Raw genomic sequence first — 144,179 nt, 5'->3', positions numbered from 1 at the left:
GGTGCGGTTACCGGCATTGTGTGACGCACCTGATCTGTTGAAGGAACTGCTGACTGAAAATTCCCCAGCCGCTAAAATTTATCGGCAGCGAATCAGAGAATACAACTCTGGAAATGGCTCGTCTTAAATTGGATTCAAGAACGGTTTCCTGCCTTCTTTGAGCTTTTCTTTGCTGATTAAGGTTGAAATGGGCCACAGCCCGACTCAAACTCATCTCAAAAAAAAAAAAGTTCGTTGAGTATTCTGTGATTCAAGATTTCAAAACAACGTAGAAGTTTGTTTACATGATTTATCGGCGAAGTGTTGCCAACAGAGGTTTAGAAATTCACCCCTTCATTTGCCGGCACGTAAGAGAATTATATATATAGAACGTTTTTTGTCGTCAATTGTGACTGCTGTATCTCAAGAAATAATGAACGGAATGAAAGAAAAATTTATCGGCGAGTAGCCCTTAGTAGGTATAAGAGCTGATTTTGTTTTGGGGTCAACAGCTGAAAAGGGGGGTAGCGCAATCGCCCTATCTTTTTTTGCATTTTGAGTGCCCTATCTCAAGAAGTAATGCTACGTTCTGGTTGAAATTTGGAATATATGTGAATCCATACGTAAACAGGCTTTGGTTCAATTTTGACGCCAATCGCTCCAAGAGGTGTTGATTTTTTTTTTTTTTTTTTTTTTTTTTTTTTTTTTGCGAATAAAAATAGCTTTATTAATGCAACAATAAGAAAGATAAATCGTAATAGACTGTCGTCTGCTTATTTCTCGTGATTTTAATTGTATGGAAATGATCGGAAATATTATCCCAACTAGGGGGCTATCGCCCCCTGCTCGCTATCGCTCGCCAACCCCCGGAACTGCTTACGCAGTTCCCTGTGGATCGCTTCGCGATCCATGCTCGCTTCGCTCGCTCGCTGTATGCCAATACATTAGCCTAGCTAAAATTTTCCGTAAAAATTAAAGTTGGTAATTGCATTTAGGTCACCATCCATTTAACCAGTATGAAAATTACGTTCATAATGTTAATTTGTCTGCTTTAGCCAGATTTTCGACAGTTTAACTTTGCTGTATGTAAGATGACTGCCTTGGCAATGTGCACAACTTTACCATTATAGATACAAAAGTGTCTGTCATTGCTTTGGAGAGATTGCACTTCTACCTGTTGGTCCGCGGAAGGTATTTTATTTCCCTTCTACCACCCATTGGAAAACCAATGAAGGCATTCCCCTATCCGCCACCTGGGGACGCGCCCTCTAGGGGTTACAGGCTCCCCCGAGGGATGTATTTACATTATTTACACTCTTATATATTTACATATTTACACTCTTATATATTATAATCTGAGAAAACTTCCTCATATACACAATTAAAAATATCCCGTTTGGGAGCCACAACTGACACTGCTTCAAAAGATCTTGTTCTTGATAATGCCACATAGAGCTGGCCATGTCTAAAAACAGGCTCAGAGAGCACCAAACATATTTTCTCAAACGTTTGTCCTTCTTGTTGTTATTCTGAATCCTTGCCACGTCACGAACAAAAAATGGTTTAACTAAAAACGCGAAAACTCGCCAAGGCTACTTTGCTTGCACAATACTAAAACTACTATAACCCTAAACAAATTTGGCGAAACCTTTCAGCTGAGAATAAAAGGAATAAAGTAAATTCTTTCTCGGTTATTCATTTTGAACTGAACTGTCGTACTGAAGCAGAGAATAGACGACGCTCAAAGCGCCTACGCGTTCAAAACAACATTGCCGATGAACATGATTGTGGAGCAATGTGTGAAGAATGCGAATTTTGTGGTGCTCTTTATTGGCAGAAAGAGCGTAATACTGCAAATAAATATACTAAATGTTGCCATGACGGAAAGGTGCGGTTACCGGCATTGTGTGACGCACCTGATCTGTTGAAGGAACTGCTGACTGAAAATTCCCCAGCCGCTAAAAATTATCGGCAGCGAATCAGAGAATACAACTCTGGAAATGGCTCGTCTTAAATTGGATTCAAGAACGGTTTCCTGCCTTCTTTGAGCTTTTCTTTGCTGGTTAAGGTTGAAATGGGCCACAGCCCGACTCAAACTCATCTCAAAAAAAAAAAAAGTTCGTTGAGTATTCTGTGATTCAAGATTTCAAAACAACGTAGAAGTTTGTTTACATGATTTATCGCGAAGTGTTGCCAACAGAGGTTTAGAAATTCACCCCTTCATTTGCCGGCACGTAAGAGAATTATATATATAGATAGTGTAAAAAATAAAAGCTGCATATCTTTCCTGCATTTCTTACACTATGACAGTTTTGATATTTTTACGACGGCGGCGACTTTTTGTAGTCGCTACTCTTGCCGCATATGTTAATATCCTTACATAACAATCAATGTGTTGTCAATTGCCATACTTTGTTAAAAATAAAAATTTGTGGTTACCGCATTTGGGGGGAAAGGGGGTCTTTTAACAAGATACATTTATGAAATCAGTGCAAAGACAAAAAAGAAATTTTTACCGTACTACAGCCGAACGGAAAAAAAAAGATAACAATGAAAATGCTGCACTTTGCGTCTCAACATGACCGCATAAACATTGCTCAGCCAGATTCCTTTTATATTCCACATGTTGGCAATCGTGCTTGGTCTTCCACTTCAGAATTGGTTAAAAACAAGAAAATCTTCAGGTTCTAACTTAAACATAGTACAACCTAAAACAAATATGTAAGGTTACCAGTATTAATGGGTGTAACGTTACACGAATTCTGAAGTGTGTAGCATCATTGGTTTAAAAACTCAAATTGTTGGAGGAATCCTGCACTATAGTTTCAGTCAATGGTGAATCCAGGATTTGGTTCTGGGAGCGGCTGAAGTTATTAAAACTTTATGTCTACTCGACACCACCAAAGTTCATTGATGTAAACGAGGGCATTTTTTCAAAATTATATTATTTTTAGCTGCTATCTAAGGGGGTTGTGAACCGTTATGAAATTTTTTGAGTGTAGACGAAATTGGAGACAGAAAACGTGAAAAATCGCAAAATAGTAGTTAAAAACAACGAGAACGAAGACGAATTTTCAGAATTGAATCTAAACACGACAATTAAAAAGAGAGATAAACAAGTAGCTATGCCTAACACCACAGTCAGCACTTTCTTTTCTCTCCCTTCCTTCTTTTAGGGAGTAAATAAACGAATTTTTGAAAGAAAAAAAAGAACAAAATTACCAAAATTCGAAAAACTAACATGCCTGTTACTATTGCAAATTTGTGTATCAACCGTAAGAAGAGCGAAAACAAAATAAATGATAAAGATAGGATGAATGTAGGAGAATATATATCATTTTTAAAATATTTTACATTAAGATACATAGACACTAATAAATTAGTTCCGTTCTGGGGGTGGTTGCAGTCTCATAGCCATCCCCCTGGATTCGCACTGGTTTCAGTAGAATTCAAAGTTCATGCGTAAAGGTCAGAATCGGCGGAAGGCAGGGAAATTCTTATTAGCGGAATGCAAACCGGTAGTCGAGCGGTAAAAGCTTTTGTTTTGCGAGTCTGTGAGATTCACGTTATGAGTTCGGAACCCATTCAGGTCATTTCCTCTTTTAGTGCAATAAAAATTTATCGTTTGTATATTAAAATAAATAAATATTGTATATTCACATATATAATAGCGAATGATCAAGTAATGGTCCTGATGTCATCAACAATGAAATCGCTCCACGACATGATAATTTGATAATTTTTGGTACTGTTTGGCATGCAGGGAAATGCTTTATTGTGACGAGGCTGAACTGAATCCGGTATCCTAACTGTTTTACTGGAAAGGCTCATTTTAGCAGAGTGAAGAAACGAAAAAGTCGTCAACTATTAACGCTATCTACTGGAGTTTGGGGTTTTAATCCACTGGAGTTCGGTTTAAAATTTAAACTATCAAAATATCATCAAACAAGCAATTGCTTCGTTCAAATGTAGAAGAATAAAAGCAATTTTCACCCGTAATACCTTGACGGGCTATTTTCTAGTATTTTAAAATAATTGCTGTATATTGGTTGTTAAAAAGTATGAACTTGATAAATCGCTCAAGAAAGTCAGACAAAAGCTTAATTTTTGGTAATGTGTAACCTTTCAAGCAATTTCTCTGTAAGCATACAGAAAACTCTGGTGTAACCTTGCGCAGAAGTAGTCGTTATGCTATAGTTAACATTACCATGGTGTAACCTTCCACAAACGATGTGTAACTTTACACCAGTTATATCAGTTAAGTTACTCCTGAGTAGTGGAGGCATCTAAGCTGCCACTAATTTTAGAGTAAGGTTAAACACAATTTTTACAGGGTACCACATTTTTTCGATAAATATCGTTATTTTGTTTGAAATTAGAAATAATTTCAACTGAAAGGTCACACCAAACTCCCGAAAAATGCGCACACTGGGGTAGTCCTGTTCCAACCGATCACTTTTACTGCTCCCTCCATTTCTTACGAAATGAATGTTTTGGACTCTTTTGCCGAGTGTCAACAATGCTGAGGCGGACTACAACTGGAGTAGTGTTCTCTGATCAGTGAATAAATACTTAATCGCAGTTTCACTTTCAGAAATTCATAATATCTTTAAAAACTGCGTTATTTGGTTTACGTCATGAAAAAACATTGTAAATGATACAATTCTGAAGAAAAAAAATGAAAACTTTTATGGCTTTGCATCAAGTAATTCGGAAAGCTTACAGCAAAAAAAAAATGCAACGACCCAGTGATTGTATATTTTAGCCACTAAACAAAAGCAAAATTTTCTTGATTTTTTTTTTTTTTTTTTTTTGAGCAATCAGATTGCTTATTGTTCTCACTTGACCGTCTTTGATGTTACGGTTCCTTTTTCAGCTTGGACCAGGGGCTTCTGCAGCACCACCGCCCGCCGTCCTCTAGGCGCGGCTGTCCCCCGGTCCTGAGCTATCCGCTTCTCCTGGTCGGAGGCGTCCATGTCCTACACACACTCATGCTCACACACATACAAACACACAACTTCACACACTCCTACACACACTCATGCCTGTACACAGACACAAACACACATGCCTACATACACACACACGAACGCCTACACGCACACGCGCGTACACAACACTCACTCACACACTGCATACATACATTTACACACACACGCACCCACACACACGCACCCACACACATGCGCCTACACAAACACACACGCACATACACACGCTAGTAATTGCGAAAAAAAAATTTGAATTCCAAATGCCAAAAATTGAAATTAATTTTTTTTTTTAATTTGTCTGTAGGAAGTTACTACTTTTAATTTATCTTTGGAAAAAAAATCAGTCGTCAGACTACCTTACATTATAAAAATGATCAGATAATTAATTACATCTCTACACCTCAGTCTCTGAGAAAAATACGAGAAAAAAATATTAATTCGTCCGGAGTACTAAAATTAGGTAACTTCAAATTTGAAATAACAGAATATTTCACTTTTGTTGAATTTTTCTTCGGCACAAGACTTAAATACTTTTGCTGAAATAAAGTTTAGAAATAATAGCTAAATAATATTTCGATCACACAAGTGTTCACATTCTTCAAAAAATCAGAAAAAAATAGTTAATTCGTTGAGGTTTCCCCGAAGTGGAATGAAAAAGATTGATTGTATTTACCTGCATGAAGCATTTACTCCACGTTATGTTGTAAAAAAAAAAAAAAAAAAACCACCCTTAAGCCGGATATGACGTCATACTTTTCTTAAAACCATGAGTCCTTAAAGTACAGTAGAATATTGGTATACCGAAGCGATCGAGATCGAATATCCTTCGTAAATTGAAAATTCCGGATAAAAGAGAGTCTAAAAAATGGTTGTCAGGAGACTGTAGAAACTTCAACTCTTTGTATTCGCCGTTGAAAATGCAACACAAAAAAGGCGTGCTCAGAATTTTATGCAAATTTCAGGGTGGACGCACGTCACTAAGTTATACAAATAATGTGAAATGCGCAGCTTTCAAACGCACGTGAAGTAAGATATAAAAGAAGGAACTTTTAGAACAGGCAATATTCTTGCCGTTATTTCTGCCAGGCGAATCATCGAAGAAATTTTGTTTTTATCTTGGGGGATACGTGCAGTAGCGAATTTCAGGGGGAACCTAGGGGGCCCGTGCCCCCCCCCCCAAAGGATGAATTGATTCAATTATTTTATTCATTACTTTTTAATTGACTTCTCTATAGCATTTTTTATATAGTTAATTAAAAAGAACACAAAACACACAGAGCGTATTTTAAGTAAAAGCATTTTTGTGTGCTAAAGAAGTAATACTGAAGTCAGAGGCCCGGAGTTGCAGAATACATTTAACTCGCTGGTTTTGAATTCAAGGGAACACAATATTGCGATTTGTTCATTAATTCTTTTTTAATGGAATCAATAATTAACATTCTTCAGAAAATATGCCGGCGTGCCTAAAAGAGTTGTAAAATAACTGTTTTTAACTATGTTACTTATAATACAACAAATTTGTTCAATAAGAGTCGCACAAGTCGAAAAGCGCAATGAAAAATACATTTTTTGATTAAACTTAATTATTAAATTTTCAAAGGCACGCAGTTAATGCGTAAAATTCTGCTATATACTATCTTGAAGGTGTCTAGAGTAATTTCACTTGAGGAGAAAATATTGAACAATTATTTGAGCAAACATTAATCTTGGTACATTGAATATTAATTTAATTTTACTTTCATACAAAGTCTTGGCTTCCTCAAACTTCATCCATGAGTATTAATCTATTTGAATGACTGCTCTGCATGCAATAATTTTTAAAATGCAGAAATGCAATTTACGAGTAAAACTGGGTAAGATGAGAGAACACTGGTGATTGGCGACTTGTTAACTTTCTACCTTGGCACAAATAAGAAAATATAAATTACGTCATCGCCATGTTTGCTCTTCACTTTGCAGTTTATGGAACTTCGATTGTTTTTAGCTGCACGATACATTTAGATAGCGAATAATTTTGCATTTAATTTAGCTTTTAATATTGTTTAATTGAGCTGGCGGAAAACTTATAATTTCAATGAAACTTTTCAAATTATGTTTTTCGCAATGACGAGCTGTGATAGGAGCCTACTCGTTGGGTCTTGTGTGTGTAGACGTGAGTGTGCAGACGGGTGTGTGTAGGCGTGTGAGTGTGTGTGTGTATTTGTGTAGGCATGTATGTGTTCGTGCTTAGTCGTGTGTGTGTGTGTGTATGCAAGCGTGCACATGTGTATAGGCGCGTGTTTGTGTGTAGACGTGTATGTGTGTAGGCGTCTGTGTGGTTGCGCGCGCAGGCTTGTTTGTGTGTGTACGCAGGCAGGCGTGTCTGTGTGCAGACTTGCGTATGTGTGAAGGCGTGTGTGGGTGTGTGTGTAGGCACCACCAATGAGGTATCTGCCTTGTCCGTGAAAAATGGAAATGTTTTACCCCCTTGGCTAATTTCTTAAATCACCGCTAAGGGCCGTATTCAAACTCTTGAACAACGAATTCAATTGGCTATATTTGACCAAACGTTGACTAACAAATTTTGATTTTACTCATAACCAACGATTTGCATTTAAAAACTAAAGCAAAAGGTCAAAAAATGCCAAATTGAAATCAACAAATTAAAAGGCAATTGTTTAAACAAAATATATTTTCAAAAGTACGTCTCATTTTCAATCACTTCCGAAGATTAAGAGCATACTTCAAATTCTATATTTTTTAAAAATAAAAATGATTGACCTGCTGGAAAGCTACCACATTTTTCATAAAGATAAATGATTTAGTTCAGAATTTTGCGTTTCTTGCTGCTCAAAACTTAGAATGCCTCTTCCATTCATCTCCAAACATCTATCGAAGAGTTGGATTGGATGTCTCATTCATCTTGAAGAAAAAATACATTTTTCTTTTCTATCAGCTCTGTAAGAACTGTTCCCAGTTCTGGTATTGTAAAAATTGAAATAAAAATAATTATTTTCATAATCAGTATTATTTAATGGATGATGTCTCTGAAATTGTGATTTTTAGGCACGTATATAAAAAATTATCTGAAGAATGTAAAGCGTGTTTTTTAGCAATGTGTGAAATATTCTTAGCAGCTCAGAAAAATATACTGATTTATCCAATGTTAGCTTTCGTATGAAATTTCAGTAAAAGTTTTTTTTTTTAATTGAATTTGTTTCCGACCATTTAAAAGTTTAGCAATTAAAGATAACTTGCCTGGTTTTACAACACTCAGCCCGACGCTGGTACGCCCCCGTATCGTTTTCATTTCACGTGACAAATTTGTTATCCGAGTGGACAGAATGTGCTTTCGTTCACGTGACTGGTCGAAAACGACATCCTAAGAAGGTAGTTAACGGATACAAGAAACGTCCTGATTATTTTTTATTCAAGTGAATGTTTTTCTTTCTTTTTCATTGTTTATTTATTCATGAAAGGTTCTTTTTCTTTTCGAATTTCTATGTTGTTTTGCTAATTACTTCGTGTTCCTAAAAATTATAATTTTGCATAAACTTCAGCCTATCTTTTCAAGTTTTTCATAAATATTGCACAAAAAGACCACTAATAAATCGAAATACTATTTTTAAGTTATACTGTGGGTTCCGATGGGTTCTGATCTTGACACAAAAAGACTTTGTCACTCAACGAATGATTCCAATTAGTACTCATAAGGAAATTTTAATTGATATTAGAACTTATATACAAAAGCTATTTGCAATTATGAAATTAAAGATCAATTCTACATTATTAACCACGGCATTTCATAGCGAAACTATTCGGGTGACTTTCCAGCACGTCCATTCATTCTCGTTCTCTTGGCTCTTCCCCCGCTCGTCGCGCAGACTCGTGGTATATGTTGATTCCCGGTGGCGCCGGCTGCTCCAGCTAGAGATCCTGCTCCAGCTATCTCAAGGCAGTCTGTTGTTGGGCGCCCCGGTCTGGGCTCCTACAATACCGTTGTACCTGAAGCAATAATCATTATTATTGCACTAAAAGGTGTATACTCTACACTATTTCCTTTTAAACCTGCTAAATGATCAATATTTTTCAATCACTTAAATTAATGGGTGCGTGAATTCATCTCCGCGAGAAAAATTATTTTTTTGACATTTCCGTACACCTTCAAAAGGAAGGTAAACATAAAGAATTCCAGTGCAATAAAGTCGATGTTTTTTGTAAGCGTCCTGAGATCAAAATTTGGGGCAACACAAGCTGAATGGAGTATGCAAAAGGATCACCAATACTTTAACAGTTCCTCAGAGTGCGCAGAGAAATATTTATAAAAGATATGACAATTCTAGCTCGTAGAAAGCAAGTGTGCCATCACGCATTTTTTACAAGAATATTTTATTAAATATAGCGTGACATGTGACAAAAGAAGGGAGGGGGTAAGGTGGAGTGTGAAGGTCGTGAAAAATAGGGGGGCCAAAATGTTGAATAAAAGTGGGACATCATTTATATATATATATATATATATATATATATATATATATACTACTGGTACCCGCACGGCTTTGCCCGAAGTAGAAAATTAAAAAGGTCTTTTGGTTCACCTGTATATTTACAAATAATGCACGATGAATTCATGAATTTCTTGCCAATTGGTTGCCCATGTTACGGTTCCACATTATGATAACTTGGTAATTTATTCGTCCATCTTATGATAATTTTGCTCGAAAAATGTTCTTAAAATTGGAATAGAAAAAGAGCAAAATCGAATTTTCAAAAAATCGCTTCGAGATGCACACCCTATGATACAAACTAATTCTGTGCCAAATTTTATGAAAATCAGCCGAACGGTCTAGGCGTTATGCGCGTCACAGGGATCCTGACAGACAGAGATCTGGCGGAGAGAGAGAGAGATCCAGACAGAGAGACTTTCAGCTTTATTATTAGTAAAGATGTACAGACGACCTCTAAGAAGACGGTTGTCTGATTGAAAATGCTTCATTAGAGTTCCGACCTTAGGAAAGAAGATAAAGATAACAATAAAGCTTTGAACAAAACTTGACGATTGAAACAAATATGCTTCTTATTTCACTCTATATATCGTGACGAAATTAAAATCATATTTCAAACAATTATGCGAGTAAACAAAGCACTCAAAATATTTCTCGCCTTTTAGTGAACTTACATCACGAACTATCACTTTGTTTTCTTTTCAGAAAACGAAAATTATTTACTCAATTCCAATTGTGTTCCACCAACTTTTATTAAGAAATGAAATCGAAATGCATGGCGCTCAACAAAGAACACCGATTAATTTTAAGATTTAAGACGCAATTCATTATCGTGTTATAGATTATGTTTCCTTGCATGTCATTTCCTCTGCTTTCTTTCCTTGTCAAGAGAATTCCATTTTCTTCGACTAACACCTATCAATAATCCGTAAATGTAATAACCTTGACTGCTCAGAATGCTTTTGTAATTACGAAATTATAAATCATTTTTAATCGATGAAATTTCCTTCTGTATTCAGAACCAATTTTATTTGTCAAGTGTCGTTAATTCAGAAAGTCTGTTGCGAACTTTCAAAACATATGAAGGGTCTTAATTATGTTTGAGAAAACGTTCATAAGTTTTCAAATAATGATTTTTGTTCTAGTTGCTAGTTTGTTACTTGAAAATAGAGAGAAAATACATTTTTTTTTTTAATTCTCGTCATGTGGTAATAATTACAATAACCACATATTATATGGACACATAACCAGCAATAACTTTTTTGAAGCCAATGACTATAGTTAGTTGTTATATACATATCGTAAGTCCAATGCCGGATCTTGGGGGCAGCAAGCCAAGCCCTTGCCATAGGGGGCCATTTCTGAAAGACGGTCACACTATTTCTGTGTTTTTTTCTTTGAAGCTCGATGTAAAGCTAAAAAAAATGAACAAGGGGGTTAGCTTCAAAAATTGTTTCCGCTCATAAAAATGGAAAGACTGGTACTGCTCATCCCGGCAACAGAAGAACCCATGTCCAAAAAAAAAACAGCATTCGAAAAAATCAAGGTTTTACTCAATACTACAGTGCCGGTAAAAAAAAAAAAAAAAAAAAAAAAAAAAAAATCTTTACATTTAGTTGACAATCAAAGGCTTTACATACTTTTCCTTGTCGTGATTTTACTGCGCATGCTCCTCTGTATATTGGCTGAATACCGAATATTCGGCCATAATCTGGCCGATCATTCGGTGTTCGGTCAAATCACTAGGGAGTATGCTAAGTAAAACCATAAAAAGAAGTTTGCCTGTTAAGTTTTCAATTGCCAACCAAATGTAAAGATTTTTAGCCGGCACTGTACTTTTAATTGATTTATTCTCAAATACTACAATGCTCGCAAAACATGTATGATATTACTAGTCGCCTTCGGCGGTGTACTTTGAAGAAACTCTTCATGACATCGACGTATGAAAAAAGTTTATACCAGTATCATTTGAACTTCATAACACAAGACAATACGAATGAGGAAGGGCAAAAGTCTGGCTAATGATTAAAAAAAAAAAAGATAACATGCGAAAAGAGGCAATCTTCCAGAAAACTTCTTATTTGATACATTTTGTCCACCGATTCGACAAATCGGAGCCTACCGCGGAGCAAAATTACCTTTTTCCTTTTCTTAAACTCAATTTCTCTTTGGAACTGTCAATCTGTGAAGCACTCCATCACATTTACGGAGGGGTGCGATCGCATTTGCGTAAATGGTACGGGCACTCGTGCTATATTTAATCTACCAATTGTGTAACGCATTTTGTTACCGGTAAACTTTCTTTCCATTAAATTTATCGTATATTTTAATGCTCCAAACGTTAGTGATACGAACCATAATTATTTCTAGCTCTCGAATGGATTCCTACAACGATTTCTGCCCAGCTTCAAAAGAATTCTTTCAACAAGGCTAAAACTGGTAATTCTACTTTATTTTTAACCAATACCATAAGCCATACAATAAGAATCAAAATAGCAATAAACAATTTCCGGACATTTTCGACTTTAATACGACGGACAGGAAACATAAAACAATGCATCAACAGTCCCACGATAAGAATTCAATTCCCTTACGTTTGCTTTAATATCCTGTAACCGAAATTCAATATCGAAGGAGGCAATATTTGCGCAATAGATTTACTTTTTACAGCAATTTTCGAGAAAAGTCGAGGCAATGAAGAAAGATTACTTCGACCATTTCTGAAATCATACCAGGAATCGAATTTCAAACAGGATATTATCCTTCCTCGTTGTCGCAAGACAGTTGGACTTAAGTCGGAAAGTAAACAAGTTCGAGTTTTGCTGTTTTATTTCGCATAGATATGAAAACTATTAGGCTTTCATTCCCGGACTTTTGAAAGTAAGAGATTGGTTTCTCAATTCCCCTGATTTGAAGTATTTTGAGGAAATAAATAACTTGTTTTGTGGTCGAAATATTTTGCTGAATTCTTTGTTACGAGTGTGACATTTTTAAGTGTTTGATTTCACTTTAATCTGGGAACTCAAAACTTTAGCTCTAATTTTTACGCTCTTGAAGGAAAGTGACCATTATGAACTTTAAAATATAAAGTACCAAGTTTACAAAAAAAGGAACTCGTAGTTAAAAAATAATGGTTTGTGCGGCTTTTTATGTAGCGCCCGCAACACGTCCAATTTAAAATTTGTTAAGAATTTGTATACTTTATATTGAGATACACAATGGTTACTTATGCAGAAATTAAAAACCAAAGCTTAAAATTTCTGAAAAGAGTGTAATAAGGTAAACATACCGGTAGTGACTTAATGCTTCGCAGTGCTTCAGTAGGGGCCACTTCAAGGTTTATATTTGAAAAAATTGGTTTCCAGGTTTCTCAATGGATTCTCCTGCACGTTTGATTCAATTTTGAATCCATTGGGAAACCTTGAATACTTTTTTTCAAATATAAACCCTGAAGTGGTCACTACTGAAGCACTGGCCACTACCGGCGTGTTTAATTTATTTGTAAAAATGTCACACACGTAACGATGGATTGAGGAATTTTAAACGTCTTTCCAAGTGTATTTTTCGCATTAAAAATCGAAAATACGCGTCAGGAACTTTTTCAAGCGTAATTTCACTCTTTTTATCTATACTATTAATTTATGTGCACGTCTATCTTAGTGTGAGTGTCTATTACACCTCCTACGGACTGGTGATGTCTACCAGGTCAATACTAGCACAGTGAAACCTGTGTAAGTTGATCACTTGCGATGCACTACTTTAGTGGTCAACCTAAACAGGTGGTCAATTTACAAAGGTTGATTTATACGATAAGGGCTGATTCCGTGCCTGAAAAAAGCGATCGACATAGACAAGTGGTCAACTTACAAGGGTGGTAAACTTCGCAGGTCAACACTGTTATTGTTGAATACAGGACATCCAGGGAAGTTATTCCGCCCTGTCTCATCACTTTAAACCTTAGGGAACCGGAGATAATGAGTCGGACATCCAGTCCAGGATGTCCGAAGATCCAGGCTGAATATCTTCAGCATATCCAGGGCTAAATGCATTAAAATAATCAATTACCATCCGCCGCAGCCATACTACGCGCCATTTGATGTGAACAACATTTTTTTTTTTTTCAAAAGAGAATTTTACAATTTAAAAGAAAGCATTTGCAAAGAAAAGTATATTTATCATGAAATATCCATCTAAAACTTAAAATAATAATCATTTTCGAATTATATTATATTCGCTTAATATACAAAGTGACGTTTTCTGAAATTTTAAATGCGAATTTTCAGTTTCACCTGGCTCTAAATTTCTGTCTCAGAGAAAAGTTTTATAAGTTGGCAAAAGAATACTCCAAACGTATAACTAAATTGAATATTGATCAGAGTGTTGTGACTCACCAAAACTTGACTGGGGAATCACCAATATGTTGCTACTCACAGTCTGAAAACGAAGGGCTATACTAGCAGTGTTGGTAAGCTTATGACCCGTGAGGTTCCGACGTTGACGTTGAATACTTGTTAACTGAACCACAAGATTGTTATAAGAATTTTTCCTTTCAATTAAAAAACTAACAGACAATCAAAATTATTTTAAAAAATTAGGAATAAATATCTGATGTTGATGTCGATTATAAAAGTGAGAGCGAACTGCAAAGTTTTTCTATCAATAAAATTTCGGTGCTTCCAAATTATTTCTACCTTATTTTTCTCTCCCGCCCCCGCCCCTCTTCAAATGAACCCTCTAATTTATGGACACATCGGCTAGTATTTAAACAAATCAATAACTTGATCCATTTCTCAAAAAGGTTCGTCCCGTTGGACTATAATGTTAAATATTCAACCCTGAAGTGAACTTGAAGTCAAGGTCAACAAAGATTTACCCCCTTCCTCCACACACATTTCACGCTGGATAAATTTCAATTCAGTTGTTATTTGTACAAATATTTGAGCATTCAACTAGATAATGAACATTTAATAATTTATGTCTGCAGAATTAATGGGTGGATTTAGTTCAGGGAAATATTGTTTCAAACAACTTTGTATGGAGGTGATTTTTGCAAACGAATTTTTCACTTTTAACGTACAAAGAACATTTGTTAATAATAAACTCACAAGAGAACTAATTTCGATCGAAGTTATGTTACTGATGCCTTATTAATTAAAAGAAACGCATGAACTAATAAAAAGAGATTTCTTTTGAGCAATCACGATTGCTTATTTTCCTCACTTGACAGTCTTTGATGTCCGGCTCCTTTTTCAGCTTGGACCTGGAGCCTCTGCATTACCACCGCCCACCGTCCTCTGCAGGCGCGGCTCCTCCGGTCCTGAGCTATCCGCTTCTACTGATCGGGGACTTCCATATCCTACACACACGCACGTTCACACACATACGACTTCACACACATACACTCACACGCCTACGCACATACACACAGGTCTACGCACACACACACACAACTATGCACACGTAACCGTCCAGGAGGAGGGGCAGGCTTGGGGGGGGGACAGGAGCCGTTTCTAGAAACAATGACTCCAATGAGTAGGGTCCTGTCGCAGTTCGTGCGAAAAACAGAATCTGAATTCAAAATTTCAGAATTCAAATTAATTATCTTTTCTTTTTCGAACTTTTAACATTTTTGCAATTACTAGTGCGCGCGCCCGCGCGTGTGTGTGTGTGTGTAGAGGTGTGTGTGTGTAGGCGTGTGTGTGTAGGTGTGGGAGGCACGGCATAGACGCCACCGCCTAGGTGTGGTCCTGCTCGCGGAGGTCGGCGGACAGTGGAGTTCGCGAAGTTAAGTTTAATGCCTAAGTTAAGCCTTGAATGAACGCAAATGATTTGTAACCATTGCAACGAAGTTTTTTTTATCTTAATACATATTAAAACAATGAGTTAAACTTATTCTTACCGTAATGGTAAAAATCAGAGCATCTTCAACTTTGATCAAGTGAGAATAATAAGCAATTTACGAGTATGATTGCTGAAAGATAAAAGCAAAGAAATTGAGAACATTATTTAGTGTACATATGGAAAGTTTTTGCTGGATTATAGCCAAAATAATTTCTTTTTTAAATATTACCTTTGACACCATTTCCTTTTGTCCGTTTCTTATCTGCACCCTTATTAAATTTTATCTTCGAATCTAGATTTTGAAATGGAGTTTCTGGCAGTTCATACTACATTCATGAAGTGCCACTTTTTTACGCGAGAGTAGATGATTTTTATCTCATGCATAAACTCTAAGGAAACTACGCAGAAAAAAAAAGGATAAAGCACAGACATTTTCTTTCATATCTCCTAAACAAAGAAAATTCCAAAAATGTTTTTGGCAACGTCTCCTGCAAAAGTCCTAATGGCAAAACCTTATTGCATGACAGAACATATTCAGAATGATTTATTTTCTAAGAAAGCTGTTTTTTTGCTTTAAGATAAGTAAAGAAATGTAAGCAGTAAAAACATAAACAGAAAGAAAAACTTTTTTTCTTATTTAAGGTTTGCATTACAATTGTCGAACGAAAGAAATATTTAAACTATGAAACTGTGAATGAGGATTTTTTTTCTTATTTTTTTTATTTGCAGTTGCTTTTTTCAGCACTTATTAAGGAGCACTTAATCATTTCATTAGAATTTCAAACATTATCAGCATACTAGGCATTGATTTTTTAATTAAACCTGTGTAGGCTTTAGAAAATGTAATGTAAGCACATCGAAACAAAAGCACATTGAAATGCGAACTGTAATTACATGTTTCAATTCAAAGGTATATAGAGATGAGTAAGAGAGACTGGGTTTGTTGTTATAAAAAAATTTTTAGAAATAACTACTGCACTGTAGTTGGAGCAAACCTAACCTGGCAGCGACGTAATGATGGTTAGAATTTTCGTTGTCTTCACAATGCTGCAAGGTTAGGTTTGTCTCAACTACAGTGGCCGCCACTTATATGAATCACGTTTGTCCTAAACAGTTTTGATTCCATTAAGCGACTGATTCAATAAAGCAGATAATTCAATAAAGCTAAATTTTGTTCTGTTTTTGATGATTTGATTCATTAAAGGATTGATTCAATTAACCACTGATTCAATCAACTGGCGTCCCCTGTATAGTATTTTTAGAAAATACACTTATCCATAATATGTTTTTCAAAAAAAGTATTTCATGACGTCGATTCAATGTGTGAAGAGTTAAAGAGTTACTACAAATAATCCCACAATGTTTAAAGTTAAGAACCCTATTCATTTAAAGTTAAAAACACTGCCTGGTTCTGCAATTTCTTCTGAATAATTAGATAGAATTGCAGGCATAGTCGAAAAGAAGAACAGAATTCTTTATCGCTATTTTGAACAAAACATGATTTTTTTTTCTGTCAGCTGGAAATGAAATTTGTCAAGATCAAAGGGAACATAAAAAATACTGCAGAGAACATACAAAAATAGATAATGTATACGTGAATAAAAAAGAAAGAATGAAGGAACAAAAGAAAGCTTGAAACACACTAACTCAGTGGGTGCAGTTTTTTTTTCCTACATAGGTGAACTGAGAACGAATATCAGGCAAGAAAAAAAAATCTTTAAGAAGCATTTCTGACTCTTCCAAATACGACTTGTGTGAAAGAAAAAAGTTTTCATCCTCGTGTTGAAATTTTCCAACATTCAAAATAATTTGCGCCGTATTTCTTTAGCGCAAATTCATTTAAACAGAGATTTTTTTTTAAAAAAAATATGTTTTTTCCGATTTTCTTGAAATTTAGATCAGATATTTAACATTTATAAGAGATTTTTTTTTTAAAGTAAAACTTTGAAGATTTCGGTTATTAATTAGTTTATACTTATAAACATAACTAAACTTGAAATTAATATGTTTAATAATAAAAAGAAATGTAGGAAAAAAGATTTAAGTATAACCGCACCAAAAAATTTGCAAATTTTATTGCAAAAGGAATATGATTCAAATAAAATTTAATATAAATAGCATAGTAGTACAATTTAAATACAGATAAGCAGGAGAAAATGAACAAAGTAGGTAGTGTTCTCTTACTATATTATTAAAGTCTGATGATGGAGTTATTGCAGTCAATCAAATCGATGAAAACTTATGGCTTAGAATAAAAGTATTGCTTAATAATGACAGCGTTCATCATCGACACGCTGTTCCTGATTGAAGGCTCGCCGACATATTGGCTTGAAATTAGTTAAAAGTTATAATTCGCGTTCTTATTATCTTGGGAATTTTGAACGAATTTCATCTCACACAGAAGAATCAAAGCTTTCTATTGATGCATAATATTAATTTGTAAGAGTATTTTTCCACCTACATATTTATTAGCGGATTTATGTAACACAATGCTTGAAAATAGAATAAGCTAACTAGTAGTTGATAGTTAATTAATAGGATTATAGAATATTGAATTGTCACCATGTATGAGGTCGCACACTCACGTTCTGAATAATTCAATCACAGGAAGTGGGTGAAAATTGAATAGAAAGATTCAGGAAATGAAGCAGATATGGGGATACTTCGAGCAGTGGGATTTTGACCCGTTCGCCAAATTTTTGACAACATCGTTTTATACTGTCAATATCAGCTAAGAAGAAATACACTAAATGTTAATCTTCGACATAAAAACTTTGGCGACAAAATGGAAAATTACCAAGAATCCCAGTTATCGAAATCTTGTCGTAGATAGACAAGAAGAAACCAAACTGCCTTCATATCAACTTCAAATAAATCTAAACCAGCACCAACTGTCTAATCTGTAATATCACGATATTTTTTTAAATACAACTGAAATATGCGAGTTATGGCAGCTTTTCTTTTTTTTTTTTTTTTGGAAAGGACTCCACTTCTGCCGTCCTCTCCCGACGCTGCTTCACCAGCGAGCACCGTCTCCAGGTTGCACCCATATCCTACACACACACACACACACACACGCCTACTTATATATATATATATATATACACACACACACACATGGCATGGCACCCCGAACCCCCGAAGTCCTTCGCACACACACACATACACATGCCTACTTACACACATACACACTCGTGATTGAGAAAAGTATAATTTGAATTCAATTTCTCAAAAATTCTAATTTCCTTTTTTTTTTTTTTTTGTACAGAACTTAATGATGATTAGTACCAATTTTGTCTGTGATAGTGAAAAAGCTGGACAAAAATATTTTAACGTCGAGCGAGTCAGAGAAGCGATTCGATGAAAATTACGCAAGCAAGTTCGGGGAGGGGAGGAGAGTATGGGATGGTAGCTCCCTAGTATGAGAAAGAAATTAAATTCAGTAGAATTTAAAAATATTTTTTCTCAACTAAAATCATCGTCTAAAACAAGCTTTATTCTTTGTATATTGAGCTGGTAAATGCCACTGAGAAATAATAAAAAGTGGAGAGAGTGAAGCTTTCAATTCTTAAAGCAAAGACCCCAAGTCAAGTGATATATTTGAGGGTAAAGTATTGGAAGAAATCAGGTTTCTTCCACTCGTTTCATGTAAAACGTGTCTCCCATTCGTCAAAGTTAAGCCTCGTGACTAGAAATCTTTGTCTCAACACTTCCTAAGCCACTGATCAGACTTGTTCCCTCCAGTTACTAAAACCTGCTCTAAGGTAAATGCCCAGTTTATAATATGAATTCGTAGCTAAAATAATTTTGGAATGAAGATAACTATTCTAAAATATTTTGCTCCAAGTGGATAACTTTTGGAGCATATGATAATTAGCCGACCATATAAAGGTCTACTTTCCAAACTTTAAAGCTAAGATTTTGGAGGGGAAAAAAGGCTTTGAGAAAAGCTACTTGCACACAATATCAGGAATTTTATTTATTTACTTAAAGATTTGAACATAAATGGCAGTTTTGTAGCCTTTTCAACGCCAAATTGATCAATTCACTATCTGTGTACAAAACCAAAGGTTAAAAACATTCCTTCAACCCTTCTGCTGATGTGGAAAAGTGAGGATAAGCACTTAATCAAAATCTTTAATCAATCAACTTAAATCATGAGTGAAATCATTGATTCAAACCCTTGATACCTTAGTGCCAATAAATAAAAAGCATTTCAAGAATTAGCTTTTTAAGTCAAGAAATAAAAAAAAATGTCTAAGTTTCTATTTTTTATCTACCTCACATATAGATAAATTCGGTAAATCAAAATTCACTACCGGCTCGGTGTCAAAGCAGGGTTAACAAATTTCAATCTCTGCAGCAATATTTCCAAAAATGTGTGCAACATTTGAAAACATATCAGACTTTCCTTTTTTTTTTTTTACGAAAAAGTGAATACGTACATAAAAAAGATTTATAAAAGTCCTGATTTTTTCTATCAAGAAATGAATTAAAATGGCGAAGTCCGTAGTTTTATGTTGAGAAGTTAGTATGATAGTTCATAGATAAATTCTATAAAACTAATTTTACTGCCAGCACAGTGTCAGAGCAAGGTAAACAACTTCCTGTCCTTGCAGAAATATTTGCAGAAATGTGCGCAAATGTTGAAAACATCTCATACTTCCTAATTTTTAGTACAAAAAAATGAATATGTATACGTAAAAAATATTTTTAAAAGTCCTTATTTTTTCTTTCAAGAAATAAATTAAAATGGCGAAGTCCGTAGTTTTTATGTTGAGAAGTTAGTATGATCGCTCATAAATAAATTCTGTAAAACTAATTTTACTGCCGGTGAAGTGTCAGAGCAAGGTAAACAACTTCCTGTCCTTGCAGAAATATTTGCAGAAATGTGCGCAAATGTTGAAAACATCTCATACTTCCTAATTTTTAGTACAAAAAAATGAATATGTATACGTAAAAAATATTTTTAAAAGTCCTTATTTTTTCTTTCAAGAAATAAATTAAAATGGCGAAGTCCGTAGTTTTTATGTTGAGAAGTTAGTATGATCGCTCATAAATAAATTCTGTAAAACTAATTTTACTGCCGGTAAAGTGTCAGAGCAAGGTAAACAACTTCCTGTCCTTGCAGGAATATTTGCAGAACTGTGCGCAAATGTTGAAAACATCTCATACTACTTTCTAATTTTTGGTAGTAAAAAATGAATATGTATACATAAAAAATATTTAAAAGTCCTTATTTTCTCTATCAAGAAATAAATTAAAATGGCGATGTCCGTAGTTTTTATGTTGAGAAGTTAGTATGATAGCTCATAAATAAATTCTATAAAACTAATTTTACTGCCGGCACAGTGTCAAAGCAAGGTAAACAACTTCCTGTCCTCGCAGGAATATTTGCAGAAATGTGCGCAATGTTGAAAACATCTCATACTTCCTAATTTTTAGTACAAAAAAATAAATATGTATACATAAAAAATATTTTTAAAAGTCCTTATTTTTTCTTTCAAGAAATAAATTAAAATGGCGAAGTCCGTAGTTTTTATGTTGAGAAGATAGTATGATCGCTCATAAATAAATTCTGTAAAACTAATTTTACTGCCGGTAAAGTGTCAGAGCAAGGTAAACAACTTCCTGTCCTTGCAGGAATATTTGCAGAACTGTGCGCAAATGTTGAAAACATCTCATACTACTTTCTAATTTTTGGTAGTAAAAAATGAATATGTATACATAAAAAATATTTAAAAGTCCTTATTTTCTCTATCAAGAAATAAATTAAAATGGCGATGTCCGTAGTTTTTATGTTGAGAAGTTAGTATGATAGCTCATAAATAAATTCTATGAAACTAATTTTACTGCCGGCACAGTGTCAAAGCAAGGTAAACAACTTCCTGTCCTTGCAAGAATATTTTCAGAAATGTGCGCAAATGTTGAAAACATCTCATACTTACAAACTTTTAGTACAAAAAATGGATTTGTATACATAAAAAATATTTTAAAGTCCTTATTTTTTCTATCAAGAAATGAATTAAAATGGCGAAGTCTGTAGTTTTTATGTCGAGAAATTAGTATAATCGCTCCATAAATAGATAAAAGCTATAAAATTAGCATTGCTGACAGCGTACAGAGCAATGTATAAAGACTTCCATGTCTTGCAGAAATATTTCTAGAAATGTGTACAAATGTTGAAAACATCTCAGACTTCTTAATTGTTCTACGAAAAAGTGAAGAAGTAAGAGAAGAATTTCCCGCCCCCCCCCCCCAGTTAAAAGTTTTTAATTTTTACATCAAGGGAAAATGAATAAAAATACTTGTGCTTAATTCTTACGCTGCGAAATTAACGCAATTTATCATCAATAGTGAAGCTCTGTAAATCTTATTTCCCTGCCAGCGCAGTGTTAGTATCACAAAAACAACCACACTCCGTGTACTCCTTGCGCAATATCGGATAATATATGCAAACATGGAAAACTTCAGAAATTTTTACACGTAAAAGTGAGTACGAACAGTGATACGAACAGTGAAAGACTATTCAAAAGGCATATTACATCAAGAAATGAATAACAAGAAGTTCCGTCCAGACCTAAACGAGCCTACTTTCCCTAATATCAGCATCGATTTTCCAGCTCTGATCAATATTCTCTTAATTTTAACGAGGTGAATTCTGAAAACAAAATATCCCTCGCTCATCTGATGAAAGATATACGTAAAAAAATTAATGAAAGAACGAATAAAATTGCAGCTCCTTTTAAATATTGCAGCTAACACAGTGTCATACCTAGCAAGGGTGACATCCGGGGAGGAAATTTGTTGCGTCCCCCCCCCCGTCCCCCCACAAACGAAAAAAAAAAGATTTTAGTGTTCTACGTTAACATGGAATTCATACAATGTTCAGAAACAACTACATACTTTTAGAACGAAATTTTAAGTTAGCTAATGCGCAAAAGGCGAGAGAAAAAAAAAACATAAACATTTTTTACATAACTTGCTCCAGACGCCTATGTGCAGAGCAGTCGCGGGGTCAAAAATGTAAGAAGGTGTATGAAAGTTATTGTTCCTCAATTTCTTCAAACTCAGGGGAAGATAATGGATTTCAGTTTTTGGTTTAAGAAGTTTGTAAGTATCGACAATTTGATTCTAGTGCTGAGTATAATAATCACAGTCTGGGGGGATTTCTCCCCCCCCCGGAAAATTTTCGAAATTGAAGTCTTAAAATGCATTTTAGATGAGCTACGATAATGCTTGGGGAAGAAGTGGTTCGTCGTGCTGATGTAACTGCGTTTGATAGAGTAAATATACAAATTTAAAATATTGGGGGACATTTTCTGCATTGAAGCAATTATATTATTGAAAAACTTGCAATTCAACTTTGGGTGTAAAACCTCAGACGGGTGAAACCCGGGGCGGCGTGCGTCCTCCGCCCCCCGGTAGCGATGCCACTGGCTAACATATTTTTTCCTTAAAAATGTCTTTACTAGTTTTTAAAAAAAAGGAATAAAAAATAAAGCACTCATTAAAATAAGCACATTTTATCACAGCAAAACCGTTTGTAGCTCTTCTAGGTAAAAATAAAGGGTATCAGTTTATAGTTAAGATACATTAGTCTTCTTTCATGCTTTTTTCTTTTACATTTACGGGAAAGTAGGCAAAAAATGAATAAGTTCTACTTTTTTTATGCTAAGAAATTAGTATGATCTCTCATAAATAGATGAACTATGTGAAACTTATTTCACTTCAAACGCAGTGTCAATGCAAAATACAAGGTACCCAGGTACCACGAACTGGCGAGAATTTTTCGAGAAATAACGGGACGCAGGAGCGTCCCGCCCCGCCAAGGAAACCAATCGTCAGCAGTCAACAGAAGTAAATCCACCGCCAAAGGCGAAAGAAAATAAAAGCGAACAATCACGGGACGCGGGAGCGTCCCGCCCCGCCAAGGAAACCAAACGTCAGCAGTCAACAGAAGCAAATCCACCGCCAAAGGCGAAAGAAAATAAAAGCGACCAAGAGCAAGATTACACGACAGAACAAGTTGGGGCTTTTTGGGTTTTTCACCCCTCTGTATCTCAGCCCCATGAAGACCCCCGGAAATGATTTTTGATACACTCAATCTCTAGTGGCCCCTGACGCCCTAAACCAAAATATAATAACCTGGACCATCAGCGGGAGGAGGTATTCAAGTTATAAAATCGCTGTTCAAAAAAGTTTTCGCTTTCTTTGACAGGGCTGCAGCTCAGACGAAAAAAAGAATCAAGAATGAAAGCTTTTCAAAGTGAAGTGGTTGCTTGGTGAGCAAAAAGCTTCCCGCCAAACAAGATAAACAATTTAAAAGATCTATCCATATTTCTGAGGAGTTGAAGGTGGGAGGAGGTTCTAATGGAAGTAGCTGTGATGAAAAAAAAGAAGAGGGAGGATGATAGTTTGGCAGATACTTGGCGGGCAAACTAGATATCGTAACTTTTTATGGTTGAGGGTTTTTGGGTTTAGGGTGCAGGTTTTCTTTTTTGTGCGGAAAAGTTAAAGGTTTTCTTGGCGGGGAAATTTTTACAACAGGGTTGTTTTTGCTGAGATGTCTATAACATGTCTTAAAATTCCTTAATTTTTGTACAAAAAAAGTAAGAACGAACATGAAAAAAGGTATTTAATAGTCTTCAATTTTTACATCAAGAAATGAATGAAACTGAATCAGTATGATACCCCATCCTTTTCCATTATACCATTATTTTATTTATGATGGACAACTTTTCCTACTATAACTTTTGTAGTATCGTAGAAATGGCAGGTTACATAATGACATACTTAACAAATTTTATAACAAACATTTTAGAACTAAAGCTTTGCAGAAATGATAATTACACACAATATCAATACAGTGTAAGAAGATCCCAAAATGTCAGATTATTTCCAAGCAACGCTGGGGATTCTCAAAGGATTCACCCATTTTCCAGTGAAAATCAAGTATCTTTGCGAAAACATTTGATATAAGTTGACCGAATTCGACTTCGTTATGAAAAATATTTTTTGCTACCAAGTGACCTTGAATTTTCACTGAGCATTCAGCTCGGTAAAAACTTTTCCATATTAGCCAAGTCCCAAATAGGGAAGAAATGCAGTCTCTGGGTTCTATAACTTCGAACGAATTGAAAGAGAGCAAATAAGAGGTTCGGTATTGCTTGCAATTCTGTCTTAACTTTGGCCATATTTGCTAAAATGTTTTAAGAGCTCGTCTGGTAAATCAAGAAGGTTCCAAGCTATTACTAAAAACATATATAAGTTCTCTTGGAATGCTTCTCTATTTATTCCAAAAACGAGACTGACTTTTATTAGGAAGATTTCTGAATTCTTCAGAAAGTTTCCACGTTAATCCCCGGAACGTTATTGACTTTTAGTGGAAGACTTTCCTGTTTTTTGCCGGCTATGTCACTGGCAGAAATTAGGCTAACTTGTGGCTCATTCTTTTACAGAAACATACCTTGTTTTCAATTTTTGGTTGTGTATTTCTACATCTTCATATATATAATAGACAATTCACTGATCGAGTAACGCTGACGTCACCAACAATGAACTTTGCGCCATAGCATGATAATTTGATATTTTTTTCTGGAAATGTTTTTTGTGCAGGGAATTGCTTTATTTCGACAAGGCTGAACTGGATCCGGTAACTTAACTGTTTTATTGGTAAGACTATCATTTAGGAGAATGAAGAAACGAAAAAAGGGTCAACAATGAAAGTCCTACTCTATGGCAGCAATACATGGAATCTAACTAGACAGCAAGAAAAAGAGCTTGATGCCTTTCAAACTAGCCCTGAGAAAAATATTAAACGCATATAAAGGCCAAATAAAATATTGAATTCAGACCTGTATAAACGTACAAATTGCTAGCTGATAACCACGCATATGGTAATGGATAGGACATGTTCTCAGATTGCAGGCAATAGACCCTACAAGAATTGCTTTCACGTGGACCCCTGATGGCAAGAGGAAGCGCGGGCGTACAAAACTAACCTGGCGTCCGATGGCCATACAAGAAAGAAATGCCTTTGGTTGGCCAAGCTGGGGGAGTGCCAGGGAGGCGGCATTAAACCAGTCGGGATGGAATGCCACGCTAGCGGTCTCATGCACCACTAGGCGTTAAGAGCAGGGCCGATCCTAGTAGGTGTGCAGAGTGTGCGCCGCACAAGGGCGGCCAAAACAAGGGGCGGCCGCAGGCCGCATTATATAGTTCTTATAATCAAGCAAAATTCCTCAAGAGTTTCTCACAAGATAACTTATAATAAGTAAAATAAATATGCTGATTTTTAAATGTTCAATTGTCAAAGTATGTGTCGATTTCCCGACAGCATAGCATAGTTTAAGAAAAATGGAATGTTAGGGAACATTGTGTTGGTCTATTGTCCATTAATATCTACTCTTAACACACATGCTTCATTTGGTTGCAACGTTTGTGACAGAACCGGTAATCAGGCATGGATACAGGGGAGGGGAAAGGCCTCCTTCTGAAGCATGAAATGGTGTCGTCTAAAAGGAGCACCGAGGGCGCTCACTAATGTTTACCCCCTAAGCTTTTATAGACCTATTCCTATTCAGAGTCACAACTGACTACAACTGTATTAATGTCGAGGACTGCATACTACGTGCCTTGCCTCCATTATTTTATATACCGATAGATGGCAGCACCATCACCGGATCGAACAGTTAATGAGAATTTAGAACTAGTCCAGGAGCTAATAGCTACCTAGTACTAGCACCTCCAGAGGTATCGTTTCACTTGGAGGACATTGAGACCACGAGCATATTTAACGTCGCCCAGTCCCCTTTAATGACGACGGTGGGTCTTCGACATCGAGGTTCAAACCTAGGACCCTCCGGCCCCGAATCCAACACTCTACCGATCGGGCTGCCACGGCCCTTTTATAGACCTAAACAATGAAGACATATTTTATTTATTAAAAAAAAAGCTATAATAATTAGATACTCTCGAAAGCATTTCAAACAACAAACTGTAACAAACTCTGTGTTTAACAATCGTGGATGCGTGGAGAGAAAGTGGAAAAGTGCGACTCCCTTGAGAGTAACATTTTTGAATGACAAACTAAAATGTTGTACTTTTCCCTCTTTACGACAATTTTTCTGATTAAAATCTGGAATGAACTGCCCGGTTTCAGATCAGGTAGGAGGACAGGGCCCTTGCCCCGGGAGCAATTTAAATGTAGCTCTAAAACGAAGATCCAAAAGGATGCCATGACCTCCTTGACGAAACTAAAGAAGGCTTAAAATTGCGTTTCTAGGACTTTACTTTCGGAAAATTTCGCTGGTTGAACCATCGATCTTAAGGACCCAAGTAAGTCTCTTCTTCCACCTTAACTTAATCAAACATAGCCTAAAAATGTTGTCTTCAAAATCCAAAACTTGTTTTCAAACGACAGCCCTTCCTATCATCAAACGTCATATAAAATTGCTTTGGCATTTTTCGAAATTTTTGCAGTGGAGGACCCCGAAATTATTCGCAAACATTACTACCAAACACAGTCTTAATTAGCGTCTTTAGAGAAGCCCCTAATTCCACCCCCTCTCACTTAACGTATTGAAAAACAAACTAAAATTGCGTTTTTCAAACATCAGTTTCAAGAACTTTTGGGGGAAGACCCCAGATCCCCCTTTTCTCCAACGCAATCACTATATACCTGAAAATTTCGTTTTTAAACGGTTCCGTGGAGCCACACCTTCCTGCCTAAACTAGCCTGAAATTGACTTCAATTTCAAAAACACAGTTCGTGAGGGCACACTGAACCCCCGCCCGCTCTTAGTCCCTTCATTATCAAACAATGCTTAAAATACGATTTTGGGACTTATATTTCTAAAGAATTCCGAAGGAGAACTGCCAGGCTTATGTAACTTTTTACGACGCTAGGGCATATCCATCAACCGTCGAGGTGAGGTGTACAAAAGTCTATAGTTATATTTTTCAGATATTAATGTTGAAAAATATCCGCAAGATCCGTAGAAGCTTCCCAGTTTTGTTAACGTCACCAAAGATAATATAAAATTGCGATTTTAGAAATATCCGCTTAAAAGCTATAAAATACTTCCTTCCCAAAAATAGCCTATAATGGATTTCAGTTCCGAAAAATATTTTGGTTCGGATTCGGAATATTTTCACGTTTCTCCTATTGTTGTAATCTAGCCAAAAACGGGTTTTTTAAAATTTATTGCCGAGAAATTTCCGGAGGATTGCCGCCAGATTCCCTACCGTCACCAAAGACGGCCTAAATTTGCGTTTTAAATTCATATTTCGAAATCTTGCGATGGAAGACGATTGAATTTCCCTCCCTCTTGCAACTAAAGATTGACTAAAAATATTTTTCATACGCCAATTTCGATAATTATTTTGGATCCTCCGCCCCTGAACCCCTGCCACCTCCCCCCACGCTTCCCCTTCCTCCGTCCCTTCTCTGATGCCACCGAAGAAAGACTATAAAATGCGTTTTTACGACCAGTAAATTTTGGTATCTATTACTTTCTTCAAAGATATAAATTGTACCTAAGGAGTTTCTTATTATAAAAAAATTCTTCCTTTTTATAAGATCATTCTTCTGTTCCCCCCCCCCCCTTCTTTTTGAATTCGAACTTGGCATAGAAATTTAAAGAAAGATTTATATAGACGTTAAAAATTAGTCGAAATACGCAAATTACTCTTGAGGGGCAGCACATTAGGTCTTTGCACACGGGCGGCCGACACCCTAGAATCGACCCTGGTTAAGAGAATCAACAACAACAATGAACGTTATCTACTGGAGTTTAAAGTTAATCCACTGGAGTTAGGGTGAAATTTTCAAATATCAAAAAATATCACCTAACAGGCAATTGCTTCTGTAATGGTGGTGGTATACCGTGCTGTAGAATAGTTGAGCAAAATATATAATATCTCTTCTACTGAATTGATTGGATCTTAAAATGCAATAATAAAATATATATGATTTCTGCTGTAATTATAGATTGGTTGGTTATCAAAAGAAATACAACATGCACTAAAATAACACATGAAGCATAAATTATAGAAAATATTTAATATGAACTTATACTTATTAATACAACATTTATGGCCGAGTTAATATTCTATTTGTATAGTATAGTACATTGCGTTATTGGCCGATTGAAAATATAAACAACGGAAACAGTTGAAAAATGTATCAAAAATTGATTTAATCTTTCTTATCTTTTAACCTTCATTAATCATAAAATAACATGAATGAAGATATAAATTTATCTATTTGTAATTACTGGGTACCCAAATATTAATTGTAAACAAGATTACTCACGCTACTGGATATGCGGGCCCGCTGCAGCGCTGGGAAATAGATACTGTGATTTAAAACGTTATTTGTTTGATGTCTTCATTTTTTTTTTTTTTTTTTTTTTTTTTTTTTTGTCAAAGTCCAGGCAAGGAGATGATTCAGCATTTTAAGACAGTTCTCATACTCTAGTTGAAGATTGATTTGCTGGTGAATTCTTTGATGTCTTCAATTTTTTTTGTCAAAGTCCAGGCATGGAGATGATTCAGCATTTTAAGACAGTTCTCATATTGTAGTTGAAGGTTGGTTTGCTGGGGAATTCTTGTTGGTAGTCTTCTTTGGGGAACTTCCACAGATATGAGATTAATTTTTGGTGCTTTCTACATAATTGAAGACATGACGTCTACTTCTGGCATCAATTGGTGCTTCCACAGATATAAGATTAAATTCTGGTACTTATAAAAAGATTGAAGACATGACGTCTACTGGAATACTACAGACATGAAAACGATTTACTAATAACTACTAACTATATACACTATATCTTTTTTACCCGGGCTTGGACAGCAAGTCCAGCCCCGGGTTGTAAGAATGTCATCGCTACATCTTAACAGACGAAATTTTTGAAAACTCTCTTGAAACCGTTAGGGGTGTCTCTATATAACCTCTTCTTCAGGGCAAACCCCGCTAGGCTGAGGCAAACTGAACTTTGAACTCATAAAGCAAATTCCTGACGTGTTCCCTCTTTCGATTCAACAGTGCTGGAGATTAGTACGCGTCAAGAAAGAGTTCCAGATCTCCTTGGTTCTATTTATTTTATACATCCATGATAAAAATCCATGATAAAAATCAATGCCAAAGTTAAAATTGGGCTAAATTATATATATTGTATGTGAAGGAAAATGGTATAGTGTCTTCCGACCGCAGCGCATTATTATAACGGCAGATCAGGCAGGGACGCTCTCTAAGTGTATTAGAGTATATTCATGCGCGGTCAATGAACCTAGTTGGCGCGAAAGGGAGAAAGGAATTTCCTCCGCTCTCCGCTCTCGTTGCATGAAAACTTGAAAAAATAGATTCGGGAATGGCAGGAATACAAGGATATTAAAAGTGTGGCAGTGTGATTCCTATCGCACTGTCACAGCTTCGTTCAAATGTAGAAGCAATTTTCACCCGTCATACATTGATGGGCGATTTTCTAGTATTTATTTAAAGACTGGAACATAAATGCTAGTTTCGAAACCTTTTAAACTCCTAATTGATTTTTAGATTTGCTACGTACAAAACCCAAAGTTGAAAACGTTCTTTTAACTCCTTGGGAAAGTAAACTTAAGGGATGACATAAAATAAAGACGAAAAGTTGATCTAAAATATACGCACGCTTAAAAATGAGCTAAATCTAAGATTTTATTCGAAAAAATCGATTTTAATTGGTTTAGATCGTGATCAAGATCACTGATTTAAATCAATTGGTTTATATCATTAACGCCTTGATTTTATAAAAAGAAAAAAAAACTAATACACTGCTTTAAAATCATAAACATATTTATCAAAGCAAATAAATAAATGTAATGGAAAACTGTTAAATGTCAAAATAATCACACACAGCCTGGATCATATCCACTTTATACAATAAGCAAATTCAAAAAGTAACCAAATTATTTCAACATTTTCAAGGCAAGTATGATATCTATGTTATTTAATGTGCGAAGACTGAAATTTAAACAGTTGAATTCAACCCCCTTCCCCCTCCCAGATGTAACAAAAGAATGCCGATAGCTCGCATCCTTTTCGTTTCCTCCTTCGAACCCCCGTTATTTCCTACTTTAAGTCAAGCAAAATGAATCAATAAAATATGAGCCCAAATCGCTGATGGACTTTTCGCTTTGAAAAGGCCAAGTGAAACAGAACATAAAAATGGCAAAATTCGTGGAGTTGTGAAAGAGTTAAATGAAGGATTGAAAAATTTTTTCTTATCTTCTAAGTTTCCGGAAATGCTACAAGTGATGCGGATGAAAGAATACAGAATCAGGAAGTCTTGCTTGGTTGAATAATTTGAAAAGATTAAAATGTAAATGAAAATGGGAGCAGGAACGAAACTTCTTTACACTTATGTTGATTTTGTTTTAAGCATTCATTAAAACTTTTAAGAAAAATAAACATAACAAAAAAAAGGAAAAAAATTCATAATAAAATTTTATTGGATAATTGCACTAAACTGAGATGGTTGTGTTTCTAATGTTTCGACAACAGATTCTTATATATATTTTTTTTTTCAAAAGATAATAACTTAAATTCATTTCTCTGTCCTAAGACCTGCAAATTCGGCTTTTTAGCCTAAACTCCTGAAAAGAAAAAAAGAGAAGAAGAGCGCATATAAGAAGGCTTAATGCATCTTAATATAACTTATAACAAAAAAAAAGTCTAAAATACTAAAATTGACAAAATGATAATCAAATGAATATTAAAAAAAATAAAAAATAGGGTTTTGAGATGGAGGAAAATGTGTCTGTCGGTGTACCCCCCCCCCTTTCCCAATAGATAACTTTTGAGTGAATAGTCCGATTTGAAATTTTTTTTTTCGAAAGACCTCTACGAGGACATCTCATTTCCATTGTTCACCTTTTGATTCGAACAATTTTTGTTCAATTTCAAACAGTTCAAAAAACATAACATTCGCGCCTACACTGTAAAAAATCAGAAATATATTTTGACTTAAAACAGATATGTTTCTGGAATAAATAGAATCCTTCTGTCAAATGCACTTTTCTGATCTAAGCAAAACCTTTTTTCCATTTCTCCAGAACAGTAAGAGGAAGTGTTGATGCTCGCATAAAGTAAAACTCACCAAGGCTATTGTGAGAATATTTGTTCCTCGCACGAATTCACTGGAAGATAATTTTTAAGTCTTATATTACATTATGCAAATTTATCGTTATGAGGTTAAAGCCGAAGCTATATATAAAGGCTTTTACTTATTTTTAAAGACGAAGTGCAACTTCTTGACGCATGCATGAAGAAAAAGGGAACTAAAACTTAAACCCAAACAACTGTCGAATGGATGCATTGAAAATTCGTTGCGTAGCACAACTAGTTTTTTCTAGGATGCATCTCTTCTTTCTGCTTTCTCTACTAGACAGGTTATTTTTATTGGTAGAATTTTATTGTGTCATAAGAATGACCTTTCTGGGATTTAGTACCTGGAAAGACTACCGACGAATAAGTAAGTCCCTAAGCACCTCTATTATTTTAAGGTGATTGATACAAATCTCAATAATCTCATCAAACCTATTTACCTTGGTTTCATTTTTAATAACATATTTCAAATGTGTCTAGTTTTATTCTTATATAAGTTTCTAAGGCTACATTCGGAAACAGGCACCAATGCCACCGCGAGCGTTCGGAAACAATTGAGTTACAATACGTTTTCAATTAGGGACTCAACCGTTTCGGCCGCTTGCGGTGGCACCGGTGCCTGTTTCCGAATGTAGCCCAAGAGAGTTGAAGCATATAATAAACCCCCCAAAAAAGTGTCATTGTGTATGATGTTATTATGTGTCATTTCCTGCTTACCTTTAGCAATTTTATTAAAATATATTTGATTGAACATTTATGCATCAAAAATTATGAATTGAATGTTTTAACAGTCAAATTATCAGATTTGGTAGTTTATCTCTAAGGTTAAGTGTTTCCATTCTCCTGTAAACAGTGGAATTACATTATAAAAAAAGGAAACATCTCTCGTAATGAAACGTGTGTGTAAACAGAACCTAGTGTTTCAGTATTTTTTAAATGATGATGGCTCTAAAAATATATTCATTAGCTTTAAACTTCTCACGCTTTAAATTAGTTAAATTTGTATGAATTTCTGTAACAAATAGATTTATATATATATATATATATATATATATATATATATATATATATATATATATATATATATATATATATATATATATATATATATATATATATATATATATATATATATATATATATATATACAGTCGAACCTCCATATATCGAACTTCCACATATCGAAATCCCAACAAATTTCTATGTTCATTACATAGAAAAGTTGTTTCAATACATCAAAAAAATCTCTATATATTGAAAATATTTTCGAGACATTCGTAGATTTTTTTTCCACTTTAGACTGTTTGTCTCATGAAAAACGAAAATTAGATGAGAAAATTATGTTTACTAAAGGTTGCTATGAAACTCATAAAGAATCTGGGGTTGAGGGCTATATCTAGATAAGTCATTGTTCAATAATGGTGTTCTTAAATTCCCTCAAGTTTATTTCAAATCTAAGTTGTAACCAGTAACATTGTAAAATCAGTTTCAAGTTATCCCTTTTGTCTGTTGATTATCATTCCTAGTCTTTTTAGCTTCAGTAAAAATCATTCAAGTTAAGTAGATTGATATTTTGCTTTTCTCTCGATTACACTGTCAAAACGAAACCCCCCTAATGTTGCGAATCAAGTTAATTGCCGAAGAAGGAAGATGTATGACAGCGCAAAAATGTAATTTCTGTTAATTTTTTATTTTTCAACTTTTATTTAACCCGATGCTTGTATAAATTAGAAATTGGGTTTCATACTCGAAAATTAGCTTTAATTATAGTGTTTTAGGAGATTTGTACGATAAAATAAGATCGTTTCTATGTATCGAATTTTTTCCCGGAAATTCACTACTTCAATATATGGAGGTCGAACTGTATATATATATATATATGTCTTTAAAAGTGTCTTACTTTGTTTTTTAAGTCTCAAATTTTAGAGATAGCAAAAAGAAACTGGAGCACTTTATTAAAAAAAAAAATAATATTGTATTTTTACACGATTATTAAAATATTTTATTTATCATTTATATTTTGCGTACTTTTTGACATGAAATATTACTTGTCTCAGTAGAGCTTCATTAGCTGCAGTGTACTTGTTTTACTACTTAATTGCATAAATTCACAAAAATATTAGGTATGTCTCATGCATCAAATATACCTTGAAATGTACCCTTAAATAAAACTTAAGATTGATACTTTTTTTTTGTAAATTTTACCTAATTAACGCTCCAAGTTTTAAGAATTAAACAATCTGAGGTCAAATGTATTTCAAGATATGTCTGTAGACATAGTAGTGATGATATGCAAGTTTTGTTTTGATTTTTCTTGTAACCCACACGTGTGGTCAAGTCGAAAAAAACCTCATCATTCATTCGGGGGTGAGTAAAATGGAAATTAAGGTCGATTTTTGAGTGAAAATTTTTTCGCGAATACAATACTTCCTTTTTTGTAAAAGGAAGTAAAAAACAGCTGTTAAAAACATTTAAACAAATTGTAGATTTAGAAAAAAAATGAAAAATCTTGAAAAATAAGGAAAGGACGAAATCACATAATGACGAGACAAACACTAAATTAAAAAGGAGAATCCAATGTCCTGGAAGAAGGAGTATAAATTGCGATGGGATGGGGGTTCCACAGCCAGTCCTTCAAAAATGGATTAAAATCATTAAAATATTTAAAACGTATATGATTAAATTTTGAACAGTTACTTAAAATATGTAACACAGTCTGATTCACATTACATGTTAATCACATTGGAGCTGGTTCACGGCATAAAAGGTATTTATGGGTGAATCTAGTGCTGCCAATGCGAAGTCGAGATAATAAAACCTGTTTCCTCCTGGTGAGCTGCAATGATCCGAAACCTTTCGTCGAAGGCTGGATCAAGTTCAATTTATTTTATGTTTCTGAATTCCAAGTCTGCTACCAATGCATGTTAAGAGATTCAGAAACAGTGTTTCAAATGTCAACGTAAGGGAGACTATCGTCGACCAGAACACTTGCAGCTTGGCAGCTGAGTCAGCTGCCTCATTGCTTGCAATGTCGACGTGACCAGCGATGCAACAAAAAAGAATTTGAAAATTATTTTGCTTCAGACTTTTGTATAAATGACCATAGCGCCCATATGAGGGGGGGAGCAAGGGAGGGGGCTATCGGGTGGCTATCATTATTGCAGTGAGTGATGGTTTCTACTGAACTCTTTGAGTCAGTGTAAATCACCAACTTCTTGCGGTTGGATTGGGCCATTGATTGCAGAGATGTAAATATAGCTCTTATTTCTGAAGTAAATTCTGAGCAAGATGGGTTTAATTTTTCTAGGATAACTTGATTATTAATTATTGTAGCAAAGCCGACATGATCGTTTACTTTTGATCCGTCATGAAAAGGTCATTATATTCAGAATATTTGCTTTTTGTATCTTAAAATATTTGTTGGTGAGCTGTATTGGAGGTAGTCTCTTTAAGAAATTTATCGAGGTCTTTGATTGTAGATATAAATACTTCACACCATGGTTCAATCGGTTCTATTGCGTTGAGGGTATTGAAATTTGATAGCTGCAGGGTGATCAGTGTAAGGTTTTAGTTTGAGGCGTCTATTGTGTAAGAATTGTTCACGTGCAAGAATATGAAGACTGTTAGGCGATTTACACGCTAACAGAGCAACCTCCAAGTGGCAATAGTGCAAGCTTCTATCACATCCAAAGATTTGATGAGTGTTGGGATAAGGCAGCAATAGCAAACTAGGTATTGGTAAAGTTCGGCAGATGGTAAAATTTGGCAGAAAGCCGTAAGTACAAAAACTTCTCTTAAACTTATCTCATTCATTATTAAATGCTTCAGCATAAAGTGTTAAGTAAGTCACGAGAAATTAATAAAGAGCATCAGTATAATATTCAGAAACTTTCCCGTGATTTTTTTTGCATTGTACAGGGAATTTTAAAGCAAAATAAATAAAAAACTTAAAAGCAAATCACAGCTTGTTTAGCTGATAAGCCCAGCCCTAATCTAGCCCCCCTAATTACAGCTCTGGGCGTTTAGAAATGAAAAACTCTTGCGCCACTCACAAATGAAAAAACCATGACCAAGCATGGTGAATAAGAAGGGATTCTGCTCCTTCAATGCCAGCATGAATTCTTCTGTTACACATAGGATGACCTAAGTATGTGTTAAAGCCGTAAGAAATAAAGTAATATAGCGAAACAAAATCAATCAGTAAAAATATTACAACAAAACGTAAAACAGAATATTTATTCATAGAAAAAATCTTAAGGCACAAAAGTTAAGGTAACAAGAACATAATAAATATCACGGTTTTAGAAATTTTTACACAAAATATACAACATCTTCAAATGACTTTTTATGGCAAGTATAGAATAGAAGCTTGATCTTTACTGTTTAGAATGATGCAATCTTTTTTCTTACTCCATGTTACATTAGTTATAGAAAAATCACCTGAAAAATGAGAAAATTTTGAAAAATTATTGATTAAATACCTTCATTATTCCATGCAAAATATGGGAGAAAGTAATTAGTTGCTTTGGATTTCATCAAACACACATAAGGCATAGATAAACACATGTGCATTGCAAATGAAGTTTGAAAAAAAATGAGGGTTTTTTTTTTGTAAATTTTGCTTTTTATTAGTTGTAAGAGGAGCACCTTCTTTCAGTCGGACACCACAGGGTCAAAGTGGCCTTATCGGTAAGGCATCGGACTTAGGACCAGAGGGTCCCGGGTTCAATCCTAGCCGGTGGAAGATCCACTGTCTTCATTAATGGTGACTGGAGGACGTTAAATATGCTCGTGGTCACAAGTGAAACAATACCTCTACGGGTGCTGGATCAGGGACTGCTCGGTTTCTGGTCTGGATCAAAAAATGAGTGCTGTCTTCAGGGATCCATTCTACTGGTTACATCACAAATAGTGGTAGTTACGGGGGACTCTGGAGTGAAAAGCGAAAAAAAAAGTTGCACACCGTAGAGTAGATTTTTTTAACTATGCACACATACATTTGCACCATTTTTTTCATATTACTGAAGAAACTGCTTCCAATTAATAAAAATGTTTCATTTCTAAAATAAAATAAATAATTAAGAACTTATTTAAATAACTATTAGAAACTTATGAACAGCTGGAAACAAGTTTTAGAATAATAATAATAAATTATCTAAAATAAAACATAAAAATAATTGATAAAAAATAACATTTCTTAAAATTGAAATATTCGATGAATGTAAAAGGATTGAAAAAATTTCGAACATGGCATGCAATTTTTAGTAAAACACATGTTCACTGCTGACATGATGAAAAAAAAAATATTTTTTCACTTGCAAACATGTTAGAAACTCAAAAAATTAAATAGCAGTACTAGAGTTTACAATTTAAAAAAAGAAATATTCAAAAATTTTGAATTAAAAACAGTATTAAGGGAAGTAAACAATAGAATCTGGATATTGTGATAAAAATGTCAATAGGTAAAACTTAACTAATCTGCACACTGTGCTTGCAAAATTTATTTTCTACGTTTACAACCTCCTCCCCCAACACTAAAGTAACTTGGTTACAAGCATACATCAACAGCCTGGTTATGCCTTCCGGAGACTTTCGACTTCAATAAGAGGGCATTATGTCTCCAGCTTGGTTATTCCCTATTCCAGACTGATGAATCCATAACAAGGACAATCCAGCAGTCTCTGGATGTGGGTACTAGAGTGTCAGTATGCTTGTAGTACTCCCTTACTTCTGGACTGAAGGAATTAACTTACATCTCATTAATTTGAATTAGTTTCAGAAAGAAAAAAATTGTGCCCTATTTGGGTAAAAAGTACGTCTGACAAAAAGTTAACGGAAAGTGAGCACTAAAAAATATCATCAAATACACACACAAAAATGCACAATTTAGTCATGAAACACTAAAAGAGTTAATTTAGTGACACATAAAAGGGTGAAATATTGTACAGTTGGCTCTCTGTTTAACAACTTTCAAGGGACAATAAAAAATAGTCCTTAAGTAGAAAGCGTCCTTAAATAGAATGCTTTTAACACTATAGTGGACCATCTGGGACCTCGAAAAGTCGTCGTTAAATAGTGAAAGTCGTTAAATAGAGCATCGTTAAACAGAGAGCCAACTGTACTTATTATAAACAAGAAACATACTTTTAAATGGTGCCATATATTGTATGCAACAGTGAGGAGTCCACATGTGTAATGTGCTGGAACCAGTGCAGAATATCAGAAAAGATTTTTCTGGATGCCAAGACACACCTAATGCAAGTTTTAAAATAAATTTAAAAACTATATCACAATAAAAAATAATTCTGAGAAACATTTTGAAAAGTTTACACAAGTCCTAAATTTAAATGTTAATATTTATTTCAAAATAATAATAATAATAAATATAAATAGATACATTGCACAATATTTATTCATAATATCAATAAATAAATAAACAGTCAAATCCCGTTTTAGTGAAGTTCGTTGCAATGAAAACTTCATTTAAATGAAGACTTCGGTAATCTCTAATTCAAATTACGTAGGAACAATGTCAACATTCTTAGAATTGGTATAACAAGTTTTTACTAAGAAAAGATTTTGCTGGTCCGTTGGACCTTGTGAAAACAAGATTTGATTGTGTGTATACATTATATATATATATATATATATATATATATATATATATATATATATATATATATATATATATATATATATATATATATATATATATATATAGTGCTGTGGTTGGGGGGAGTGTGGAGGGATGCCCTCCCTCAAAATGTTTTGTTTTTTATTGTAACAATAACAGGTTTCAAATACCCTTCCTTTCGGTGAGTCTCACCAAACCACAAGGTGAGTTCCCCAAATATTTTTTTTACAACTACAGTACTGTGTGCATACACACAGTCCAGTCACATTAATGTGACCATCTGTCAAAAGCCAGAATAACCACCTTTCGCAGAGCGGACTGCTGTGAGACATGCAGGAAGAGAGTCATTAAGGTCCCTGAAGGTGTTCTCTGGGATGTTGAGCCATGCCGACTCTAATGCCGTGGCCAGCTGTGCTAGATTACGCGGTTGAGGATCCATGGCACGAACAACTCGATCGAGATGGTCCCACAGATGCTTGATTGGGTTTAAGTCAGGTGAGTTTGCTGGCCAGGGGAGGACGGTAAACTTATCCTGGTGCTCTTCGAACCACGCACATACACTGGCAGCTGTATGGCACCTCACATTGTCCTGCTGGAAGATGCCATCATCCTGAGGAAAAACAATGCGCATGTAGGGGTGCACATGGTTCGCAAGGACAGATACGTACTTGTATTGATCCATCATGCCTTTCACAATGATCAGTGAACCCAGAGAATGCCAGGAAAACATTCCCCAGACCATAATGCTCCCGCCTCCAGCTTGGACCGTTCCGGCAATGGTTGCAGGGTGGTTCCTTTCAGAGGTTTCACGCCTTATACGCCAATGTCCATCTGTTCGATGGAGCATAAAACACGATTCATCTGAAAGCGCTACCTGTCGCCACTCAGTCGACGTCCAGCTGCTGTACTGGCGTGCAAATTCTAGCCTTCGTCGTCGATGAACGGCAGTCAGCATAGGCGTACGAACCAGGCGTCTGCTTCGGAGGCCCAGACGCAGCAATGTTCGCTGAATAGTAGTTTGGGAGACACTTTTAGTAGTCCCTTGGTTCATTTTGGTGGTCAGCTGCTCAATGGTAGCCGGTCTATCTGCCCGAACGCATCTCCGCAACCGTCGTTTGCCTCTGTCATCTATGATCCGTGGTGCACCACATTTGCCACGTCGCTGATTTTGGACAATCCCACTTTACCATGGACGGTACACTTTTACTGCGGCGGCATGCGAACAGTTCACAAACTCAGCCGTTTCGGAAATGCTTCCACCCATGGCCCGAAAGCCAATGATCATGCCCTTTTCGACGTTGGATAAATCGCTTCGTTTCAGCATTACGTCAACGATTGAAATGTTTTCCGAAGCCCTCACACACCCTTTATATATGCTCAACTGCACTGTGCTGCCACCTGCCTTCTGTGATTGGTTATTTAACTCTGACGTGGAAAGTACGTGGTGGTCACATTAATGTGACTGGGCTGTGTATATACCATGGAACCATGATTTTACGTTTTCTGCTAGACCAGCGATAAAATACGTTTCAAGCAAGGAAACCTGAAATCGGGGTAATGTTAACTAAACATATTGTTTAAAAATTGACTCTTATCCAATAAAGTAATGGAAAAAAGTGTAATCTTCACTTATTTTTATAGCAATTTTATTTATAGCACGATTTGTACTAACAATTTTTGCAAATTTGCTACGCAGTTGCCATTATCAAATATAAATAGTTTGAGTTTTTATTTATAGAATTGATTGATCAACTTTGGGGACACCCTCAATTATTTCTTCTTCATCTTCATCATTATCATCGCCCGTAACTAGTAATTCTAATGATATTGAAGGAATTTGTTATGCAATGAGACGATACATGCGTCAAAAAAAAAAAAAAAAAAGCACTTTTCCGGGAAAATAAAGTATTTTTTCACATTAAATAAAAGCCCAGTGGCTCAGTTGTAGTGCTTTGAACTTCCACGCCCAGGCCCAGGTTTGATTCAAGGGTTGGGCATGGTAGACTCAGCCTTTCATCCCTTTAGTGGGTTGAAACAATGTATACCAAGCATGCTTGGGAACTAAACACAAGGGTTCCGCTGACTACCTGACTGGAACACCTGCCCTGCATCGCAGAGCCTCAGTCTCGTAAACAGAGATAGGCACAGTAGGCGTTGGTACCCAGAGGGTGTTGTTTGACTGAGATTAGTTTTTTTATATAAAATTGGTCATGTAAAAGGATCCAATTATTTTTTATTGTTGTTCCAGCACTGAAAGTTGATGAATTCACTCCAATATACAGGGTGTTTCAGTTAATTGTTTCAGAACTCCTAAGAGGGGTAGGGTGCATCGTGACAACTTGAAATCATATAGCAATGGGCTTTCAGAAATTATTGCTTGACCCGAAAAATTTTAGATATGCCGGGAGTATTCCAGACTGTTTCGAGCACATTGTAGCGGATGGAAAAAACTTCGAACACTTACTTTGACCCATGTATCTTTTGCTTCTTTACATTATAAAAAAAATTATAAAGATTTTTCACTTGCGGTCTCTTACTTTATGGTGCTTCCGTGTACCAATGTACATCACCACTTCAGGAAAGCATTCTTGACTCTGCATTGTTTTATAATTTTGAGTCATCATGATGCACCCTACCCATCTTAGAAGCTCTGAAATAGTTAACTGAAACATCCTGTATATACACAATATTTATTCATAAGATATGAAGACTAAATAAAATTTCAAATTAAGCATTGAACAAAAGCATATGCTATAGAATAAAAATACATGCATATGCTAAAAAACTTACATTTGATGTCACGATTTTGAATAAAGACATCACACACCTTAGACTTTGTCAAATCGTATATGCACAGAACTTTAGGAGTATTACCTGAAATGTAAAGAAAATAATTCAAAATTTTCTTCCTTTTAGGATATACAGAAAAACAAGTTTGGATATGAGGCAAGTCCAATAATATTTTATACATGAATAATCAGTTTTGTAACAAGGTCTGGTTTTACTGGTAGGCATTCCTATTTGTCAGCCCACGGCTCATGTCATCTACATCTACACAAAACTTATTCTCGAAGCAATGTTTGGATTGAATTAAGTAAAGAGAGAACGATAAAGACTCATTCATAAAATATATTTCTAATGAAAATACATAAGTACAACACTCTCTTCCATATAAATCAATTTAATGTGTAAAATAGGCAAACTTTTAAAATACTAATAGTAGAACATAGCTTTAATTTATTATTATATATAATACAATTTTACCAAACTTCAACTATTACAAGCTCTGGACAATTAATCATGTCACTGTTATGAAGGGCATCTGTAACATAAGGGCCTCAAAAGGAATATTAACAGCCCATTTTTTACATTTTTTTATGATCGCCATTGTTTTTTCAGACATGAGGCGTCTTGTAGTCCAGTACAAAACTGAAATGGATCCAGAGAGCGTGAGGGCTCGAAAGTCATTACTGGAACAAATGTCAAAAAGAGAGGGGCAACTAAAGAGATGCTCTCCCAGTCATAGGACAGGTGTTACAAAGCACACAAAGAGGTGAATCAGTCAGATTGATTTTATGTAAATGGCCTACAGATAGTCATGTCCATTAATCATTCTAAAACAAGTGACTCCCTCAACTCTGGGAAGGATTGAAAGAGGAGGGCCGTGCTGGCCATCAACAACGAAAGCCCAGGATTTTTCTTCAGCCATGCTCCCAAGAGCAAACATTGTACCATGCCTGATTTTGCTTGCAAGTAGTTTTCTGGCATTTCGAAGAGGAACTGGATAGAAAGATGGTTGCAAAGCCGATGCCTTTTTTTAAGGCATTGGCTACAGCCCACGAAATAAAATGTACAACTCAACTGACATCATCCATGTTTGCAATATTGAGTGCTGTTTATCTAGAAGCTCAATACTAGCAGTTTACAGTTTCTGTTGCAAATTCTCAACATCTAGTAATACAGAAGAACCATGATTAACCAAGCTTTGATCAACTGAGGTTTCTGTTAACAAAGCCAATAAAGAAGTGATTTTTTTTTTTTTTCTTTGGTCAAAGCTATTGACTGAAACTTGGGACTTTTACAAAGAAAGGTAACAGACCTTTTTGAAAAATATGTAAATTTAATGAAATCATGAATTTCCAGTTTGAAAAAAAAAGATATATTTTTTGGAAATTGGTGTTTTTTTAAATGAATTTTTTGATATTTAAATTGGCATTATAAAAAAACTCAACTGACTTTTTGGAATTTACTACAAGTTATTATTCTATTTTAGTTTTTCAACTGTAAAACATTACTTTTCTATATTTGAACTTCACTTTTTTTTATGTTCATTTTCATTTCTTAAAAATATTCTACTGGATTTTTCATGAATATGTTTTAAAAATTTGCTATACTGACAAGTTTTTACAAAGATTCTATTAACCAAGATTTCCTACATGTCAGGCACTAGCGGGCCCCAACTAGCTCATATAATCATGGTTCTACTGCACTTGAAAATCCACCAAAAATGCTTTGTGCTAATATATGAGTCAAATTAGAAATCCTGGTTACCAAGCACAAATCGCCAAAAAAAAAAAAAATGCAAAAAGTTACTTTAAGGTTTTTTCATCAGTGCAAAAAAGTGAACTCTTAGTGTTTAGCACTTTTTCTCCACTATTGCTTTGAAATAGCTTTTTGAATTATTTTCCTCACAAATTGCATCTTACCTGAACTTTTTGTATTCTTGAAGTGATTGTTAAAAATGGAAACAAGAACAATAAAATCCCGATCGGCAATCAGATTATCCGTGTGGGTCTTTTCAGTTTTTTTAACGGATGACTTACAACTAACTGACTTTTTTGTAAAAATTTAAGATGCGTACTAATATTATAGTCATTAAATGTTTTTTAAACTTATGATTGTGTTATTGTTGGTTTTATGCCTCTACATATATTTTTTACATTCAATGTTATCGGTTTTAGCTATAATTTAAATGTATGTATGGGTGCAATTCATATTTTTTTAGCTATTATACAGACTACTATTGTTTCCTATCTATTATTCAGATTATATGCGGTTTTCGCTTATCTGCGGAAAACGTGCCATCCTGTTCAGCTGATTATTGAGAGTTTACTGTATAAAAAGTTCACTTTATTATTAAATAAGTTAGTTGGAAAAGGTGAAATTGGAAAGTTAAGTTTATCTTAGAGAAAAATTCAAAAAAGTAGAAGAAATAAATTAACAAACAAATATTTGAATAAATAAATGTAGAAAAATATGGTCAGTACGAAAACTTTTACACCTACCATTCACAGAAGCAATATATCTTCCACAGGTACTGAACTCAAGTATTTGAATGCCAGTTTTCAAAAGCTTCCCCTTCTGTTTGTCAGAACTCACCATAGGCAATGAAACTGAAAATGGTCTGCTTTTCACTAATTCATCTAGATAAGTAAAAATAAAAATCTTTAAGCTGGAAAAGTTTCAACATTCTGTTAAACATTGCTCACAAATACAGTGAACTCCCGATTATCAGCGGTTGGATTATACGTGGGTCTTTTCACATTATTTTTCCTTTAACAGTTATTAATTTTTTTTAAACTAATGATTGTGTTATTGTTCGGTTTTAGCTTATTTTTATATATTTTTACTTCCTTTTTACAAAAAAGGAAGTATTGTATTCGCAAAAAAATTTTCACTCAAAAATTGACCTTAATTTCTCTTTTACTCACCCCTGAATGAATGTTAAGTTTTTTTCTCGACTCGACCACACATGGAAAAGTGCATAAGAATGCATAGACATGCGAAATATCCATTTTGACAATTCCTGAGTTAGTTGCAACGAGTTTTCTCGTGACGTCTGTATGTATGTATGTACGTATGTATGTCGCATAGCTAAAAAATGGTATGTTCTAGAAAGTTGAAATTTGGTACGTAGACTCCTATTGGTGTCTAGTTGTGCACCTCCCCTTTTGGTTGCATTCGGGTGTTTCTAAAAGGGTCTTATGCCCCTTTTTGGGGGGAAATCATAGTTAATTTCGATGTAAACTCAAGTAGCATTATTATTTGCCGATATCACTTGGCAATATTTCGCCAGTCTTTTGGTTGCCAAGTTTTAAAGCCAACTTGGTGACAAATTTGGCGATTTTTTATTATTATTTTTTTCAAATCTGTTACAATTTGGCCACTGTTGGTGATATTTAGAGAGTAAACTATTAAATCAGCACTTGAAGCCATACGTAACGGTATGACAAGACTGACACAAGAAATTAATTTTTTTCCCCACTCACTCAAGATAACCTGCATTCTCCAGTGGATCCCAGCTCATGTCGGAATCGAGGGATATGAGTGTGCAGATGCCCTTGCAAAGGAGGCACGTGACCAAGACCAACCACTAACAGCCACCTTCAAAGACGTTAATGCTGTAGCCAGATGAAGGATCTATAATCAGCTTTTCAGTAAGGCAACAATCCCTGACCTCCACTGCTCAAGAAACCTCTCTTCTACAATAGCTAGGCTACGTACTGGACATTTCAAGGGCATGAAGATTCTACCAAATAATATTAAATCCTATCCCATCTGCAAGCACTGTCCCTATTCACAACTAACCCCAGACCATGTCTTTAATTGCCAGGCCATTATTCGCTCCCTCCTCTAACTTGGAGCACCACCACATGAAATCCTTTACAGTCATCGGGCTCCAGAATTAGCGCATCTTGTTTTTAAGACTTTTGGAGCCATTTAAAGCTTTCACACTCTGCACTTCTTTGGACACGACAACAACAACAACAAACTATTAAATCACATTAAAATTGCCAGTAATGGGGAAATTACATTAAATTGGAGTAAAAGGAAGTCATGTGATGCACAGATCAGCTCGTAACATTCAATGCTAGTAGATGCAATAATAGTAATGTTTTTAGCTATAATTTAAATGCATGTGTGAGTAAAATTAATATTTTTTAGCTATTGCATACACTAGTTTCGTTTTTACCCATTGTTCGGATTATCCGCAGCTTTCACTCATCTGCCGTTACTGTGTCACCCTATTTTGCGGCTAATCGAGAGTTTACTGTAACAGCATTTTTTATTAATTATATTGCAGTAGCTTTTAAAGTATTTTTTAGCAATTAGCTTCACTTGAATATCATTATGTTTAAGAAGTGAATTAATGCTCACTTAAGTAACAAATTACAATACTGGATATTAAATGAATGATGAGATTGTATTCTGTAAACTTTACATAAAACATGTGATCAAAAGGTAAAGAGTTCAAATTAGCAATTTTCATTAAAACTTCTCAAACTAATTGAAATGTTTAGAAGCTTTTCAGTAGTTCTTACCCTTGGTATATTTGGTGGAAAGATTAATAAATATATCAATAGCTGTCATTTGAAATAAGTGTTGAAGAAAACACTAAAGGCTATTCTAACTTTGAAACAAGGGTACAGTTAGACTGACCATTTCTCATTAAAGAACGTTGAGCTGTTTGAACAGAACAAATAAAAAAGGGTTTGTACTCAAACAACAAATAAATTTCTTCTAGATCTAAACGAAATTCCACACAAGTAAATGTTTTGAATAAAATTTGCAGTAGCAAATACACTACTTGCACACACATATTAAATACACTATATAAAAAACCCCTAAATTTATCACAAAAAAAACAATAAAATTCAAAACTGATGAATATTTTAACCTATTATACAGATTATCACAACTTTTATGAAAACACAACTTTTATGATTCTGAACTTTTCCAATTTGAACATAATTTTGAGAAATGCTTGTTTTTCATGCAAAGCTACACACACAAAAATACATGGTAAAAATAGTGCAAAAGATTTAAATGTAAGAACTTGCTCTTATCTTTTCATAATATTTTGGAATCCTTTTTTTTTTCTCAATCAAACTAGCTTTTAAATTCTTAATATTAAGGCTTAAATAAAATTAAAGGCAGTAGCTTTACTAAGGGAGGACAGATTACTCTGAGTAAAACCATTCTGAAGGGGGGGGGGGGTAACAAAAAAATGGATTTATAATTTTTAGAAAAGTATAGAAATACTTCAATTCCAAAAAAAACCTCCCAGTATAGCATTTTAATTTAGAATTGCAAAAGGTGCTAATAAATGTTTATGTACACATGTGTACTTCATGTTTGCATACAACAATAAAGTTTTCTTGTGGAGGTGTATTACTGTGGCAGGCGATATCTGTGATAAAAATGCCAATGATAAAGATGGTAAGTTATTCATCTTTATACATAAAGGGCTAATCTCTGTCCGGATGTCCGGGGTAAACTTCAAAACTACTGGACGGATTTTAACCATTTTTTCACCATAGATAGCTACATAATCGGGGAACAACTTAGGCTGTAATTTATCGTTAAAAAACTTAGTTTAAGAACGTCGTGATCGAAAACAGTAAATGTCATGTAATTTCCACATCAAATGATTAAAGATTAAACCCATTGTTTCGAAAATTCGTTGCCTAACAACAGCAATATTAAAAGTAATCATAATGTAAATTTTGAAACAAGGCCTCTCTGGAGCAAGCATGTCATTTATCTTTATACATAAAGGGCTACTTCTGTCCGGATGTACGGGGTAAACTTCAAAACTACTGGAGGGATTTTAACCATTTTTTCACCATAGATAGCGACATTATCAGGGTGCAACTTTGGCTACAATTTATTAATAAAAAACTTAGTTATGTTGGAAAACAGTAAATTTCATGTAATTTCCCCATGTTATGATTAAACATAGAGTAAAGAAATATACATAGAGAGGCCCCATCTATGGTAAAAAGGAGATGAAATTGAAGCCGGAATTATAGGATACAGCGGTGCAATGATGAGCGGGGTTATGATAACAGGATCGCTTTGCGAGTATAGTTTTCACCAATCTTGCAAAGAGACCGTATAAAGTAGCTGGCGGATTAATTTGCATTTTAATTCATGTTTTAATGCAATTTTAAAAACGTGTTTCATAAACTTGCAGCAATATCTAAGTTTAAATTAAAGATTCAGTAGTGGAATGTTTTGAATCAAGATGTATCTTAAAATACTTAGCAAGAAGCTAAGGATAATGGGATACAGCGGTGCAACTCCAGGCTTCAATTACTTAGTATAGTAGGGCCTCTCTATGTAATTTCTTTACTCTATGTGATTAAATATAAAACCCATTGTTACAAAAATTCGTTGCCTAACAACAGCAATATTAAAAGTAATCATAATGAAAATTTTGAATCAAGGCTTCTCCGGAGCAAACATGAGTTTAAAGTCATTTAAACATTTGGAAACTCTACTTTTTGCACCCTGAAGGAAACATAGTAGAGAGCTTTTTTCTTTTTTTTCTCTGTGTGTGTGTACTATTTAATTAAATGAAGCAAGCGCACGGTTTGTTTAGTGATCTTTGTTTTTGTTGGTTCATATTTTGGAAATTCTTCAAACTTTTATATGTTTAAATTAATGCTTTCATTTTTAAATGAATATTTGTTGGTTCTTTATACTTATTGCTATTTTACTTTTATGGGTAAGGAAGAAGCTTGATTTTTAATCATGTCAAAGCGGTGTGTTTTGAGTTCTTTCAGTTAAAACAGAAAACGAAAGAAAGTAGCCATTGTTTCTTACAATTATTATTGATCCAGGCAATGCCGGGTATTTTTGCTAGTTTATTCTATAATGACATTCATGGGATGCTTTTAGTAAAACAAGATTAATTTATATGGTAGGAGCAAACAAATTACAAGTTTAAAGCATTGGTGGTTCTAAACATGGTAGACTGATGCATATTACATGCATTAGTATGAAACAGATGAAAAGTCAACCAAACCCACAAAACGTACTAACTTTCACTATTTTCACACAGCAGCAGAAAAATCGCAATTCAATGAAAATTGATGTAACCAATACATAATTAAAAATTACTATCATATATTTAAGGGGTACCAGAAGGAAAAATCAGTGAAACAATGCAATAAAATGTTAATTTTCAATTTTACACAAAAAATAGCACTAAAAATCTAATCTTCACAACTTGCTTTAATATGATGAAATTGAGTAACTAACCTATTTCCCAGCTTGAAATGGATTTTTCAGGATCTCCATTACACTTTACAGAAGTTTTGTACACAGCCTAAAACATACAAGAAGAATAAAAATAGTAGTTGAGAGTAAAAATGTTAAAACAACAAAAATTGAACACAATATTATTTTTTTTAATTAAACAAAAACAAAGTGTGAACAAACAAAATTTTCATTTTAGTCCTTCAAGTAATAAACTGTGTAGCTGACATTATAAAAACTACATTAAAACTAATAGCAATGAGAATTGCAGGCATTTGTGCCTCCTTTCAATGGAAAGAAATATTGAGCTAATAGATGCAAAAATGTCTGACAAATGCTTAATGTTTTGAACTGAAAATGAGGTTCCCTATAACCTCGAAACATATGTCTGCAACTTTATTGCTATTTGAGCAATTTTGAGAATTTAATAAATTTAACTTTCTCCAAAAGGTTTTTTTTTTTTTATTTTGTAACCTACTTTAGGTTTTTTTTCACTAGGTACTTGGTAAATTTTAATGTTCGTAAGAGTATAAAGAAATACAATTTTAGAGCTCCTTAGCTTTTGAAGCAAAGAGAGCCCACAGCTATGATGTGGTTCAACTCATAAATTGAAGGTAAAGTTTGGGCTTAAAGCAGTAAGTTACTGCTCTTAAGCCAGGACTAAGGCCAGAACCACATTCAATATACCAGACAGCCCAGTTATCACATCCAGAGATTGCAGTTTCATCCTTGTTATGGACTTATCATTCTGGATTAGCAAATAACCAAGCTGGAGGCAGATAACATCTCATTGAAGATGAGAGTGCCAACAAAACATTTTATTACTCTCCATGTATAAGCCTACTACTTTTCAATTTCAAAAATTCACTAGTTTTTCACTTTTTCACAACACATTTTGCAAACATTTTTCATTTTGAGCAATTACACTGCAAAATTCTAAACTAAATATGAATCATGAACCAAAAAAAAAAAAAAAAAAAAAAAATAGAAAACAAATTATAGCATAAAACTAGATTACAGTACAAAGATAAACTGAAATAAATGATGGTTTGACAATATTTTATACTGTTGTCTCTATTTTGAGCATTAATAAGTGATGTTGATTTTATAAACAGCATCTTTTTCTCATATCACTATTGATGAATGTTTCAAAGAAATTTCATAACAATACTTACAATATCTTCCTCTGTAATAATTTCGGGCAATTGGTGGGAGGACTTTTTTTCAAAATTCATACAATTCAAAACTGTCACCTAAAAATACATGTTTAAACGCTAACTAAAAGCTAACATCAAGATTTAACCATTTCTGGCAAACAAACTTCAATTTTAACTTATAATAGCTAGCAATTATGTATGTGTATATGATATAGATGAGCATTTTGCAAACAGATGGCAGAAAAACAGGGTTCGTGATTTTTTTGATTTAAAAAAAAAAAAATCAAAAAAAGTTTTTTTTTTAAATTTAAATCAGATTTTTTTGATTTAAATCAGATTTTTTTGATTTTTTTAAATGTTTAAAAATTTGTAGATATTAATTACTTTACATTTATAAACATAATCTATTTCATACAATATGTGAATCCATTCAACTTACTTTTAAAACTAAGAGTTCTTTAACTATTCAATAATATATATTCAATAAATTACCGCAGTCCTCGGCTGGAAATGACTGAGCTGGCGGTGTATTTCACGAATTCAATAATACTTTACGATTTATAAATACATTATAATGCTTAGATAAGATGTAATTTTGTGTTCCATTCCATTGTGTTTCCATTATCATGTATGTTTTTAGTGTAAAATAATATGTCGAACAATTACTTTTCTGAACTTTATTAGTCATGGTGTATGAGAAAAACTCCAAATTTTTATATTGTTCTAAACTGTAATTTTCGAATAAAAGCAATAAAGTGAAAATCTGTTACACACAAATAGAGAGATCTATGTAGTTTTGCCTGTAAGTTAAGATAGTATAATGCAGTGTAAGTTAAATTTAGAGCAGCACATTCTAAAAATGCAAAATTAATTTATAAAAGTAAAATCAACTGATTTCAATTAATGATTATTTTTTTTTAAATCACTTAATTCAAATCAATGATTTTTTTAAAAAAATCATTTGATTTAAATCATGATTTTAATAACAATTAAAATCAAGCTGATTTAAATCAACGAACTTGGCAGAAAAATAATATTTTATGGTTTAAAAACCTTGCTGTTAAAGAAAAACTACTTCTGAACTGTTTCAGTTAGTTAAAAGAAAAATTATAAGACAACAATTCTTCCACAAAGCAAGAGAAGATTTCTGAGGAAACTTTCAAAATAAGGGCATGACCCGACATATTTTGCACCTTGCATACTCAAAAGAAAAATGCCTGTTCTTCTGTAAGCATGCAATATAAAGGAATGAATTAGTATGGTTGCTTGAAAAATAAAATCATAAAAAATTAGCTCATTCTATTGACCAGTGATTTATCATTAGGTAGCGAGTAATCCTCTCTTTAATATAACTATGTAATAACAAGTTAAAGGGGGCTATTTACACATGCTGTCACACATTGAGGGGGGGATTGCCACAAATTCTGACAAGGGGGAGAGAGGGGGTAACAAGAAATGTGACTTCACACATTTTTCTTTCTAGAATATGGTTATGAAAAATAGCCTGACATGCAACAGGTGGGAGGGGAAATTGGGTAAAGTGTGACACTTTGTGACAAGGTGGAGGGGATCAAAAAGTTGAAAAAAAGTGCAACATCATATATGGACAGCTCCAAAATGCAAACTGAACCTTTCCATAAACCTTTAGATTCAACTCAATCACAGATTATTCATGACTTTCTAAATTCTATCTTGCTCCATTCAATTTGTTTCATATATTTTTTAAAAGACAGAATTCTGTCATATGACTGAAAATTTTCCACCCTGACCATAGTTAGTCTTATCCGAAAAACCAATAAAGAGCAAATAACAAGAGCAAATGTGGTTTGTCTTAGCAGTAATTGGTTTTAAGTGTATTGAAATTAATGAGGTTTGCAAATAATAGCATTTGAGCCATTCCACCGTCACGTGTGGGGACAAAATACGCTTAAATTTCATTAACATTTCGTCATGTATCTTAATATTTTAATGAAACAGGGGAAAACATTTTTTTTAATCTTTACATTTGATACAAAGGTACTCCTGACACAAATATATTTTTATTAAACAATTTTGTTATTTAAAATAAAATTTATTTACATGCGTCATATGCGGGATATTCAAAGTCAACCTCTGGTAACTTGCTTATGAATAAGCTAATATTTTTGCTCTATCAATACAGCAATATTGAAACAAATTGTAGGTTTTGAAAGCTATGGCTCCAACGTAAAGGAAACATGTCTCATTAATTAAGAAATAATTATTTAAACCATTGAAAAAAATATTTATATGCCCATTCCATTGAAAATGGTCATTTTGTCCCGCACATGACAGTTCCCATATTTCATTAAAAAGAAATAATTTTTGAAGAAAGTTTTAGCTTAAGAAGCCACACATGCACTTGTGATTTCTTAAGCAACAAAATTTTGTTTCGCATAGCTGCCAACCTCAAGATAAAAAAAATAGGAACACTTAAGGGAAAAAATAGGAGCAATGAGGGTTAAAATAGGAGCACCAAATCGTGGCCTGTGCTAAACCTTCCTTCTGTATCGTAAGCTTCTATCTAAGCACCATTACAATGCGTTTCTGAATTTTCAAGTTAGATTTTCAACAAAACTACAACCAAGTTCAAAATACAATTATTTTACATTAAAAAAGCACCATTACGTAGGTACATATTGAAAAGTAAAAAAAAACATGATTACTGTTTGATTCAATAAAACTGCAACCCTTTAAAATATTCTTTTATACATATCCGACATCTATTGAAAATGCATTGCATAAGAACATATTGAAGATTTTAAAAAAAAATAATAATAATAAAAAAACACAATTACTTCTTATACTTGGAAGTAAAGCTACTTCATAGTAAAGGTCAAGACTCGGAAATCTTCTAAGTGGCCAGTGGCCACTAGACTCCAAAAACTTAGTGGCCACCACTGTCGCTAAGTTTTGAAACACAAACTGGAGGGGGGATGGGGCAGTTATTACAACTTTCATTTAAAAAATAGATTAATAGGACTTCGCACATTCTAAAATAAAGTTATTCAATACTTTTTTTGTACATGGAAAATTCAAGTTAAAATAGGTTTCTGATTTATTTTAAAAAAAAAACTAAATAAATAAATAAATAAATAGAGAAGTCAGCAGAAACCTTCATTTTAGATGAAATAGTTTCAGCTTATAACAAAGCCTCCGAGGCAAAAAGGATCAAATACAGATAAAATTTTCCTTTCAAAAAAAAAAAAAAACTAACTTTTTGCCTTTTGTTATTTTCAATAGTTTGCATTGAGACAAACAACCAATTCCGTTTTCGGAAACTTAGGCTATTAATAGTCTTGTCTACTTCCATCTTGCAAATGACCAAACATGGTAACAATGCGAAAAATTTAAGATGATAGATTTTTTGAATTTGTTGCATTAAAAGTAATTATAAATAATTAATAATCCTTACAAAACTAAAATTTAGATGAAATAGACAGTTTTTAGCACATTAGCGTCTAAACCAATGAGGATAAAATATTTTTCTGAAGAAAAAAATTTTGCATTTTTCAAGAAAAAAATTTTCCGGAAAAAAAAAAGAAGCCCATTTTGCATTATTTTCAATAGTTTGCATTGCAATAAACATCTAATTCCGATTTTGAAAACTTGGCCACTTTAAGAGTCTTGTGTACTTAAATCTCGCAAATGACCAAATATGGCGACTAAGTCAAAAATTCAGATATAAAATTTTGAATTTGTTGCATGAAAATATCTTTAAAATAAAAAATCCCCATGAAACTACAATTTAATTGAAAATTTTTAGCACACCCGTGTCCAAAGCAATTGGGTTAAGATGAAACTTTAAATAGTATAATTGTCTTCATTTCTCAATAAAATTATTTAAAATAACCAAAAAAAAAAAACATTTTGTAGCATATTTTGCTTATTTTCACTAGTTTGCAGTTAAAAGAAACCCCAATTTTGCTTTGTCTTTGAAAACGAAAGCACTTAGGCATCGCCTACTTCCACCTTATGAATGACCAAACATGGCGGCTACGTTTCGCACGTAGCTGAAATGCTCGATGAAAAAACGATGTTCTCCGATTAATCGACGCTCCACTCAGTGTTGATCCTGATACTAATGCTTCCAGAGCATCAAACTGAATCCTCTTTTGTTGAGTTTGTGAACAATTCCTACCTTCCAGGATAGGGAAATTTCTTCTTTTTCCTTAGAAATCGAAAAGTGTACAAGCAAAGTCAAAAAAACGGAGTTTTTTGGAATAAATCGGATTTTCGGAGTACGCAATAAAAATCGGAGAAACTCCGGGAAAAACGGAGCACTTGGCAGCTATGTGTTTGTCATCCTTTTAAATTATTATTTTTTATGATATATATGAAGCGTCACATGCAGGACAAAATTACAGTTTTCCGTGGAATGGCCCATTTGCACTCACTTATTTTACCACTTTCAAACTTAACCACATCAAGGAAATATATATAAATAAACATCTTTTTAAGGGTGAAGTTTTTTTAAAAAAAGGTTTTTTTTTTAGTTTAAGTTCACATAAGAAACAAGTAATTATTGGAGCATAATTAGAATAGGAATTTATTAAGTATCAAATTCAAACCTAAGAGAACAGTTTAAAAATGAGCTATAAACAAATTTAAAAGTAGTTTTTAAGAGGAAAACATTAAGAAAAATAGTTCTTCTAATTAATAAATATAGTTTTTCTAAAAGAGCTCAGCAAGCCAATGACATAGGTTGTAGAGTAGAAAGCTTCAACTAAAAAACGAGGGCACACGTTGAAATCTCGGCAAACATATGGATGGTATTGATCAGTACAGCACTTCCAGACATGTTCTCTGATAAACCCTTTTTTCAGATGGAAGTCCCCTCCCCCAGTCCCAGTTTGCTTTGTGCTCAGTCAGTTTAGAGAAAAATAACTACATAAAACTGGGTGGTTAGCTATATATGAAGAATGTAGAAAGTTGTAACCCAAAATATTTGGGTCATAACTTAAGTATTTAAGGATCTCGCCAAAATCCTTTTTACATGTGCATAAAGCACTTCATTGGTGATTCTATTTTTAGATTATGATACAACTCTTGACAAAACAATGTTTAGACTTGAACATGACATGAGCAGTTAGTATGAAAAATAAATTATTTTTTGAATAAATGATTAACTATTGTTTTAAAAAGTTACTCAACATGTTTTTTATTCATTATTTTATTCTTTTCAATTTATTTATTTATTTAATTGGTTATTATTTGTTAAATTGCTTTTTCAACATAATATTTTAGAAAGCAAAAACTTGTAAATAATATTTATCAAGATGCAAAATGTCAAGAAATAAAATTCTTGAAATTGTTTTCAGTGTAATTGTTTACACATTCAAAAACTTTCTGGTAAGAAAGAATTTTCTATCTTCGTTTCTAATTCTTCTAAATACTTTACCAAAAAAAAAGTCAGTGTAAAAAGAAGTAATATTATTTTGAAGTTTAATGGCAATTTTTAATGTTATTATTCTAGTTGTGCGGTAGTTTTACATTAATTGTATAGTGTTATGATTCTGGCACACTTCAAGAAATTATGACACAAATATGTACAATTAAGTCATTAATAATTGCTAAATTATTCATAGTAATTAGGTAAATACCATTAAACACCATAAACACAACAATAAAACACATATTTACACCAAATATGCAAAAACTAGAAGATAAAAATCAGTGCAAAGGCTGTGTATTTACAAAGCAAAGAGCTCTTTGCCGAGTCAAAACCAGGGCGGTCATTCCAAGCTCGTCAGCTTGCGAGATCGAGATTTTCGCTCACGTGATCGGTTGTGACGTAGAAATGTCGCAAAGTAGTATTCTAATCTAATCGAACCTAGCCGCAATCTAAGTTCTAGTAGATTAAAACGCTACTTTGCGACATTTCTACGTCACAACCGATCACGTGAGCGAAAATCTCGATCTCGCAAGCTGACGAGCTTGGAATGACCGCCCAGACTGACTAACTGACTACCATTGAAGCAGCTTTTCATATAGCTTTGAATGAACTTCTAGCTTTCCACTCACAAATATTCTACTATACTCTTGAAGTAAGGGGCTATTCATAAAGTTACAAGGTTTGATATACTATTTACATGTTATGTTTGAAATGTTGCCAAGCTTGGCGACAGTTTAGTATTTCTCACAAAATTTTGTGATAAAAGTAAGTTGCTTGTAATGATGCCAACTTGTCGATATCTCTTTAATTTCTCATCAATCTTATAAATACAATGTTAAATGGTGCATTAGCAGCAGGCAAAGTCAATACACAGGTATAGTTTCAAAGCCTTAGGCAATTTTGAGTAAAAATTATTGGAATAAGATACGTCAAATTTAGCCATATTACAACAAATTAAGCAGGGCCATCGAGAGAGAGGGGCAAGCCTATACATTGCACAGGGGCCCATGAGAGATTGGGGGGCCCGCAAAGCAGGCCTAAGAAAAAGTTGATTCCCCCCCCCCTTTTTTTTTGAAAACTTTTTAGTTTGAAGGAAGTCATTCTTCTAGAGTTAAGATTAAAAGTTTTCAATTCGCGACTCCTGAGCTCGAATACGCTACCTTACGGTGATTAACAATACTGCCAGAAAAGGTAAAACATTTCATTCCACGTAGTTTTGGGGGTAAATTACAAGCTTCAGATAGTTTATGGTGTAATGTAATTTCAGAAGAATAGAAAAGAAAGCTTCTCACAAACACGATGAAAAATTACTGTCATTCACAAAGAGTCAAAGCAAGTTATAACAAGTTACGGCATGTGTTTTGTTTTACCTTTTTTATCCTCCATTAGACAGTGGCTGCAGCACCCCCTGTAGTTCATTGGAATTGCGAATCGAAGTGAGTTCAGTGAAAGTGATCATGTTCGAAGTGAGTACCCCCTATCGACGCCATTAACCAAAAAGAATTATTATTATTTTTATTTATTTATCTATTTATTTTTTGTGTGAATTCAAAGCAAAAAGAAATCGCTTCTTTTTGAAAGATAAACAGAACTTTACTGGAATGGGACAAGGGGTAAAAAAAAAAGACTTTTAAATAAGCGCTTGGATTTTTAGCGTTCGAAACTCGAAACAAGGCAGGAGACGCACAGTTTGCTGAAAAGATTTTAAAATATGAGTTTATTTGAGTTTTGGGTACAGTGGTACAAATTGAAACTATTTCTAGTGTTTTTTTCTAGAACTAAAACGTGGGGGAGGGGGGGGCTTTTGAAAGAGCATTCCTCATCAAAGTGTATAGAACGCTCTTACATGTCTAAAAGGAGCACAGTTATGTCGCCATTAATTAGAATCAGTGCTGGATTTGCCTATAAGCTAAACAAGCTAAAATAGTTTAGGTCCCCCACTTCTTTGGGGTCCCCAACTCTCGAAAATATTGCATGATTCGATCCTAAAATAGGAAAAAATACTTTAAAATATTAATTTCATTTTCATGTGCTTGAAAACATTGAGGTCTTGCCAACTAGGGGCATTTTAAACTTCTTTACATGCGAGGAGGGGGGAGGGGATGCCAAAATGGGCCAAATTCATTTCCTTGCTACATTCTGCATTAAAAATGTAAAAAAATGGTTATGACGTTCCTGTAACACATTGCTTGCTTGAGATATATTTTCGTGACTAGCATGTTCACATTTGCTATTTATTTTTAAATGTGAATTCCGTATTTTGAAAGTTTTTTTGTTATTGCTTGCTTTTTTATTACTTCTACTGCATACTGTCAATCTCTTTGGCTTGAGAAAAATTTACTACACTACCTCTATTCTTTTTCATTTTTTACACTACTTGTTACTAAAAAATACAAGTAGTGCAGAATAATAAGAGGGTTCCTTACTAAGTTAGAATGTATAAACTATGCAATCAATATTAAAATATCAGAGATTGGAAAGTACAAATGAACTTCTTTGAAAAACTTTAATTGTTCTAGAGGCATTGAAAATAATTTAAAAAGTTTCTGAAACTGCTTGAAAAGTGCTTCAATTTTATTTCCTATCATGTGCATAAAGTAAGAATTGTCCGAATGGTTAGGGTGTTATTTTCTTATTATCTAATTTCTAAGTAATTCCACCATTTCTTTTAAAGCATTTTTAAGTCTTGATCATTTTTCAGTAAATTCAGTGTTGTGTTTGTTGATGAGATGAAGGGATGATCAAGAACTAATTATATACCGAGAGTCGATGCGAGCAAGTGACAATGCGTCATCATTTCTCCTCCTTCACACTTTCTCTCTATTGATTAATGTCAATGATTTGTCGAACCAAGAGCAATTTGTATTTTGTATTGTCTTAGTTTGCAAAAGAGTATAAAGTTTAAGAAATGTTTTCTTTTTTTTTACCTGACGTTTTTGTAGTTTCTATTATCCCCTATAAGGCATTAAAATGCAGATTTTTTAGATGTATTTTTCAAAGAATTTTCCGGGGGAGAAACCGTCGGACCCACTAAATTTGAGATATTCTACTCTCAACCCAAAGGAGGTCACTACATCACTCTCCTGATATCCCTCCTCCTCCAAGGTAAAAAAAGACAGCACAGCAGAATTGTTTATTTTATTTTATTTTTTTTGTTAAGCACACACACGGGAGGAAAAGACACGTCGTGAGGAAAAAACAAATAAGTGGTCTGTTTTGCTATTGACATAAAGTTGTTCGAGCTCCAAAAAGGGTTCCCCATACCTGAAATTGCAAATCAATTTTAACTGAGAAAAAACACCTTTTTATTAGATCAACTAACAATTTTTTTTTTTTTTTTTTGGATATTTATGTGAAAATGGAGCCTAGAAAGAGGAGGCTAAACGTTAAAGTGAAAAGTTAGGGGCCCTGAAGAAAGTTGCATAGGGGCCCATAAATCCTGTCGACAGAAATGAAATTAAGCGTATAAAAACATGAAAATAATTATTGTTTACAAAATTTGTAAGGATATTCTACTAAGACAGTAAAAATTGCGCCAACTTCCGTAGGCCCAATGTGCAAATTTGGACTGTCCCGAAGATACCAAAATTTAGTATAGTTATAATTCTATGCGTAAGATCTGAGCATTCATAAGAAAAATACAAAAAAAAAGTTGGGTGATGACCTAGTATGTTGGAAAAATAGAAAGTGGCATGCTGACATTTTTTTTCTTGAGATAGTGCTACTCTTTCTTCAAAAGTTGGTCACCCCTGATACATACAATGTTTCAGATTTTATATTTGGTTGCTACAAAAAAAAATAGACTTTATTTTATTTGTGCATGAATCTATATATTATGTGTATTTATTCATGTATATATGTATCTACAAAAGCTACTGAAATAAATGAACTGCACAATCACTTACTTCGCCAAAGCAATCACCTAAAGCAACATAGTTTCCAAAGTGATTCCATGAAATAATGATAGGAGCAAAATATGCGTTTGTACAATATTTTCCAAGTAATCTTCCATCAATTGAATAGAAATAAACTTTAGTCTAGAAAATTAATAAGAGTAAAAACAGTTACTCAATAAGATTTTTAAAAGTGTAAAAAAAATATGCTTGAAAATCTTAAATTATTGAAAAAGACAAAATGTTTAAAGCACTATAAGAAAATGATAACAAGAGTAAATTACCATTTATACTTGCACATAAGTCCACCCTCCTACTTTCGGAGAAAAAGTGTATAAAATGTAATGCAACCCTCTACTATAAAAAAAGTTTTGCTGTTTCTAATGAAAAAAAATAAACATTATAAAAAGAAGGAAAACAAAGTGTAATTACTATGTTTAGGACTGGAAATACAGGATTTTTATACTCTTGTATTAAAAAATTTTGTTTTTGTGATAGTGATTTTAAAAAAAAAATTAATGATAATTATTAGAAGTTTTGTTAGTTGTTGATTGAATAGTAATAACATTTTGCTTTTAATCTCTAGAAACCTTTAGCATTCATCAACTTCAAAATGAGACTAATTTGCATAAGATCCACTACATTTTACTGTAGTATTCAATAAGATCATGTTTATCTTTACTAATAATAAAGGTGAAAGTCTGCATACTTGGATCTCTGTCGAGATGTCTGTTCTGCCCATAGCACATAGACGGTTCAACCGATTTTCATGAAATTTGGCACAAAATTAGTTTATAGCATAAGGGTGAGCACCTAGAACTGATTTTTTGAAAAATCAATTCTGTTATTTTTCTAGCATGAACGAACAAATTACCATAACGTGGACAAGCAAATTACCATAACGTGGGCGAGCAAACTACCATATGCGACCATGGGCAAACAAATTAACAGCGCAAATTGGCGAAAAATTCATCATCCATCATTTCTAAATATACAGGCGAACCAAATGACTTCTACTACCAGCAAAGCCGTGCTGGTACCGATAGTACAATATAAAGTTACATCAGAATGTACCAATATTTAATTTTTTATTGTCTACTTGAAAGGGTTTAGGTAAAAATTGGGAAATTTTTGGGAAAGGGGGGGGGGGGGTCTAAATGTTACTTTGGAAATATTTTTGAAAAATTTTGCCTTGTGTATAAATAAGTCAACACCTTAACTAAAAACATCATTTTGTTTTACTGAATTGCTTGATTTATATGCAAGTAAGAGTGATGGTTAAATTAAGATTTAAAATTTCATAAATCAGTTGAATAATAAATACTTATCAGCTTTATACTTCATTTTGATCCTTTTGTCAACACCAGGTTTTTTGATCATGCACTTATTTATTCAGTATTAATAATAACAATTTCAATGCAAGCAAACATTAGAGCATTAAAAAAAATATATTCTACATGTCTTTCAAAAGAAAAAAATGCACAAGGAATCAACTAATCAACTAACAGATGGGTTAGTAAAATTAATGCACAATAAAAAAAAAAACTCAAATTTATATCTGACAAATTAAAAGTTTCGCAATCAAGAACTGTAGCCGGTTGTTCACTCTATGCTTCTAAAAGTTATAATGCTACACAAATTTCAGTTTAACTTTTCACATTTTTTATTCATTTTCAACATCATAGGAAACAAATTTTTCTTTATATTTCAAAACCTTCGTAGGAACCAACTAATATTTATTGTCTGTGACACTGATTGTTTAAAATTAATTTATATTTTTATTTCTGGTATAATTTCTTTAGTGGCAATCTTTGGGTTCGCTTTTAATCGCTTGTAGTTAAAATTTATAAGTTAATTCCATTCTAAGATTAACGTACAAAAAAATGATAAATAAGATTCTCCATACAAATATATTTCAAATACCATTGCATACATATTCCAGTGGCCATTGAATACAGTTGGAATTCTTTGAATATAGTCCACGAGAGTTTGTATTATAAGCACAGAAAAATAAGAGGACAGGACATCAATCACAGTCAAATGAGTAATAGAAAAAAAGAACTAGCTTCTTAAATAAGAATGCTAAAATCTAGGAGGAATAATAGCAGAAATAAATGTATAGTGCATGTGAAGTTTAACTTTCAGTATAAGTATTACCTCTAAGGATTCCAAGACACAAATTACTAAATCAGTAGGAGAAAACCGAAATCCAGCGAAGTTCTTTGTTTCAACTGGGAAAAACTAAAGTGAAAGTAAACTACAGTAAGAATTTTAAAATCAATACCAATAATAATATTAATAGACATGAAATAAAATAAAACTGCCAATAACCAAACTGCTAAGTTTTAGATAGGGAAAAAATGATTGTAATTCACACTATGAAGACAGAGAGTCTCAAAGTGGGTGCCGCAGGCATGGGGTGGTGCAAAGTGGTATATATAATAGAGATAGCCAATAGTACACCAAGAAAATTCCGATTCTTCAAAGCAAAATAGTTCGGAAGCAAAAAAGTTTGGGAACTCTTGATGTAACCCCAATGTATAATATTGGAAAACTTTCAAAAATTCACATTTTAAACTTCTCAAGAAACAAGAAAACAATTGTTCTGCAACTTTTGTTACCTAAAAGGTTGGTTTCAGCTGGTATTTTTCGATAAAAATTGAATCGACCATGCATTTAAAAAAATATCAACTCTGTTTCATGTTTTGGCTCATAACGCAGAGTTTTCCATCAAACCATATAAACTTCAGAAAACTAGACGGCATGCAAAACAGAGTTGGGTTTTGGACTGTCCAAAACTGTTTTAGGACAGGATAGGTGGTTTTTACAGTTCAAAACTGTCCCAAAGTGTCTTAAACGCCTAAAAGTATACTAAAGCTAAGGGTCATAATGTAATCAATTCATATTACAGTAATATTCGTAATGCATAAATACAAACATTAAAAAGTTTTAACTAATGAGCATTTGATAATATATTTCTCGGAAATGCTCATTGAAAAATATTTTACTTTAAAAAAATTGTCTATAACTCTATTACATAAAAAATTCTTAAGTAACAGTTGGTAGAGTTATGAAAAGAAATTCACAGCACTACCAAGACATCAAATTTCAGTTCCATTTTTAACTCAAAGGAATGTCAATAAATGTGTAATATTTAGGTGGAAAAAAAAAGTTTAATTTTTGAATGATTTTGCATGTAAGTTTTACATGATGTTTTAACAAAAATTATTTTTTCAATCATAAATTAAAGAACAATAAAATAATTGGTGATTAGATATATACACCTTATATTTTAAAACTAGCACAATTTCTTTTTTTTAAATTCGTATTTTTAATTCAACACATTCTGTAACTACATTGAAGAAAAGCTAAAGCAGCTTTGATAATTTTTAGAAACAAATTATTTGCATTTTCCTGAAGTAGTTTGGTGGTAATTTAGTTTTAAATCATAAAATGGCACCTTAGTCAAGAGAAGAAAATTTTCACAATGCTGTAAAATACTCTCAAATACATATTTTTTCCTTCAGTTCAAAAATTGTCATTTGTTGCATTTTAAGTTAATTATTGCACTATATTTTGAACACTTTCTTTTGCACACATGTATAAATGTCGAAAAATTCGGTTACTATATGAAAAAAACCCAAAAAATTCATGTGTACAAATTGAAATTTTTAAGGAAGAATTCAACTTCTGGTAACTAGATTTGAATCAGCTGTATAAATAAGTGCAGGGGTAAGAGTGGTGATTTCAAAAATTTTAGGACAATTTTGATAAATTTTTTAGGACATTTTTAAGACAACAAAAATTACGTTTTTTAAAAACTTTAATGTCATTTATAAGCTTGATTTTTGTAGTGGATGATAAAATACAAATACAAATACAAAAGTGACGACTAGCAACAGGCTCTGGGCCCAGCTAGACTGGTCCTAGTCAATTTACAATCCCCAGTGAAGATCAATGGCCCTCTTAAAACTATCTACTTCCTTGCTCATTACCACCTCTTCTGGTAAACTGTTTCAAGGTTCCACTACCCTGCTAAAATAATAATTTTTTCTAACATCCATGCTAGCCTGAGATTTAAATAGCTTAAAACAATGACCCCTTGTCCTGTTTTCAGTGCTAAACTTCAGCCCCGTAACATCTTTCATTTTAATAAATTTAAACAACTGAATCATGTCCCCTCAGTCTCTTCTTTGCTCAAGACTGTACATTTTTAGCCTTCTAAGCCTGGAATCATAGTCTAAGTGAGAAAGCCCATTTATTAGCCTTGTAGCCCGCCTCTGAACCCTTTCCAATACGTTAATGTCTTTCTTAAGATAAGGAGACCAAAACTGAACAGCATACTCCAAATGAGGTCTTACCAAACTTCTATATAAGGGCAAAAGAACTTCTTTAGATTTGTTTGAAATAGATCTATTGATAAACCCAAGCATCTTATTGGCCTTGTTACTAGCAATGCTGCACTGTTGGCTAAACTTTAAATCCTGACTTATTAAGACCCCCCAGATCAGTAACTTTGTCTGCCTGACTAATGACTGAACCTTGCAAATAATAACTTGTACACTTATTTCCATGCCCTAAATGTAGCACTTGACATTGTCCCAACATTAACAGCCATACCCCATTTATCAGCCCACTCCGTAATATGATCTAGATCCACTTGCAGCTGTTTTGCTTGTTCTCTAATTCAATCTTAAAAACTACAATAAAATGCATTCAATCTTTTATTCTTCAACACAGTGACCCATTATGAAGTAGAAGTATGTACCACATACCAGTAGAATAAATGTATGTCCAATTGTTCTTTTACTTGCTTTGTTGTGGTTTCATCAAAGCGAATTACAAAGACTGATGAAAAAATATCCTTAATAAGGAGTGATTTAAAGTAAGGTGCAAGTTCAAAATATATTATGTACTTAACTTTTATCAGATAAAGTGATACATTTTGCAATCTTGGAATCATCAAAAATATCCCTGTAAATTACAGAAAAATCATTTAAAGATGCAAATGAATAATTTTTTTACAGCAGCTAAGACTAAGAAAGACTCCCGCTTCCAAAATTTTATCTTAGAGTGAATTTGGAACAAAAGCTTTGTATTGCTTCATCATAATAAATTCGTTTTCAGTAGACGATGAAGAACAAGGAATAAAAAATACACATTGATTTTTCAAGCTACTTGTCAACTTCTTATGTCTCACCACATCAGCATGAGACAATACCTGTGAAAATCTTTGATTATCAATATTGGAAAGTTAATGTACAAACAGAACAAAATGCTTTAAAATCCTTTTCTGCACGGCACCTTGTGCTGATCTTGCATCCATTTTTGTCTGCTTTTTCCAATTACAAAAAAGAGAATTTCGTTTACCGTGGCAATGTAATAAAACAAATTACTATTTACATTTTTAAAGCAAAAAGTTAGTGACTAAATTTGAAAATTATATGTGCAAGAAGACGATACATATTCTCGAAAATACGTATTTTTGGGAATAAGCGCCACGGCGCATAAAAGAATAAAAGGAAAAAAATTGCTGAGTAAGCCTTATCACATCAAAGCCAAGGGGTCAGGGAGAGGAGCATTCTAAGCAAAAATACTAGTAAGGGAGGGGGATGGATGTCCAGTTTTGTAAAGGGAATTTACCACTCCCCTCACAAAAGTGGGGTGATCGGGGTAGTCGAGCAACCTAGTCGATCGTGCCTTGGCTGATCTTTTTAACGGAACTTTTTAATAGATTTGCTTTTAAAATGGCTCCTAAGCAATCGAAAAGTTATACTGCAGCCTTTAAGTTTAAGGTAATAAAGGCAGAAGCAATTGGAAATCGATTTGCTGTCAGAGAGTTTGGCATTGATGAGAGATGTGTTTTCCATTGGAAATAGATAAATTAACCATCAAAAGTGATGGCCAATCGAGGGATGCCGAAGACAAAATGTGCAATGTGGGGATTTTTAAAAATATTTCATTATTGTTAATTAAAAATACTAACGAGAAATAAAAAATATTTTTTATTTACATTTAATCCAGCTTTCTTTACTACTGATTGTGCTTTTAATTTGTTTAATGTTGGGTGCGGCGCTTACACCAGGTGCAGCGCATACAAATTTTTTTTCTTTAAGAATATATCACGATGCGGTGCTTATTCTTGAAAATACAGTACTCTCTTGCACTTTGGCTAGCTTCACAGTATGCATAACAGCTGCATTTTCAAGACCAATCTGGTATGTTTTTACTTTGAATACTAATTATAATTTAAAACCTTGGAATTAAGATAAAACAATGAAAAACTTTGTCTGCAAGGCAAAATAGAGTACTTTTTTAATTGAAAAAAAAAACCTAGTGTTTACTTATGAAAAGCTGCATATTTTATAATAGATTGGCATTATAAAGGCATTCTACTGTCTAGTATATTTTTACTATCTTTCGGTTGACTAAATGAAAAAAGCTCCCTATCTCTTACAAAGAGAATGCTGTAAATATTGTCTAAGTGTATTCCTTACCTTCAATGTTTCCCAAGAATCACAAGAATAGACTCCTATATGATCTTCAAAATTCACTCTATGTGCAACAGCCAGATACTTTTTGCATGAAGAAAATGAAGCAGCATTTTCAATAGTCTTAAGGTTATCAATTTCAGCAACAAGTGAAGAAGCTAGAGAAAATATTGTAAGTTTAATCTGAAAGTTGAAAAAATAATAATTAATATTTTTAAAAAATGAAGCGAAAACTATCAGTTATAAAAAATAATTATTATAGATATATAATAAGAAACAAAAAAGAAAAGAAAGATAACTTCATTTGTAAAACACTCTTTTATACAATGGAGTCGTTTCCAATATTTTAAAAAGAATTTTTTCTGAAAGAACATGCTTAAAAACATATGCTCTGACCATTTTTAAATAATTTGTTTAATATTTTTAAAAAATTACTTAAATCGGTATCTTTCATTGTTTACATTTCTTGCCAATGACATCACAAATAATGAAATGCCATTCTGTGTAGCGATTCACAGAACAAAATATTTAATTTGCATCTTTACTCACATCCATTGGCAACGATATGGTTGATAGCAAGTGTAGAGTGCAATTTTAATTCCCTTCTTGATTATCATAACATGAAAACGTGGTACAAAGATGCACCAAAAAGCATCATTTGTGACGTCATCAAGACCATGCCTTGTTTGAAAAATCGGACAGTTTAAAAAATTAATTAAAAAATAACTGTTGGGGAAATGAAAGAAGTTTTTGGGTTCATGTTTCTTTTTTTTTTTTGCTTATTCTATCAATTTCAGTGACTAAAAGTACTACTTTTGACTGAAGGAAACAACCCCATTACACAAATGAGACAAGTTACTTTTGATTTCGAGCAAAATCTTGCCATTTCAAGTACGGTGCAGCTGCCTCTCTGAAAAAGCATTTACTTTTGAATTAAACCAATACACCTTCAAATGCTCAAGCTGTTATGTGTGTGTTCTTTCTAAAAAGAAATATTTAGTTACTTTATAAGTAGAGTTGGCATAACGTCTAATTTAGCCGAAGCGGCGAATGCCAAAGCTTTGGCCAAATAATGGCCAAAGTTCCGGCCAGAGCTTTGGCTGCTCTGTATGTCGAGTTCTAGCATTAAATGCATAAAACATCATGTAATTCTCCATATAGTCACTTTACTACTAGTTTTTTCAACACTTACAGCTTACTTTGTTTTTTGTTTTTTTAATTAATATGTATCTCCAGTTGAGATTTTATTTTGCTTTGCACTGGTAGTGAACAGCACATGCTTGTAATTTTTCATTCTATGTAATATAAAGCTTTATTTGGAATATTTAAGACATGCTCTACAATTAAGTTAATGTTCATAATAACCAGCTGATATGATTAAATATCAAATCATAGAACTATACAATAATAAAATACCTACTATTTAGATTATGTGTTAATATTAATCTCAATATCTATGTTTTTGTTTTTGATGACTTCGTAAAAGTAATATCATGCATTTTTTCTTACTAGTCTATCTTTCAGTATTTATTTTTAGAGAAAGATTTAACAATGCCACAAGTTAAAATATGTTGATCAAGTAATGCATCTATTTAAAAAAACCTAAATATTTTACCTATAACTGTTAAATAAAATATAGTTTTTAAAACAATTTACTTAAGGATGCCCATTAGTCGCACATCCGTCCTTAAATAATATCACTATTGTTATAAGTTTCAAAGCTGGAAATATTTGGAGAATGTTTTCTGCAGTACATTTGTTCTTCATTTTAAAGTTTTTTAATAAAATTATAAACTAAATATAACACAATGTAACTTTCAATAGAATACATTGCTAATAAACATATTATTGTCAGTGGCGGCTCGTGGGAGGAGCCAGAGGGGGTCCGGGCCCCCTCACTTTCCTTAGAAGACAATAATTTATAACTTTTTATTTATTTTCCCTCTTTTTTGTGCATACATGCTTGAAATTAAAAAAAAAAGGATTGTATGATAAACACTAAGTTTATCCTAAGCACAATGTTATTTAATTATATGTATCTCATCATTTACAAACTAAAGCTATTTAATTGTAAACTTACTATGCATGTTAGCATGTTCGCGTGGTAATATCCTTTTCGCTTTGACAAGCGATTCTTCCCGCATACTTCAACTTCAAATGAAAACGTAAACAATGAGTGAATCTGCTTTTCGCTTCCCGGCGAATTGAAGGTCAGATGACGTCACTCGTTCTCAGACATTCTAGAAGCTTTTTGCACACGTCTTTTCCGCACGTGTCGAACTTGAGATGACGCATTATGCTAATTGGGAAAGCAGTATTTATACGCTCGTGTGATATGACTCTTTTTCTTTTTCACTTCTCGCATCTACGATAGATGCTTTAGTTTGCCAACTTGCAGGTTGCAGTTGGGGGTTTTCGGCTCTTGGCTTTTCAACCATCGAGATAGCCATTCACAGTTTTTAGAATGGATTAATAGGAAGTTAGTTTTCTGATCGGTAGTTAGATGTGATCTAATAGATACTACTAGAACTCGCCGAACTTAGTGTTCGTGATGCATTATTGAAATGTTAGTATTAGAGATCTATGAATAGAGATCATGAAAACCTCTTCAATGGAATATTTGGTAATACTTAATAGAATTAGTAAATAGATATAATAGGTTTACAAAGTTCATGATTATACTTTAATTTTGCGTATGGCTTTGAGTTATTGATTCTTCAAGTTACTTTATTATTTTCTCATTTTATCTTTTACAATTGTTAATTGTTTAATAAATAGTTGATATTTTTAAAGAATGACTTTTCGTCACTTAATATAAGATTCTTCATGCAGCAGAAGATAAATTTCTATTTAATAGTTTGACTACTCCAATCGCGTATTACACTTTGCTAATTTAATAGCTTTGAATTATCATTATTCTTTGCAAAACTTGGGCTATTCTCTTTATTGCTTTATGCTGGAGAATTATAGCCCATCAATGGTTATGGTAGCCCAGATTATAGAGTTGGTCGAATACGAGATGAAATATAATGCTGTTGTCTGAAGTCAGATTATCGGAAATTTAATTCCTTTTTCAAGTGTCAAGATTTAAAAGAAGATTAGGAAGAATTTTTTGCAAGATAATTGAACTTTTTGTACAGGTTTATTCAAGATTTGATGAATTTTTCCAAATTTGAACTTTTTTTCAAGAGATTACCTTTCTTCAAGATTTTTATGATAGTTAGTGACGGGGGGGACCGTTCACTAATTTACAAAATGAATCGATGGATCCAAGAGTCGACATCTTTGACTATTTTAGTTAAAATTTAAGAAAAATTTGAAATTTTTTTTTGAAAATGGCAGGTCCTACTTACACCATAGAAAAATTGAATAGCAACAACTACACCGAATGGGCGGTAAATGTCAAATTCCTACTTATGGAAAAAGATTGCTGGGACATTGTCAATGGTTCCGAAGAACTTCCCGTAATTTCAAAAGACTCTGACGTCACTAAGCGAGATATCAAAGATTTTCTCTACCGCAAGAGACTTGCCCTATCGCTAATTTTTCTTAACATCGAACAAGAATTTAAAAAGATAATTGAAAATATAGAAGAACCTACCTTATCTTGGCGAAAGCTCAAAGATCACTTCTTCCCGGAAAACCGCTGCATTCAGATGCAACTGTACGCAGAGTTAAATAATTGCAAAATAGAATCGGGAGAAAAATTAAACCTATACGCAGCCCGCTTAAGACGCATTTACGAGAAGATAAAAATTGTACACAAAGATTTCCCTGAAGATTTTCTAATTTTTCAATTGTTATAAAATTTACCTATAGAATTTGACCATATAATACAATCGATATTAATCAGACCAGATGCTACTTTTAAATTTGAAGAAATTATAGTTGATCTAATAGTAGAAGAAGGACGTCTAGCACTTCGTGAAAATTTAAATACTAAATCAGAAGTTGCTCATGTTGAAACCAGGAAAAAGTTGTGTTACTATTGTAAGCAGCCTGGACACTTCAAAAGAGATTGTCCACGACTATATCGGAATTCTTCAGCCCAGAACAGGAAAAGTCAAGGATCCCACGACAGAACCAATAGAAGAGGACGGAGCCCATATAGGAGGAAACAACATTTTTCAAGGGAGAGGAATCGTTCACCTTCAAGCACCCGATGTGAGTACAAGAACTTTTTTATTTGTGAAGCTAATTTAAACCATGTAGAGGAAAAGCCCTCTGTATGGCTTTTTGATACTGCTGCCAGTGATCATTTTTCTGGAAACAGAGACTGGTTTAGAACTTTTACACCTTTAAAAAATAGTAAAATGGCTGTTGCCATCAAAAATCAGACCTTCCCGATTGAAGGGAAAGGAGATATTAAAGTAAGATTTGGAAAAAGGTCTGTAGTTCTAAAAGATGTTCTGTATTCCCCGCAATTAAGGCGGAATTTGTTATCTGGTACAAAATTCGACAAAGGAGGAGCTAAATTTAAAGGGGGGAATGGTTTTGTGGAAGTTTCTGACAAAGAAGGTCTAATTTTAAAAGCAAAACTTAAGAATGGTGTATATATTGTAAATTCTAAAATGTCAAATCAAATTCCTTTAAATTCTAGTCATTTTAATTCTGAATCTAGTCATGTTGAAGATTTAGAAACTTGGCATAAGCGCTTGGCGCATGTCAATATTGATAGTATTAAGAAAACTAGTAAATTGCAGGGAGCAAGGGGTTTACCAAAGTTTAAAAATTCTAAAATTCAGTGTGACGACTGTAAAATTGGTAAATTTAAAAGAGTCAGTTTCAAGCCGTTGACTGAAAAACGTAGTAAATACCCATTAGAGCTTTTACATGCTGATGTATGGGGCCCTTGCAATGTACCTGGTAAAAATGGTGAAAAATTTTACTTATCTATCATTGATGACTTTTCTCGACGCGCATCTTTGTATCCCATTAAATCAAAGGGTCAGGTCGCAGAAATTTTCAAAAAGCATACTACTAGAGCTGAAAGATTTTTAGATAAGAAAGTAAAAGCTATTAGGACAGATAATGGTAAGGAATTTGTTAATCATAATTTGGATAATTTTTGTGAAAAGCTTGGTATTAAACATGAACTTACTAATTATTACACGCCAGAACAAAATGGTTCCGCGGAGAATTATAACAGAATTGTCGCTGATTGTACCCGTGTCTTGTTAATAGAGAGTGGTTTGCCAAAAGAATTCTGGCCAGATGCAATGTTGTATTTTGCATACACTTGGAACAGGGTATGTCACTCCAATCAGGACAAAACTCCATTTGAACTATATGGCGGTAATAAACCATCTGTAAAACATCTTAAGCCTTTCGGCACAATTTCATTCGTGGGTACTCCACGACAACGTAGAAACAAATTGGATGCTAAAGCCCAAAAAGGCATTATGATTGGGTATGCGTTTAGTACCAAAGGTTATCGTATCTGGATACCTGATACTAACGCGGTAATTGAATCCATTAATGTTTCTTTTAAAGAAGGTCATTTTTACAAAGACCATTTTCATTCTAAGTTGGATAATAATACTTTATCATGGCCTCTAACCTCTCGTCCAATCGATAGTGATACGGATGTAGAAACTGAGGAGGAGCAGAGTCAATCTGACGTTGACGTGCCAGAAATCTCTAACAGAGAATCTAACATTCATAGTGATTCAGATTCAAATAGTGATTCAGATACTGAGGGGGATACGTCAGACGATGACAAGTCCAGGATCATGAGGAATCCAACATGGGTCAGAAAAATTGTTCCAAGACCCGATGTGTCAAGAAATGACATATATTATTTTGAAAAGGGTCAATCTAAAAGGTTAAGATCTGTTCATGATGTAAGAAAATATTGTGATAAATTAAATCTTGTTTTTGAACCATCCTTATTTAATTTTCAAGGGAAAGATACCTTTCAGGGGGAAATTGCAGACCATAATTCTAGTTCAAGTATAACAGAATCTTGACTAGAAAATGATATTAAAATTCCACGCACTTATAAACAGACTCTTAAGTCAACAGAGCGGGAAAAATGGCATGATGCAATGAAGTCTGAGATCCAATGTATGCATGATAGAAATGTTTGGACTTTGGCCAAATTACCAGCAAATACCACTCCAGTTGGTAGTCGCTGGGTTTATTCACTTAAGAAAAACGAACAGGGGGATATTATAAGATTCAAAACACGGCTTTGTGCTCAGGGTTTTGCTCAAATTAAAGGATTAAATTTTGAAGATACCTTTTCCCCAGTAGTTCAATTTGGTATAATTCGGTTTTTCTTTACATTATTAGTAGTATGTTTAAAATGGTCAAATGTTCAATGTAATGTAAAAAATGCCTATCTGTATGCCCCAATTGACGAACAAATATATATGTGTCAACCCCCAGGTTTTGTTGAAAAAGGAAAGGAAAATTTATATTGCAAATTAAATAAGGCAATTTATGGATTACATCAAAGTGGACGTCTGTGGTACAATGAAATTTTCAATGTTTTGTCAAAATTAGGATTTAACAAATTTTCATGTTGCAATTGTGTATTTTATAATTCTAGTGTAATTTTGCTATTATATGTTGATGACATCGTTATTTTTGGTAAAAAGGACTGTGATATTAAAAATTGTTTAAAATTATTAAGTAAACATTTTGACTTAAAAGTATTGGGTAAGACGAGAAAACTACTAGGTGTAGAATTTGAAGAAGGCGAAAATGGCTTTCACCTACATCAAACTAATTATATTGAAGAAGTATGTAAAAGATTTAGTAAATATAATTTTTCTATCTCGTCATTACCAATTAGTAAAGGTTGTGTCTACTCAACTAAAGATTGTCCGAAAAATGACGATGAAATCAAAGAAATGAGTAAATTACCATATAGAAATCTATTAGGATGCTTAAGTTTTATTGCAAATCGAACTAGACCGGATATATCTTATGCAATTAACATTTTCAGTCAATTTCAAAGTAATCCCGGTATTACCCATTGGAACGGATTATTAAGATTACTTGGTTATGTTTCTAATACAAAGAATTTAAAATTGAAATTAAATTGTAACAAAATCCAAATCATTGCTTATACTGATGCAGATTTCGCTTCAAATAGAGATGACCGAACATCTGTCGGAGGTCAACTTATCTTGCTTGATAATTCGCCCATAGAATGGCGCACTTTTAAAGAAAAATGTGTAAGTCTTTCAACTATGGAGGCAGAATTTGTCGCAATGACTGAAACTGTCAAAGAATTGATATGGTTTGATAGGATTTTGAATGAATGTATTGAAACTAAAACTGTAAAATCTAAAGTAAAATCCTCGCTATTTGTTGATAATCAAGCTGCTATTCAATTTGTAAAATCATCAGTTGAAAATCACAGAAGTAAACACATCGATGTTAAATTGTTTTTCATTAGAGATTTAATATATAAAGATGTTTTTAACATTAAATATGTCAGAAGTAAAGATAATTTATCGGACATATTTACAAAACCAATGACTCGCATTGAATTGTCTAAATTTATTGAAATTTTTTTTTACAAATCATAAATGTATAACTTAACGCATTGTTTTCACGTATTTAAGAAGTCAAAACATAAATTTTTTTTCTTTCAATGTGTTTATACAACTCAAAATTTATAAGTGCTTATACATCTTGTGCTGATTTGAGCAGTTACTTGTTGTATGTTGTAACTATTTTCAGATTGAGTGTGTATCTATGGAAGGACTGTATTTTCTTAGGACATTTCACAGGACTGTCTACCCAATTTTTCAATCAATGATGAATGATGAAGAAAATTTTTTCTACAATTCTTGTGAAAATTTGAAGTTCGATGGGTTACTGTATTTATTCCCAATGAAAAATACTTTTCGTGTTTCTAATTTCTACTAACATTGTTGTAAAAGAATTTATATGTAAAACTTGAAGCCATATGAATTTATTTTTAATTTATTGAATTTATATTTAATTTGTAAGATAATGAGATGGGGGGGACATTGATAAACACCAAGTTTATCCTAAGCACAATGTTATTATTTAATTATATGTATCTCATCATTTACAAACTAAAGCTATTTAATTGTAAACTTACTATGCATGATAGCATGTTCGCGTTGTAATATCCTTTTTGCTTTGACAAGCGATTCTTCCCGCGTACTTCAACTTCAAATGAAAACGTAAACAATGAGTGAATCTGCTTTTCGCTTCCCGGCGAATTGAAGGTCAGATGACGTCACTCGTTCTCAGACATTCTAGAAGCTTTTTGCACACGTCTTTTCCGCACGTGTCGAACTTGAGATGACGCATTATGCTAATTGGGAAAGCAGTATTTATACGCTCGTGTGATATGACTCTTTTTCTTTTTCACTTCTCGCATCTACGATAGATGCTTTAGTTTGCCAACTTGCAGGTTGCAGTTGGGGGTTTTCGGCTCTTGGCTTTTCAACCATCGAGATAGCCATTCACAGTTTTTAGAATGGATTAATAGGAAGTTAGTTTTCTGATCGGTAGTTAGATGTGATCTAATAGATACTACTAGAACTCGCCGAACTTAGTGTTCGTGATGCATTATTGAAATGTTAGTATTAGAGATCTATGAATAGAGATCATGAAAACCTCTTCAATGGAATATTTGGTAATACTTAATAGAATTAGTAAATAGATATAATAGGTCTACAAAGTTCATGATTATACTTTAATTTTGCGTATGGCTTTGAGTTATTGATTCTTCAAGTTACTTTATTATTTTCTCATTTTATCTTTTACAATTGTTAATTGTTTAATAAATAGTTGATATTTTTAAAGAATGACTTTTCGTCACTTAATATAAGATTCTTCATGCAGCAGAAGATAAATTTCTATTTAATAGTTTGACTACTCCAATCGCGTATTACACTTTGCTAATTTAATAGCTTTGAATTATCATTATTCTTTGCAAAACTTGGGCTATTCTCTTTATTGCTTTATGCTGGAGAATTATAGCCCATCATTGTACCGTATTATCCTGCGCATAATCCGCAGATTATCTGATAAAAAGTAAAATTAATGAGGTGCCGATTATACGTTGTCGCAGGTTATCTGCGCGTGTATTTTTTCCCCTCAACACCAACGCATTGAACTTCAATATTTACAGCAGGATTCGCAGAGACCGTTACTTTACCTGTATACTGTTTATTTTACATAGCTTGAATGTTCTTAAGCGATTCAGGCTATGTAAAATAAACAAAAGTAAAATAAACAATAGTAAAGGAAGAAGCCTTCATTTGCGCAAGATTAGACCGTTTGCTCCTTTTTTGACTCTTTGAAGCTTACTATAACCGCCACTGTTAATTGTTGAATGAATTCTGGCTCCAAGGGTTCAATAGACACAAATTTTAAAATTAAATATACATTTCTGTTATGATTTATCATAAGGTACAATTTTCAATTGAAAAGACAATCTCTTATATATTAATAATTGTAAAAGAAAATTCGGAACAAATTGTTTCAGGCCAAAGTGACCAAATCACTGCTCAGGATTCAGCATGACCAAAGCTTCATTCCATCTCTGTTTATATAAGCATATAAGTCTACTTTCAGAGAAACAACAGGAATGTTTTAGCAAGATATCCATCTATTTCTATCATATTTAATTTGGAAATTAGCTTTTTGAAAGAAGAATAAAATCTATTTCAGAATAATAACAATAGTAAACCACTATAAAGCCATTTCCATGGCAATCATCATCCATTATACATTGCAGAATGAGCTTTTCTCATGAATGACAGAGTTTTCAAATTCATTTTAAAATCTTTATCTCAAAGAACACCATTTAAGAAAAGCATATTCTGTTAGGAAAAAATCTATTCTTTCCAATGGTACTGAGGAAAAGGAGGTAAAATCTGACAAACTTGGACTACAGCACATTGAAAACAGACTATTATGTGAAGGAATTTAATAGACACTTTAGATGACAGTATTTTTTACAAAATTAATATTTATAATCTGCAATTAAAACTCGTTAAGGAATAAACATTTTTACATTAGAATTATGGAGTATGAGCTTTTGAAATGTTTGTGTTCAAAGTTTATGACTATTAAAATCTGGGAAGAAAATTCCCCACCTCACTTTGTTAAGAGTTTACATGCGTGCTACACAAAAACTAATGAACTCAAACTCTAACATATTAACAACTAAAAGCACTTTAAGCTATTAAAACGTATTCATTCATTATTCAGAATGATAAATTTTTCTGCAACCTTAGTCCAAACACAGCTATTCGTTTCAAAAAGCTGATGTACCATTTTGTAGCGCCCCCCCCCCCCCAAGCTTCTATGAGGAATCCTTGATCCTTAGGATTTGGAACTTGGAAAAGCTGAAAACCTGCATAAATTACTTTAAAAATTTTGTCTAAACTTCTATAAAATTTCATCCAAATCGGAGATGGTAGAGTAGGGACAATTTGAAAAATGTGGTTAGTTCACATGGAATTACTCATATAACAATAAACGCATATAATAAAGATAGTTCTATTTTTATTATATGTGTGTGTGTTATTTGTTCTAAAAAACAACACACTAACACACAAAAAAATATGAAAAAACCTTACACTAAATTCACTAATCAGAAGAATGTGAAAGCTATCTGGAGCCCAGTACACCTTGTCAGCAGACAAGCTCTCTTCATTCAGTTTACATATCCAGTATGGATTCTTTAGATTAAATATCTGGTAGGAAACAAAATTACAATACAAAATTATGAATTATCTCTACTTAAAAAGAAGAGGAAAAAAAAAGAACTAATCAAATGATGGTGTAATAAACAGATTATAGTACCTGTATTGATTCTTTCAGAGCTCCACAACAAATTAATTCAGAGTTTGCAGACCACTAAATATAATGAAAGCAAAATTTTAAAAGTTCAAAATTTTGATTATTTTCAACAAATTATGCATACTGCCCGCCCCCCTGATGTTCTTCAAGTATTAAAACTTTCATTAGCAGAGGTGGCGATTGGGACTGAAAAAGGAGGGGGGGAGGCAAAAAAAAAATGACTATTAAAAGCCATAGGTCTTTCAGTGGCAGCAAAAAAAGAAAAAAAAAAGGACAAAATTTTGCTAGGGCTGATTTTGACTTAACTCATGTTTTTCTTAAGAGTTTGATGAGTTATGCATACAATAACTTTCCTCGAAGAAACACTTGGACATGAATTAGAATTACATTATTTACCCCAAAGTATTTTGAGATGTCATAAACATTTGGTAATATAATTTCATTAAACAAGTATGGATTGTTTAAGTAAAACAATTGACTTACAAATATCTAAACCAGGGGTTCTCAAACAGAGTGCCGTGGCACCCAGGGGTGCCGGGAAGGGTCCATGGTATAAATATATATGTTGGGTGGGTTTGCCAAATAAGATTAAATTGACCAACAAGGCCATCCCCCCTTTTTGATGTAGCATAGTGAAAATTCGCTAGATCGTGACTTCATTGTCATCAGAAACCCTAACTGATGATAAAGTGTTATCAACAAGCGGTATTTAGTAACCATACAAAAGTGTAGCAAAAGTTATTGCAGAAGATTGAAATAAAAACCTGATCTTATTTTGCCGCTAGTTTTGCTTCTACATGATTCACAGTGGATTGCTAATGTAAGAAAGCTCTTAATGGTTCTTGTAGCTTTTGAAGACCTCACAAAGATAAAAGTCACTGTATCTCGTTATCCCCCCTCCCCCTGTGATTTGATAACCTGGAAAAGTAGAGTGTTGATTGTTAAGGTTCTGGTTATCAGTTGTCCTAAATACGACTATTGATATTTCTCCTTTCCATGGAAGTAAGCATGGAAATTCGTAGCAATGTTCTTGATGTTATCAAATGTGGTTTTTAAAATGGATTAAAATTTAAGACTTTTTCAGCTCGTTCTAGTTTTAAAGTACATTTTGGCATTTTTGCTTTAATTCTGGGTGAAGTAATCTTTGCCTCGAGTTCTTCTTATTAAGGCCTACTTTCCTAATAAGGCCAAATAGCTTGACTTTGCTAAAACTGCAGAAAAATAAAACTGAACCTTAAATTTTCATTTTTTTTTTTTTTCTGTGAGTCATCTGATGAATATGCACAAGTTGGAGCAATTGAATCATAAAGGAGCGAGATAGATTTTGAACCATAGAGTAATCTCATTTGGCACACTTATGCACTTTTTAAAAAAGACAGAGATGGACTGGGATGCCGTGAGAAAATTCTTATATTTCAAAGGGTGCCCTGAGTCAGAAAAGTTTGAGAACCCCTGATCTAAACAATGAATACATAAACTAAAAGTTACTGCTTGTGTTAAATGATGTTTCATTAACAGATGTACTTAAGTAAAAACAAATAATTATGTTCTGAAAATTTTAATATTGCTGCTTTTTTTTTTTAAATTAGTTTTTGCTCCTATATTAGAAAATAAATAATAGAACATAAATAATAGAATAGAAGAATAGAAAATAAATAATAGAAAATAAATAATAGAATATAAATAATAGAATAATTAGAAAATAAAAACCTTAAAGAGTGAATAAATCTTAAATAGTGGAGGCAATAGCCCCCCTCCACTCCCTCTTTAATCCATAATACAAGAGCAGCTTCTTTTTTCATAATGTTTGCTTTTTGCTAAGACATTATACTATAAGTTTCAAATATTGAAACTAAGTTCTGAACTTTGGCATTTGAACGTATTTCCTTTTCTTAACATTTACTTATATACAATGCTGGTAAAAAAAATTGCATCACCCTCGCATTTTCACAACAATGGGATAGGTAAGAAGTTTTGGTCGACCGATTAACGATGAATGTATGTGAAATTCTGAAAAACTTATGAAATAAACATTTAACAGTAGGAATCCAATAACTGTTTACTTTATTTATGGAAATACATGGCCAAAACTGTAACAAATACAATGTGAAGTGTATCAACGCTGTCAAGTGGACAACTAAAAGTAAGTAGAGGTTTTAATTCTAAAACATTCTTTCTGTTCAAAAATAAACAAAAGTAACATGGAAATGTCTGAACATCATAAAATATAACCTAATATTTTGTTGGTTCGCCTGTAGCTTTAATGACAGCTTGACAACAATGGGGCATTGAACGGATGAGTGATTGAATGTATTTTTTACTAAGTTCATGGTGCCAGACACGAATTATTGATTCCCTTTTTTTTTGTAAGTGATGTTGGCTAGGACTCGACCGATGCATCGGCGCCGATGGTTCAACAATTTAGCTATCGGCATCGGCGGCCGATGTTAACTTGCAGGTAACATCGGCCCATCGGCCTTAAAAAACATCGAAAAGCCGACGGAATTGGCCGATGTTTTTGAAAAAAAAAGAACCTTTGTTGTTTCACTTTTCAATACAAAGTAAATTGAGTTACCATTTTCATATAAAATCGTTTACTTAAATTTCAGTATGAATTTCTATTTTAGTCACCCCTGAAAGAGTTTTTAATACTGCATTCAGGAACCGAACAAGTTAATTGTTGCGTTGTTTCTTGCACCTGGATGTACGTATGTACCTCTCATAAGTCCTAACTCAAAAATGGTAAGCTGTAGAATGCTAAAGTTTCGCATGTGGGGTGTGCGTACGTTCCAGTTGTGCACTTCCCTTTTTGTTTAAGATCGGGTGTTCTAAAAAGCCTATTTACTTATTTTCTGTGGCTATTAATTACTTATTTTAATGCAAAACTAATTTAGCGTCTCAGACTGACGATCATTTGATGATATTTTGCCGCATTGGAGACCATGGAAACAAATATGAGATGGCGAAACCGGTTTTGTTTCATTTTGTTAGATTCCCGTTGAACCGACGGTAATTTTTAATTTTTCGATATTTGTAATACGAATCACAGTATTGCAGTTTTTTCTGTATCGCTTCGGCGGAGCTACAAGTTTGATGCCCGTCGAAATACATTCTGGGGCCCGATTTCTCTATCACAGAAATTGTAAAACATTTATCATAGGCATTTTTGTAATTCCTACGGTTCCCCTATGATTATGGGGTCTCTCGCGCAATTGCAACATTTGCTATATTTTAAATCCGCCACTGCACATCAAAACAAACTCGGGTGCAAGTATTAAAAGGGTTTTTCTGCTCAATGTTTATGATTATTTTGAACTCTATTTTTTACGACTATTTTTTGTATTTCCGAGAACACTTATGTGCCCCTCCTCCCACTCCCTCAATTTCTGAAACTAAACTCTAGTTGTACTTCTGAGTTGTTTAAAACTAACACCATTCATAAAATTAGAGATTTTTTTTTAAGCTCTATCTATTGTTTAGGAAGAATTTCGAGCATTAATGTAAGAAATTGATTAAAGACATTTTGAATGGTGACATAATTCGGCATTCAAAGGGACTTTTGAATTTTTTTTTCGGAAGTGCTGAAGTAGATCCAGAAACTCTTCCGAGGCGTTGGTGGTAGCCGTTCTGTACTATAAAAAGGGGGTCGAAGTTGGGGCCAAAGTTTAATCTTGTGAATTACTCCAAAATCAGAGGTTGACCCCCTTAACCCACCCTCGTCGTTTCAAGCATTGCTTAAATATTTAACGATAATGGTCAAGAAATGTCATTTTGCATATTTCTTATACTTGTTTCACCTATATTTCGTAATGAGCCATCTTTTTTGCATCATTAATAGCGATCGATGTTTTTTCTGTTGTAAGTAATTATTTTTCTGTATTTATGTAAAATCAATGAATAAGTTATTTTTGTTTTCATCATATTTTTAATAATATGTTGTAGAAAAGTTTCAAGGATTTTCTGTTATGCATTTTTTTTAATTTCAGAAAATTATTGTTAAATTGAAAAATTTAATTTGAACTTGTTTCTAGTGCTTCAAAAAAGATTAAACAATCAAATTGTTCAATATTACATGTGCAAACATCAGATCAAGTAGTATATGTATTCAGTGATTAACTTGGTGTAAATATTGAGTTTGTTTATTTTGGCTGCGTTTTAAGAACCTCGCACTTTTTATGGCTATTTCTTTTTTCCGTAAAATTTGTGTCACTGTTATAGCTTTTATGAAAAATGCAAACTTTTCTGTTCATAAACTTTAAATAAGTATAAAAATATTCCTATTAGGATTTAATATTGTAATTTATCTGTTACCTTTTTTGTTTAATTTGATGACTAAAAAATGTCTACGTGGACTCTTTCCACTTTAATTGCTTAATTTGTTGACGGTTTCATAGTTTTATTCTTATTTTTTTTTTGAATGATTAAACAACATAATTTAATGTTTTTTAAATATCTTTAGTGTACCTAAATCCATACATTATTACAATATTACTGAAATCTTAGTTATTTGTTCATCTAAAAAAGAAAACAAATCAATTGGTTATTAAACAGTCTCGTTGTTTTCCTTTCTTTTTTTTTTTTTTTTTGACTTTTTTTTTTTTTTTTTTTGTCTTCCAGCATACAGCAGTCAAAAACGGAGAAGCATAACTACACCCTGTACAGATTGTACGTAGTACGATCCAAAAGTTCGAGGGACAAGCTGTACTATCAAACCTTACCCAGAATAGTTCACATTACCGAAGCACATCCACCTTCAAAATGTCACCTTGAGGGACTATGTATTTCTGCCAGTGTTCATATAACTTTTAGAAACACTCCTGGAAGCTACTTTTTCGCTACCTTCTGTGATGCAGTTTTATCTTCTCCTGACGGAAGAAAGCGGCACCCATGCAAATGTTTTTTTTTTGCTGAGAACAGGTAAAAGTCACACGGAGCTAAGTCCGAAGAAACGTTATGTTATTTGTTTGTCATATCAGAGTATTCACCAATCGAACAGTGCATCCTCAACATGAAAGTTGACTTCTTTCCCACGATGAAGTTAAAGCAGGAGCGCAAGAGGCCTTACAGAAGGTTGCGACAAATGTGTTCCAGGAGTCCTTCTAAAAGCTATACGGACGTTGGCATAAGTGCATAGTCGTTCAAGGTGACTATTTTGTAGATATATGTACTTCGGTAATGTGAACTATTCAGGATAAGGTTTTATATAACTTGTCCTCGAAGTCTTAGATCATACTACGTGCGTATGAGTTTTCAACTTACTATTTCATAACGTTTTTGAGTGACGCAAGTTTTTGCACATAAAGACATCACAAAAGAATTTGTGATAATTAACTAAGGAGGTGTTCAAAATGAATATTTTGGTCATCTATATGTTCTTAGGTACACATGCATGTACACATGTGCCGAAAAAACTTGTGAAGTTTAAATTGGGTAATCGTAAAATAAAAATTTAGGTCGAAATCTGATTTTTTTTTTGTGATTACAATTTCTTATTCGGAGCAAGGAAGCAAAGTGAAAAGAATTAATGATCCTTTAAATCCCTGACAATCTTATCAATTTATTTCTGTTAGATTTTCTTTTTCTTTTTTTTTTTGCCATCGGCCTATGGCATCGGCCATCGGCCATTTGGAGGAAAACAATCGGCAATCGGCCATCGGCGATCTTTGAACAATCGGCCAACAATCTGCATCGGCCCATCGGCCAAAAAATGCCCTCGTTCGAGTCCTAATGTTGGTTTATGTTTCATCACTTCTACACTCATTCTATTCCAACAATTTTCGACTGGATTTAAATCAGGGCTGTTTTCGGGCCAAGGCAAACTGCTGACCCCATGCTCATTTTTCCATTTCTGAAACTGCATGTGAGTTTAGAGAAAAAAAATTACTTAACCCCATGTCAATTTATGCAAACACAAAACAAATACAAAAGTGACGACCAGTAACAGGCTCTGGGCCCAGCTAGACTGGTCCAAGTCAATTTACAATCCCCAGTGAAGATCAATGGACCTCTTAAAACTGTCGACTCCCTTGCTCATTACCACCTCTTCCGGTAAGCTGTTCCAAGGTTCCACTACCCTGCTAAAATAATAATTTTTCCTAATATCCATGTTAGCCTGAGATTTAAATAGCTTAAAACAATGACCCCTTGTCCTGTTTTCAGTGCTAAACTTCAGTCCCGCAACATCTTTCGTTTTAATAAATTTAAACAGCTGAATCATGTCCCCTCGGTCTCTTCTTTGCTCAAGACTGTACATTTTAAGCCTTCTAAGCCTGAAATCATAATCTAAGTGGGAAAGTTCACTAATTAGCCTCGTAGCCCGCCTTTGAACCCTTTCCAATACATTAATGTCTTTCTATAATAAGGAGACCAAAACTGAACAGCATACTCCAAATGGGGTCTTACCAAACTTCTATATAAGGGCAGAACTTCTTTACATTTGTTTGAAATAGATCTATTGATAAACCCAAGCATCTTATTGGCTTTGTTGCTAGCAATGCTGCACTGTTGGCTAAACTTTAAACCCTGACTTATTAAGACCCCCAGATCAGTAACTTTGTCTGCCTGACTAATGAGTGAACCCAGTGTTGCCAGATTGGGGGAAATTTCCCCCATTTTAGGGGAAATTTGGTGCTCTCTGGAGAAATGGGTTTTCAGGGGATTTCTTTGGGGAAAATTTTTTTTCTTGGGGAAAAAAGATCTTTTTTCGTATTTAAATTCGCGTCGAGAAGTAATGGGAACATTGTTTGTATCTAACAGCGTTGGGTTAGCTTTGCTCAACTTTATAGAATTCGAATTTCGCATTATGTGGAATATTATGCTATGGAATTTGCATTAATGTTCTGCGTGAGTAACTAGTAGATACGTGAAACAGGTAAAAAAAAGTGTAATGAAGAGTGTTCTGGGATAAATATATACAAAAATCATAGTTTAAATGTACATACAGAAGCAGAGTAGTAAATGCAAGTACAAAAAAATATTTGGTTATTTCTTATCTCTCGGTCAGGCGCTTGTATTTATGACTAGTGGCACTCGCACGGCTTTGCCCGTAGTAGGAAAATTAAAAGGTCTTTTGGTCCCCCTGTATATTAACAAATAATGCATGATGAATTTCTCGCTAATTGGCTTGCCCACGTTACAGTTCCACGTTATGATAATTTTGTAATTTACTCGTCCATCTTATGATAATTTTTCTCAGAAAAATGTTCTTAAAATTGGAATAGAAAAAGAACAAAATCAAATTTTCAAACAATTGCTTAAAGGTGCACACCCCCATGCTACAAACTAATTCTTTGCGAAATTTCATGAAAATCAGCCGAACGGTCTTGGCGCTATATGCACGTTAGAGATCCTGACAGACAGAAAGAGATCCGGACAGAGAGATATCCAGACAGAGAGACTTTCAGCTTTATTATTAGTAATGATAAAGAAAGATAAAGATCAAGAAGACAAAAAAAAAGCGAAAATGTGAAGAAAAAAAAGTTGGGGAATTTTATAAGAAAATTTGGCTATTTTGGGGAAAAAAAATTTCAAGAGACAAAAATATTAGAGGAAGTTGATTTATTTTATGAAAATATTAGTGGAAAAATAATTTTTGCATTTGGGGAATTTTGGTAGAAAACATCGCTTTTTGGGGAAAAGTTGGAAGGGAATTGGGGAAATCTGGATTTGACCATCAGGCAACACTGACTGAACCTTGCAAATAATAACTTGTACACTTATTTCCATGCCCTAAATGTAGCACTTAACATTTCCCAACATTAACAGCCATACCCCATTTATCAGCCCACTCCGTAATATGATCTAGATCCTCTTGCAGCTGATTTGCTTGTTCTTCATTTTCTACAGTCCCCATAACTTTGACATCATCAGCAAAACAATTCATGTTCCCAGAAATATTTTTGTGAATATCGTTCATAAAGACAATGAACAAAACAGGCCCTAACACTGATCCTTGAGGAACCCCGCTTAAGACCTCACTCCAATTAGAATAATTTCCCCTTACAACTACTCTTTGTTTCCTTCCGGTCAGCCAATTTTTTACCCAAATGAAAGTTTTCCCTCCTATTCCTATATCAGCTAATTTGCTAAGTAGAGCAACATGCGGTACCTTATCGAAAGCTTTTTGAAAATCAATGTAAACAACATCTACAGGCCTCTTATTTAAGTCTAATGGCAGGATGAAGGTTTTTAAATTGTTGCTTACCAATTTTGCTCTATGGCTCGGAGCAGAATCATCCTGGAAAATGACGTTTCGAACTGAAGTAAAGTGATCCCGGATAGTAGGAAGAAATTTCTCCTCCAAAACGCCTATATTCACCTGAGCATTTACTGTTCCTTGCACAAAGTGAAGCCCACCAACTCGTTAATCAGAAATACATCCCCAAATCATCTGGGATACAGGATGCTTGAAGGTGTGTTGAATGCAGTTGGGATGACATTTCTCTCCTTTGCAGTGTCCAACTGTGTGCTGTCCGTCAGACCCATGCAGATTGAATTTGGACTCGTCCGAAAACACAACTGATTTCTATTGATTGACAGTCCACCCTTGGTGAGCTTTTGCGCAGTTTAGATGCTGTTTCCTCATGTTTTTGGTCAATAATGGCTTCAATTGTGGTCAACATGCTGCCAACCCGCACCACAGACTCATTTTTGAACAGTAGACGTGATTGCATGAACACCCGATTTGTTTCCCATGCTATTCTAAGGTTTGTGGAAGATGATTGTCTGTTTCGAAGACTGAGTCGAATCAAATGCCTGTCCTGCACTGCATTGGATATTCGTGGACGACCACTGCCACTCTTTCATAATGTGCTTCTGGTGCTCTTTAGCTTATTCAATAGTCGAACAATAGTCGATTGCGAACAGTTTTTTTCTTTTTTGCTATGGAACATGATGGCAATCCTTCTTTGTCCAATGCAACAGCAACACTCTTCCTTTTATCCTTTGTGGTGTCAGTTGAATGTATTTCGAATACTGCAACTCATAAGTCCATATCGTAAATGAATGCATCAAACGTTCAACTGGTTTTTTTATACAGTTAGAAGGATGATGCAATCTTACGCAATAGCTTGCATCATGTACCTATGTCAATTCGTGTTATATGATGCAAGAACCGTTAAATATTTCATAATTACTTATAAATGCTAAAAATGTTTGGATTTTAGGGGTGATGCATTTTTTTTTACCACCACTGTATATGGAAGATTCATTCATACTCAATGGTGTTCTCATAGGGTATACTCCCATATACGCCGTATACTCGCAAACTTTTTTTAGACACATAACGTATACTCTCAAGCATCAAAAATTTTCATATTATGTATGTGATTGCATACACATATTATACATACACATTGCGTACTCACATTATGTATAAAAATTTAGAGTGATAATTTGTATATACATTAATAAAGCAATTTTTAGACCAGGATTTTTCAATGGGGGACATATGGCCCTGGAGAGCCACAGAAAAAATCTAGGGGTCACAGAAAAAAATATAAAAATAGGAGAGTCGTAAGCCTTGCAACACGGGCCATGGGAGTCCAAAAGAGAGCAACTGTATTTTTTTTTTGTCAAATAAATAATTAAATGTTACAATTTGTTTTTCTCCAAGTTTTTACATTGCTACATTGTTTTTGCAATACTATATATCAAAGTAATTTACTTTTATCTTGATTATAATGCAAATTTAGAATTTCCAATTTACATTATGTGTTTTACTGTTTTGAAGTGAAACGCTTTATGCGAGTACTTTGAAATTGTGTAGGCAAACTTTTTGTGTGACGGAAGTGACGTAGTTGTTCTTTAATTGTTGCCAAAAAGAATCTGCTGGTGGTTGTCACAAGTTGCTTATAAAGAATGAAAAGTTGTTAAAAACTCTAACAGATATGATTTTTTAAAGCTGTTACAATAAAAAGTAATAAGAATAACACAGATATTTAAAAATAAAATAATATTAGCCTTTAGATATTATTATCAGGCTGTCCACATGTAAAACATTATATTTTGCTGGAAAATATTTATAAAATTTATATTTTGGCGAATACAAAGATGGTCACTTAATAGAAGATACAAAAGAAAATTCAGTTTAATTTCTGTTTTGATCATTCTGGTTTGTAGTCACATTACATCAAAAGCATTCTTCGCACAAATAAACAGGAGTGCCCACATAAGGTGAAATTTTCAAAGGGTTGTTGTGAGGGGTATTTTTCTTTAGGGGGTCTTGCTCTTGGGGTCTTTGCAAAGTTTAGGGGGATGCGCCCTTGCTCTCAGGGGGATGGGCAATAGGCATCCCTGAACTTACAAATAGTTTCTGAAAGTTCAAAGCAGATAAATACCCTAAATAAACGATAGGTATCTTTAAGTGACACACTACTAGGCAAAAAAAAATCAATTAGTAAGAAGATTTTCCCAATAACAAAAATAATTAAAACAGGAAATTAGAAACAGTATACAATGCTTGTTTGATTTTACCAATATAACATTTAAAAAAATAACAGATTAAGATTTGCATGATTTTGTTATTACAACCCATGACGTAAATTTACTTAAATCATTAGAGAGGAGAAGTGTAGTTAATTTCTACAAAAATATACGGGGTATATTGAGACACAAGGACTGTGGCACGGCACTTTCCTGAAAACATCCAAAAAAACAATAAATGCATTGTGAACTTACTTAGAAATGATTTTAATCACTAAAACATTAAATGACCTTCAATTTTTCAAGTTTTTTTTTTTTTCTTTTTATGGTTTGGGTTCCAATTTGATATTTAAAAGAAGGAACAGTATTAATCAATGAATAACTTTTTGCTTACTTGCATAAAATCAATAACATTTTCACATTTGAACCTTTGTATAACTTTCTTGGAATCAACATCCCAAATATGGAGCTGATATTGAGCAGCAACTGCCTAAAAGTATTTTTTAAAGAACACTTAAATAAAGAAAAGTAAAGAACAAAAATGTTTTCTAGATAAGATTGAAAAAAAATATTTTTTTTTCCTGAAATGTTTATAAAATGAAAAGCTACATAAGAAAAAATAATAGGAAAATCATTTGTCAGGATAAAAACAATATGAAAAGGGCTTGAAATAAATATTAAAAAAGTACTCAGAACAAACAATTAAGATTTCAGATACATCTTTCTTAGATTGGAGGGTACTAGAGTGTACGTTTCTGAGGTTATTTTGTAATCTAAAGTAGGGTTTCCAAAACTGTGGTCCGTGAATCCCTTGGGGGTCCTTTTTCCCCTAGTAGGGGCACCACAGCAAACTTTGAGAAAACAATAAGGTTTTTAAAATGTTAAATGATACTTGAGTAATGCTTTTTGCATTTGAGAGTGGTCGTACCAATTTGTGTGTCAAAGCCATGTAGTTCGTTGTGAGACGAATAGGAATATTTGATAGACATAACTTCAGATTGCGCCTAGAAATCTAGCTTCCAGCCCCAAAGGAGAATACTTAACGATGTTCTGCAACGAAAAATCATTTGACCAAAATTGCTATGCAAGTACTTCAGGCATTGTATACACAAGCAGCCTATGTGACCTTTTCCACAAATCCCAGAAATTAAAATCGTTCCTTTATAAAATTCCGCACCTAGGTGTCAAATCACGTTTTTTTTCGGTTAATTTTACATGGAATGAAGGAGCAATTAAAATAAATTAATAAATAAATTACTGAATAAAATGAGTAGAGTTAGGGTAGCATATAATAGAAGACTTTAAGCAACTGAAATATTTTCAGGATGCAAAAGGATTGAAATCTCAAACAAGACACGCAATTTTTGGTGATGGACATAACTTAATTTTTTTATGTTTCCAAAACATATGTTTATGGATGAAATTGCAGTGGGTGAAGATCAATTTGGGAAAATTTTTTACAAGGGGAAACAAAAAGGCTAGAAAAATCAAAATCTTTTCAGATATGACATTTCTACAGAAAATCTGCAGTTTTTTCTACTATATTCCAACTCAAGATAGAATTCTGCACAAATTCAGCAGATCTTTTCAAGTTCCTGGCAGATGACTTATCGAGTTCAACATTTTCCCTGAGCTTTCCGCCGAATTATCGTAATTTGCAAGAATTTTAGAATTTTTTTTTTCCAATTTAAAGAAATCTGCAGAATTTGCAAAATTCTGTCTTGAGTCAGAAAATACTTGTAGAAAATCGACAGAAATTTTATAGAAATCTAGAATTTCTGCAGAAAATTTGTCTGAGTTTTCTTCTCACATTTGAACATAATTGTTCTGCAGCTCAGGCATCTGTTCTGCGACGTATGTCGCAAATTTAGTAGTATTCTGCTTTGGGGGCTTCCAGGATACTAATTCCAATTTTTAGTTTAGTCCGAACAACAGAAAAATCAACTGCTTTTAAGAAAAGTAACGTTTGTTCTTCCATCTCCAACAATTTACTTAGATGAGAATCCAGTTTTTCCACCTATGCAGCCATCAAAACTAAATACTGAAGCAGGTAAGATACTGAACCTGATGATCAACTTCAACAATCGAAAATTACAACCAATATATCAAAAATCTGCCAGTAAAAACAAATTTACACTCCACCTCCCCCCCCCCCTTCGCATTAATACAATGTTTAATTTTGAATTTTAATTGTTTTATTTTCCAATTACACTTTGGGGGAGAGCCCCTGAACCACCTGATAATATCACTGAAAAGCATCTACAAAGAGCTCTGAATTTCCCCTTCTCTTTAGATTACCAAACATAGTCTATAACTGCAATTTTAGAGTTCCAATGTTGAAGATTTTCCAAAGACCCCCCCCCCCTTCATCATCAGAGAAAGCAATTGTGTACAAAGTCTACAGCTGGAGGACTGTGCCTGATGCAATATTACCAAAGATAGCCTAAACTGCCGTTTTAGACTATAAATTCCAAACATTTCCAAAAGTGCACACGTAATTTCTCCTCTTCTAACATCACCAGAGATTGTATAAAACTGCATTTTTAGAGATACAATTTCGAAAATTTCTGGGGAAGAGCCACCGACTCCGAAATATAGATCAGATAACAATTGCACTTTTAAAATTTCAATTCTGAAAATTGAATGTGAAGTGGTTTTGAAACTATTCTTCCCTAACATTCCAAAGTTTGTCTAAAATGCATTTTTAAGGCTACAAATTTATTCCCCAAATTTTTACCCTCTATTTCTGAATGAACATTATACTTAGTATCAAGGTCATACTTCAAAAATCTCCCAAGTCTCTGATCAATTGATTATTCAATGAAGGAGAAAAATTAATTATATATTAAAGGTAATCATTTGCTCCTTTTCAATAAAATGTTATTTATTGATTTCAATATACATTGGCTTATTATTTAAATCAGCATTTGATTATTTTTTTCCTAGAATAACTAATTGATTGGTAGATAAAAAAAATCATTTTAGAATAAATTATGAATTAATAATTTGTTATATTCCTTCATATTATTAATAAAATATTTAATAATAAAGGCAATTTTTTTTAAAATTAATTGGAGAGCGAATTTTATTCCCACACACACAGTTTGAACCTGAATCAGAACCCTCTCTGACAAAGATAAGACAAAACACAAATCCTGCAGAGCAGCTTCAAATAGCTATCATACAAATTTATCTTGGGGGAAAACACACAAAAAACAAAAAAGTTTGTCTTTTGTCAGCCTTGTGTAGATGAAAAATTTTTGATTTATTTGTAGAAAAATGTTTTAAGCGGATTTTCTGAAACAAAGTAACGTAAAACCTGGATGTGCTTCATAATTCCAAAGCAAAAAGAAAAATATTGCAAATGAATCTGGAGAAGTCTTAACTTCTGAAGAGGTAGCAGTTTGCTTGATAGTTGAAGAAGAAGGAAAAAATGTAAAAAAAATGAAAGCAAGTTTAAGCCAAAGCTCACTAAAGAAAATTGAAACCAGTCTGATCAAACTTCCATTTCATTAAGCTTATGCACAAGTACAATATCTACAGGAGATTTTCTAATTGAATACCTTGCTAAGAAATTGAAAAAATATTTCATTGCTCAAGTTCTAGATTTTTTAGATATTTAATGATAAAATTCAGTGGCGAGCAATTTGAGGGGGCAAGGAGGGGGGGGGGCACGCATTTCTTTCATCAACAAAGATTGTCTAAACATTATGATTTTAATTTCAAAACATTTTGGGTGAAATTACCCGAACAATAACATCACCAAATATTGCCTAAAATTTCAGTTTCAAAACTTCAATCTTGAAAATTTTCCTAGAGAAAATCTTCAAACGCTTCTTCCTTTAAATTCAAAGATGATCTAAATTTGCATTGTAAAGACTCCAGTTTGAGAGGGAAAACATCAGCAAGATAATTCTCTTAGACAGCGTAAAACTGCGTTTTTAAGATTGCAATTTAGAAAAAAAAATTCGGAGTTCTTTTTCTGAAGTTTTCAAAGGAAGTTCAGGACTGAGTTCTTAGGATTTCATCAGTTCAAAAAAAAAAAAAAAATTCTGAGAGCACCTCTGAACCCTTTTGTTCCTCCTTAAGTCAATAAAAGAGAAGCGAGAAACAACATTTTAAAAGACATTTAAAAAACATTTTAAACTTTGCAAAATTCCTGGGAGAGAACCCCAAACCCCTTGATCTAATTTTGCTAAAGATGGTTTTAATTTGCGTCTTTAAGACATTAATTAAAAATTCTTTTCTGGAAAGGGCCCCCGGAAAAGTTTTTGCAAAAAAAAAAAAAAAAAAAAGAAAGAAATTCACGTTTTTACACTATAATTTGATTTAAAATAATACCACCCATTTCACCCTACCCCATTGGGTGGAATGGGTACAAAAACGGAACTTTGAAATACCTTTATCACTAAAAAATTAAATAATTTAAGTAATTATAAAACTGAATATATGAAGTACATTGTTAAAATGTAAAAACTCAGTTATTGCTTTTTAATTGTTAGATATTGGATTTGAATAGCTTGAAAAACATTTCAAAAATACCTGTTTTTATACCCATTCCACCCCACCTGAACCTATATCGCTATTTTCAGGGAACCAGCAGAAAATGACATCAGAAATAATATTATGAGGTATGAAACGGATAACGCAAACTCGGTGTTCTTTTTGCTCCCTCTCCCAGCAAAAAATTCGTAATGACGGATCTAGCAGGAGTACTACAGCTTTCAGAACTTAATTAAGAATTAGAGTCCATCTAAATACAAATACAAAAGTGACGACCAGCAATAGGCTCTGGGCCCAGCTAGAATGGTCCTAGTCAATTTACAATCCCAGTGAAGATCAATGGCCCTCTTAAAACTATCTACTCCCGTGCTCATTACCACCTCTTCCAGTAAGCTGTTCCAAGTTTCCACTACCCTGCTATAATAATAATTTTTCCTAATATCCATGTTAGCCTGAGATTTAAATAGCTTAAAACAATGACCCCTTGTCCTGTTTTCAGTGCTAAACTTCAGTCCCGTAACATCTTTCGTTTTAATAAATTTAAACAGCTGAATCATGTCCCCTCGGTCTCTTCTTTGCTCAAGACTGTACATTTTTAACATTCTAAGCCTGGAATCATAGTCTAAATGAGAAAGTCCATTTATTAGCCTCGTAGCCCGCCTTTGAACCCTTTCCAACACATTAATATCTTTCTTAAGATAAGGAGACTCTAAGGTGTCTAATAAGATTTCACATGAAATTTTAAAAAAGAGAGTAAAAAAAGGTCTGAAAATCAGGACAATAAATGCTATTAAAAGTAGCAGCCAGAAACATTAGAGTCTGGGGGGGGGGGGGATCCAGGTTATATTTCGATTCGGTAGATATTGGCTACGGCACCAAAAATTTTGACACAAGCGGAAAAACATGTTAGGCAGAAGATACGCAAAGCAGTGTACCAATGCAATATTTTTACATGAATACAAATCAAATTACAAAACTAGAATAGGACTAAAATAAATTAGATGTGATCGGAATATTTTGAATTTGTTTCTCTTACTACTGTTAATCCATTCGGACTTTCTAATATAGGAACTTCCGAATTGTGACATAAAAGTTCACTAAATTTAACACTTTCCATGTGTTCAAACATGACTTAATGTAGAACAACAGAAGCAAATTTTTCATAAACAAACTATCGTTCCCAGTTTCAGATTCCAACAAAACTAGCATGCGTCTTTGTTTATTTTTGAGGTGCATAATATCTATAAATATGTATTAAATGAAGAGGGAAAAAACAATGTTGTTTCTAAAATGAAAGGCAGGTAGCGCTACTGCGGTTTGAGTTATCGTACAACTGATAGCCAGAAAAATCCACTTTTTGATTTAAATGAAATTACTTAAGATGTTTCTTCAAATTATATGTTTCTTTTCAAAAATATATTTATTAATTATAAGGAAAGTTACCTTCTCAAAACCTCTAGTAAAGCCTTATGTATAATTAATATTTAGCTTGTTGATCTGGCAATACAAATTTAACATGGCGCTCATTCGGAATGTTTTGTTCCCAAATGCGATTTTTCAAGTACGTCACATGTTTTTTGTTTTATAATTTCAAAATAAATTTGAGTAAATGTTACCTATAAGATATATGCATTACAAACATAAGTCATCTTTATTCGTTAACCTGCTTATCGGTTTCTTATTAAAGCGAAAGAACCTGTATTAAAAGGTGCTTACCCACGTTCCTTAAAGTTGTCTACTTTGGGAGTTGAATAGGATTTAACTTTTACGAGAAGCAGTACCGATGTTTTCTCTCAAAATAAGTATGATCAGCACTTAGTATTATCTTTAAACCTAGTTATGTTGACATCAATGTCGAAGTTTTAATTACTACAATTTTAGTGGATATCAAAAAAATTAATAAATAAATAAATTAAAAATAATAATAAATTAATTATAAGACTGAAAGATCCTGAAAATTTGTGATGAATTTACGTAAATTTAATTAATTCATGAACGACATGTGTCTGAAATATTAAGTTAAATTATTTCCTCATGGCACAAGAACCGCGGGACTTTCGATAGGTATAATACCGTCTAGAACAACAGAACGGATCATCTTTAAATATTGTCTCTAACCTAACGAGACATCCTAATTTTGAAGGGAAAACAGAGTATCTATACAAAAGTTTGACTTTTTAATAAATAAATGAATAAAATTTATTAGTCTTTAATAGTTTTTACTTACTACATTTATGTTTTTAGACCAATTTACTGCTTGCATTGCATATAAAACTCAATAATGAGTGTTCTGCATTTTTCATGAACGAGTTCTTTATGTTTTAAAGAAACATGTATAGTTTTACGTGAAATACACCGCCAGCTCAGTCATTTCCAGCCGAGGACTGCAGTTTCGTGCTTATTAGCACTCATCAGCCCGGCATAGGAAAGTGGCTGAGCTGGAGATGGAAAACCTCTTAAGGAAGCCAAGAGTGCCAAACAAACTGGTAGCTAATACAGAATTAGCACTGACCAGATGAGTGACCGGAGCTGGCGGTGTATTTCACGTATTTTTGCCTTAGCCCTGGCTATAGGGCGGTAACTTACTGAATGTATAGTTTTATTTCCACATTTTGAACTGAGGTACCGGGCTCATATACACTTAATTTGTTGTCAGTCTCTTTTATTTGTAGCTTTCTACTCTTTTTTTTTTTGGGTCGAGTGAGAACGAACTTTACTCGTCATTTTTCAAATCCAAATTTTATACGAATTTCAGCTTGCTGGAAAATATATATATATATATATATATATATTAATAGATTCAGTATCAACACGAAAAAATCTCATATTTCAAGAATTTGATCTCAAATTGACAGTTCTCTATAGAATAATTTGACTACCGAACTCTCCAATTCAAGTCTTTTTACTCAACTTATTCAAAGATCATATATGATTGATATTAAAGCCAGGGTTCGTACGCTCCTTCAAAACTCCTCCAATACTCCTTCATTTAGGAAATTTTTTTGAAGGGTTCTTCAAACTCCTACATTTTGGTTTTAACTCCTTCAAAACTCCTTCTTTTTTAGTTCAAGACAACATAATCTTCCTCTCTTACAGTACCTTAAAATACTTTGATTGACAACTTAGTCCCAAGGGCGATTGTATAAGGGCAGTTTTAATGTAGTAAGTTCATTTTTTTTTCTTTCATAAAGATGTTAATTACAAATTGATCATAGTTAAGTCACAAAAGTTGAAGGTGAAAATATTATTAGATGACTGAGACATTTCATAAGTGATCTAAAACATGCTTAATGCTGCTTGGCTTTTTTTTTTCAAGTTTTATGATTATTGTTTTCCCCTCCACTTCAGCAGCAAAAGTCAGATTTTCTAATTACCCTAATAAATATAATAGCCAATGATCGAGTAATGCTGACGTGACACCATCAACAATGAAACTCGCACCACGGTGTGATGTTTTGATAATAAGTTTTGGTAATGTTTAAAACGCAGAAAAATGCTTTATATTGATAGGAGTGAACTGTTTTACTGGTAAGATTGTCATTTTAGGAGAATGAAGAAACGTAAAAATGGTCAACAAAAACGCTATCTACTGGAGTTTAAGGTTAATCCACTGGATTTAGGGTTAAAATGTCAACTTTCAAAATATCACCAAACAAGGCAATGGCTTTGTTCAAATACAGAAGCAATTTTCACCCATCATACCTTGACGGGTGACTTTCTAGTTATTTAAATATTTAAAAATACATAAATATGTTATTATTATACAGACAGTTATTGTAACAATATGTTTATAAAAAAATATGATATTGTGACAAGAGGAGGAGGTATGTGAAGTGTGACATTTTGTGATAAAGGGAGAAGGGGGTCAAATATGTCAAAAAAAAAGTGTCACATCATTTAATGACAGCCCATTAGTACTCCTTCAAAATCACATTTTACTCCTTCAGAGCTCCTCCAAAACTCATTCATTTTATTTCTGAAATTGAGTATGAACCCTGTAAAGCATATATTTCTTCCAATGTCTTACATAATACTTTCTAACATAATACTTACATAATACTAACTAACATAATACTTACATAATACTAACTAACATAATACTAACATAATACATAATACTTACATATACTTTCCTTTCATTGTCTTACATAAATATGCCAATTAGTTTTAGCTTTAACATTCTATTGGATGTGCTGCAATATCAACTCTTAGATCAAACTTTTTAAGCACCTTGAAGTACTATTGTAGATATCATTGGGCTTGGTATGTGGTGCTGGGTCCCCAATTTCTTTCGAAATATGATTCTCTTCCTCTTCAGTTAATTCCTATTTGAGAGACATTGAAAACCTTTTCTTTGCCAACTTTAATTTCCAACTTCATATGTTATTGCCATTTCCTTGTGAAAATTTCCTTGCGTGTGTATATCTTTTCTTGAAATATTTTATTTTTTTATAAGATACTTAGTATCATCACTATTGCAATGAAAAGGACCAGCAGTTGTTAGAGGCTAAGCATTGCCAAGGTAATGTTTACTTGCATTTTTGCCATCTAAATCTTCTTCATTAGCAGGCAAAAACATATCCTTACTACTCGAAATTAAAACACTTTCGTAATTCTTGTCACCTTCTGAATCATTTTCAGACAACTGTTTTTAATTTTACAAGGTTCCTCCCCTGAACAGTAAGACTGTGGCCTCGTGATCCTTTATACAACAGAATAAAAGTAACTTCAAAATGTCTTCCAGCTGTTTACTGTAATTGCATACCATTGTAGTTTGTGTTTCAAGCTAATTATAATGACATTAACTAAAAACTTTCGCTAGTTCCTCTTTTGGTGTAGTCCATATCAGGAATGCAAGAATGAGATATATAAAAACATTAATTTCTCAAAACCAGGAAGGGTCAATGGCCCCATCCTGGCTGCCCATAAATAATGGATTTGTATGAGGAAGAAGCATTTAAAAGTTATTTTCTATGAAAATGCATCTTTTTTTCATCATTTGTGTGCAAAAATTTCTTATAGGTCATATTAACTTGCTCTGTGGTTCTTGGTATAAGTGCTAATAAAGTGAAGCACCGTTTATACATTTCTCTTTTATACGTTTTTTAAATTGGTTCCTGCAAAGTAGTAATACACATTAATCTATACTTATTATACGTTTTTTTCATTTGTACGCTTTTTTCATACAGTCTCTTCAAAAACATATAAACGGTGCAAAAATAAGTTTTGAATTTTTAAATTTGACAAATTGTCGCCTCAGAGCAACACTAAGACATCTAATCCCTGAAATAACACTAAGATGTCCTACTATTGCTCTGAGGCGACAAAATGGTAGCTAAGTACTTAAAATGATTAAAACTTAAAAGTCATTAAAGGATTTTCTTCTCCAATCGAAACGTTTTCGTGTGGTGATAAATTAAACATCATTTTGGGTCAAATTGACCAGCTGTGTGGTTCTAGTATTAAGTAAATTAAAGTGAATAATGTCAGCTAAACTTTATTTAACATTGTTTTTGTTTATTTAAAGCATTTACGATTCAACAATATTTTCTGATCTGATGTGGAAATTCGGATTTCAAAGTATGGGAAATCTAGAATAGAACATAAATATATGATTCGGAACTTCGAAATAGCTGTGAAGCTGACGTAGTGGAAGTTCATGTTTAAAATCGGTAAGTTAATCTTATTATGGATGATTATTGCATTCCTAAATATTGAAAAAAGCAATCATTTGTTCCATAACAAATCATAACTAAAACATTATTTTTCATTGTAATTAAAACACTTCTTTATGAGAAACAATAATTTTTTACTTGCATAAATGTCCAAAACACTGTCAAAATCATAAATCATAAAAGCAAAATCATAAAAGCAACAAACACTATCAAAATCAAAATTTGTTAGTCTTGTAGCTTCAGTGCTAATCAGGGTTCAAAAATATCCGATATTTTGATATATTTTCAATTACCACTAACTAAAGTCTTCAAAATAGCAAATGTATCCTCAAATTACTCTTTTTTTTTCTTATATTATAATTACAGTATGTAGATTTAAAAATAAGTTATTTATACATTAGTTGGAGTCGCATTTCATTGGTCTCCACGAGATGCTCGTTCTCTCTCTATTTGATGAGAGTACTGACGTGTGCTTTACTTGTGTTCGCAATGTATGAATACTTCTCCCTTTTCAGAAAGCGTATGTCTGTCCGCTTTACGTGGCGAAAATGATGTGTGGACGATGTTTGAATTAAATCAAAACATACATTTCATTTTAAAGGTTATGTACTTTTAAGGTTATTTTCATATGATATTTACAATCATTTGAAATCTGATAACTTAATGTTATAAAAATAAAACACATATATGTATCGATATTGATTGTTTATTAGGTTGAATATTATATTTATACATGCTTTGTAAAACTGACATGTACACCTTAAATAGTTGCTTATTGTAATGTGCTCTATTTATACATTTTAGAAAAATATTTAATTTTTTTTTATGAATTTTAATTTAGCTATTTTTGTTATTATTAAAATTTACTTATTTTTTGAGTTTTCTGTTAGATAAATTCTTCTTCTATCAAATCCAAAGAAAAAATTTCCAGAACTCTTTCTGTAAATTTTTTCAGAAAGAAGTTTATTACTCACGATGAATACATGTTTTGTGTTCTGAAAAATAAAATGTCTGTTAAGCCTGGTATAAATGAGTTGCTAGATTTTTTCTCAGGTCAAAATGTTGCCAGATATGTAAACATTTTCAACACAATTTTTTCTTTTCTAAGAATTTTGTCTTGTAGAATAAAAACAAGAAAAAGGCAACTATACCCATTTTACCCCAGCTACCCATTTTACACCGGGTTCCCCTATTACTTCACTATATTAGTTATGTAAAATTAATGTAATGAAGATTATATAATTTATAAATCATATAAAGATAACATATTACTTTTTGGTTATTTTTAATGATAAATGTACAATACTAATATGATTGATATTATTTTTATGTTGCAAATATTGTAGTTTAAAAAATAAATATCAAAATATGTTCTTTTCAAAATAAATATCGAATATATTTTGTGATGTATGTCATGATATATATCGGCAAACCCCTAATTATCAATTATTTTCCAAATAAAAGAATTTTTATTCTCGCATCTTTCGAAAATTTATAGTCAGCAAATAAAATTATTTCAATAAAGAATGTAGTAATATGTTAAATTCATTTATAAATTATAAAAAACTAAACTAGTGCGTCAACAAATGGAAAAATTTGCGAGCTTTTTTTGACGAAAAGTCGTTGAAATCTAGCTCCCGGAGTAAATCACTTTCAATACTAAGTAGGGTGAGCTTCGATAGCCGGTTCTGTCCCATTGTGGTTCGCAGCCTGTTCTTTATAATTTTCATTTTTGAAAGCGAGCGCTCTCCAGTGCAATTTGAGACCATCAAAACCAAGTACATTCTTAGTGCAATTTCAATGTTCGGAAAAAAGCTTTGAAATTTTGATTTTCAAGGATGCGGTAGTAAAACAGCTCCTTGGATTGGTCTTTTTCATAGTCTTTTTTGTATAAGTCTATCAAAGATACAAATTGAACCAACTCATTACCAAGGAAGGTTCTAAATCATCTTTGTAAACTTTTACCAATTCCTCTGCAGCATCTTGCAAATTTGTAGCGTCCATCTCTTCTAGATGATTCAGAAAACCAAATCTCGAATGGACAGCTTTGTACGCATGCAATCTTTCAATGAGAGAAACACAAAGCTGTTCGATCACTGGGATAAAAACTGGACACTTTAAATTTATCTCTGGGTGGCAGATTTGCATCTTGTGCCTTCATGTAATCAAGTGGATTTAATTTCACACTTTTTCTGATGCGTGATTGAACGTATACGTCAGTGTTTGATATTTGTTTAGCAGCTTCTTCGTATTTATCAAAATCCTCTCTTTTAGATTCCACAAATGATTTTAACGACTCCAATGCACGCACAGCAGATTCAAGAATCATTTTCGGGTCCTGTAAAATCTTGTTTGTTGCATTGAACCGCTCCAAAATGTTGTTCCAAAAGATTGCAAATAGAGTGGTTTCAAGACCACTCATTGTATCTAAAAGACTTCTTGCTTCATTTCTCACAATATCTTTCTGCTCTTCATTGGAAGATATGCCGGTTAAAGCTTTTTTAATTTCTGAATGTCCCATTACAATAGCCTTTGTGGCTGCAGCTCTACATGACCAGGGAGGTCATTCTAAACATTTTCTACTTTCGAGTTCAAGACGTTACGTCAGAGCCGATCACGTGACGAGAAATCTCGCAAAGTGGTATTCTGTAGTAAAAAAATTCTTATCGCGATGTGGCGACGAATCCAAGTTCCAGCCGCGATGGGGGAGGAAGAGTTTTTCGCCGGTTTTGGCGGCGCGGGGGGAGGGGAGGAGGTACGTGATTTCTTCCAACCAATGGTCTTTAGGCGCAGATACTTTTTGTTTTGCTCCATCCGTGCAAGATAAGGCGCGAATTTTGAAGATTGGCACGCTAATGGCTCATACTTCAAAGAATACGTTTTACATTGCAAAGAATCACATCGAAATAATTTTAGATTTTCTAGAAGCAAATCCAGAATTCATAAAAATAAATTCACCGAAAATTTTACAAAATAGTACACAAAGGAAAAATGAGCCGAGGGCTCCGGTGCAAAAAGCATAGTCAAATGGCAAAAGGTAAGTCATATTTTATGCATACGAGTATTTTAATATTACAGTGTCTAAAACAAAAATCGAAGAGGGGGAAAAAGCCAATACATACATGAGAAAAAAATTAACCGTACATCTTGTTGATTTATAATATAAAACCATCTATAATAGTAAGAACGTCTTGTATGAAATATATTTTCCCGAGAAACTATAATTAAAATAATGATAATAATAATAACTTTAGAAAAAATCATGATATCAAAAAAAAAAAATCCTAACTGTCATAAATGCAGACGAAGAAATATAAATAGTCCGTAATCGGGGATTGTATATTATGTAGTTGTCGTGTCTCGTGTCGAATGCAAAAGGTTTAGCTGCATCCAAAAGTCTTGATGAAAAAATCTGCTAATTCAAATTGAATATAAAACACTAAAATGCAGGGGGGGAGGGCTAGGTTATGGCGCTGACTGCGCTATTGAAATTTTTAGGGGATGGTGGTGGTGTTTTGAGGGGTATTTGTTTATTGAGGGGGCTCTTGCTTTTGTAGGGGGGAGTCTTCGCGATATTTGGGGGGAGGGGCACCCCTGCAACATGTCTGTGTAAGCTGAGGTTTGTTGGGCTAATTATAGCTTTTGGGGATGAGAGCAGTCATAACAGAGTATAGAATCTTCCATATTAGGATTGGTTATGTAAAAACCAACCTTTCCCCCCGCTCAGTTGTAACTTGTAATTATAGCAACAATCTCAGTATCAAAGACATATTCCACAGTTTTTTTCTCTTTTCCTTTAAAATTATAATTTAATAAGCATATGCTTAAATAAAAAGTTTTATTTCTTCATTATTCCTGTTTTCAAATTCCATTTTCTAGGTATTGTTTTCCAAGATCCAATCTTAAGATATCTTCAAAACAGTACTTTTCTAGATTTCCTTTTCAAAACAAGCAACTTGTAACTATGATTACATAATTTCATCTTTATCTTCAAGATTAAAAAGCCAAAACAGCAATCTTGGTTATAAGAACAGTTTAAAATAAATAAATACTCTGCTTCTGTAAATGTATATTTTAAAAAATATTTGTAAAGGGAGTAAGATTTTTTAATCATCATTTCACTTCAGCTGATAAAGAACTTTAAATGTTCAACCCAAAGGAAAGATTCTAAATTGAAGAAGAAATGAAAAAAGGAGCAATCAGGGCGAAATGGAAAATCAAATTTTGGAAACAATTCCCCAGAAATTACCAGGCTTTGTACTTTTTTGTAATTAGTTAATCAATATCAAATTTCAATAAAGAAAAATAAATTTTCTTACAAATTAAATTCAATTAAAATTGAATAATAACAGTAGGTAACAAATAAAGAATTTAGTAGAAAAACGGGGGAGGAGGATTTTACAGCAAAAGAAGACAGAAAAAAAAATTACATTCATCAGTGGTGTACCTAGCATGGGTGACAGACGGGGCGGTAATTTGTGATGTCACCCCCCCCCCCCTTAAACGCAAAAAAAGGGAGATTGTATATTCTGTGTAAGCTTGAAATTCATACAATTTTCAGAAACAAATAGTACTTTTGTGAAACAACTAAATTTTAAGTGGGATAATGTACAAAAGACAAATAAAAATTATGAACGCTTTTTATATAATTTGCCCTAGACGCATTTGTGCAGGCCGTCAAGCGGTCAAAACCAATAAAAGGGAGTAGAAAATTCATAGCTCCTTAATTTTTTCAAATGCATTATTTCTTGAAAATTGAAGTCCCCAATCCCCCCCCCCCCCCAACGTATTTCCTAAGTGATGGATTTGGTTAAAAGAAAATGAAATCCATGGAAATAAACAATCTTGGCCGAGAATGCATTTTTGTTCATAAACTGACATCTTTTACATTGAAAAAGGAGCTCTTAATGTCTCCAAAACACGTGTCTGCAATTTAATTTGGATATTTGTGCATTATAATGTTGTGAAAGTGGGTTTAAGTCTTTTAAGCATTGAAAACTTGTTGTAAAGCGAGAAATGTTGCATATATACCTATTTTATGTTTGCAGTTATAACTCTCCCCCCCCCCCCCCTCTCTACCCCCTGCACCATTTTTGGGGTTGGCCACATCCTAATTCGTTTTCTTCGTACCAATACCTTTTAGAAAAACTAACTCCCGTAGTTTTATTACGAAAATTTCACCGAAAACCACTTTGCCCCCCCCCCACCCACCCCCTTCTTCCCTGCAAAATGTTTTTGCAAAACTCCCGTTTTAGTGTCACAAAAATTGAACGGAAAACCACTTGCCCCTCAGTGCAGTTATGACCCCCCCCCCCCCCCCTTTTCCCTGCACCATTTTCAGGGTTGGCAATATCCTAATTCGTTTTCCTCGTGCCAATACCTTTCAGAAAAACCAACTCCTATAATTTTATCACAAAAATTCCTCTAAAAACCATTTGCACACCCCCCCCCCCCCCATCTGCACCATGTTCGGTGTTCGCAACATTCAAATTAGTTTTTCTGAAATGTATTGGCAAGCGGAAAACTAACTCCCGTTTTTGCGTCATGAAAATGGAACGGAAAACCACTCCCCCCTGTACAGTTACGACCCCCCCTTGCCCCCTGCACCATTTTCGGCGTCGGCAAAATCCTAATTCCTAATTTGTTATCCTCCTGCCAATAAATACCTATCAGAAAACTTACTCACGCAATTGTATCACAAATTGAATAGAAAACCACTTGCCCCCCCCCCCCCCCCACGCTTCCTGAACCATTTCCAAGATTGGCATCATCCAAATTTGTTTTCCTCGATCCAATACCTTTCAGAAAAACAAACTCCCATAATTGTATCACAAAAATCGCATAATCTCACCTACTTCGGGGCAGTCGAGATTTCGCTCGCAAGTAAAGACGCGAAAAGTCACTTTTTCCCCTTATTTTGGAGCTTAGAATACGAACTTGCGAGATTTATACTGCGAGACTGCGATTTTCCCTATAGCGCCATCTAGTGAGACGATCAGAACTAATCTGGCAAGGTGAATTTCGAGCTTGGAATAAGCACCCAGCGAGTATCGCTAAGACTTTTTAAAACATATGGCTGTCCGCTTTTTTCTCTGATAATTTTTCACTCAAAATTCGGTATCTTTGTGTACTTGCTGTAAAAAACGTACATAAATTCTGAACGAAATTAAAGAATTGAACTGTCGATGCACAAGAATTGGCAGCTGCCTTTCCAACTAAGTTAAGTGAGTGACCACAACATAGTACAAATGCTGATACAGTATACTCCCGATTATCCGTGTGCGGATTATCCTTGCATCATTTTGGAATCACACTTTTTAAAAGTTTCTATTAGGAGCTAAAATCAAGGTAATACGAAGCGTACCTTACTATCCGTGCACAGAGGTCAAATCGGACACGTGTCCTACCCATATTATTGGATGCAGTGCATGGTATAGCAGCTGCATGGTCAAAGGTAAAATCAGTTACCCTTGCACGATCTTGGAGAAAAATCTTGCCACAAGTGTCATTGGATGAAGAACCATCTTCGATTGCCAAAGATAATATCGATAACATCATTGAGGAAGTTAAAAAAATCGAAGGTTTCGAATCAGTCAACGCTCAAAATGTCGAAGAGTGGTTTAAAAGCGACGAATGTGAATCAGGATTTCAATGTCTAACTGACGAAAATATCGTTGAACTTGTTACTGAATCAAACGCAAGTGATGATACCGAAAACGAAGATGAAGAATATGAAAAAATACAATTTCACATTCTACTGCTCTACAATCTGTGGAACATTTATTGGACTACATGAATGAAAGAGGTTACGATTACGGAGAAATAATTGCAGTAAGAAAAATTCGTACGGACACACGCAACAATTTAAACAAACAAAGAAAACAAAAATGTATCACCGATTTTTTAAGCAATACATTTCGAAGAAAAGTTCCTGGTCTGTGTTAGTATATATATATATTATTTAGTTTTTTCTAATTTTCCCTTAAATATGCTGCCTGCATATTCCTTAAGTGATTTTTCGTATTATCCGTGTTTTTCGATTATCCGTGCTACGCCACCCCGGTGATTAGCACGGATAATCGGGAGTATACTGTAATTGATTTTTCTGCAGAATAAGAGCTTGCATGCCCTTGTATTTGCCACTCATATTTGCAGCATTGTCATACGATTGATTGCGACAATCAAGAATATCAATTTGGTGGTCTCCTAAAAATTGTAGTAAAGCTTTTGCTGTGGCTTCACCAGTATGGCCACAGTTTGGTAAAAAAGTAAGAAATCATTCCTTTGGTATCGATCCTTCAATGTATCGAACGACTATAGTAAGTTGATCGATATGAGATTTGTCGGGAGTAGAGTCCACTGAAACCGAATAGTACTTAGTTTTTTTAATCCTTGCAACGATTTCATTGAGCACTTGATCACACATGGAACTTATCAGTTCTTCACTAATCGTAGAGGAAAGGCAATTGACGTGACCGCTCCCTTTGTTTGCATGTTGGTTTAAATGAGTTGCCAAGACTGGTTCGTACTCTGCTAGTAAATCCAAAATACCTAGAAAATTGCCATTTCTCGGAGATCCAATAATTTAATCCTCGCCTCAAAAGGCTAATCCGCACTCAGCAATGAATTTAATCATACTAACGCAGGGTTCGCGTTTACGCGCTATAGCGGGTTTTTTACGCAAATTCGCGGGAAAGGGACGCAACTTCCACGAAAAATCGGGTCCCAGGGACCCAGAAAACCCAAAAGATAAGAACCAGAAAAAAAAGGGAGAAAATGCTAAAGATCTATTTAGTAAATGCTTTTAAGCTTCAAAATGACCTGGAGAATCAACAGAAAAGGACTAAAATGACCCTATCTGTTTATCAGCTATTCAAACACACCCCAATTGTGGACCAGTCAATGGAATTTTAGTGATAAGACTGGAGCTTACAGTGACCTCCTGGGCAGAGCTCAGGGAGCAAGTTCACAAGTAGCCCATTGTACTGTATTCTAAGAATAAGCTTTCCCTCAACTTTTATCTTGAGGAAATTCCTAAAAACAGAAATGAAGACTAAAAATAAGAGAGGTTTTCAATGCAATCTTCAGGATTAATACAAGACAATTTTAGAGTAAAAATATTGCAATTTGGCATTCATGTAACCAGAATTACTTTTGAATTCATGTAACCAGAATTACTTTTGAAAATCATCACTTCGCATCCCCAATAAAAAGAGGGGAGAAAAAAAATGGCGAACATTTTCCAGATCGCGCTAAACACAAAGAGTTCGGAACTTTACATTTTTCTTGTTAAATTGCTTATGAATACTTGAATTTTATACAAAAGCACTTTAACCTTGTTCTTTTTCTAATAATTGATCTCTTTTTGATGGGTTATTTTTATTTGGACTTGCAAAAGTCGGGTATCAATCGATCGCGCCATTTTGAAAATGGCGCGATTTTAAAAATAGAACCAAAACCAAAACAGATATTTTGAACGAGTCAAAATAAAGTCAAATATACTGATTTAAGATTGCAAATGAGCAATTTTCACATTCATATGAGAAAATGTTTCGTTTTTGCGATCGCGATTTTTGCGTTAGGTTCATTCGTTTGCGATTTATTATTATTATTATCTAATTGCCAATGATAATTGGGAAGGGGGGGGGGGTCTGTTTGCTTTTTTCGCTAAGAAAAATTTCTAGGAAAACAAAGGTTAAGGGAGTGCTTTTTGCTTGATCAATCAGAGGCACTTGTTTTATATTTTATGGTAAAACCCATTTTTAAAGTAAATTTTGAGTTAATCTCATTGTAACTGACCAAATAGTTTCTCACATAACTAAGTCTTGCAAGTGTATTATTTGAAAATAATTTTACAATGATAAAATCACAAAAACTTAGGGCAAAAATAAACAATTTATTTTATTTCATGCCTCCCCCCCCCCCCCCCAAGTATAAATATTTTTATATTATTCATTTACACACTAAGATTTTCTGTTTAAAATTTAAGGGACTCATTTTTTCCACCAAAGGACCCAAATCTATTTCATTAATGGGTCCCTGGGACCCAGGTTACGGATAGTTGAGCGCGAACACTGTAACGACAATTGTAAGAATTTTTCGCCAATACTCAATTTGTTGTGCCTCTTGTATCGTTAGCTCTTGATCGATACGTCCCGTGACTTCTCGTTGCACTAAACTCATCACAGACGCCAAAGTCTTCGAAATCTCATGCTCGTATAAGCACACAGATGCATGCTTCCAGTCACTGAAGCCTTCTCCACTTAGCTTCATTTTTTGAGTAGACATTAATTTACACGCATAGCAATATATTTTCCCCGTAGTTGGAGAAAAACAAAGCCAAAATCGATTGACAGTCTCTTGATTTTGATTGCAACGTGTAAACATATTCTTTGAACATTTCGGACGAACAAAAGTTGTATTATCTTGTAATTGATCTTGGATAACTGAATTTTACAGAGAGACTTCATCACAATTTTGCAGTTTAGTGGAACCTTTCTTAGCCCAATATTTGATCATTCCTTCTGTTATGATGTCAGGCCAAAGACCAATGTCATTTTTAAAACCACAAAACTCAACTTCCTTTTGATTGAGATTGAGACTACACATTTTTGAAGATTCTGTGGTATTGCCTTATGTAACTTTCTTTTGATTGAGATTGAAAGTTTTAGAAGATTCTGTGGTATCGCCTGATGTAACTTCCTCTTGATTGAGATTGAGACTATAAGTTTTTGAAGATTTTGTGGTATCGCCTGATGTAACAGTTGAATTTTCTTGACTACAATCAACCCCATCTTCATCAGTGGCTGAGCATTTTTTTTTCAAGATCTTGCTGAAGTTTTTGATTGGGTCTCGATGAAAAAAAGTTGAGCAATTTCGGTATTTTAGCTAAATTATCTTCATTTTTCTTTTCACGTTCTGCTTGCGATTTTCTCTTCTGGGAACCACTAGCGAAAACTCGAGGAGTTTTATGCTGATCACTCATGATATCACTGAAAGTGAAACGTTCCGAAAACAAGAATATAGTCGCGGAGTTGATAACCAAGCAAAAGTAAAGATCCGCAGAAACAAAAAAAGGTTACGATAGTTTAAGTGCAAATAGAAAATGAAAGGAATTTTCTGTAAATCCCGATCATTGCATCGAATGATTGATTGAATCGAATGAAAATTTTTTGATTTTGTAAAAATTTGATTAAAATTTTATTGTGGGCCCTTTGTTGTGGAGGCCCCGGGACAGGTGCCTCGCCTGCCCTCTCCTAAATCCGGCCCTGCCCGGTTCTCATACCGCCTTTCTTTAATATCACAAGCAATGGGTTGTTTAATTAACACTTACAAAACATTTAAGTGGAATAGCCCCTGAATATAAAACAATGCTTAGGTTTTTTGGACTATTATTTTGAAAATTTCCGGGAAAGGACTTCAGAAACCTCCTTCCCCTTCAAAGTTTGTCTAAAATTGCGTTTTTGAAACTTCAATTTCGAAAACTTGCAGAGGGAGGAGGAATGGATTTCACTACTTATAAAAAAAGTTTATCGGGAACAGTCCCTAAGCTCCGATTTCCACTCTAACGGCAATAAACTCAAACATAGCCTATAATCGCGTATTTAAGGCTTCAATTTCAAGAAACTTCCACTGAGACACTTCTATCATTTTTTTCCTATAGCATCTGCAAAGAAAGTCTAAAATTGCGTTTTTAGAACTAAAAGTTTCAAAATTTTGACCGGACCTTCCCCCACCCTTTTGCTATCAGATTATTATTATTACTTTTTTTTTATAATGGGCTCTCTGAAAACTTTTCTGGTTATGTCACTGCACACAGGGGTAGAATTTTATGAAATTAACTAGACAAAGGAGAAGTGCCTTTTGTTTATTTCTAAGCAGTTATATTCTCAAAAATACAAAAAACTTTATCGGCTTCAATGATATAAAGGAAACAAATGTTTTGGAGACTGAGAAAGATGAATTTTTTCATGCCCTAGGAAAAAATAGGGAATCATTGCAATGATTCTCTATTTTGTATGTCTATGACTGTGCATTAGGGTGGGTCATTGTCCTGTAGTAAAAAAAATAAATTTCTGTTTTCTATTGGGCAGGGCAAGAAAAAGATGCCAAATGACGTCTTAAGGTTATATATGAAATTTCATTCGAGTAGGAGTATATTTTCTGCCTGCGGATTGAGTTTGAAAAACCCCTATTTATGAAAATACCTATTTTCATTAAAATACTGAAAAAGAAAATTACAAATATATATATAACCAACTTAAGATTGTCCAAGTATTAATCATTTATTTACAAAAACGTTTATGATAATCATTAATTTTCAAAAGTAGAGATATTCATCTTAAAATAGCTTAAAAGTCCTTATGACCTAGTTTTGCATAAGTTTCCGGGACTCCAGTTGGTTCTTTGTTAAAGCTTCTTTTTGCACAATGCAGTTGAAACTTATGTCAATTTCAACTGTCCTTCCACAGGAGTGCCCATCCCCGTTGTTTGTGCCCCCCCCCCCACAAACCCCCACATGCTGGGAAGTACCTTCCCAGAACAAGAGTCCCCCCCCCCCCTCCAAAAAAAAAAAAATAAGGTCAAAAATCAAATAATCATCAAAAATGTAAAATAAGGGTTGATTTTACAAACAAAAGGGTGTTGTAAAATCAACCCTTTTAAAATCTTTAATGGTGGGTACTACTACTGCCTTTCAATAGCCTGTGTGTATGGCATGGCAGCCATAGTAAACAGTTCTTTTTTTGCCTAAAACAAATAGTTGAATATCTTCTTCAGAGATTGATTTCAGCAGTGGTGGATCAGAACCATTTTTCCAGTCATTAAGAACAATAAGATTCTGCATCAAACTTAACAAGAATGTGAAAATTTTGTCTTTTGGGAGTCTTTTTTGCTGAACACTATGAGCTTCTAAAATCCAACAGACGGATGTGCTGTTCCAAGTCTGTCAGCATTGCAATAAATCAATTTTTAGGACATATGAAAACACTTTCTTTTGGATTAGGGTATCTATTTTGCACTTCAACTCGGTGGATAAATATCTAATTGCAGTGATTTTGAACAACTGCTGAGCCAATCTGCACACTAAGGGTAACTTTTGATAGCAAACCAGATTGGAGCATAAACTTTGACGACTAATATTGCAAGAATTATTAAATTTTCAGACGGAGATTCCTCTGATCTTCAATCACAAACGTAGAATTCAATTAGCATGAGTTACCCATAGAACATGAGGCATTTTGCTAAGCTTTGGCTCTTGGATTAGCCAAAGAGCCAAAGCTTAGCCTGAGCCATAGAGCAGATTTTCATGCTATTTTTTGCTTCTGACGAAGCATGTTTTTCTCTAATTTCTGAAGTGGTGGGGTAAAGTACTGCTGAAGTAATAGCTACTCCAATCCTGTCTGATACTTCGTATCTATCACATCTCCATGAAAGCAAATTAAAGTCCACTGTATTGCTTGTAGTAGTAAATTTATCGATATAAGCGTTTAGTTTCAAGCTTGTAACGGTCCCTTGAATTTATCCTCACTGTTTGTATCCGATAGAATAGATGCGATGAAGTAATGATACTAAAATAGTCTTGACTTTCTTCTTGAGACTGAAGCTGCAATTTCTCTCCCTTTTTTTCCCGGACAAATGTAGTCATTAATATCTTTGCACTTGCAAGATGAAGTGTCAAATAGCAATTTACTAACTTGGTAAAAGGATTCTGATTATTTTCAGATAGGATTTCAAAAGGTAGATTTTTAGCATCTCTTACTCATTTACGTTGCACAGTAGGCAGGGCAGGGTTTTAGCTGGGTTCAAAAGTTCTTAAGCATAAAAGCTAAAAGAGGGGGAGAAAATGAGGGAAAAATGTTAGCAAAATGCTAAAATGCATTCTCATACATTTATGTATGCCTCAGTGTGTTTCATCTCCAGTTGAAAATAAAATACATATTTCATCTGTGACATCTTTGAAGAAATAAGTACAGCAGCCATTTTTTTAAACCATAAAATAAAAAAAGAAAACATGATTTAGAACGTTGCAGTCCCCTCCTCCTAATAAAGCAGTTACTGGGGGGACATAATGATGGATAAGACTAATAGTTATTGAACTTAATAGTAGTTTAAACATCTTAGTTAAGATTTGAAAAGAGATTAAGTTTATTATCGCCATGCATGTTTCCTCTCTAGGATGAATTCCTCTCTGAGCAAAAAAGCGAAAATGCATTGCTTTATTTTCGCTATTCAGATAGTATTTTCGCATTATGCGAAAAATGCGACCGTAGCGGAAACCCTGAGGCAGGGAGCGTTTGACCTAAATCACACATTTCAGTCTGTTCTAACACCTAAAATGGCAAGTGTGAATTTAAACCAGGTACAAATTGAAAGTTTGATCACTTATTTCTATAAACAAAGTAATATTTATTGTTATTGCAATCTTACATAAAACATATCCTATTTGGGTAAGGAAATTTGAACTTCAAACTCAATGTGGAGGCAAAAAGACTTCTCAGAATGAAATAACATTTCACACATGTTAGTTTGAGACCGTTTAGCATCTTTTTAATCCTCTGCCCTTTAACATTTAAAAAAAAAACCCACCGTAGTGTGCATTTGTGATACACAAAATGAGGGGCACCTTGCGGCGCCCGGAGTGATTGCACCACTTGCTTCGGACGGCCCTGCATAGTTTTCAAAAATATTATTAAAAATGGCAAAGACAGTATGTCGCTTATTTAGATAAGGTTTATTAAACATTGAGAACATCTACTTTATCTACTTTTAGACTTAGCTTAACTGCTATTTTATAAACGCTATATTATTGGATGTATAATGCAGCAAAAAGTATTATGTTAAAATCAATAAATAAGATTGAAAACTTACCTTGAAAACAAAGTAGTTTTTTCTTTTGGTGTTGTAAATTAGCCTTTTTCTGGCATACATTCATAGAACTCTGCAACTAAAATGATTCATAGCAACAATCATGGTTTCATGGTTGCTCCATCTATTGGGAGAGTCGGAAATTAAAAACAATGTTTCTTTTAAGAATAATTGGAGGAGTCCCATCCATCCTTAAACTCCCCTAATGTTGAAATAAAAGCGCAGACACAATTTTTTCCTTTTGAAAAATTTGCAGCTTTAAATAATTGCACTGATCCTTGTGGCCACAGTGCTAATTGATACTCACAAGTGTATGCCATTGCAAAGTCAACGTGAAAAAAAACAAGTTTTACAATTAAACATGTCCTTTTGGAAAGCAATAGCTTGGATTCTCTTAATCCTTGCATATTCTTGAAAGTTGGACCAATTTTTTATAATAATTCAAAAAGTTCACCAGCATATTTCTTAGTATAGAATTTTTTTTTTTTCTTTTCAAATGACCCTGCGTATCTTTTTCCTGTTGTTGCTAAACTACAGTAGCAGATGGCTCAAAATCTATAAGAAACAATGAGCCTTTTTTTTTAATTATCATATTTACCATTTCAACTATAAGAATCAAGATTTTCCCACCTGATGTACATAAATATGTTTCCCGCCATGTATTTTCTTATGCTTGATTTAAGCCTTTCAACAAAATAATAAAATATTGTCATGATATTTGCATTGATCCAAAAGGGTATCCTTTAGCAGTAGTTCATTATTGATGGACGTGCTTGAGGCCCTCCACTAGTGCACCTGTAATGTAAGTGACCTTTCATAGGAAAAGGTTTTGCACCCCAACTCTTGAACAAAAAACTTTATCTTGACGGTTTGAAATTATGATAAAACTACAATATTTATTAGTATAATCTGGTTTAAAATAATGGGGAGGGGGGGGGGGGCTTTTCATATGCGACTCTCACTACATGTACATTGTGACTCCAAATACAGCTTCTAATTTGGAAAGACAAAACAATTCCTATATATTTATTTTTTTTTAACATTAACATATTTTAGACAACCTTAGTCTCAGTGAACATGTGTCAAAGTAGAATTGAAACAGAATTAAATTAAACCTTGACATAATCACCAAAACTAAAATTCTAAAATATGTGGTGTGTGGTGCTGATTAAATTTAAGTTTGTTTTTGAACTCTCAGAAGAAACTATAGAGAGAAAGAAGCTAGGTCAGATACGTTGTCAGCTTCAGATCAAGAGAAAAGTTTGGGGTCCTTATCCATCCATAAAAATTTTACAGTCACAATAGCTTGGCTTGCTAATAATTTGACTAGCAAAATACTTCATTAGTCTTTTGCCACAAAAAAGAGCCAGAATCCAATCTCCAACATTTAAACTTGAAGGTTCATTTACATACTTTCTATGTCTTCTGGTTCTTTAAAGCACCCAATTGTGAAATTGAATATATTTTTATTCACCTGATCTTAACAAAACTTTTACTGCATATAGTGATTACCTTTCTCAGAAAAAATGCATTCTCCTTGTTTCAGGAATCTGTTTGATTTCAATGCCTTTTGATGCTCACAACTTATAATATGATTTCTTGGATGCCATTAACTCCTCTGTAACTTAGGGTCAGATGAGGTAAATGGATATAAAATAATTTACTTTCGGATTTTGATTCAAGTATTTTACATATATTGAGAGTGAAATTAAATACATTTAATACATAATTTGAGGTATACATATGTGTGTACATATAGAGTGTTTATGACTATGTTTTGTATATGGAAATGTAGAACACCTTGAGACACTTTTCAGATACTGATTTTTATAAACTTTATTTTCAAATCAATTGTCACCAAACTTAGCTGAACATGTAATTTAGACATTTTTGATTCAGTTATTCGTTTTACTCCATTATTTCATCAAATTAAATCTTCATAAAAAATTTTTTAAAATCATCACCTGCCCCACTTTTGTGTGGTACCTTGGGATACTAGCAATAAAACTTAATTGAATAAAAAATACTAAGCCTAACTGATTAAAAAATCTATGTTACAAACTTACAGCCTAACAAATGATAGTTCATGTTATATTAATGCAATACATTCACAAATATTACATTTTACATTGGTAAACAGTTCGTGTTTAAATTGTAAGAAAGGGAGAGATGTGTTATCTCTTTTGGGCTGTCCAGCTTCAAAAGGATATCCCTGGGCTCTATAAATGATTCATCTTCTTTATATGGATAATGAAACGAAAAATCTTGCACACCTCTTCTCAAAAATGACACTTCATATTCATCTCCATCCTTTTTCTCAGTGTCCTACGTATGCAACAAGAGGGCTTTTTTTGGAAAATTTCACCAATGCTTTATCTCCAACACTAAATTGAAATGACACAACTTTCTTTTTGAATGCAATTTTCCTCTTTGTAAAAAATCAGCATAAATTTCTCCACTGTCATTGCACAAATCACTTAGTTGTGGTTTTCTTCCAGCATTCAACTGCACTAATTCTGCTAGTTGCATTTCTTCATCCTCACAGCTTGAAGAATATATCAATTTCCATAGTCATAGTGATGTTTAGATGCCTGTAAAAGATATTCTACCCGTATTAACTCTTCTGAATCTGTAAATTTTTATTTTGTTCTCAAAGTGGAACTTTTTATTAAGTTCTATATTCATTTTAAATTTACTTATATGCCGACTAAGAGTACTTTTACTCAATCCATATGTTTTAGCAACCACTCTAATTGAAATCTTATTACTAAGAACATTTTCGGCTGCTGTTTCAAGAGCAGTGACATCAACAGCTGGGAACTTCCTATTTTCTTTTCTAGATCTCACCATTTCTGTTATATTTATCTTTTACTTAGAAAAAACAATTTTCTGAATACCAGTAGCTATTTTCTCAATTTCAGTTCATTTAAACTTTCATCAAATTTGTTAAGTACAATGAAATAGGCTTTTTCTGTACTGTACAGTGGTGGGGCAGTTTGGGACATAAATAGTTATTATATATCAACTTTTTAAAAGTTAGCTTTAGCAGTACAATACATTTTTTGACCTTTAAATTATTATGAAAGGACATGTTTAAATTTCCACATGCTCTGATTTAAATTATTTCATTTCCTTCTTGAAAATTTTAGTAAATAAACCGCCCATTGATGTACCTGCGAACCTGTTAATGCAAGAAACTCCAAAGTACACTGAAGAGTAGATCCTGCTCCCATCTATGATGTTCTCAGAGAACTAATTTCTGTTTACAAAATTAAAGTTGAAATTAATGATTCCCCAAGGTGGGTAATGTTCCAAGGTGCCCCGCCCTCTCCTACCCATTTTATCCCACACAGGTGAAGATGGGTAGCCTGTGGGGTAAAATCAATATAAAAGTCAAATCAGTAAGAAATAATAAAAAGGATACTATTTGTTTTGTGCATTGTGATAGTATAAAATTAATAGTCAGTTAATAAAAATTTAACTTTAATTTTTTTTAAAAAGTGACTGCAGTAAATTTTACAAAATAATAGGTTTCTTTCAACACATGGTATTTATACTTGCCATTCAAAAAATAATGGCCTCTATTGTTAAATTGTGGCTGGTTAAATTTTTTTACTGATGTTCTTTAATAAAATCCATGTCATCTACGTCAGGGGAAAAAAAAATCCCCATCTCAGATTTTTTTAAACATTTCACCTTACAAATATTTCTCTTCAACAGCCAAAATATTGCCAATAAAGTCTTTCTGGTTTTTTTCTTTAAGTATAATACTTTTACCCAGGCACCTGTGATTAAACTTTGCTTTATAACACACTAGCAGTACCTGCACAGCGATGTCTGCTAAAAATTTAAAGAAAATCCGTTAAATTAAAGAAAAACAAATTACATCAAAACTACATCAACAGTAAAATATTCATAAGCAATAAAGGCAATTTCCTCCAAAATGTTTAAAAAGAAAGTAATTGAAAAATTGTCTGGAAAGTGGACCTAGTGTTATAAAAAAGTCTCAAAAGAGAAGCCTTGAAAATTGGCTCAATTAGAATCGCTTATATCTCCTGTTCTAATTCATTGAGAAAAATGGAACAAACATCATCTTGTTTGGGAAGGAAAACCCTTTCCAACGATATATAATGTTTGGGGTGGGGGGATTTTTTTACCCCCTAATTAGCCAACATTTAGCTTAATTAGATAATTAGAAAAAAACTAATTCAAAATTTAAAATTTCGGCTTCAAGGTGCACGGGCCCGGGGTACATTCGAATTTTTGTGCCAAGTTTCAGGGCTGTAGCTGCTATGTGGTCTTCTGGCCATCGGGTACAAACAAAGAAACACTGTCACCTTTATATATATATATATATATATATATATATATATATATATATATATATATACATAAACAGATTTTTAGCAATTTCTATTCCAGATACTTCTTCTGAATGGAAACTTTCTTTTTTCTTTATTATTTTTATTTCCTTAAGTTTTTCACTTTCAACTTTTTGCCAATTCAAAAACATCTTTGCTTGTCAATACTTCTCCTGTATTTGCCTGCACACGTTTACGTTTTCGTTTTAAATTATTCATGCAGGTAGTTGTCAAATCTGAAGCTCTTTGGTGAAATTGCTGACAATATTGCACATTTCAGTTCTCTCTTTATATGGTGAGAAAATGGTGCATTGTGATATACTTTTCGGATTGAGACAAAGATCTTATATAATTAAAAACTGAGTGTATGTATCTATCTATCTATATCTATCTATGTCCGAGTTACTTCTCCCGAACGCCAGTAAACTGACCATCAAACCAGGTATCAATGGATTCGTAATTTTCCAGTCTTTATGTTTGATTGTTTAACATAACTCTCCAGTAATAATTAGTGGAGATATCAATTACAAAATTAATTATGGTACTTAGATTTCAACATAAAAACCCTATTTTTCGAAGGCTTTCCTCCATTCAAATTATTGTTCAGTGCTTCATCTCAAATTTCCGTTACAATGCTTTTATTGAAATTTGTGGCGTGAAGAAAATCATTGAGAAGGAAGATCTGTAGCCATTTTTTTAATTGAATATGAACAAATAAAATTCTGGCCTTTGTTTTGAGGCTTTTCCTATAATCGGGAGAGTGAAAAAGTTTTCTTTTTGGTTATTTTTCTGGAATCTGCCCCAAAATTTTACTGTTTTTTTTTCCCCAATCACACCAAAGCAGAATACTTTAGGATGTTCTGCAACATAAAATCATTTGACCAAAATGGTTCTGTTAGTACTTCAAGCGTTGCACTCAAAAAAACGTATTTTCTACAAATTGGGTGTTCTTTTTTTTTAACTGAACGGTTGCTATTTATTTCTGTGGAAATGAGATATTTCCGGAAAAATCACAGCTTTCAACCAAATGACTAATTAAAGAGCACAGAATTTAGAAAATTGGTAGATCATGAAAACTATAAAATCGAAAAAACTTTAACAAGGTGTCAAACCTAAACCGATTGAGATTCTCCAAAAATAGTTTATTTGCTTTCTAAAACGTATAGAAAGAGCAAAGATGCAAAATTTTATAAAAATCCGAACCTAGGTGCAGACCACATTTTTTTTGGTTAATTTTGCATGGCATGAAGGAGCAATTAAAATACTGTTACTAAATAAATAAATTACTAAAATAGTAATTAAAATCAGTCGAGTTTGGATTGCATATAATAAAACACTTAAAAACTTTCTAAATAATTGAAATATTTTCTGGATGCAAAGGGATTGAAATTTCAAAGAAAACATGCAATTTCCGGCGATGGACGTGTTTCAATGTTGGCATGTTTCCAAAACATACAGGTATGGCCTTAATTGCAGTGGATGAAGATCGATTGGGAAAGTCCTACAAAAGACTTATCAAATTCAACATCGCGAGCTTTCTGTTAAATTATTGTATTTTTTGAAAATTTTAGATTTTCTGCTAATTTTATAAAATCTGCAGAATTTCTGAAAAATTCTATCTTGAGTTAGAAGATATTTGTAGAAAATTTGCAGTTTCTACAGATTTTTTGTACTGCGGTTCTGCCGAAAATTTATCAGTTTTCCTTTCACATTTGAACAAAACTGTTCTGCAGCTCAGGCATCTGTTCTGTGACGTACGTCGCAAATTTAGTAGTATTCTGCTTTGGGACTCACAAGTGTGATTGTTGAACTCGGCACTTGACATATTTTTTATTTTCGAGGTAGACTGTGTAAAGCCTGATGGCGCAGCTAGTGTGTTCTGAAAAATTGAATTCACATTAGAGTAATTGATCTCTGATTGAGCATCTGATTGCAATCTTTCAGCATATTCCGTGGAAATTGTTATTTTGTGTGTAAGTGCTTTGCGTTTTGCTGGATAAATGCCACTGCCTTTCATTTTTTTTATGATGTTTGTGGCTGATATATTGAAGAGTTTCCCCAGAAGTTTTGGAAAGACAGATTTTTTTAACACTATGATAAAAACTTTCTGCTCTCAAAATATCCTTCCATTGCTTTTTTAGTGGAGCAAATACACCCGCATCAAGTGGTTGAAGTTCACGGTGGTGTTCAGAGGGAGATGCAATATAATGATTTATTTGATTTTCAATTGCGTGTTTAATATAGTCCAGCCTTGTCAATCATTTGAGAAAACTAGTCCATTCCTTAAAATAGGTAGGGAACGAAAAAAAGCAACATTCTTGTTATGTGATAATTTCTTTGAGAAGGAATGAAAAGTGGAGAGGGTGAATCTTTCAAATCTTGAAGCAAGATCAAGGTGTCTAGTCACATGATATAAAATAAAGTATTGGAAGAAATCAGGTTTCTTTCATTTGTTTCACGAAAGTCGTGTCTTCCATTCGTCGTAATTGAACCACATGACTTGAGGTCTTTGCCTCAGCCTTTCTGATAAATAATGATGTTATGTGATGTAAAAAAAATCAATAAATGTAAGAATGGGATATTTCCTACTCTGACCGATGAACATATTAAATGATTGTATAGTGGAGAGCAACAAGCATTGTAAATCATCAAAAATTGGGATTTAAATTCCCATCTTAAATCAATATTATTAAGTTAATATTCCGAAAAATCTTGAGCGAACGACTTACCATTTTTTAATTCATTTATTTATTTTGATTTAATAAGTGTTTTCGTAGACAATATTTTTCTTCACATATTTTAAAAAATCATTTATTTTGGGTAATTAGTTAACCAATACTTTCAATGCAATTTTGAGAAAAAACACATGCGACGATACCAGCATTTATTCTATTCACTTATTTTTTCTTTCACTAGCGAGGCACCCATTTCGTTTTATTCGCGTTGAAGTAATCACAGTCTATAACACTATTTTGAAGAGTCGCGATTCACTGTAGATATGGTATCAGAGCATGGTTCACTGTAGACATTCGGTATTAAAAAAAAGTCTGCAGATTCAGGAACCTGGGGTTCTCTACAGTTCATTTGATGGGCGATGCATCCGTCACACAAAAAAGGGACTCCAAGGCTAGTTGATGATGAAATGCAAATTTTTGGACATTAGGTTTTTTCTTCCTTCAGCACATGAATGCCATCATTTTGAATGAAGATTTGGCGGTCAATGCATTTCTTGATTATAAAAAATTTTTACTGGAGTAATATGATGATGCTTAAAAGGAACTAAAATGTGTTTACATTCATGATTATCATGGGATTTTTACCCGATGGAAAACAATGTATTTTTCCTCTTCTTTTTTACTCTTCAGCAATTTTCAAAAAAATTTTGAAGACGACGCCTGAATTCCAACGTCCTGCACCTAGCAAGTACAATGGTCAATTGCAAAAATAAATCAAAGATCCTGTCACGAAAATGGCGAGGGAACGTGGCCTCCTTTAATCCAACTGGATCTCTTGAATTTTAAACTGACAGTTTTCCACACCCTCTTTTTTACGTCGTCTTAGATCTCTATTCTTGATTACATCAGAAAATATATGCTACATAAGCTGGGGCTGCTATCTTACATGCAATCAGGTTGTTAAAGTGAATTTTAAAAATTGAACAGAAATGAACTTTAACATTTCTCCCCCCCCCACACACACACAGGAAAAAAAATGACCACATTTGGAGAGCACATATTTGTGGCATTGTGTATACATTTCAAAAAGACATGACAATCAAAAAATATATAAAATGGCAAGTTGGCTGAATGATTTCTAATGGAAGTGAAAACCACTCTGGAAAAAAAAAGTTTGTTGTTCCTAATGATGAAAACATAGTAAAACTGAAGTACTGTTCAACATTCAAATTGCAACAATTGCATGTTTCTACAAAATTTCCATGATAATTCACAATAGTTATTGCAGTTAGTTAAAACCAGGGTTGGCAAGGTTTTGGACACTATGGTAAAAACCACGGTAAAAACCCTGGTTTTTACCGTCCTGTCCAAAACCTTTGTGTCCAAAACTGTCCGAAAGTGTCCAAAACTATATTTTTAGAGAAATTGTATTTTTGAGAAAAAACAAAAAACAGAATAAAATGCATCAAAGTAAAGTTTTATATTGAACATTTATTCAATGTGAACATACTAGTGATTTATGCCGCTGATTTTAATCTAGTTATAGAAGTTGAATTCTTAATTTAAATTTGCATGCATGAGTTTATTTAATTATTTATTTATTGTTATTATTAGTATTATTATTTTTTGATAATGGTAACCAAATTTACTTATGCTTGTGCATGTGTGCAAATGAAAGCGGGGTTGGTGAGGTTTTTACCTTCCAGTTCAAAACCCTTGTTTCCAAAAGTGTCCAAAACTATTTTTTTAAAAAACCATATTTTGTGAGAAAATATCAAAAACAGAGCAAAATGTGTCAAAATTATGTTTTTTTTTTTTTTTTTTTTTTTTTTTTTTTTGACTACTTAATATATTTATTTAATATGAACATTTAAGCATAAATATGTATATAGTTTATATATACAGCAGATTTTAAACTAGTTACATAGAAATTAAATTCGTCATTAAATGTTTCAATTTGTATGCCTGAGTTTCTCTTTTTTGTTTCCATAAACCAAATTTTTGGATATTTATGCATGTGCTGAAAGAAAGTGTTCAAAGTATAGTGCAATAATTGACTTAAATGCAATAAATGACAATTTTTTGTAAATACAGAATGTGTTATATTAAAAATATGAACTAAAAAAAGAACACAACTTTTAAAATATAAGTTGTGTTTAATCATTAATTCTTGTTCTTTAATCTATGATTTAAAAAATAATTTTCATTAAAACATCACACAAAATTTATTTGCAAAAACCATTAAATAAAATGAAGCATTTAAAAAAATATTGTACATTTAATAACATTCCTTTGAGTTATAAATGTAACTGAAATTAGTTGTCTTGTTAGCAATGTGAATTTCCTTTCATGACTCTACCAACTGTTACAAAAGGAAGTTTTTATGTGATAGAGTTATTGGCATTTTATTTTAAGTAAAATATTTTTTAAACTAGTTTTTACCCGCGGCTTCGCTCACGTTGATGTAGTTTTTTTTTTTTTCAATTGATTCAAGTTAATGGTTATTACAGGCAGAGTTCAAATAGTTACCAAAAAATTTTTTGTCTCTAGTTTCGCCGACATTTCAAATTACCTGCCCCCCTAAATGTATCAAAAGGTATGATTAAAACTGAAAATCAGGGGGAAGGGGAGTAAATGAAATGTCGGGAAAACTGGGAAGACACCTCAAAATTACAAAAAATATGGTGATTATAAAATGATGCTACCTGAAATGTTTCCAATAAATAGTAAAAATTTGGCAATTGTTTGAAATTGTGTGCAAAGACAAATTAATGGAAGTTTTTGTGCTGTTTATGGATTTTCTTAATTTAGTTGGCGAATTATTTTACGTGTTAACAAATTAAAAGAAAGAAATACTAAAGAAATGGCGATATTTGGTTACATGGTGAAAATTGAGAAACAGTATTGCATAGTTTTTAGCTTCCAAAACAGCGACAGTTGAAAAAAATGCCTTATTCCCTAGCTATTGAAATGATTCCACAAAAAAACGTTATGCTAGATTTCCGCCCATCGATTAAATACCCAGTCAACACAAATAAAAAAACCCATTAATTGCCTCAAAGTTGCATTAAAATGGAAAATAATCAGCCAAATCCATGTATTATTTGCCAATCTTGTGCAAAAATCTTACTTCAAGATTTGACTTGAGAAAAGCCTTGAACAGTCACGAAAAGCAAAGATAGTCAACAATACAACAATAGTCGCTATCAACAGGGAGTTGAGATGATACACTAAATATTGTATTGAGTTGAGGAAAGCCTTCGAACATGGAACTAAAAAGCTTATAACTAACTGAGCTTTTGTCGGATGTCTTTTCATCCATAAGCTCATTATTTTTGCATTGAAAAAAGGCGTTCCCTGTAACGCCGAAACACGTGTCTGCTGTAATTTACAAATTTGTGCTTCTACTTACGTTGTTTGGTCTGACTTTACTATTCAGCACAAAGGTATTTATTTATCTTATAACTCGTTTTTTACTCTACTTAGAAATTTCGAACGGGTGCCATCTTCAGCAGAAAAATCAGAGCTTTCGATGGACATATAATGTTAATATGTGCAAGTATTTTTTCATCCCCATATTAGAGAATTTATACGAAAATTGTGTTTTATTGCCCCCCTAAGGAGGTTTTGCCCCCCCATAACTGGACGAAAACTACCCTATGTGTTATTCTGATGCATAAGCTATATTATTGTAAAGTTTCATCAAAATCCATTCAGTAGTTTTTGCGTGAAAGAGTAACAAACATCCATACATCCATCCATACATCCATACAGACAAACTTTCGCATATATAATAGTAGTAAGATGAACATTTTGGAGAAAAGTATTATCAAATACTCATTAATTAAACCTCATGAATATTTATATTTATGCATTAAATACTGTAGTAAATACAAATTGATTAGGTTACACCCCTTTAGCTTTAGCATAGTTTTGGACAGTTTAAGACAGTTTCGGACACTTTTGGACGGTAAAAACCACCTGTCCTGTCCTAAACCGGTTTTGGACAGTCCAAAACCCAACCCTGGTTAAAACCTTCCCCAAGTTAGCTAATTTTAGATAATGTATAACCATTATTGCAATTATATATCATGTGGCTAATCTGATATGAATCATAAAAGTGCTCACATAGATCTTAGAAGAAACAGTACAAATGCATATTACAATAATAAATGTAGAGGGGGGGAATATCACTCCCCCCCCCCCCCCCCGCCTTAAGCGGCAAGAAGATTTTTACTAACATGTAATTTAATGCTTTTTTCTTTTGTATCCTGCGGCTTTAATAAATAATTGTAATTTCGAAACATTCTTTCAAAACGGTTCACTGTAGACATCACATTTCGTAGACAGACCCTTTATAGGCCCTTTATATTTAGGCATCAAGGCACCAGGCTTGTGTAAAACTGTAATGAGTACTTTATCATTTATTTGAAATTTGAATCTTTCTACCCTTCAGTTGTTTTTCATGTTGTATAAAATATTTGTCTTCATTTTCTGCCACGGCTTTTTTATTTTCATCAACACGTTTAGCCATTTCTGTAGCATATTCATCATAATGAGACGCTAAATCAAGATCAGAAAAAATTTGCTTTGGAACATTTATGTTTCTACCGAAAAATAGCTTAGCAGGAGAAAAACCAGTAACACCATGTTTGCTGGCGTTACTATGTAGCTTAAAAAAATTTGAATTTTCTGAGACCATTCATATGTATTCTCAGATAAAGATGCGACAGACTCTTTTAAAATTCGATGAGTTCTCTCGATTGTTGAATTTCCGCGTGGGTAGTAGATTGAAGATTTTCTATACCCAATGTTTAATCCAATAATAAAAATAATAAATTTTTATCAAAAACTCCTCAACATCAAATTGCTGTAATGCTGCACAATCATTCTTTGCAGCAATATGTAATAAGTGGCAAACACATCCCTGAAAATTAATATTTGGCTGAACCTTTTTTAATGTACAAAATCACACCCTTATTATTTCCTGTCATTGTATTAGTATTTGATGCAAATGCAACACAATTTTGCCAACCGATTCTTTTTTTGGTGAATTCTTTATTGATAGCATTGAAAGTTCCCTCACCAGTATTATCAGGCACTCAATGATAGACAGTACAGTGAAACCTCCCAATAGCGGACAGTCAAGGGCCCAGAAGTTTGTCCGTTATTGGGAGGTGTCCGCTATTAGGAGGAACTACTTAATTTACCTTTTTCAAAATGGGCTGTTGTTCCCTTTTTAGAACACAATCGAAACAATTGCGAAAGGTTTACTATGTTTTACGTCAAGTGTAATTAATCTGTTTTTCTTAATAAAGGTATATTGACAGCACACACTTGTCTTAAAAAGCATTTAATCAATTAAAGTAAACAGTTAAAACAGTTTGACATCTCTTTTTTGCATTACCAACGGCGGCGATTTGGCGGAGCAACCCCTCCCCCCCCCCACACACACACACTTTTTATGGTTAATTTATTTATTTTATCTCGAGTATCACTATTGCATGATGCATGATTGACAGTTGGCAATATGACCTTGAATATGGGCAAATCTTTTTCATGTCTAAAAATTAAACAACCCAGCGAAACCACGGCGCCATAAGGCCGACTACTACCGGCAGCGCCGGTCTGCTCAATTGCATCTCCTGAGAGCCCCAGTTAGAAAAAGCGCCCAATTTCCTCTTTTTTATCGTAACTTTTGAATAGTTATTGTGTACAAAATTCATTAAAATCTTAAGAAAAACGTACATTAATTGTTAGACTGACATCAGTTTTCACTTATCTGCTTCAATACTCTCAAAAATAGCCGTTACAAAATTATGACTTTTATTTTCTTTTTCATTTTTTGCTGCCCGCAAAAAGTACCATGCCTTTTAGTTCTTTTTTTCTGTCCCCAACTTTTAAGCCCCAATCGCTGCCTCTGCCCATTACCACCCTTTTAATTCCAAGAAACAGTGATAAGAAAATGATGGGGGGGGGGGACATCAGTTGTGGAGGATGAAAAGCTTTGTAATGCAAGCAGTTACTAAGATATTCTGAAAAGAAAAAAAAAACGATCGCAAGGGAAATTTTTTGTGAAATAACTGTCCGTTATTCGGAGTGTCTGTTATTCAGAGTGAATTACATGGAATGGCCTATATTGAGGGACTGGGACTTGCAAAAATGTCTGTTAATTAGAGGTGTCTGTTATTCGGGAGTGTCCGTTAAGGGAGGTTTCACTGTATCATAATTTTGCCATGATTTTCAGAAAAATAATACACTACAATGGGATAAATTTTCATACCATTTTTATCATTGCTGCCTTCTGTTGCGAGTGCAAAGGGCCTTGAGTTTAAATTTTCAACCACATCATCTTGTGTAGACAATGAAAGACATTTTGATAAAGCTGTTGTTTTTGTACGCTTGCAAGCATATTTTGCTGTTATTTTTGAGTCTGGAAACATACTTTTAAAGAGAGGTCCAGCATGTTCGGAACATGATATCGGTATATTATGTTCCAATATGAAACTTGTGGACAAAAGTTCTACTTTTTTCACTGAATGTTCATCATTGCGAGTTTTCACAAATTCAAACATATTTTTGTTCGATTTGCAAGCCTTTACATACTTTTGATGCATGGCAGTTTTTACATGCCTTCAGCAATCATCTCTTCCACCATGAGAAATCAAGATATCTTTGGAACACAGAGTGCAAAAAATGAATTCTGATTCTAAATTCGATTGTACCAAACATGGCCATTCTTTGGTTATTCTTGACTATATTTTTGAGTCTTTTTATGATGTTTGGTAGGTTTTTCCACATCCTCAACAGCGTTTTCTTCAACATCTTCAACACAGTTTCGTGCAATATCAAGTTCAGACTGTTTTAGAAATCCGTCACTGTTATTGATATCAAGATCAGGAATTGACTTCAGCCATTTATTCATAATGGATTAAAAAGAAAAATGTGTTGAAAATCACAACAAGGAAAAAAAAAAACAATCGCACGGCAATCTAAAACAATGCAAAAACGAAAATCTCGGAACAAATCAACCAAGTTAAGTTTAGTTGTACACTGCTTTACAAGCCAGTGAAAAAAATGCAGTGACTTCTCTAAACTAGTATTTTATTCATTGTAAAACACACACGAATGACTCATTTAAATCGCTCGACTAACATTATTTTAAAATAATCCGTTGAAAAATAATTCTGCCGGATTTTTCAAATGAATCATTCCGCATGTATATCTCCGACGAGTCGCTATTCTCACAACGAAAGCTGACTTCTACCCATGCTCAGTCGGTTTCTGCGCATCAAGGGCGAAACAGCCAGCGAATGCACAGAGCGAGTTGGTTAGTGACATACACACTGAAGCAAAAGGGAATGCAGGCTCATGCAGTCAGTTTTCCACGCATCAGTTACACACACGGGGCCACCAGTGAATTCCATTAGGAAGATTGGCGATTCCGATTCTTCAGCTTGATGAAAGTGTTTAAATATGAAAGAAAGATAGTTGACACATTTTTCTGCAAAAGTTGCTTCATATTTTTTAAAAAGAATAAATTGTCAAACTTCAGAAAAAATTATCTGAACAAAATTTGACTTTTCCGTAATGTTTTATCAATGTCCGTAACACCATAATTTTGCTGCGAATCCATAATAGTTCTGGGCAAATCGTAATACCTGCCCCCTGTGGATATGTACCAATTGTCTATAGTTAGGTTTTATCCAAAAATATATAAATTTGCCATGAATTTTTTTCACTATTTTGGTTCTACTGTTGTCAATGTTTGAATGGTCCCTCTGGTTTGGGTCCTATCATACATCTCTATTTTGTGGGTGTAAAACATTCTTGCATCCACAAAGGCGTAAATGTTAATGCCATATTTAGCTAGCTCTTTGGGAATGTATTGTTTGACGGAACATCTTTCTCTGGAAGGTTCCAATTTCTCATCTATTGTTACATACTCGCCAAAATTATAAACATTTTCACAGTTCTCGAAAAACTCCCGTATTGGTGTTAGTTGATCCAAATCACTCCTGCTTTGCCTTGTCCGTATGTCATCAAATCTCAGACTCATCTATGATAAACATAAAACGTTTGTGTGACATGACTTTAGTAAAAAATTCTTGACCAGTCCCCCCCCCCCCCCCCCCCCCCCCCCCGTAGCCAGTAAAGCCCTTACGTTTACAAGGGATAGTTTGTAAAGGCCTCATAAATAACGCAGACCAATAAATGCTTTCATGTCTTCTTTGCTGTTGTCATTGGCCTCTCTTTGCAAGTAAAATTCTTTCAGTATAAATATTAGTTAAGATCAATGTGCCTAAATGAGACACAATTCCCCATAAGTTTGTCACATTTAAGGACTATTCAACCACATTTTTTATTTTTTGGTGGGTAAGTAGAAAAAAAACTGAAAATAACTATTCTTTTCTTTTAAACTAATTTGTTTTGAGCAAATTGAATTTCTGGCTACTATAAGAGAAAAAAAAACATCATTATCACATTTAGGTTAGTTTTGTCACATTTTGGATAGTTAAAACCTAAATGAGACATTCAATATGCCTAAATGTGACAATGTTGTTTAGGCTTTACTATTACTTGCAATCCCTGTAGCAGAATATTTCTCACTGATCTGCGACACAACTTTAATCACTCAAAATTTGTCTGCGACATTACAGCTAATCCATATCACACATACTATACCTGTGTGTGCGTATATGTATATTCACGTGTAATGAATAACATATATAAATGTGTGCACATTTCAAGTATTTAAATAGAGTGAAATCTGCTAAAATATATTAAATTGTTTTTGTTACATATATATCTGCACTCTAAGCACTATTTTCTTGCTTGTTAACAAGCATTGATCTTATAATTGAATATTATGAATAAATATTTAAAAAATAAATATGCTGCAAAGTATACAATTTTGAACACACAAGTCATTTCACATGTGATAGCATTTACTCATTTTTATTTCATAATCATTAATGAATAAAATATTAAAAAACATGAGATTCATTTTATGTATGTATAGAAATTTCATTTATTCCGTTTTCAGCAGTTGAATCATGGCAAAAGAGTAGATTCACTTTCATTTCCAGCAATCCTAGCAACCACTTTAGAAGTTACAGCTTTCGAAATACTGTTTGCTGCACTAGCTGAAGTAAAATGTTTGTGGTATGATGCACCAAACTTGGTTATTAGTGCAGCTTTTAGAAATTTCCTTGTATTTCTAAATCCTGCTGGTGAACCGTTGAGAAGGATAAAAACTCTTTTATCAATAGTTCCAACTTCTGTGTCATTCCCATCAGATGCAACCATCCTTAACTCATGGGTGCGTGCAATTGTGGAACCCCAGCTTTCACAAATTGCTTCCGACACTGGAATACTGATGATAAATTTCATGAAGTGGATGAGTTTTGGGACTTTATTGCTGAAATCTTTAACGGCTTTTTTTAGAAGGATTTTTGAGTTGTATATATAGCCCTCACTTCTTCCTGAATGTATAGTTTCTATTACCCACTCATTGAAAAATAAAAATTCGAACCATAGGTCCTCAAGTATAATATTTTGCCACATAGGCTTGAATGTGGCAATGAAGGAAGCAAAGTCTTCCATTTCAAACCCTTTGTTACTTTCGGATTGTTTATTTGGAACTGAATTACTGGGATATATCAAATGATTCCAGTTGAACAGAAAATTTATCTTCTCTAGGACATTTTCATTTGTACCTTCAGATGGAAAGTCAAAGTAATTTTCGATTCCACTGATGAGTGAAGACACATACTTTGAAAATTCCTGGATTGAATTAGTAAATGTGCAAAATTCTTTCTGTGATGATTTATTTCTTGTGTTTGTAGCACCAACTGGTGTTTCAGGCAGTGCAATACCATTATAAGTCATTTTGTCAAATATCTCGATGGATGTTTTTAAATTTTTAAAAATTTCTTTTGGTACAACGTCTATATTTCTAGATAAATCAGCAAAACTTGATGCTTGTGCAAGTGTCTCAAAGCTGGATTTCATTATTTCTAAACAACTTTTCAGACAATGAATTGTGTTGGTGTAATCCCAAGGTAATTTGTCCCCTGACTGGACATTTTTAGAGGCTGTACTAAAGGAACTGTAAATGTCTAACGTTGCAAGAATGTTGAAAATGTTTATCCTTGTCATCAACCGGTCTCTCAAAGTAAATAACTCAGGGTTACTTTCACAACTAGCTACTAGTGCCTTAAAGTCATTTATAAATGTCTTAAATACAATTTCACAGTGACTAATAAATTTCATGGTTTTAAAGACTTTTGGTTTGTATAATATTTCATCTAAATTAGTAACATTTTCAGATAAAAGTTCGAAACCTTTGCCACTATGAAATTCCTTCATTGTATCTTGCACAAGAGTTAATGCATCTACAACAATTGTAGGTGTAGGAGCATTCTTTTTTACCAATTCAAGTCTGTGCATTGGGTCCCACATCAAAAATGTGTCTCTCACTAATGTATTTTTTAGATGCTTATCAAGCCCCAACTTTACATATTGTCCATCACAGGGGTCTGTCCAGGATTTTTCACAGGGTCCGTTTTTTGTGAAAAATCAAATAATTTTGTGAAAAATGAATTAATTTTGTGAAAAATCAAAACAATTCGCAAAAAAAAAAAAAAAAAATTTTTTTTTTTTGTTAAAACGAAATTTTAGAATTTAGAGATGGTACAAATTGCATCAATTAAACTTAAAGTTGAGTGTTTTCTTTTTCTATGACGAGAAAATCATTCTGGATTTTTTTTTCTGATATTTGGCGTGGGGGGGGGGCATCGCTCTTTCAAGTATCAATATTTATCTACCATTCTGCATTATGTTAAATTATACTAGATATATTTCTGTACAGTATTTAAAATAATTATAACAAAAATATTAATAAATAAAACAAAATTCAGAATAGGGTTCAGCATTCAACTTTTTGACCCAAGACACTCTTAAAAAGCATGAAATTTCGTTTCTAACTTATAAATTCCGTGATTTTAACAAAAATAAAAAGAAATTTCAATTGTTTACCTCTTAACAAAGCGTAATAATCATCAAAAATTCGAAAAATCGGATTCCCATAGCGGATGCAAAGAGATCGCAATTCTCAAAGTGAAGGCATCAAAAGTATAAAAACGGCTTGTAAAAGAAATATTTTTGATAAAATTATTTTAAAATTGCATTTTAGAGTGCTATGATAACATATTAATATCTGAACACAGTTGACCCCAAAAAATAAATAAATAAATAATAATAAAATAAAATAAACCATCAATTCAGCATTTTAATTTTTGAATCATAACAGAATTTATGGAATTTTGCTTTAAAAACTTGAAATGAGAGTTCTAACAGAAATAAAGAGACTTTTCATTTATTTGAATCCTTATAAAGCGAAGTTAGCTTGAAAAGAGAACAAAATATGATTCTCATATCGGATGTTAAAAGATTGCATTTTTCAAAATGTAGACATCTAAAGAAAAAAAAACGGTAATTAAAAGAGTTTACTTAAAGTTAATCATCCTTGTTAGCATCGAAAAATCAAAACCCATATAATTTTCTCCCAAAATAACAATTAAACATCGCACCGCTCCGTAAAAACGCAAATATTGACAAGCCGACAAAATGATGAGAATATTTTCTAATCTCATTATAAAGGTTCAACGCCAGACGCTAAGTGGTGATAGCTTTGAAGTTGGTAACCCTATCTGAAGCGATCATATTTTTTCCTCACCCTTACTATCCCTTTGCAGTTCTAAGTTCATTTCGCAGATATATATTATTATTGTTTATTAAATCATGAGTGGAGAAAAGTGCTTACCAATGCCTTTTCAGAAAAGTTTACAACAACACTGCTGCTAATTAGCTGTGATAAAACAAACAACAGTTATTTATCGCTTGCAGGAGCATCGGAGCATCGCAAGAGTGCTGATTTTTCCTTTTTTTTTTTTTTTTCAAAATTAGCCGATTTTGTATAAGCTGATCCCTTTAATTTGACTTAAAAAAAGGTTCCAAAAATTATCGGTTTATACAGAGAAATATGCGGTTTATACACAGAAATATGCGTTATTTTGCTTTCAGATTTGCTCTTTCAATAAACAATTTGACAGATCCGATCTTGTTTATCAGAATTTTGTGAAGGGTCCGTTTTGTTTGATCGGGATTTTGTGAAAGGTCCGTTTTGTTTGATCGGGATTTTGTGAAAGGTCCGTTTTGGTTGATCGGATTTTTGTGAAGGGTCCGTTAACGGACCCAATTATCCTCTGGCCAGACCCCTGCGTCAGTTGCAACACCAACTAAGTTTTTCCTAAGAAATGGCAAGTCGCAACCAAACTTTTTTAATGTACAAAAAAAATCTTTACAAAGACCTTCTCCTGTGAAGTTATCGACCCACTGATGCTCTAAATAAATTGAATGAAATAAATTGGTACAATTAATATCAAATACTGGGATTCTTATACCAATAATATGTCGTGAACGGTGTTTACGGTCATTTTGTCAGCTAGAAGCCCAAGTGGCAAATCTTCATGTATAATATAATCACAAATTTCTTTTTTTAATACATTATATACACAGGGAAGAAAATTTCTAGAAAATTCTTTTGAATGATTTTTAACACCCATTTTAGCGCCACTGTTATACATAACAGCAACAATACTTTCATATGAGCTGTATGATGTATCTAACTTATAAGACATATATGCTGCAGCAGCACAATTTAAAGCCTGTTCTCTACAATATTTCTCATAAATAATATCTTCTTCTTTCTCTTTTGTAACTTCTTCCAATTTCTTTATGTGACTCTGTGACTGAAGATGTTGTTTGCACGCAAATGTAAGATGTCTAAAAGTAAGTGGTAATACATCACTACTGAAATCTTCACCAGCACTAAAATCATAAAACAGTGTCACACCACAGCAAGTACAAAGAATGCCACTTTCACTTTTTTAAAAACAACTACCCCACTTAATAATTCGATCAATGGATCGAGCACTGCAGAGAAGATCTATTTTTTCTTCTTCTGTCAATTCTGTTTCAGCACTGGTTGTAAATGTAGCATCAGCACCTTGTAAGATTGAAGTGTGCTTTTGTTTTCTAGCCGCTGGCAGAAGAGCCCTGGTTGTTTCTTTATTTGTTTCTTGAAGTGGATTTGGTGTGCCTGCAACAATTAATAAAAATGTGTTGCAGAAAATGTAAAATTACTGAAACATTCGAGAATTTTTTTATAACAGGGTGTCAATTATAAAAGCAAAAAAAAGTTCCCTCAAAAAAGTTTTAAAATTAAAGAATTTTAGTCTGAAAAAAAAATTGTGTATTCTATTGCAACTGCAAATAAGATTTTCATTTAATGTTTAATCTTAGCAATTAAATCAAAAATGCCAAGTGATAGCTTTTAAGCTTTTATCAGTATTAGTTTGTAAAAAAACAAAGATTATTTTTCTCGAAATTGTGATTATAATACTGCAGTGTGCATGTAAAAGGCAGGTTGTTTTTCTTCGCGCTTTTTTCCAGCAGAAACTAAACAAGCAAGCTTGCACAATGAAGCTTTCGTAGAACAGATTACAAAAATGCTGAAAAATTTAAAAATTTAAAGTTACTGCCCTTTACCTGCACATCACGGGCCCCTAGATCGCACTGACGATGTTCAGAAAAAAGCTTTACAAAAGCAAATTTATTTTTAGCTGCAAATTGCAGAAGATTTTTAATCCTTGTTTGAAATGTTGAGAAGTAGCATCCACTCAATTTTGATTTTTGAAGCTTGAGTTCGACGACCTCACCGATCGCTACAGGTTGGTTGATCACATGACTTCATCGAAAATGTCATGTGCTTTTTCAACAGCTTAAATTGCGGTCGACCGGTCGTTCATAAAACGCTGCGTTTCGTCACGCCACCAGTTGAGCTCGTCGTACGCAACCGAAGTAATGTAAAAGCGGGGGGGGGGGGGCTGTAAGACAACCCTCACCAAACAGAAATCAACCCGCAATTTTCCATTTTCCCCTTCCTGCTCATCTGAGTTGTAAGATCTATTTTTAGACTCCGGCCACTTGCACTGTCGGGTCAAGGTCGCGCGCAGATCAATTCCTTTCTTATCACTTACGCCTTTGACAAAAAAAGAAACAGCCCTTTTCAATGAAAAATACCCTTTAAGGCAAAAAGCATAATTTTATTGGCGAAAAGGCCTGCTAAAATCTTGGATGAAAAGCCAAACTTTAACGGTGAGAAATACAAATAAAAATTTAACTTACTTGTTTCGACGTCCACGTCCAATACTTGCTGTGGAGCGGAATTGTTTTCACTTGTAGTTTTGCCCTCAGAGACATCTTCGGATAATTTTCGTTTTTTCGAAGATGAAAAGCATTCATTGTTGGTAACTGGCTCATTTTTATTGATTTCCTCACTATTTTCCTCTTCGCTATTCTCTATTATGCTACTTGCAATCACTGCTGATATTAATTCATCTTTTTTATTTTCCTTTTTTTGAATAAATCAAGCACATTAAAATTAGAAATTGATTTATACTGCAACTTTTTGTTAGGATGAAACCTTGAGAAATGCGTTTTCAGATTTTTGTAAAGAACTTTTTCATTGCACTCCAAACAAGACACTTTTTCCAGCTGCGCTGCCATTTCGATGAACCAGTGACAATGATGAAGAGCAGAGATAAGCAGTTGAAAAGAAGGGCAAAAAAGAACGTTCCTAGAACCCCTAAGATCGCGGGGGTGCATTTCGTTTTCATTATCGAAGCGCTCCGGCTCCGGCGTAGATGACGTATGCATTTGCACCTCTTGGTTATTGGCGGACCGCGAGGGTGCACGGAAGGCTTGGCTTGGATTATTACGGCGGCGGCGATATCAGTTTACGTTACGAAGACACATGTGCCTCTCGAGGCGCATGTGGCATTTGTAGCCTGTGATTTGAAGCTTGGATGCTTTTGTGAGCTCCAGACCTTGACCCGTACGATCGGTGCAAACTGACTGACTCAGCTGCATGAAAAACAAATTTTTTTCCCCTTCAGTTGTTACTGTCATTATTGAAAAATTGTCTGCAGAGGGGGAAAATAATCTGCGACGTACGTCACCCGTCACCCTACTTTCTGCTACGGGGCTTGCAATTACTTTTTTTTTTAAGCTACATTATCATATTTTTAAGCCTGTACTTAATATAAACAATTTTAGCATACTAAGACAAATTATTTGCAACTGAAAATGACCTTTATTTAACAAATTTTCATTAATTAAACTTATGGTATTTAATTATCTCTTGAACACTGTAGTTGTTTCGTGAATTCAACAATTGAGGGGGTGGGATTACTTCTTTTATTTTTTATGTTCATAGAAGACTTTATCACATCGTTCTGGCCACTTCCAACTATCACGACCGCTCATCGTCATAGTGCTAACTTCTGCTTTCTCACCAATTACACTGGTGACAATTCCAGGGAAGAATTCCTCCTCATATTCTACCATTACATAGCAACCAGCCTGAACATATTGTCATTGCTTACGTTCAATGTGTCAACTATATGGGGTGGGGATGGAGTAGTAGATAGGCACATGGAAAAATCTTCTACATGCACAGAAGAATCACTGTTATGCAGCGAAAAAGCATCTTCGTCTGTGTTGGTTTCGGTTTCATCTTTTTTGTTAACTTTTTTACAATTTTTTTTTTTTTTTGATACACTTTTTTAGATTTTGGCTTTTTATTTTCTTTTGCCGAAGTACTTTCCTGTTTTTCTGTCGCTGATCTTTCTTTCCTTGCCTTTTGTTTTTCCAGTTTTTGTTTTTGTTCCTTTTCTTCATTTTCTTCTTTAAGTATGCTTCTGTCGTAAGGCATTCAGCAAAATTTGACCCAGCAGCCGTTCTCTTCTTTGGAGGATTTGGGGTTGATGTGGAAATTGTTTTCAGTAAACAACTTTCAAATGCTTCAGCACAACCTAGAAGGAAGGACATTTGAGGTTGCTGTATTGCAGGTGGTACTGACAGTAGAGGGTGCTGTTCATTTCTATTACCACAAAGCCTTTTAAAATATCCATTCATGGTTTGCAGGAAAGCAAAATCTTCATCTGATATATTAATGTCCTGTGTAAAAAGATTAGTCTGAACAGACTTGTTGCACATTGAATTATTGGGTTCAATAATTTCAGCACTTGCTGCATGATCTGTCAAGTTCTGAGCAATTGTAAAGTTAGATGCTTCAGTTTCAAGAGCATTTACTTCATTCAAGCTGCTAGAAAGCTAGCCTATATTAATGTCTTCTTCTGGGAGGACTTCAAGGCTAAGTTCTTCAATAGATAGATTCCCAAAGTTCTTTTCAATCACAGTTGGAGCAAATGTGGAGCCACTTTGATTTGAACAATTTGCTTCGTTTTTTTCCGATTGACATTTTTTATATCGCTTCAAAGCGATGGGATCAAATTTGGGAAATGGGAATTGCCATTCTGTTCAAAGGGAAGATGCCGGCTTTACATGTGTTCTTGGATAGTGTGCCCCATACTTTCCCAATTTCAGTTATAAAACGAGATTTGCCCATTGGTTTACCATGGCTGGAGCGTATATAGTGGGAGACATTAGTTTCCCAGGCTGCTTTAAAAGATCTGAAAAAAGCAACATCTATTGGTTGCAAAATGTGAGTGGTATGGGAAGGTAGTTTTAAAATAATGATGTTTTCTTCCACAGCTTTAGTCACTACATCCATAGAGATATGACTGATGTGTCCATCTAAAATTAAAATACAAGGACAAATTGTCACTTCAACTATAAAAACATTCTTGAACCATCTAAAAAAAGCATCTTGTGTCATCCACCCTGTTTCTGTAATATCCACAGATGTACGAGGATATTTTTCTAAATCTGCATCAAGCCATGCCTGCTGTATTGATTTAACTGCAAACAAAATGTGCAGAGGAAGAATGTTTCCTGATGCAGAAACACTCGCCAACACTGTAGTTGATTCTTTACCAGATCCAAAAATCTGACGCTTAGCGTATTCTCCTATTGGAACAATTACTTTTGTTCTGTTTGGGTCGAAACAAACCGAAGTTTCGTCCAAATTGTATATAGCCTCTGGCTTGTTCCATACACAGCAGCTGTAAAGTGTTCTTCCAATAGGTCATAAAATTCATAAATCACAAAAGGGTCCCTCTGTTGTTTGAACCTGGCTGCTTCCATGTTCTGCCCAACTTTAAGTTTTAGGTTATTTCTTGTCATAAACGCACGAATCCATTTCCACCCAGGACATCCATCATGAAATGGTGTTGATAGTTTATTTTGAAGCACAAACTACTGCACTGCATCACATCAGTGCTCCTTACTTAGGGCAAATCCCCATTGGTTCATGACTTGCAAGTTTTTTGCAATTGTGTCTTCTGTTTCCTACAGAGAAAAAAGAAAAAATTAACATTTTCTCATATGAGAGTCATTAAGTAAATAGTTGTTTTTGATCTATTTATAGAAATCTTTAAATTGAAAGTTATTAAAATTTGTTTCGGAAAAAAAAAATGTTTGCTTTCATGAGTTGCTCCATTTTATATTTTACTAGCTTAAAAAGATTAAGTCAGTGAAATAGAATGTGAGGTGTGACATAACCATTCTGCAAAAATAAGCAAGTGCTTTTTAAGGAGAACTTTCATTTAAAAAAATGGAAAATTCAAAAAATAAAAAGGTTTTTTTTTTTTTTTTATGCTTTTAAAATCTGAAATTTAGAAAATCTACCATTAGCCAGAACACAATCATCCCTGATGCTCATTATGAGAACTGAAATTTTGGTTTATCTGTGACTGCTGTGGGACGACTTTTGGCTCTTCCTACAACTGCTGGTGCAGGTCTCTTGTTCCACCCAGTTGCTTGGCCATGTATGATCGAGTGAGGAATATTATACTTCCTATGGGCTTGCCATGAAGTAAGTCTGCCACATTTGACATCTTCTACAGCTTGTTTTAGCTCCTCCACCATGTAGGATTTTGATAAAGATGCTTTATGCATTGTTACCTGTAAGAATATGAAGGGGAGGGGGGAATCAGTATTAGGGAATTCTGTCAGCTAAAAATTCTTCCTTTTTTTTAAAAAATTAAAATCCTCCTTTTTTTTTTACGAGTGGGGCAAATAGAGGAAGGCACTTCTGTATTTTCCCCATTTTCTTACATTAAAAGTCACACTACTTAGGAGTATAAAAGAAATCATTTTTAGCTTGAGCTAAGCCATCAGCTCTGGCATTCCCACCTTTCCTCCTCAATGCTAAGGACAAAGTAAAGTGCTGTTCCTGAAATAGAGTGGGTTCTTGATCATGTTTCTAAGTTTTTACTTTGATTTTTGAATGGTAAAAAATGCCCACCTGCTCATCTCATTGTCTTTTGAGTCCAGGAAAACAGTCAGGGTACAGGAGACATTTTTCATGGGTGCCCACCTAGGGGGAGGGGGCTCTTCACAAAATGTAGGGGGGTGCACCCTTGCTCTTTGTGGAGGGGGCACTCCTGTATTTTTTGACACAAAAATATTTTGGGGTGGTTTTTCTGTTTAAGGGGAGGGGGCACCCCTATAAATGCTATGAAAAAATAAATGATTATTTTGTTGGGGAAGGATTGATGATGTTAGCTGTGCCATTGAAATTGTTTGGAGGTTGTTTTAGAAAATGTTTTTCTTTTGAGGGAGGGGCTCTTGTTTTTAGGGCAATAACTTTTGAGGGGGGGAGCGCCATCGCTCTTAGGAAGGGGGTGGGAGCACCACTGGTTCATTTATATTGGTTATAATTTAAGTAACCCAAGAAACTAATTAAACCATAATGCAAAACCAAAATTGAAGACCAGACCACGCAACCGAACGACACCGCGGGATTCTTGACACCTCACTCGTCTAGCTGTGATGGATCATATAGCACCCTTGACACATTCCTCCAAAATTCGATGAAACCATGAAATTTCTTTTACAGCTTCCATCATAGCTACAAATTGTTGAAAGGCTGACACTTCTTTCCTTAAATGTACGCCAAGCTATAGGAACGTTATCTAATAAGACCAATTGACCCACCAACGAAGTTCTTATCGTCACGGTTCGATGCAAAATCGGCATTGGAATATACAACCAATTGTACTCTGTTACATTTCAAATTTAACTTTAAATTACTAGTATTTGCTACCTCACTAAGAAGCTTTTAACAGACCATTCCAGTGATCTAAACCAGGATTATTCTGAAATTGGCTGAATATATTTATGGCATAGCTGATATCAGGTCTGGTACGATTTGCTAAAATGAAAGACACCTAAAAAATTTCTGAATGGTAGTTTTGACATTTCATTTTTCTCAAATTTGGTTTGCGGACAATTTAAGGTCGAATAAACCATTCCTTTATTCATAGAAAGTGATGAAAACGGGTAAAAACTTTTGAATCTTTCACAAATTTCTAGAATATAACTAGATTGGTGAATTTTTAATGATTCTTCCATTTCATCAAATTCAACACCAAGTAACTTTTTGGTTTTTCCCAACACTTTTGGATCAAAATGCTTTTTAAGAATACTTAAAACTTTATCTAAATCATTATCCTTTTTTCCGAAGAGTACAATATCATCTACATACAATAAAATCACTTTTGAGTTAAAAACATACACACAATTACAGCCTGAAAATTTGTTGAACCCTAAATTTATCAAAACATTATCAATTTCAATGTACTATAATATCTCACTTTGGTGTAGACCATGTATTGCCCTGTTTAATTTACAATACATTTTTTCTTTACCTTTAACGATAAAGCCTGGAGGTTGACACATAAATTGGTTGATCTATTTGGGCATACAGATATGCACTTCGTACATCACATTGAACGTGTTTCCAATTTTCAACAACAACTAACCACGGGTGCAGAATATGTCCGATCCGGCGATCTAGGATCGGGGGAAATTTGAACCATCTGGGGAAAATTTTGCAGATTCGATTTAAAAAAAAAAAAAGAAAAATCCAATTTTTTTTTTTCCTGCAAGTGTATTTTGAATGCATTTCCTTTTGCATCACCACTCTTTATATTTTCATCAACTATTTGTTGGATAATAATTTACATTTAAAATAAATGTAGATGTGATATTTTAATTAAAACTTACATGCATTTACTTAATTTGCTTTTTAGATACCGAGTTCTAAGGCTACTAGTTCATTCTATTAGTTTTAAAGATGCAATTGCTTTTTTCCGCCCAAAACTATCTCTGCCTATAGTAATAGGAATGAATTTTTATCTGAAACACATGTAGCATATTGTAAAATTTTGGGGAAATTTTCTTACAGTTTGGGGTAAATGTTGGTGTTAAAAACATTTTCTGCACCCCTGCAACTAACAATGTGAAGAAAAACCTAATTATACTGAAATTAATTACTGAATTATAAGTATCTTCAAATGATTGATATTTAATTTGGGAACTTCCTATCGCACATAAGCGCGTCTTATTCTTAACAATTTGACCCAATTCATTTCTTTTTACAGTAAAAACCCACCGGGATTTAATTGGTTCAATATTTCCTTCAAATGTTGTCAAGTCCCATACATGACGTTCGGACATCATAGAAATCTCTTTCTTCAGGCATTTAGCCACTTAAAATTCTCATTAGATTTTAGAGCTTATTTATAAGTATTTGGAATTACAATACCTGAGTCTAGTCATGGGTGAGTAAAATCTGCACTTACATTTTGTTCCCGCTTAGGAATTTCGCCTTGATACAATCAACACCTTTGAAACTGAACAATTGAGGATCAAAAACAAGATTATTTAAGTTACAGTATTTTTTAAACATTTAAAGACTTTGTACTTTTATTTTTTTCATAAAAATAGATATTATTTCTAGTCCCGTCTTTGCGCGGTACAACTTTTCTTTGCCAAATTACTTTCTGCAGTGATTTTGAGTTTTCTTTGTCTGAAGAAACTTCTGATAAACTGTCCTTTCCCCCTCAGAATCACTTTCTGTTTCACTATCTACACGTGCTTCCGGTAATGCCGGGATTTGAAAATGAATCAGTTCATTGCTGGTCAGTGCTGACTCTATGTTAGCTACCAGTTTGTTTGGCTCTCTTGGCTTCCTTAAGAGGTTTTCCACCTCCAGCTCAGTTAGTCCTATGCCGGGCTGAAGAGTGCTAATAAGCACGAAACTGCAGTCCTCGGCTGGAATTGACTGAGCTGGCGGTGTATTTCATGCATTGCTACTAGGTTCGTTATTTGAGTCTGGGGTTTCAGACCAAGTAATGTGGCCCAACACTGCTCCACTGCTTTTATTGGGAAATTCTGATTTGTCTAAAGAATTTTCTTTAAGTGAAACATTTATGGTTTCAATGACTTTGTTGTTATCAGGAATGAAACATTTATGGCTTCAATGGCTTTGTCATTATCGGGAAACCAAATTCTGTATCCCTTGGTTTTGAAAGCATAACTAATTGACGTTTTAGACGTTTAACAGAAAGAACATTTCCCCCATACAATTAAAGGGCTCAGTGGATAAAGGTGTTAACTGACAAATCATTTGTTTTGAGGAAAACGCAGTCAAAGTTCAAAGGCTAGTATTTTTTATGCAATGGATAAAATGTTTCTCTTTTGGTAGCAAATGTTAGTTTTTTGTTTGAAATATCTATTATAAAATGATCAGCTGTGAAAACCATCAATTAATGAGTTTTTTTATCACTTTTATGTAGTTTACACCTTTTCATCCACTAAATTTCGGATCAAACTTTTCATACCATGTCAATGGATAATGGTAATAAAATACACTAACATCTGTCTGAATCGCATTTTTTGAATTATAAATTTAAGAAAACATTGCAATATTCTGGATTTAATAACCAAATAAAGTAAACAAACTTTTTTATAAGCTTTACTGTCATTTACATATCATTTCCATTTATAACAGTGCTGTAAAACCATTGATGTTCCTCTGGAAAAAACTTTTGTTGCTGTTTAAGATTTTGAGCTTTTTCCTTTGTCATAGTTCCTGTTTTACCCATTTTTCTAGGAAAACGAATGCTAGTATTTAGTAAACTTGCTATTTTCTTGTTTCGTAGTAAATCTACTCTTTTAAATGGCAAAGATTGATCATAACTTTCCTTATGTAGATAAGATCCATATTCTTCAACCCGAATCCATCTGATCCCATCCCTAAACCTAACTTTCTCTTGTAAACAATTTTTCTTCTTGTTTGTCAAATTTTACATTGTTGCAAGCATTTCAGTATGGCGGAAATAGTTTGTCATATCAATCACTTTGTTTTTTTGAGATACACTCCGGATGATATCCCGATACTGGACTGGTACATATATCGTTTCGTGTTTTCTAAGAACCTTCTCAATTGTTTCAAAATCCCGATCTGAATCTAGATATGTATGTCCCACTTCTGGAAATTTATGGTCAATTGATTTGAAATAACCTTTCAATATAAGGAATTGATAGAAGCAGATCATTGGGAAGTTTTTGTTCTGACCAGCACAAGAGTCACTCCATACTATTAAACCGTCTTTTGTTTTCAGCTCATCATCTGTTTCTATTGCTGTTAAAATTGAACTACAGACTTCTGAGATTCCTCGATGGGCAACGTCTTCAGTCCATGTACAAAATGTGACTTTAGCTACATTTTTATAAATTATATGTATTCCTAGATTGTAGAACCGCATCTGACACAAGTAAAAGTCTTTTGATGTTGTTAATTTTGGCAACGGCATACTCTGTTGTAAGTCAACAGTAATGAAAGCAGTACTATTATTACTTTTTGCATATTCCCTATCAATTTTGATTGACTCGAAAGCAGCTTTGAAATTCTCTTCATATTCTTCATCATTATTCCTGGAATCACGTGCTACATGTATCACTTCTTGGTTGTGAAAAGGACAAGTTAAATTTGCTATTAAAAATACTTCTGTATGTCCACTCTTTGACAAAAAAAAGGTTTCTCGTTTTTGAGTTTCGTTACATCGTTCAATATATAAAGCATACATTTTTGAGATACTAAGAAGAGGGGAAAGGTATTTTCTGTGAGGATATCTGCACCTGGAACAACGTGAACCTTGTGCTTGGAAACTGTTTATATGCTCCATTACATATGCTTTCACATCACTTTCCACTTTGTGTGGTCTTGAACTGCGATGGCCCCTTTTATCTGGTAGTGGTGCTGACAATCCATTCGAAATACTGTTTTTTATGATATCAAGCTTTTTTTCTCGCAATACCATACAAAGAGCACATAGCTGTCTTGCAAATATTTATAATTCGACAGTCGAAAGTAACATAATATTTGTATGAAGCTGCCCTACTTTTCCTAGCACTTGTGCTCTGTCTTTTAATGCTATTAATTTCAGTACTATTAAAAAGTGTACAATTTTTAGCATTCACATCTAGTTTATTGAATTCAGTTATTATGGAAATCCTCTCATCAATACTGAATTTAGAGGAACACTGTAAACGACACTTAACATGGCACAGAGTACCTGTACATACTGATTTTGCTGGTACTAATTAGCCTGTCTGGGAAACATGAGCTTCTCCTTTCTGCCTAGCCGTAGCTGCTTTTCTTCGCTTCCATGCATGTGGAGTTCTTTTTCTGGATGTTTTTTTAGAGCAGGGCATTTCAGTCAACTCTTCAAATTGTTCAGGAGAAGGTGATATGTCTACTTTTCCATTAGTAATAAAATTTTCACATACCTCATGTTGAATGTCAAAAATATCAGGACTTTCACAAACCTTTATTCGAATCAAAAACGGTACTAACTCTATGAAAAATGATGCCCTCTAGTGGATGAAGGTGTTAACATACGTAAACACTTTTAACCACTAGAAAATTTACGGTTTTATGTTAGATAACATCTTTATCATCTAGAATCTCTGGAAATACACAGAATAGGACTTTCAATGCTAGCTTATATGAAATATAACCATTTAAAACTTTCATCCATCAACAAAACTCGTTTTTTTTAAAATGTCAGTTAACACCTTTATCCACTGATGCCTTCAATTCAAATGGAGTTTTCTGTTGATCAAAATGGCATACACTGTTCCAAGTGTAAGTAAAATGAAACATGGCATCTGGGCAAAAACTTTTGTCCAATCCACTTTCTTCTAACGAAACCCTTGCACTGTCTGCTACAGTACGAATGTACACTTCTATGACCCCATTCATTTCTGGGCTGAAAGTATTGGTTAATTCATGAACAATACCCGATTTTTGACAAAAATCATCAAAAGTCTGGTGTACAAATTCTGAACAGGCAAAGTACATCAGTACGGAAAAATTTCACTTTTCTGTCAAGAAATCTCTCTGTTCTCCTAATATGATGAATTTCTATATCTGCTACTTGACTTTTATTTTTAATAGGATAAAGGGAAGTTTTTCTAGAATAATCGTCAAAAATTGACAAAAAAAAATACCCCGTATGATTACAGGGTCCCCATGTGTCGCAATAAAGTGACTCTCCTGGAAAATTTGATCTAGTTTTATTTATAGGTTTAAAAGAAACTTCTAAATTTCCCAAGTTTGCAACTTTCACTATAAATTTTGGCACTTTTAAAATTAGGTATTCCCCTAACACTTTGCAAATCACTTGTTTTCTTAATACTTTCAGTATTAATGTGAGCAAATTTCTTATGCCAATTTTCAAGTTTATCAGCTTTAGGAATTTAAGCATTGGTAGTTTCAACTTTAGAAAAATGACTAGAGTTCGAATTTTCCTGACACTTCGGATTAAAATTTTGACAATTTATGTTAGATTTTTGACTAGATTTACTAGGTTTTACCACATATACCCCATTTTTGAGTTTTGCAAGTATGGTACCTTTTCTCCCTGAAATTTCTATGACACCTCCACCCCCAGTAATGGTAGCACCACCTTTATCAAACTTAGGGCCTGATAATAAATTTCTTCTAAGTTTAAGTGAATACATTACATCATCCAACAAAATTTTACAGTCATTAAACCTAAGAATAACCTGTACTTTCCCTTCAATCAGGAATTTCTGTCCTTGAACAGCTACAGCAAGTTCTTTACCTTTTAATGGTACAAAATTGATGAAATCCTTCTTATTTCGAATGAAGTGATTGCTGGCGGCAGTATCGTAAATCCAGAGATTTTCGTCTTTAAAATTAATCAAGTTAGACTCACAAATGTAGGAACATTCATAATACTTTGTTGGGGGATTTGTCTTCTGTTTTTACCTTAAGTTCATTGAACTAAATAAAAGGCCTGCAGAACCCCAACATCAAAAAGCCGTGCAGTCTGCCAATAAGAAATAAAACATACTCAAATAGTTTAAATAAATAACATTTATTCAAAAAATATCATAGTTTACAATATAAAAAATGTTTTGTTTACCTTCAGCAATGGTGACTCTTTAGACCACCAAAACGAGTAATTTAAAAATTTTTATTAACATTAAACACTGAGTGAAACTTATTTCAAGCCCTGCTTGAATCCAAAAACATTACATCAACAGCGACTTGAGCACGCCGTAACTTCCATCAACGACAACCCAGCACGGTTGCCAAACCGGCAAAGACCAATCCCTGATTGGTCAATAAAAATGGCAAGATGCCAATATGAGGAGTAAATACCAGTAATCAAGCACTGAAAATATTTTGAATAACCTAGTTATACGTTTCATGACCGGGATACATCATCCCATGACACACCCTACTTTGCATTGAAGATATACATCTCAACTATTCCTGATTGAGTGATTTAACAATCTTTCTATTCGTTCTTTCGGCTCAAAGTAGCCAAAAACATCTCAACCATCGAGTGTTACATCATAGGATGATTCCGACGTTGCACGATCATGCCCGAATCAATTTCAGTTATCCGCCGCTGGGACACAGGACACGGAGTGGCAAAACTTAACAGGGGTAAATTTCAAAAATACACTTAAACATTTGTAATTAAATTAAAAGTACTCCAAGGTATTAAATAAAGGCTTATAAGCCCAACATGTTTCCCCCTCATGGAGACTTTTTATTAATTACATTATTTATGAAACAATTTAAACACTATATACAATGTAAACATACACATGAACTTACAATAAAAAAATATTTAACTTTTACATTCCACCCCCCAATTAAAAATAATTCTGCATAAGAAGTTTAGACTATATTTAGATAATGGCTTCGTGAAAATGTCAGCTATGTTTACATTGGTCCTAACATATTCAATAGAAAACAATTTTTGTTCAATTAAATTTCTCAGAAAATGATATCTGACATCTATGTGTTTAGTTCTCAAGTTTTCAATTGGGAATTTCGAAAAGTCAATAGTTGCAATATTATCACAAAAGATTACAGTTTCTTCGAGTTGAAAACCTTAAATCTCTAAACTGTTGATCTCATCAATTATTCTTTTCAACCAGACTATTTCTTTAGCCGTTTCTCCCATTGAGATATATTCGGCTTCCATTGTTGATAATGAGACACATTTGTGTTTAAATGTTCTCCAACTTATCGGAACCTTATCAATGCAAACTATTGAATCCCCCATTGAATCTCTATCCTCACGATTTTCAGCATAATCAGAATCTGAAAAACCTCTAATTCTAATACTGTTAATGTCACTTAAATTAAATTTATAGTTACAGGTATATTTCAAATAGCCTAATAGTCTTAAAAGGAAGTCCCAATGTTTCTTACCGGGATTAGCCTGGAATTGTAAAAATATATTAACTGCATATGAAATGTCAGGACGAGTTTTTCCGGCAATGTATGCCAAGCACCCTATCAAATTCTGGTACGGGAGTTTCTCCATCTCTTCGATTTCATACTTGGTCTTAGGACAATCATCCTTGGACAAAA

The 144,179-nt window shown here is 33.6% G+C and overlaps 1 protein-coding gene and 1 long non-coding RNA gene across 3 annotated transcripts; one reads left to right on the top strand and one right to left on the bottom strand.

Moving 5' to 3' along the window:
- Positions 1 to 35,682: 35,682 nt before the first annotated feature.
- LOC129229548 (WD repeat-containing protein WRAP73-like) lies at positions 35,683 to 92,011 on the bottom strand. 2 transcript variants are annotated; one of them, XM_054863870.1, is made up of 13 exons: positions 91,836 to 92,011; positions 86,691 to 86,786; positions 75,878 to 75,931; positions 75,652 to 75,768; positions 65,078 to 65,254; positions 60,738 to 60,821; positions 58,593 to 58,724; positions 49,293 to 49,370; positions 48,121 to 48,187; positions 43,359 to 43,496; positions 40,864 to 40,947; positions 37,584 to 37,691; positions 35,683 to 35,879 (listed from the first exon to the last, which is right to left on the bottom strand). In XM_054863870.1, exons 1-13 carry the CDS (start codon positions 91,926 to 91,928, stop codon positions 35,785 to 35,787), a joined length of 1,323 nt encoding a protein of 440 aa, XP_054719845.1. In that variant the 5' UTR covers positions 91,929 to 92,011; the 3' UTR covers positions 35,683 to 35,784. The 2 variants fall into 2 exon arrangements, with proteins under 2 accessions (XP_054719845.1, XP_054719846.1); XM_054863871.1 differs by lacking the exon at positions 60,738 to 60,821.
- Positions 92,012 to 92,310: 299 nt separating this feature from the next.
- On the top strand, positions 92,311 to 99,728 carry LOC129230651 (uncharacterized). The gene is made up of 2 exons (XR_008581161.1): positions 92,311 to 92,360; positions 96,327 to 99,728. It is a non-coding gene; the product is annotated as an uncharacterized LOC129230651 (long non-coding RNA).
- The last annotated feature ends 44,451 nt before the right edge of the window (positions 99,729 to 144,179 follow it).

Source organism: Uloborus diversus, chromosome 9 (genome assembly GCF_026930045.1).
Source record: "Uloborus diversus isolate 005 chromosome 9, Udiv.v.3.1, whole genome shotgun sequence".
Taxonomy (NCBI): Eukaryota; Metazoa; Arthropoda; class Arachnida; order Araneae; family Uloboridae; genus Uloborus; species Uloborus diversus.
Note: the sequence above shows the minus strand (reverse complement) of the source record. Positions and strands in the feature narration are given on the sequence as shown.

Coding starts and splice junctions, on each gene's coding strand:
- LOC129229548 (XM_054863870.1), bottom strand. CDS start 91,928: ATGTTTGAACACATGGAAAGTGTTAAATTTAGTGAACTTTTATGTCAC. Junction 65,255..75,651: donor TTCTGATTAGTGAATTTAGT/GTAAGGTTTTTT, acceptor TTCAACTTTCAG/ATTAAACTTACAATATTTTC. Junction 37,692..40,863: donor TCAAAATCGTGACATCAAAT/GTAAGTTTTTTA, acceptor AACTTGCATTAG/GTGTGTCTTGGCATCCAGAA.